The sequence below is a fragment of the Hyla sarda genome, chromosome 11 (genome assembly GCF_029499605.1).
Source record: "Hyla sarda isolate aHylSar1 chromosome 11, aHylSar1.hap1, whole genome shotgun sequence".
Taxonomy (NCBI): domain Eukaryota; kingdom Metazoa; phylum Chordata; class Amphibia; order Anura; family Hylidae; genus Hyla; species Hyla sarda.
This window is the reverse complement of record NC_079199.1, coordinates 92,038,846-92,148,483: the sequence shown is the minus strand read 5'-3', so window position 1 is coordinate 92,148,483 and position 109,638 is coordinate 92,038,846. Positions and strand designations below refer to the sequence as shown.

Below are 109,638 nucleotides of genomic sequence, written 5' to 3'. Positions count from 1 at the left end.
CATAGCACCCTGAACACAGAAAAATAAAAAGTTAGAGGGGTCAGAAGATGACCATTTTAAACGTATAAATTTTCCTGCATGTATTCATGATTTTTTTCTGAAGTGATACAAAATCAAACCTATATAAGTAGGATATCATTGTAACCGTATGGGCCTACAGAATAAAGATAAGGTGTTATTTTTGCCGAAAAATGTACTGTGTAAAAACAGAGGCCCCCAAAACTTACAAAATAGGGTTTTTTCATCAATTTCGGCACACATTGATTTTTTTCCCGTTTCACCGTAGATTTTTGGGTAAAATGACTAATGTCATTACAAAGTAGAATTAGTGATGTAAAAAATAAGCCATCATATAGAATTTTAGGTGAAAATTTTAAAGAGTTATGATTTTTTTAAAGTTAAGGAGAAAAAATTGAAAATGAAAAAACGGAATAAGCCCTGGTCCTTAAGGGGTTAAAGGGGTACTCCGGTGGAAAACAATTTTTTTTATATTAACTGATGCCAGAAAGTTAAACAGATTTGTAAATAACTTCTATTAAAAAATGTTAATCCCTCCAGTACTTATCAGATGCTGTATGCTACAGAGGAAGTTCTTTTCTTCTTTAATTTATTTTCTTTCTGACCAAAGTGCTCTCTGCTGACACCTTTGTTCATGTCAGGAACTCTCCAAAGCAGGAGAAAATCCACATAACAAACCTCTACTGCTCCGGAGAGTTCCTGACACGGACAGAGGTGTCAGCAGAGAGCACTGTGGTCAGACTGGAAAGAAAAACTCAACTGCCTGTGGAGCATACAGCAGCTGATAAGTACTGGTAGGATTAAGATTTTTAAATAGAAGTAACTTACAAATCTTTTTAACTTTCTAGCACCAGTTAAAAAAAAAAAATTCTTCTGGAGTACCATATGCTTGTATGTGGACCCTTGATATGCTCTGATGATGCTGCGGTTGCATCGCTCTACTATACCTGAACCCAGAAGGTGGTTCACTACGTTACCTTCACGTTTCCGATTCAACTATAACCACTGACGATTGGAGGACTTTCTACAGGCTTGAGCTAGCCTTATAAAGGGTACTGTGAAGGTAGGTTGCCAAAGGTTTAGTATGTTAGCTGGTTTATTAGGCAAACTTCTATTGCATTACTACAATAATTGTTCATATGGATCTGCGTGAACCTGACTACTTTCTATTTCCATTTGTATTATCTTGTCTCTTTTCTTGAACAACTTTTTGGAAATCAATTAAAAATAGTTTTAAAAAAAAGAAAGAAGCCTGGAGCAGTGCAGCAGGAGGCAAGTGAGGAGACCTCTGGCCGCTTCTTGGCTCATCGGACTCCTGCGGCTATGCCTTGTGTGGTCCAATGAGTCTAACTAAGCTCCCGTTTTCCTTCAGATGCCGTAAACAATATATATATATATATATATATATATATATATATCTATATATATATATATCATGGCAACTGGGGGTTTAATTCTGCAACCTGCAATGCATGAAACGATCACAGCTCCTGCAGTCGGTTCATGTACAAGACGCAAAAGTACGTTGTGGGGCTCTAAGTATAAGGGCACCAGGGGGTACATTTACGTCCATTGTCGTTAAATTGTATTTACAAAAATAATTTTCTTAATTATTGGTCCTTTTTAATGCTTTTTTTTTTTGTATTTAGCATAATAGACCAATAGGCTTTCAATACATTTATACTGAAGGCTACATTTCAGTAGAACGAAAGAGCAGTGGAGCATTCCATCAAGCCATCTTTTGTACTATTGGTCAGTAACTGTCTTTATAGTGGAACCATTATACAATACTGACCTATCCTGTGGTTATGCAATGAAAATATGTAACATTTTCCGAAAATCTGCTTAAAGGGGTACTCCGCTGCTCAGCGGCAGGAGCTCGTGACGCCATAGCCCCGCCCCTCATGATGACCCGCCCCCTCGATGCAAGTCTATGGGAGAGGGCGTGACGGCTGTCACGCCCCCTCCCATAGACTTGCATTGTGGGGGTGGGGTGTGACATCATGAGGGGGCGGGGCTATGACATCACTAGCTCCTGGCGCCGACTCCAGCATTCGGAACAGTTTGTTCCAAATGCTGAGCTGCGGAGTTCCCCTTTAAAGCAAAACACATTCTTTTTACATAGGAGATGCCAACATCTGTTTAAAGTTTTAGCTATGCTCAACTTATTAGAATTTTACTAGTATTCTATTATATAATGATATTTATATTTAAAAAAAACAACACAAAATAGCCTCAACCTACTGTTTGGCAGTAGTGCTTTAGCATGTATTGTAACTGTATTCTACTACAAATTAAGCAACACGTGACATAGCATAGGAAAAAAAATTAATAAAACCTAATCTTGATTATTTTATATATTTCTTTACAGTCTGAAGAAGAAAGATGAAGACATTGCTTTATTCGATAATTACAATGGCGCAAATTGTGCAGATTACTCCTTTTCTTTGTCTATTTTTAAAGTGGTAATAATATTACTAAATGTAGGTTATTGGAATAAAAACAGCTTGTTAACAAAGTATCATCAATAATTATACATACAAATATATAAATAAGAGTAAATAATGATGTAGGACACACAGGGCATTAAAGGGGTTATTCACCATAAAGTGATTTTAGTATGTACCTGGCAGACAGTAATGGACATGCTTAGGAAGGATCTGCACTTGTCTTGGGGCTAGATGGTTATGTTGTGAGATTACCATAACACTGTGGCTAGCTTTTTGTGAACTGGTATTTCCTGTTTGAGGTTTCTTTTTTGCCTACAAATCCCATAATTCCATTTTCCTCCATCCCACACATCAGCCACCTCACCCATTGAAACATAAATGAGATGAGCTGCATCCATTCAAAAGACCTGTGGTTTTCAATCAAGGTGCCTACAGCTGTTGCATTAGTTGCAGATTGATCCCTCTCCCCATTGAAGCAGACAGGCTCCCTGTCATCAGCTGACTTGTGTGTCAGGTCTCGGCCACATTGCAAGCTGGGAAAAATCTGAGACAACAGTCATTTTGTATGCTGTTAAAAATAAATATTGGGGTTAAAATCACATAACAATTGTGAGAAAACCATTACACACAGGTACAGACACTATATCATGAACGACTCTATCTTTACAGCCCCTGTAGCATAGTCAAATAAAAAAAAAAACTGGAATAACCGTTTAAATACTTATTACACAGGATCATTCCACACACAATCAAAGAAAATTTTAAGAGAATTTATGCCAGTTAAAGAGCAAAAAAAAATGCATAAAAAATAGATAAAGTTTTAACAAAGAGGTAGTGTGGTGCAAACTATATAAATAAACAGCTGTATACCATATAAAAATAGTGTAGTGTGCTCATTGTATAACATATCAAATAAATTGCAAAAAAAATTGCCATAGTGGTGCAAGCGTTGTACCTAATAGCAAATAGGAATACACCTGTATAATCCCAAAAATGAATTATAGTACAGGCAAAGTAGAGTGCACATATGTGCAACATTCAGGCATTAGTGTCATTTGTAAAAAAAAAAAAAAATTGTCCACAGTCCTGAGACCCCCTGATATTGTCTGTAGCTCTTCAATTTCCGGTGGGCCACCTCTAATATAGAGAAAGAGTCAGATCGGATAGACAGGCGGGGAGTGAATCACGTGCTGCCACGCACTTTATCCAGCTTCTGATGTAAACTTTTAACATGTCTGGGCGACATGCCAAAAGTTTTCCCAAATGACACCAACACTTTATTTAGCGCACATATGTAGCACGTGATAAAACTGAAGAGAACAGCAAAAAAAATAAAATAAAAACTATGAAAAAATGCAAGTCAACCACACCACATAAGATTATAACTAATTTAAATCAACTAGTACAATAAATGTATAAATCCCATAGGAAGGAGGTTTTGTGATGTCACTTATAGTGGCCCTTGTGGTACCCCTATCACTTTGTTACTTGCAAATAAGTTATGCCTTAATGCCAGACCGCAATCATACAGCCAGGATATGTTTTATTCCCATATGAGGGTAGGGTCAAACACAGCACATCCGCAGCATATTTGTCGCTTCGGATGCGGCACTGGCAGTCACAGAGAGAACGCAGAGCAAGCTCTCTGCTAGGGCCGGGTAGCTCTCTTTCTGGTCATATTGGCGGATTTCCTGCCGACAGTCATGAGCAGATGTACATATCTCCTGAGCGCAGCAGGGAGCTCACTCTGCAGTCTCAGCTGTGGATGTGCTGTGTGTGACGCTACCCTTACAAGTAAAAAAAAAAACATAATAATATTCATGATTTATTTTTCACTCTTACTATAAGGGTATCCAGGACCAATCCTATAGACAATGCCCTCCAAATTGGGAGATCATAGAAGAAAAAATAAAATAAAAATGTATAAATATTATTATTATTATTATTATTATTAATAATAATAATAATAATAATTCAAAGTTTGTGGCCTTGCCATATAGCATAAATACAATATATAAATTAAATAGGTGAGACGTAAAAAAAAAAAAAAAGAAGAAGGTGGTAAGGGTGAAAGGAAAGGTGAAGAGAAAATTCAAAATGTCTTGCCAGCAAATCATATCTTTAGAATAGAACAATATTGACTAATGAAATATACATATATACTGTATGTAATCGAATAATAAACAAATATGTAGAACATCACAAATAAAGAAGCATAAATCATAAGGAGTCCAAGTGGTGGTTTTTTTTTCATAGAGGATAAAGATCATCAAATTACATATCTAAAAAGGCACGATTCCTCAGTGCCAAGAGGGAAGTCAAAGGTCATACCAAAGACAATTTTCCTCATAGTTCAACGAATGTATAATATGTAAATATTATAAACTCTATATGGAGATTTCAATGAATCATGAAACATTATTGGTCTAATTTTGTGGTGACCCAGTACAGGATGTTGTCCTGTTCGGTAAATGGTGCCTCAGGTACTTTTGGTGTCTCTGTTCTGAACCCACTACTCCAGGGTAGATTGTATTTTGTAGTATTGCCATTTTGTGTTATATATATGTTTATCAGTGTTACTGTAACATTAAGGGAAGTCATGCAGAGTAAACCAGGTGATCCTGATGCCCCAATGGGATGCCCCCACCTTAATCCTTATATAGTGTAGGGAGGGAGGAGTTGTCCAGTTAGGAGTCAGAGTTGGAGGAGAGCTGAGGTACAGTATGGAGAGGTGCTAAGAGAAGTCTGTAATAATCTGAGGAGGTCTGAGGTGAAGTCGAAAATCTACAGCCACGCAATTTCCAAGATCCCCATCATACAGGTACAGTTCCAAGCCTGGTGATAAGCTAGAAGCTCCAGGGGGGCTTCAATTCTTCAGTCAGTCTAAAGTCAGCGTGGGTTATTACAAGTCTAAAACTAAAGTATAACGTCTTCAGCAACCATAATACAGTCAAGGAAAAGCAACTACAAGTCCCGGCAAGGAAACAGGCTTAGCATCTCCCCTGCTTCTGTGGTCAATATTATCCCCAGAGCTTTGCCAAGGAGAACTCTCTAAACCTTGGAGCGTGGTGGTTAATGCTACCCTGGCGTCATGAACGGTACATCACCCAAGTAGTATGATGCTTGGGTCTCTATACTTGATGAAAGCTTCTCAGAGAGAGAGAGAGAGTGAATAAGGAAAAGAAAAAAAGGAAGGGACTGACATTTTCCTTTCTTGTTTCTTCTCCTTCTTCTCTTCTCTTATGTATTACTTTTGTCTTATTCTGTAAATATTCTGTACTGAGAACCCTTTTGTCAAGTATGAAGACCCAAACGTAATAAAATGAGACCTATACTGTTTCTTGGTTCAAAAAATATATATTTACTCAAAACAAATTTCATGACATCCCATGTTTGTTTTTATAACTTCTCTCACTTTTCCTTTCTCCTCATTCAAGGGGTCAACATAAAAAACAAACAAAAAAACTATAAAGATTTGTCAAAATTTCCACTGAAGAAACTGTGTTAAAGAGAAACTGTCAGCTAGGTCCCCCACTCTAAACCCAATATACTGGGTTATTGTCATGAACGGGGAGGGAGAAGTGAGTGTGAAGAAGTCAGGAAGGTTAACTCTTTCCATCCCAGGAAGAATTAAGGGTGGGTTCCCACTACGATTTCACAGGATCCAGCTGGGGGGAGCATATCTAATTCATTTCAATGAGCCGACCGGAGTCAAACGGGGACTCAGGTTGGCTAATTTTTGCCCTGTATTCGGTTTGGTGACCGGACCTAAAACCATGGCATACCACTCATTGAAATGAATTAGATATGGGCCGGGTCCAGAAGGGATACGGGATCGCCCGGTTTTCACTCCCCTCAGCTGGATCCGGCAGCCATAGAGTGAAATCATAGTGTGAACCCACCCTTACACAGAAGCTGTTCAGATACAAACCTAATGTCTGAACAGGACCCAAAGCAGAAAATACAAAATGCAGATAAACAGACATTAGAGTTATAGTGTGGGTGAACAGCTGTAAAAAGAGGAGTTACTCGCATTTTTACGTGAATTATTTCCAGAGTTCTGCCCGTTTACATGTCTGTAGCTATTGTTCTCCTGTGTGCAATGGAGGCGAGGAGCCGGCTTGCTGAGCTCCCCTGCCTCCTTCATATTCACTGCCCGGCCCACCCCTCTCATTAATGTGCAAGTTCATTTACTATCCTGCTAGTGGGAGTGTGCGCTCTGCTCTCTGAGAAGAGCTCAGGCGCCCCTGCCTCAGTATACCCGGAAGTCAGCAGTGCCCATGCTCTGCTCAAAGAGAAAAGCTCTCACTCCCACCAGTAGGATAGTAAATGAATTTGCATTTTTGTTCCTATTTTTATTTAATTTTTTAAATTATTATGTTAATTTATATTTTTAAAAACAATTCTAGAATTTATTTTTAGACTTGTGTTGTCCACCTAGGGAACTTGTATGAACAATCATTGGATTGCTCATACAGATCAATACAGTACATGTGTCCTTCATTGATCCACAACATCTGTGTTCTGTTGGAAGCAGAGGCCTCAGGTTGCCATGGGAACAGATTGCCTCTCCACAATCACGTAGTGGGGAGGTGATCCGAACCACTGCAACAGTAATGATGCACATAAAGGCCATTTAAATGCTGTTGCCTCCAGTTTTGACAGCAGTATCTAAATGGTTAATAGCTTGCAGCAGAGACAGCTTCACACCGGCTATGAGGCGGCTACTTAAAGCAGCTGGATGCTGCCAGGTATGGAGTGGGTTCACGTCTCGAGCCCCCTCTATACCTTCTTAACTGCTTCATGACATCATTGTATGTAAGGTGTCGACAAGGGGTTGATCATTACAAGATGTACATACTGTATATAGGTAGATAGTGCAGGTGACAATTTCCACTGCTTCTTACCGGGTGAAAATTGATGATGCCGTTTCGGAGATATTCATCTTGTCGCTAATGTGGTAATGTGGAGGCGGCTGTAGGTGTGTTTGCAATGCTTTTTCCCGCCTGCTCTGGTGATAACCCTTCCCCCTTCTCCGATAACTTCACCCCCTTCACATACATGCTGAGAAAGATGGGATGAATATTTAAGGATGGGCGGAGTTAGTGGCTGAAGGGGGTTGGATTATAACCAGAGGGGGGGCAGAAGAAAGCGTTGCATATACAGCAGAAGCCCCTCAAGTGCAACAAGATGAATATCTCCTGAACAGCTGCAACAAACTTCACCCTGTCAAAGGCTTTAGAAACGGGGTCACCCGCACTATCTAGATGCAGGTCACCCTGTCGTCAGTTTCCCTTTAAGTAGCCACAAACAGAATTTCAGTATAGCCAAACATTTCCTATTTTTAATATTGGAGGGTATACAAAATCCATCACCACCATTGTCACGCAAATTCTTGTTTCACATTTAAACTTATAACATTTTTGAGTAAAAATTTATATTTTTCAACATGTTATCGGTAGAAATGGATTTTTGTGTAAACGCATCAATTTGCAAGGAAAGAACAAATGCAAATGTTCTAGGAGAATCATTGTACACTCTTTTTGGCACATGTCATTGGTGTATTTTAAAGGGGTATTTTGCCGAAAAACATCCTATCCCCTATCTAAAGCATATGGGCTAAGATGTCCAATCGCGGGGGTCCTGCCACTGGCGTATTCATACACCCTTGGCAACTGGGACAATTCTTATCAAAGGTTTAATCCAGAGTTGGCTCTTAGGCAAAACCAATTATGAGCCCCCCCCCCCCCCCCAGCCTGCAAATGTAAGAGAATGGCAATGCACACAGTGTATTCGTCGACGTTCATCAGTGGAGCATGCCAAATTTTCTCACAGGTTTGGCTTTAGAGACATAACATAATACCTCCACACCAGGACGACATATTACTATTTCAGTGACTAATACTATCATACTGTTATTAAAGGGGTACTCCGCCCCTAGACATCTTATCCCCTATCCAAAGGATAGGGGATAAGATGTCAGATCGCCGCGGTCCCGCTGCTGGGGACCCCCGGGATCCCCGCTGCGGCACCGCGCTATCATTACAGCACAGAGCGAGTTCGCTCTGCACGTAATGATGGGCGGTACAGGGGTCGGAGCATCGTTACGTCACGGCTCCGCCCCTCGTGACATCACGGCCCACCCCTTTCAATACAAGTCTATGGAAGGGGGCGTGCCGGTCGTCACGCCCCCTCCCATAGACTTGCATTAAGGGGACGGGCCGTGATGTCACGAGGGGCGGCGCCATGACGTCACGCTGCTCCGTCCCCCGTATCACCCGTCATTACGCACAGAGCGAACTCGCTCTGTGCTGTAATGATAGCGCGGTGCCGCAGCGGGGATCCCGGGGGTCCCCAGCAGCGGGACCGCGGCGATCTGACATCTTATCCCCTATCCTTTGGATAGGGGATAAGATGTCTAGGGGCGGAATACCCTTTTAAATAAAAACCACAATACAGAGACCAATATCACCACTATACAAGAAACAAATAATTGCACCTCCATGACCACTACCATCCTATAGTGACTGGAAAACACTAACATACTGAATGAAACCACTATACACAGACCAGTATCTGTACATAGTCAGTTATGACCTCGACTCTACATGTCAAGCAACAACCTTGGGGATATATGTCCCCTCAGGGAAACCCTGAATAGAGACCCTCTATGGTCTAAAACTTACCTTTTAATCAATTTCAAAATAATAATTTTGTGCTCAAATTTACCACTAGGTGGCAGTGTGTGTTTTAAAATGACAGTCCCTATTTGTAGTGATTTTTATAGCATGCTATGCGAGGATGTATCCGATCACGGGGCTCTGTTTGCAGCACTCTGCTCTGACACCGTCTACAGACATAGGGTTACAGCGCTCCGTGATCAATCCTCATTATAAGTACGGGGACTAAGCTAAAACCTTCCTCCTCTGTCTCAACATTTCGCTAGTTAGGTCTAGCTAAAGCTTGCCTAATAGGAAAGCCACCTCTGGTTTAATCCAAAGGATCAGGGCTCAGTGTATCTGTAGGAGAAAGAACACTGCCCTGCTGTGTGGCTTGTCTCGCCCAGACAAATTCATGGCACCTGTGCTGTTAATCTTACTCAGAGCTTTCCAAACTTTTCATGATTGTGACTCCCTTTTTAGACATCCATAGTCTGGTGACACACCCCTCGTCGTATTACCAATTGCACACAGCACATGAAGCATCCTACGATGCACAACATGATACCTGTATCTAGAATCAGCATTACAAATGTGGCTGCTACCTCCCCCGCCCCCTGTGCAATTTAATTCCCCCAATTCAACCCGCCCCCCTTTTCACCCCTGAACCATTTCATTCCTTCCTTTATCAGCCCCTGTTCCATTTCATCGCCCTTCATCACCCTCCTGTGCCATTTTATTCCCTCCGTGTGCCCCTTAATTACCTCTCCCCTTGATCCCCCTTGTGCCACTTCATTAACCCTTTTGATGCCTCCTATGCAACATCGTTCCTCCCCCCGACCCACCCCCCTGTGCCATTTCATCCCCTTTTTCATCCCCCCCTGTACAATTTGGTTCTCCCCTTTATCCCCCTTTGTGCCATATATTTTCCCATCTTGATCCTGTCTTGTGCCATTTTATTCCTCCCTCTTGACCCCTGTGCAATATCATTATCCCCCCTCCTTAATTACTCCCTGTACCACATTATTACCCTCGTTGATTCTCCCCTGTGCCATTTTATCGCCTACTTGATCCCTTCCATTGCCATTTCTATCCCTCTTCCCCTTAATCACCTCCTGACCCACATCATCTCCTGTGGATAGGGGATACGTTTTCTTTCACTGGACAACCTCTTTAAATGGGATATTCCCATATTAGGATATGATTAGGATATGCCATCACTTCATGATTAATGGAAGTCACTGATCCTGACAATAGTTTATCATTTTTTTAGTCCAAAGGCCTCCGCCAGCCATTGATTGTAAATTGGTCAAGGAATTGCGAATGTAGCTCCTGTTTTGTGATATTTTATCAATAAGATGTCTACTCACAGTATATATACAGTATATCATCAAAATTCTAGAATTAGAACATGTAGACTATGTATTCTTATCTTTATGAGGAAGATTGTTTTCTTGAATAATCTCTAGGTTATTGACCTATAGATTTTAAAACTAGATAACAGAAAACTGTAAATTTACTCTTATCTGCCCTTTTGTTTATGAGTGTAGTAACGGCACATTAAAGGGGTACTCCGGCCCTAAGACATCTTATCCCCTCTCCAAAGGATAGGGCATAAGATGTCTGACCGCGGGGGTCCCACCGCTGGGGACCTCTGCAATCTTCCATTCGGCACCCACCTCTTTGAGCTGCATGCCGCGCTGCCAGCTCACAAACTGCCGGGTGCCGACCATGGGGCTGGAGTATCGTGATGATCGCCACGCCCATAGACTTGTATTGAGTGGGTGGAACGTGATGTCACGGGGTGGGGAGTCATGACGTCCCCTGCATCACCCCGTCATCAAGCATAGAGCCAGTTTGCTCTGTAGTGATGACGCTTCAGGGTACTGAAGCAGACACTGTTGAGGAACCTGAGCAAGACAAAAGTGACGTGCAGACACAGCTCGATGATGATGGAGCCGATTGCACTTGGGAGCTGGGTGCAGCAGGGGCTTCATTATCATCAGGAGAAGAGTCATGCAGGTTGCCCGTGAGGCAGCAGCTGAGCCAGCAAGGTGGTAGCATGGTTGGCAGACAGCATGGTGGAATAAGTGGAAAGTCTGGAGCCAACCTTTACGGCCCACTGGGGGAATTTGGTTCCTGCACAGCCACAATACCAACTTGGACAGGTCACACCGTTCCTCCTTATTGCTATCAGGCCGATGGTCCTATGACAGTGTATGACTTCGTCTCCTCATATTCCACCATATCCTCAGCCTCCACTGCACAGACAAGTCTCTGTGCCACTCCAGCATACCATGTGTGCAGGGTACGGCGGTGTCATGCTGTTCCTCACAGGGTTTGCCTTGGCGAACGGAGTCACACAGGGGAAGAACTGCTAAAAGTCATTCTTCAAGAAATTAAATCATGGTTTAGTCCACGAAAACTGGAAATGGGAACCATGGTGACCGACAACGGGAAGAACATCTTGTCTGCGCTGCGACAAGGAAGCCTGAGACATGCGCCCTGCATGGCACACATGTTCAATCTGGTTGTCGAGCAGTTTCTGAAGTGTTCATCCAATCTGCAAGACATCCTAACAATGGGAAGGAAACTATGCATGCACTTCAGCCACTCGTACACTGCAAAGCACACTCTCCTTGAGCTGTCAGAACAGTATCCCCCAGCATAGTCTGATTTGCGACGTTTCTACACGTTGGAATTCCACCCTCCATATGTTGGACCAACTACACGAACAGAGAAAAGTCACCACCGATTTCTTGATGATCCAAGCAGATAGGGGGACTCCCCTGTTTAACGTCAATGTCAACCAGAGGCAGCTCTTATGTGACACCTGCCGTTTGCTAAGGCCCTCTGAGGAAGCCACATTATTAATATTCACCAGGATTACGGGATGAACAACATCATTCCACTGCTTCATCTACTGCAACTCGTGTTGGAAACGATGGCTGGTCAGGGCACTGGAGACGTGGTGCCTACATCTCATGGCTGCATGAGCCCTGTGGGGGCTGAACTGGAGGAGGAGGAGGGGAGGGGTACAGTTGAGCACAGTTTAGGTTTTGCGAGATGGGCGGTTTTTCTAGTCATGTGACAGGAGAGGAGAGGAGAAGCAGGAGAGGCTAGAGGAGCTAGAGGGTTATGAGGAAGGTGAGACAGAGGACCCAGCATAACAGTATGCAGTGAAGATGAGTCACTTGCACAAATAGCACGATGCATGTTCACTTGCTTCCACCAATGCCTGATGCATCAGAGTAGATTGACCATGGTGCCACACCAACACTTCACAAATATGGATAGTGCCAAACAGATTTACGGTGCTGCTCCCGTTACATCCCTTCGCATCAGACCACAAGTAAGTATTGAGGATATGCATTATGTAAAACTTAACTTTTAATAATATGCTTAGGGTAAAATATATGGACCCAATTTTTTTTTTTTTCTATCAAACAAAAGGAAAGGTGTGCAAAAAACACCATGTGCCATCTAAACCACCAAGTATTGATGTGATGCAAAGACCTCTAAAAGGTGGAAGGGAACAACTTATGGTCCATTGTAATTGGTTGAGGTAAAAACTTCCCCTGTAAGGCTCTACTCTTGCATAATTAATTCCCTTCTTGGCAAGTGTTACCCGCCCTAAAACGGGCAGCCCCATACAGGAACCTCTCCCTATTTCCCCCTAAAAACACTGCCATTTCCCCGGGGTTTCCTGTGTGGGGCTGCCCATTTTAGGGTGAGTAACACTTGTCAAGAAGGGAATTAATAGGGCGAGAGTAGGGTCTTACAGGGGAAATTTTTACCCCACCTGCTACAATGGACAATACGTTGTTCCCTTCCACCTTTTCAAGGAAATTGTAACTCATCTTAAAAAGGGGGCGGCCCCACATAGGAACCTCTCCCTATTTTGACCTAAAAACCCTGGGAAATGGCAGTGTTTGTGGGTGGAAATAGGTAGAGGTTCCTGTGTGGGCCCGCCCTTTTTAGAACGAGTAACATGTGCCAAGAAGGGAATTAATAATGCGAGAGTAGGGCCTTACAGGGGAAGTTTTTACCCCCACCGGATACAATGGACCATATGTTGTTCCCTTCAACCTTTTAGAGGTCTTTGCATCACATCAATAGTTGGTGGTTTAGGTGGCACATGGGGTTTTTTGCACACCTTTCGTTTCGTTTGATTTAAAAAAAAAAATTTGGGTCCATATATTTTAAGCATATTAATAATAGTTAAGTTTTACATAATGCATATCCTCAATACTTACTTGTGCACATTAACACTTTTACAAAGGAGACCGTTTTCTTCTGCCTACCTGCCTCAGCTACTATTCTGATCCTGCCACCCGCCTGATGCCACACATTTGATGCCAAGTTCTCCTTTTTTCACCCACCTTCGTCACCGGTTACTGATATTGCCACCCACTGCACCACTCTGTCACCGGGTCATTTTCAGGACTCCTGATGCTGCTGCCACCTCCAGGCTGTCTCTTTCTGCCACCATATGTTCTGCTCATGCTGATGCCACCTCCAGGCTGTGTCATTCAGCCACTAAATGGTCTTCTCATTCTTCCGCCACCTCCAGGGTGTGTCATTCAGCCACTATATGTTCTCTTCATGCTGCCGCCAACTCCAGGTTGTGCAATTCAGCTACTATATGGTCTTTTCATGCTGCTGCCACCTCCACACTGGGTCATTCAGCCACTATATGGTCTCCTCATACTGATGCCACCTCCAGGCTCTGTTATTGTGCCACTCTGCAACAGTTATTCTTTTTTTTTTTATGTAACTGTTTATTTTCATATTTTTCAAGACAGTTTACAGAAATGAAAAATCACAAATACATTAAACATAAAGAGTTATGGATAACTTAGATCTCCTATATATATGTAGCTTCACATCATATGTGGTAACATGGTAACAAAAGTTAAGTTATAAGGACAACTAGAATCTCCTCCCGTCATGTAATCAAGTTATTACCTACTACCAAGCAAGTGGCAATATTCATGAAATAATAGCTACTGTCCATTCGTGAAATAATACGTTAAGGTTGCATTGAATGTAGGTGAGAATTGTCAGTTGTTTGGGAGAGCAAAGGAAATAAGAATAAAGCTAAAAAAAAATCATAAAACACGTGACATGAGAAAAAGACAAAAACAAAAACAGAAAAAAAATTTAAAAAAAACAAGAAAAGAATGAAAGAGAGAGAATAAAAAGGGAGGAATGGGTACAAGTATAGAGAGACTTATAGAACATATCACTCACCCACATGGACTCCCCCATCACGGAGGGTTGGAGTTGATCAGCTTCAAACGTATCCCATGGTGACCAGATCTTGTGGAAAGCAGGGAGTCTATCATCTATGGAGGCCGAAAGGTACTCCAGTGTCCTAATATCGTGTAACCTATCCATCAGTAGGTTTAAGGAAGGAGCCTCTGCGCTTTTCCAATTACGTGCAATTAGGCATTTAGAGGCTGTCAACACAGACAACATTAATCTAAGTTTGTATTTAGGGAATTTTTCAGGGGGAAGGTTTAGCAGATATGTTTCGGGTGATAAGGGCATTTCCACCCCGACCAGATGTTTCAGTAATGATTTAACTTCCAACCAAAAATGGCGTAGCCCACTACATTCCCAGAATATATGGGTGAGTGTACCAACGTCACCACCACATCTCCAGCACAAGGGGGATACACCAGGGAAGAACCTGTTTAGTTTATCCGGTGTTTGATACCAAGGCATCAGTCATTTATATTGACATTCTTTGTGGGTAATACAGGATGAAGATTTAGAAGCATTCCACCATATGGAGCGCCACTGAGTAGAATCAAATGTTTTGCCTATATATTCTTCCCATTTCGTCATATATAAATGATATTTGGAATTTTCATCCTCAGGCATCGCTAACAAGTTATAAAGATCTGAAATCAGTCCCCTTGTAGAAGTGCTATTTTTACAGATGTGTTCAAATGTAGTCGGAGGGGGAAAGGCCCCACCACTTATGTGTAGTGACAGGCTGCTTAACAGGCTTCGGTAAAAGGGGTATGCTGAGTTGGGTAGAGTGTATTTATTTTGTTGGTCTGAGAATGGCATAAGGACTCGTCTTAGTAGGTCAATTATGTCCGTTAGATGGAAGACTTTTGCATTAATCCATGGGGTGATGGTTGTAATGTCGTCACTATGTAGAATTCGGGGATTGTATAGCAAGGGGGTGAGTAGCGAGGTGGTAGATTTCAAGGGGAATTGGGATATTACTTTGTTCCAAGTGGATAGCGTAAGTTTTATGGGACCCAGTAGATTTTTAGAGATTACAGGCGGTACATTATTCCAAAGTTGGGAGGAAAGATGCACTGGTTCAAGCCATAATCTTTCGATCTCAACCCATTTATTGAAGGCTAGGAAGGATGTCCAAGAGGTAAGTCTACGGAGATTAGCTGCTAAGTAATATTTGTATATATCTGGGAAGGCTAGACCTCCATATTTTTTTAAGGAAGTCAGGACTAAAAATGAAATTCTATGACCCTTACCGCCCCAAATGAATTTTAACATGTGGGTTTGAATTTTTTTTAGTGATTCTTTGGGGATGGGAATAGGAAGGGTATCAAAAAGGTAGATCAGCTTTGGCAATACAGTCATTTTCAGTGCATTGATCCGTCCCATAAAAGAAAGTGGAAGCGAGGACCATTTATCAAGTAGGGATTTAATTTCCTGTGTAATGTTAGGAATATTATATTTAAACAGTAGACTATATGTGGGGGTGATCCTAATCCCTAAATATTTCAAGGTCATTTCTTGTCATTTATATGGATAGTTGGTCTTTAAGTTTTGTAAGAGGGGATCAGGGATATTGATAGGCAAGGCCTCCGTTTTACTAGCGTTTATTTTGTAACCCGACAGATCACTATATGTGTCAAGAGTAGAATGTAAATTTGGTAGGGATGTATGTGGATTCGAGATAGTTAGTAGTACGTCATCCGCGAATAACGAGACCTTAAACTCTCTCCCCCTAATTTTTATACCTTGAATGTCAGGGTTAGAACGAATGGATCTTGCTAACGGTTCGATACTGAGGATAAACAGGAGAGGTGATAAGGGGCATCCCTGTCTAGTACCGTTAGAGATCGTCACTCTAGGGGATATGGCATGAGGTAATCGTATCTGAGCTGACGGAGAAGTGTATAAGGCAGAGACAGCACTGAAGAAAGGTCCAATAATTCCGCTTGCTTTCAAGACAGATAGTAGGAACGACCAATCCAGTCTGTCGAAAGCTTTTTCAGCGTCTAGACCTAGCAATAGGCCAGAAGATTTAGTTCTATTGATTGCGTCTATTAGGTTTATGTTTCTCCTAGTGCTGTCCCCAGCCTGCCTAAATCGAACGTATCCTACCTGGTCCTCGTGAATAAGACCAGGGAGGACATCGCTTAGTCTATTTGCCAGAATCTTGGTGAAAATTTTTAAGTCTGCATTTAGTAAGGAGATAGGCCTATAACTGGCGCAATCTGTGGGGTCTTTTTCTGGTTTTGGCAATACCGTTATGTACGAATTTAGCATTGTTGGAGGGATAGGAGAGCCTGAAAGAAATGAATTAAACAAGGTAAGGAGGTGAGGATTAAGAAAGTCAGCGTATGTTTTATAATATAAATATGACAGGCCATCAGGCCCCGGAGATTTACCATTAGGGAGATGTATTAAAGTGTCTTGGAGCTCTTCTAATGTTATTTGGGCATTCAGGAGTTCAAGCTCCTGTCCCTCCACTTTGGGCAAATAACAGGAGGTAAGGTATGTATTTATTTGATTAAATTTTTCTGTTGCGCTTACAGAAGGAGAGGAGGGTAAGTTATAAAGTTTAGAGTAGAATTCATGGAATAATTCTGCCATTTTAGTTGGAGCATAAGTCAGGGACCCATTACTTGTTTTAGGCGCAAAAGGGTTCGATTTAGACGATTGAGAATTGAGTTGAGAGGCCAGTAAAGAAAGAGGTTTGTTCGCATTTGCATAATACCTGTGTTTTGAATAGGAAATTAATTTCTCCGCATGACCTACGGCAATATCTTATAATTGAGAGCGAATATAGGTGATGTGTTTTAATGTATGTATATTAGGGTTTGATACCATTTTGGATTCTTGCAACAGTGATTCTAATAGCGACGCTTCTGATCTGCATGTCATACTGAATAATAGTATCATTTTACTAACCCAGCACACAACCTATGCGTGTTACAGCAAGGCAAAGTGTACTACACCCCTATTGAGGCTCTCTGTAGGCCAGAAATAGACATTTTTAATAGCAATTCGCGGCAAATAAATTCAAAAATTTGCTCATCTCTAACTTCAATAAAAGGTTTATATATATTACCAAACACTTTACGATTTGTTACAATACATACATTTTGCCCACAGAGAATACAAAGTCCTTATGTAACAACCTTTAAAATGTTTCTGTTTGGATAAAGGCTCATTGCATTGTTATTCAGTAACAGTTTATTACCGAGACAGAAAAAATCTTTATTGACCTTTGCTTGTTATTGGTTGTAAAGAGTCTTCGTCTCCTGTATATGTTGGGTGCAGAGCTTAGAAACAACACACAAACGTCCATGAAAGTCATATTGGTGAGTACTTGGGAAAGTAGATGCACACTACAATTGAAGAACATTAGCTTTCCGTATGGGGTCCAGGATTATCTTAAAGGGGTACTCCTATCTGTCTTTGCGTTTCACTAGGGAAAATGTGTGAATGGGCCACAGTGTTTAACCATCAATTGTGCTCCTTCATTCTAAGGATCAGTGTATTTAGCAGCAGAAGAGCCCCTACAATCAATGGGTGATAGCATATCCAGGCAATGTGTCCTCGCTTACTATAGTGGATAAATGTTTTTTTATTAGTATCAGGTTTTTATTGAACTGTTTGGATAGCTTTTTATCTTTAGTTTTATTAGGCATACAGTTTGCAAATTAATCAAAGACAAGAATTAAGTAGAATTTTACTAACTAGAATATTGTTTTTTTTTTTTTGCAATTTTGAGATATATATATGCTTGAGAAAGGCAGTGTGATACTTCCGAAACGTTGTATCTGGATATGGGAAAAATAAAACCGCACTTTATTTGAACCTGGACTGGTGTGCTGCCTAAAACCGATTTTGGATATCTACTATACAGTCTGTAACTGGGACTGTTCACCTTGGCTTGCACCCACTGACTACCTACTCTGGTGTGCTGTTTCCGCGCTTTTGCTGTGTGTGTGTATATATATATATATATATATATATATATATATATATATATATACTTTTGGATGATGGATACAGTATTTGTTAGCAGTGATGGTATGCACCGGTAGACAAGTTAGTTGGAGTTAGTTGGCTCTCTGCTGGATAAAGATAAGCTGTAGCTCTGGGGTCGTTACTCCTACTATATCCTTTTTTTTTTTTTTAATTGATCAGACTATAGATATGTCATGTATATTATATGTATATTATATTTATATTCCATTTTTATTATGATTAATACTATTATTATTAGCCTCTCTCAGGATTGATCTCTGTCTCCTGGAGCTGATTGTTACTGGTACTGCTGGTCTGTTTCTGCGCTGCACTATTTTCGTTTCACTGTGTTTGTTGCTGTACAATGTCTCTTTATTCTCCATCTTACCATTTATTTTTCTTCAGGATTTTTTTGCAGATTCAGAATCTATTTTTTCCTCTATGGATCCTCAGAGATCTGGGAGCAAAGCTTCTGCTAAAAGAAGACACCTTGTGTGCAAAATGGTGACAATCCGCTGCCTGATGACAGCCACTACACAACTTGTCTGTCAAACCGACCTATCCCTCCGACCTTTGAAGAGACAACTATTAGGGACATGTTTATTTGGGTCAAAGACTCTATTTCTGTCTCATCTCTTCTGATGACTCCGATTCCCAGAGTTGAGAAAGATAATATTTCCTTCTGGCAGGGGCGTACCTAGAGCATTTGGCACCCGGGGCGGACCCTTTGTTTGGCACTCCCCCCCCACACACATGCACCCCCCCCCCATATTTACACCCCCTCCCCCCAGGGGCGGACTGACAACACTCGGGGCCCCCGGATCAAAAAAAAAGGCAAGGGCCCCTGCTAGTCTCTGCAGCTCGTCAATCTTCTGCCACGCTCCTATTCCACCAAAATCTCACACGCAATAAATTTAAATTTATATACCGTATGTCAGAAAGACTTTAAAGTAGGTAAATTTCAATGACCAATAATACTGGTATACAAGGAGTAAATATATACCACCACACAATAACTGAATAATACCGCCATACTGTACTGAATAAAACCACTATACACAGACCAGTATACTATAAAGAATCTGTATACAATATAAGTGATTATATACAGGACAATATGGCGGTAGATATCAGCTGTACACAGGATGTGTTCACCATATAAGCGATTAAAGTTACATTTTGGGACTCACAATTACGTCTCTTCTGATCAGCGGCGTCCTTTCCTTTTCTTCTCCGTCCGGATAAGACCGTCATGTGGATCTCTTAACATCTGCAGGAAAAACACGTCAGACTCTGCATATATTCAGTGCCCTCCTCTACACAATCTTTCCATCTGTAGGCCCACAAACTGTAATAATGCCCTCCTTGGTGTCCTGCACAGTAAAAGGGCAGGTAGGTAGGTAGCCAGGTAACCCCCTCTTTCTCATAGGTATATGCAGAGTTACACCCCCCCTCTTTCCCATAGGTATATGCAGAGTTACACCCCCCCTCTTTCCCATAGGTATATTCAGAGTTACACCCCCCTCTTTCCCATAGGTATATTCAGAGCCTCCTTGGTGTCCTGCACAGTAAAAGGGCAGGTAGGTAGCCAGGTAACCCCCTCTTTCTCATAGGTATATGCAGAGTTACACCCCCCTCTTTCCCATAGATATATGCAGAGTTACACCCCCCCTCTTTCCCATAGGTATATGCAGAGTTAAACCCCCCCTCTCTTTCCCATAGGTATATGCAGAGCTACGCTACACCCCCCCTCTTTCCCATAGGTATATGCAGAGTTACACCCCCCTCTTCCCCATAGGTGTATGCAGAGCTACATCCCCCTCTTCCCCATAGGTATATGCAGAGCTACACCCCCCTTCCTCATAGGTATATGCAGAGCTACACCCCCTCCTCTTCCCCATAGGTCTATGCGGAGCTACACCCCCCCTCTTCCCCATAGGTATATGCAGAGCTACACCCCCCTCTCCCTCCCTTTCCCATAGGTATATGCAGAGCAGCCCCCCTCTCCCTCCAATGAGCCGAGGAATGTATTGGAGGCTTCCTGTACGGCAGAACCCGGTGTCTTAGGGCACACAGCTCTGCCACAATGTCTCTTAATCTGACAGCTTGGAGATTCATAGGTCCAGATTTAAAGCCAAGGGTTTTTTCGGACCGAATATGGAATTTGCTTTCCCACTCTAGGAGTGAGGCCATCAGTAAGACATGTACAGAGTTATAAGGATTTTTCCCTTCAGATGTTCTGACAGGAAGATTGATTTATCTTCACCTTCTGTTCCTTAAATACTGGAGTTTCTAAAAGATGGTTGATAAGGGCCTTTCTCCAAGTACAATAAAGTACAGCCGGTTGCTAGTAGCTTTTCCAAATCCCAGAAATAAAGAATTTTCTAAAGGCCGTGGCGGGACTACAGTTTAGAAGGCCCCTGTGTTTATCTGTACGGTAAAGCAACTGCGTGCTCCTCTATGTTTGAGCCTTTTGAGAAACAAGCTTCTTCCAGGAGCCTGAACAACCTCTTAATTTTGTCTTTTCACAAGTTGTCACTTCTGCCATCTGCCAGATTTTTGCCATCTTTTACTCTTAAAGGGGGACATTTCCTAATCTAGTGTATTCTGGGTATGCTTATAGACCAGCGTATGTGGTAGTCTCCTGTCTATTGTGCTCCTAATTTATCAAAGGTCTCACAGCCCTTGATAAATTCTGTGCTCAGACTTCAGGGTTTACAGCTTAAACTGCATTTAGACCTGCTCCAACATGCTCTGACATTTCAGCGTATTTTGGGCAGATGAGACTTGTCGCACAAAAGTCGCACTTGATAAATTCAGCACCAATGCATTTTCCAATGCATTATCGTCTAAAATAGACTTGCATGCATCATGTTCTAAAAATCCTCTAAAGCAAAAGTCGCAGAAAAGTCGCACATATTTAGACTGAGACTTTCTGTGAGACAAATTTAGACAGGAAAAACAAGTCTAAATCCTTTGATAAATCTCCCCCAAAGTCTCTACTTTCACTAATGGTACCCAGAGGATAATTCTTCCACAGTACATACCTGAGGTTTCTACTGGTAAAGATAAGAATGTGTAAACCGTGGATCTGCTCAGATGTCTTAAAAATGTATATTCAAAGGATAAATCCCTTTTAGGAAGGAGAAAAATCTCTTTGTGGTATACCAGGGCACAAAGCGTGGTAAGAAAGTTTCCAAACCCAGAATATCCAGATGGTTGTGATTGAATCTCTTCTGACTAATGGCTGACATGGATCCGCCTGTATCTACAAATGCCGCTCTACCTGAATGGTCACTGCCTCTTGGGCTAAATGAGGTTCAGCCCTTTTGAAGTTTTTTTTTTTAAGCATTACAGACTTGAGGATTTTTATTCCAAAAATCTCACTTTCCAAAGACTGCAATAGATGCTGTTATATTATATTCCCACCCTGGGGTTATGCTATGTAAATCTCCATCATTGTGCTGCTGGCAGATGACAGATCTTGTTTTCCTTAGTCTTACAGCACAAGCTTCCCTCCCTCTTAATATTGTATTTTTGTTATACGTTATAATTACTCAGGGGGAGTGGTTACAGGGAGTCTTATATCCCCTTGTGGGGGGGGGGGGGGAGGGGCTATAGTTACTAAGGTTGTTTTTTATTAAAATTATCCTAAGGTCCTGCAAGCTCACAGGGGCTGAGTTACCCCCATCATTGTGCTGCTGTCAGACTAAGAGAAACAAGATTATATACTTAAATCTTACACACATTATATATGTTGTGCAACCTTGTATTTCTTTATCATGTTGCAATGCTGCAAGATTTTTTCAATTAATTCATTTTATTTCTCTTACAGGAATAATGGAACGAGACAGGTCAAAACCAATCCCCTGTGTTATGGTTTATACCATTTTGATGCTTGCTTTAGCATTAAATGTCTATGCTGAGGAGGGGACAATTGTAGAAACTAAACAAGGCAAAGTCAAAGGTTATCAACTACATTCTGGATCAGTCATTGCCTATCTAGGAATACCTTATGGAGAGCCCCCAACAGGAACACATAGGTTCAAAAAGCCAGAGCCTCGAAAACCATGGGAAGGTGTTTATGATGCTTCAAAATTTGGTAAATCATGTTATCAAAAAAGAGATGAAGCTTTTGCGAGTTTTCCTGGTACAAACATGTGGCAAGTCAACAATGAAATGAGTGAAGATTGTCTATATTTAAATGTCTGGGTTCCATCTTCTAAGCCAAAGTCTGCACAGGTAATGGTATTTATCTACGGTGGAGCTTTCCTTGCCGGAACTTCATCACTGGAGGTATATGACCCAAGTATTCTTGCTTTCTCTGAGGACATTATTTTGGTGTCGATGAACTACAGAGTTGGGGCCCTTGGTTTTTTGGCATTACCAGGTAATAAGGATATACCAGGAAATGCCGGCATGTTCGATCAACAATTAGCTCTTCAATGGGTTCATGAAAACATTGCAGCTTTTGGGGGGAATCCTGACAGTGTTACCTTGTTTGGACATAGTTCTGGGGCAGCATGTGTAGGCCTTCATTTACTTTCTCCTGGAAGCCAACATTTCTTTAACAGGGCTATTATGCAAAGTGGTTCTGTTAGTGCTGGATGGGCAATAAGTACCCATAAAAGAGCTAAGAGACTGACTCTGAAACTAGCGGAGCTTTTGGCATGTCCAGTTGATGATGAGGATGCACTGGCGGCATGTCTTCAAAATACAGATCCTACAAAAATAGTCGAGAAGCAATTTTTTGTTGAGATAGTTCACCCTTTTGCTCTCACACGCATTATACCAGTTATTGATTTTGACTTTATTAGTGATATGCCAAATAATGCTTTAAAACAAACGTTAAAGAAAACTGAAATTTTAATAGGTGGAACCAAGGATGATGGAAATCCTTTTACCATATGGGGGGCACCTGGTTTTAGAAGAGAACATGACAGTCTTATAAACACAGAACAACTAATACAAGGAATTACCAGGTTCTTCCCGACAGCTGGAGACATTGGAACTGAAGTCATTTTATTTGAGTATAAAGATTGGGAGGATGAACAGAGCATGGAGAAAAACAGAGAAGCCATGGAGCTTATATTACGAGACTATTACATGATTTGTCCAATGAAATATTTCACTGATGAAATGGTAAAACATAAAACAAATGTATATTTTTATGAATTTAACCATCGGTCCTCCCAAGAAATTTGGCCAGAATGGATGGGCGTTCTTCACGGTGCTATCCTACCGTTTATGTTCGGAAAACCGCTTAGTAAAGGAAGCAATTTCACCGAAGAAGAACAAATGCTCAGCAAAAGAATAATGAAAGTTTGGGGCAATTTTGCCAGAACTGGGTATGGTATATTATAACTGTTTGGTTATGAAGTAATGATGTATTTGTGGCTTGATAAAAATAAGTGTGATTCCTTCATCTATCAATTCTCGATAGGCTTCATGCACACACAGTATTTTGGTCTTCATTTAGGCCCCCAATTTGGTCCTCATGTTGGTCTTCGATTTGGTTTTTGTTTTAATTATAATTTCAAATCCATTGCAACCCAGGGAATCCACATCTGTTCAAGTTCATAGTGTATAAGGTTGAAAAAAGACCAGAGTCCATCAAGTTCAACCTATATGCCTATTGTGCCTCTACTGTGTTGATCTAGAGGAAGACAAAAAACCCTTATGAGGCTGATGCCAATTTGTTCCATACTAAGAGGAAAAATGTCTTGATCTCTATAGATCTATCCCTATAGATCTAGTATCTATAACCTGAAATGTATCCAGGCCCCTTCTGATCTCTTGTAGTGATTTTCCCATGACCACTTCTTCTGGCAGAGTTCCATAGTCTTACTGCTTTTACAGTAAAGAACCCTGTCTGTGCTGGTGTAGAAACCTTTTCCCTCTAAACATAGAGGATACCCCCTTGTTATTGATACGGTACCCTGATATACAGTGGTCCCTCAACATACGATGGTAATCTGTTCCAAACGGACCATCGTTTGTTGAAACCATTGCATGTTGAGGGATCCGTGCAATGTAAAGTATAGGACAGTGGTCTACAACCTGCGGACCTCCAGATGTTGCAAAACTACAACACCCAGCATGCCCGGACAGCCGTTGACTGTCTGGGCATGCTGGGTGTTGTAGTTTTGCAACATCTGGAAGTCCGCAGGTTGAAGACCACTGTTAGACGAAGTTGTACTCACCTGCCCCCGCCGCTCCGGACCGTCACAGCTCGTCACCGCTGCCCGGGAAGGCGCCTTCCATCGCTGTCACTGCGTCCCCGATGCCCCGGCAAGGCCTCTGCTTCCCCGGCATCCGCGCTCTCCGTCGCTCTCACGTCGCTACGCACGCCGCTCCTATTGGATGACGGGACGGCATGTGCAGCAGCGTGATGACGTCGATGGAGAGCGCTGACGATGCAGAGGATCCCGAAGAGGAGCTCCGGAGCCCCGAGGACAGGTGAGTGATCATCAGCGAAGCTCACGGGGCACCGTAAACGGCTATCCGGCAGCAGCTGAAGCAGTCAGCGCTGCCGGATAGCCGTTTATGCGATGGACCCGACATAAAAAAGCATTGTATGTTGATGCTGCCTTCAACGTGCGATGGTCTCTGAGAGCGATCACATGTTAAAAAATTATCATATGTCGGGGCCATCGTAGGTCAAGGGGTCACTGTATTTATACATAGTTATTAGTTCTCTCCAAGTCATTCTTTTTCCTAAACAAAATAACCCTTTTTGGGTACTGGATACTAGGGGACCTATGATTTGGATGGTGGAGGAATTTTAGGATGGAGATTTTGGGGAACACTGAAGATAACCCAGGAGGAAGGTTTAAAAAGAGTCCTTAAAAAATGGAAATTACCGTATTTATCGGGGTATACCACGCACTGGCCTATAACACGCACCCTATAACACAAAAAAAGTTTTTTACCCAAATATCGTTGGTAAAATGAGAGTGCGTGTGTGTGAAAGCGTATACCCCAATACACCCCCAGGAAAGGCAGGGGGAGAGAGGCCGTCGCTGCCCGCTTCTCTCCCCCTGCCTTTCCTGGGGTCTAGAGCCCTGCTGCCACCGCTTCTCTCCCACTGGATATCGGCGCCACTGCCCGTTCTCTCCCCCTGACTATCGGTGCCGGCGCGTCATTGCCGGAGCCTATAGCCAGGGGGAGAGAAGCGGCGCCGATAGCCAGCGGGAGAGAAGGGGCAGCGGCACCCATTGCCGGCGCCGCTGCCCCGTTGCCTCCCCCATCCCCAGTTGTATAATTACCTGTTGCCGGGGTCGGGTCCGCGCTGCTTCAGGCCTCCGGTGTGCGTCCCATGCGTCGTTGCTATGCACTCCACAGCGCGGCGCAATGACGAGTGACGTCATTGCGCCGCACCGTGCAGCGCATAGCAACGACGCAGGGGATGCACACCGGAGGACTGAAGCAGCGAGGACCCGACCCCGGCAACAGTTCATTATGCAACCGGGGATGGGGGAGGCAACGGGGCAGCGGTGTCGGCAATGGGTGCCGCTGCCCCTTCTCTCCCCCTGTCTGTCGGCGCCGCTGCCCCATTGCTGGCGCCGCTTCTCTCCCCTTGGCTATCGGCGCCGGAGATGGGGCGCCGGCATCGATAGTCAGGGGGGAGAGAACGGGTAGCAGTGCCGATAGCCAGGGGGAGAGAAGGGACGGCAGCAGGGCTCTAGCGCTGGCGGTCTCTGCACCTGCAATGCCGCTGCAGTTCATTTATTTAAAGCGCCCGCTTTAAATCATTGAACTGCAGTGGCTTATCGGCGTATAACACGCAGGTAGACTTTAGGCTAAAAATTTTAGCCTAAAAAGTGCGTGTTATACGCCGATAAATAGGCTATGTATTGTTAAGGCTAATTTAATAGGTATTTCTTTTTTATTAGATTTATCAAGATTACTTAATAAAATATATTATTAAAAATACTTTTTAACTTGTAGAATACCTCATGATGATGATGACAACGCATTCACCTGGTCTCCATACACTGATCAAGAACAAAACTACGTAGTGATGAAGACTGGAAACTGGGAAGTTCAAAGAAATTTATATTCTAGACGTTGCCACTTTTGGAATTCCTTCCTTCCCAAACTTGTGGATAAAGTTGGTAAGGGACTGGAGACGCAATGTGATGTTTTAGAAAACTATTTTCTTGAAATCTGAGGGCTGTGAAAAGGGGTAAATGGCACATGGGGCAAATGATTGAAAAGCATCAGATGGCAATGCATGTATTGTATCTATAGATCAGACAGGCCCTACTACAGATACCTGGTAGGATGGCCAGGCTTAAGATAGAACTGCCCGGTATTAACCCTCCAGACGCGGCGATCAAAGTTGATTGCCGCGTCTGAAGTGAAAGTAAACATTGCCGGTTAGCTCAATGGTGCTGTTCAGGACCTCCACGGTCAAATCGCGGTGTCCCGAACAGCTTGCAGGAAAGAAGGAGGGTCCCTACCTGCCTCCTCGCTGTCCGATCGCCAAATGACTGCTCCATACCTGAGATCCAGGCAGGAGCAGTCGAGCGGCGATAACATTGATCAATGCCAGGCTATTGCCTGGCAGTGATCAGTGTAGGAAATCAGTGTGCGCAGTGTTATAGCCCCCTATGGGGGCTATAACATTGCAAAAGAAAAGTAAAAATAAAGTGATAATAAATGTGATTTAACCCCTTCCCTAATAAAAGTCAGAATCACCCCCCTTTTCCCATTTAAAAAAAAACCGATGTAAATAAAAATCAATATAAACATATAAGGTATCACTGCGTGTGTAAATGTCCAAACTATAAAAATATATCATCAATTAAACCGCACAGTCAATGGCGTAGATGTAAAAAAAAATTCATAGTCCAAAATAGTGTATTTTTGGTCACTTTTTATACCATAAAAAAATGAATAAAAAGCGATCAAAAAGTCCAATCATAACAAAATGGTGCCAGTAAAAACTTCAGATCACGCCGCAAAAAATTAGCCCTCATACCGCCCTGTACGTGGAAAAATAAAAAAGTAAAAGGGATCAAAAAAGGACATTTTTAAACGTAATACATTTTTAAAGATAAATTTATACATTTTCCTGCTATACATTTTGTCGTACTTTCCAGAAGTATGACAAAATCAAACCTATATAAGTAGGGTATCATTTTAACCATATGGACCTACAGAATAAATATAAGGTGTCATTTTTACTAAAAAATTTACTGTGTAGAAACGGAAGCCTCCAAAATTTACAAAATGGCGTTTTTTCTTCAATTTTGTTGCACAATGATTTTTTTGTCCATCTCGCTGTGGATTTTTGGGTAAAATGACTGATGTCACTGCAAAGTAGAATTGGTGGCACAAAATAATAAGCCATTATATGGATTTTAGATTAAAAATTGATTGGGTTATGATTTTAAAAAGGTAAGGTGGAAAAAACGAAAGTGCAAAAACGGAAAAACGCTGTCCTTAAGGGGTTAATATTACGTTTTGTAGGGCGCCCCTAGGTATGCCTCTGGTTGTGGTTTGGCCTATAATTTATTACAGAACTGCATTGTGCAGTGTGTAGGTACAATATAGGCAATATCTGCACTTTTTCTTTTCAAATGTTTAGATAAATCTCCTTCATTCACTGTGTTTATTTAGTGTCATTTTATATACATTTGCAGATTTAGTAATCCTAAAAACTTTACACTATTACAGGTAAAAGCTTTGACGGAAATTTATGGAGTTATTCTCTGAATACTGAACAATCGTGCCGAAGGGATGCCCATCCAGAAGAGTCGTCTGATTCCTGTCAATCTGTTTAGTTCTATAGACCAAAAGATCCCCCGATTTTAATGGACACCAAAAATTATTTAGAGAAGAGGACAGACTCCCTGTCACCTTATCGAAAGGATAGGGGATAAGATGTAAGATCGCGGGGGACCCGCCGCTGGGGACCTCCGGGATCTTGGCTGCAGGACCCACCTGTTGCGGCTTCCGGCAGCGCTGGAGGCTCTCATCCTAACGCCTCCCGACCACGGTGACGTGAGATCGTGACCTCACGACTCCGACCCCGTGTGACGCCACGCCCCGCCCCCTCAATGCAAGTCTATGGGAGGGGGCGTGACGGTTGCCACGCCCCCTCCCATAGATTTGCATTGAGGGGCGGGGCGTGACATCACACGGGGGCGGAGTCGTGACGTCACCATCTCACGTCACCGTGGTCGGGAACCGAACCCTCTGGCGTTTCCGGAAGCCGCAACAGGCGGGTGCTGCAGCCGAGATCCCAGGGGTCCCTAGCGGCGGATAGGGAATAAGATGCCTGATCGCGGGGGTCCTGCCGCTGGGAACCCCCGTGATCTTGCACGCAGCACCCCAGATAAAATCAGTCCTGCTCCAGGTCTGATTACTGGCAACCACGGGGAAGGCAGCGTGTGACATCACGCTCCGCCCCTCAATGCAAGCCTATGGGAGGGGGCGTGTCACGCTCCCTCCCATAGGCTTTCATTGAGGGGCGGAGCGTAATGTCACACGGGGGCGGAGGCGTGACGTCACATGCCGCCTGCCCCGTGGTCGCCGGTAATCAGACCCGGAGCGAACACGCACCAGGGACTGATTTTAACTGGGGTGCTGCGTGCAAGATCACGGGGGTCTTATCCCCTATCCTTTCGCCGGAGTACCCCTTTAAGGACCAGGCCAATTTTATTTTTGCCTTTTTGTTTTTTCCTCCTCGTGTTCTAAAATCCATAACTCTTTTATATTTCCATTTAGAGACCCATATGAGGGATTGTTTTTTGCGTGACCAATTGCACTTTTTAATGACATCACCCATCGGAAATCATAATTTTGCAATTTGGGGGGGGGGGGGGGTTCGTTTTCACGCTGTACACTTTACAGTAAAAATTACATGTTTTCTTTCTTCTATGGGTCGATATGATTAAAAGGATACGCAGGATTACATACATTTCTATTATTGTACTGCTTTAAAAAAAAATCTCTATTTTGACCACCTCTAACTTTCTTATTTTTCCGTATTCAGGGATGTGTGAGGGCTAATTTTTTGCAACATGATCTGTAGTTTTTTTAAGTACCACTTTTGCGTATACGTGACTTTTTGATTGCTTTTTTTAAAAAAAATTGCAGTTTGATGTGACAAGAAAGCTGAAATTTGGGACTTTTTTTTTAAAGTTTAAGCGTAGGGGATCATTAACATTATATTTTTATAGTTCGGACATTTACGCATGAGACGATACCAAATATGATGATTATTTATTGTTTTTTACGCTATTTTGTATTAATATGGGGAAAATGGGTGATTTAAAACTTTATTGGGGGAGGGGCTTTTTCACATTTTTTTCACTTTTTTTAAAACTTTTTTTACATTTATTTTACACTTTTTATGTCCTCATAAGGGACTATTTAGAGAAATCATCAGATTGCTAATACTGTTCAGTGCTATGCATAGGGCATAGCATTGATCAGTATTATCGTCGATCTTCTGCTCCGGTCTGCTGGAAGGCAGATCAATGCAGAAGACCCCGGGAGACAGACGGAGGCAGGTGAGGGGATCTCTGTCTGCCATCTTGGCTGATCCCAGCGGAAGTGCCGCAGATGATCAGATCAGTCGTTTTAATTGCCGCACTGCCACAGATGCCGTGATCTGTATTGATCATGGTATCTGAGGGGTTAATGGCATATATCAGCGCGATTGCTGATGTCCGCCATTACCGGCGGGTCCATGGCTGCTGACAGCCACTGACACTCGCCGTGAATAAAGCAAGGGCATCTCCTGCGCTCGTGTCACAACCGCGCCTTATATGTACAGCACTGTGCGCTAAGTAGCACTAAGCAGCACCATACATTTACGGCGCAAATCCTTGAGGGGTTAAAGGGTACTCCAGTGTTCAGAAAGCTTGGAGCCGGAGGCCATGATCGTGACGTCATGGACACGCCCAAGTTATGTCACGCCACGCCCCTCCATTCATGTCTATGGGAGGGGGAGTGTCGGCCGACATGCCCCCTCCCATAGAGATAAATGGAGGGGCATGGTGTGATGTCACGAGGGGCGTGTCTGTGATGTCTCGACCACTGCCGCAGGAACCTGCCGTTTGTTTAAAACACCGGGTGCTGCGAGAGATCACAGGGGGCCCCAGCAGCCGGACCCCTGCGATCAGACATCTTATTTCCTATCATTTGAATAAAGGATAGGATGTCTAGCAGCAGAGTACCCCTTTAACTAGATAGGAGACAAAGGGGGTGGACAGAGAGACATACACAATCTCATTGTTTGCAATTGTTTTTCATTAAGTTTCATATACAGTGACCCCCCGACCTACGATGGCCCCGACATACGATCATTTCAACATACGATGGCCTCTCAGAGGCAGCATCAACATACGATGCTTTTGTATGTCGGGGCCATCGCATAAACGGCTATCCGGCAGCGCAGACTGCTTCAGCTGCCACCGGATAGCCATTTACGGTGCCACGTGTGGTCCGCTGGCGATCACTTACCTGTCCTCGGGGCTCCGGCGTGTCCTCTTCGGGATCCCCTGCATCGTTGGCGCTCTCCATCGTCGTCATCACGTCGCTACGCACGCTATCCCGTCATCCAATAGGAGCGGCGTGTGTAGCGACGTGATGGCGGCGACAGAGAGTGAGGATGCCGGGGAAGCAGTGGGGTCAGTGGGGCAGCTAACCACACAAACAATCCAGTGATCACGTATGTGGCCCTCTGATTTAGCCATATAATAGGCCCCATAAACAAGCACTTATCTACGAGATTGGTTCTCATTTACTATAGAGCATTGGGGTGTCTAATAGAGCCCTTTTTCTGGCTTTTTAACATTTTTTAACCATTAGGCTAGAGAGGTAATAACTATAATTAAAGCTTGAAGCGCTGAAAATATAACCTTTAGGGTGCGTTCCCACAGGGCGTATACGCAGCGTATTTGACGCTGCGCAAAATGTATGGCAGCAGCGGGAAATACGCTGCGTATCCCTTGCTCACTATACACACAGGGCTTTCCGGCGGCAGCCCTATGTGTGTAGTGAGTTTTGGAGGCGGAGCCGCGCGTCACAGATACGCCGGCACACCGGCCCCGCCTCCAAAACTCACTACACACATAGGGCTGCCGCCGAAAGCCCTGTGATAGAAGGATACGCAGCGTTCGTGTATAGTGAGCAAGGACCACGCTCACCGCCCCCATACATTTTGCGCAGCGTCAAATACGCTGCGTATACGCCCTGTGGGAACGCACCCTTACAATAAAAATATATAAATTAAATACTGCAATGTACCAACACCATTAAAAGCTCCTGTATGTAGTCAAATAGCTATGCACCAATATGGTACAGTAATCAAATATAACAATGCAAGGTATTATGTATGCCACATGCTAATACAAATTTAGCTCATATGCAATGACTCCTGCCCGACGCGTTTCTGTCAGTGCCACAAATGACACCAGTGGCCTGACGTCCTCAGGGGAGAAAACCGGATAGGGGGAGTAAGAGTATCACAAAAATAATAAGCAAGGACCATAAATCAGTAAATGCCCAACATGCGTTCGGCTATAACACGGGCCGAGAAGATGGGCATAAAGTGCAGTAATAAGTAAATGACAATAATCCCAAAACAGGCCAGTAAAGTGAGCCAGGTACACACATAATGGCCCTCATTTACTATTGCAAACCCGACATGTTTTGTCGGGTTGTGCGCCAGATTCTGTCGCATTGCGCCAGAAATTCTGTCTGCTCCAGAATTTGCGCCAGAATTGAAAAAACCCCGACTAACTCTCCGTTTTGCTAAGAAAACCCGAGAAAAGGGGCGTGGTCGCCAGGAAAAGGGGCATGGTCTCTGAAAAGGGGCGTGGTCTCCGAAAAGGGGCGTGTCCCGACATTTTCACAGAAACATGCACTGACAGAAACATGTCGGAAGGAGAGGGAGTCATTGCACATGTAATAGATGGGATTTTTGATACCTTGCATTGTTATATTTGCAGCCGAGATCGGTGGGGTTCCCAATGGCGGTACCCCCGCAATCAGACATCTTATCCCCTATCCTTTGGATAGGGGGTAAGATGTCTAGGGGCGGAGTACCCCTTTAAGGTCGATCTCTAGTTCACACAATCGGTCAATCGATAATTAAATATCTCTACTATTTATTACAGTGTTTCCCAACTAGAGTTGCTCCAGCTGTTGCGAAACTACAACTCCCAGCATGCCCGGATAGCCTTTGGCTGTAGGGGCATGCTGGGTGTTGCAGTTTCGCAACAGCTGGAGGCACCCTGGCGCTTTGGCGCAGTTCACACAATCGGTCAATCGATAATTAAACATCTCTGCTATTTATTACAGTGTTTCCCGACCAGAGTCCCTCCAGCTGTTGCAAAACTACAACTCCCAGCATGCCCGGACTGGCTGTCCGGGCATGCTGGGAGTTGTAGTTTCGCAACAGCTGGAGGCACTCTGGTTGGGAAATACTGGATTTATTGTCATAGGTTGCTATAGGCAACAGCACTGTTTGGTTATCCCTCCATTACCCTGGAGAAATAAGCATGCTGGGTGTTGTAGTTACGCAACAGTTGGAGTCACTCTGGCGCTTTGGCGCAGTTCACAAAATCGGTCAATCGATAATTAAATATCTCTGCTATTTATTACAGTGTTTCCCAACCAGAGTCCCTCCAGCTGTTGCGAAACTACAACTCCCAGCATGCCCGGACAGCCTTTGGCTGTCCGGGCATGCTGGGAGTTGTAGTTTTGCCACAGCTGGAGGCATTCTGGTTGGGAAATACTGGATTTATTGTCATAGGTTGCTATAGGCAACAGCACTGTTTGGTTATCCCTCCATTACCCTGGAGAAATAAGCAAAGTGCTGTTGCCTATAACAACCACTGACTCACGGATGACGACAGTGGCGTCCCGTCGTCCTGGCAACAGCCAATCACGTGTCTCCAACTCACAGCACCGCGCGCAGCCGCGTGACGTCACTTCCTGTTTGCGCTGTGACAGTGGAGATCGATGTGTAGCTGTAGGTGAGTAGGAGAATGGCGTCCTCATCTGCCGCTGTACACACCGGGCCGTCTCTGACGCGGCTTCTGCTGGGTGTACAGTAACCATTCGCTGCTGCTGCTGCACGGAGAGTTAACCCTTGCACTCCCGGGCTGCTGTGTGTTTGTGTATGGCGACTATGACATCTCTGCTTATGATTTCGTGTTATCCATTTTCAACATTTTATTTTATTTTATTTTTTATTCATTATTTTTATTTCACATAAGGCGTTTTTGTGAAAAAAATAATAATAATAATATATATATATATATATATATATATATATATATAATAATTCTCCTTAAAAGGTGTTAATTTGTCCCCACTCCAAAAAAAAAATCCTTTTTCATGGCACAGTTTTTTTTTTATTTATTTATTTTTTGTGCAAAAAATACTGCTGCCAGATGATAGCTGGGAGTCAGCCAGTGTAGTGAAGAAAACTGTTCCCTGTAAAGAAATGTGTCCAAGCAGCTGATGATAAATGCTGAGTTGGCAAATCCACCGTGATTGGCTGAGACTGCGCACACCCGCCCCATACTTGGTGATGTAGAGATGTTTGTCTTGGGGTGCAGAGGCAGGGGAGACCGCTATCCATCACCGCTCTCCCCTGCCTCGGATTACCGCTTCTTCAAATCAGTGTACCCGTGTAGGGCTGGGCGGTATACCGGTTCAAACCGAATACCGAAATTTTTGTGCTGCACGATATGAATTTTAACCCATACCGCAATACCGGTTTGGCCCCTCCCCCTCGGGGATGAATGAATTGTCAGCCCAGCACTGCGCTGTCCCCACATCTGGCAACTAATCATATGTGACCTGCGAGCGCTGTTCTGCCCCCCCCCCCCCCCCAATTAATTATCAGCCCAGCGCTGTACTGTCCCCATCGGGGTATATACTCACATATGTCACCCGCAAGCGCCGCCCTCCTCATCCTCCTGTTTGTTGTGGCACTGACACTCTATATCAGTGGTCTTCAACCTCCAGATGTTGCAAAACTACAACTCCCAGCATGCCCGGACAGCCGTTGGCCGCATCTAAAGTGACAGTAAATCATTGCAGCTTAGCTCAGGGGGCTATTCAGGATGTTCTCGGCGAAATCGCGGCATCCCGAACAGCTGTGACACAGCAGGAGGGTCCCTTACCTGCCTCCTGGTGTCCAATCGCAGAATGACTGCTCAGTGCCTGAGATCCAGACCTGAGCAGTCAAGCGGCAGAATCATTGATCAATGGTTTCCTATGAGAAATCATTGATCAATGTAAAAGATCATTGTGTGCAGTGTTATAGCCCCCTATGGGAGGAGTATGCTGGGAGTTGTAGTTTTGCAACATCTGGAGGTCCGCAGGTTGACAACCACTGCTCTCTACTGTATCCCTATGCCCGAGCTGCAAAAGGTAAACAAAATAAACTTTAACTCACCTTCCCCGTCGGTCCGGACCTGCTTTCTAGGGAATGGAACGCCGGACAGCCGTCGGCCTATCACCGGCCGCAGTGATGTTCCACCTTGGCCAGTGATTGGTTGAGCGCACTGTCATGTAAGAAGCCGGCTGGGGATAGGCTGACGGCTGTCCGGCGTTCATGTCCCCAGGAAGAGCATAAGGCCGGCGTAGGAAGGTGCGTTAAAGTTTATTTTGTTTACCTTTTGCAGCCCGGGCATAGGGATACAGTATCAGGGATGTGGAAATCCTATAGCCCGACGCCCGGGACAAGTAGTTTTGGGCGCCGGGCAGGTGAATTGTTTATAGATTTAGCCCTGTATCGGGCTAGCAGGGACAGACAGACTTCTCCCTTATTTTTCTTTAATGCCGGTGTGAGGCGCAGTCTGTACCTCACACCGGCTCTGAGTGTATGGAGGGGGCGGCGGCCTCCAGCTGACTGCAGAGCCCCCTTATCTCCCCTCTCGGAGGATGAAGGACGCAGCTCAGAAGACACAGCAGGGGGAGAGAAAGGATGTAGACAGCTCCGTGCACAGCTCCATCCCCCACACACAGCTCTACCCCTCCCCCTCCCCTGCTCTGTCTAGACAGGACCTAATCCACCACGGGGAGGTTGCTTGTTTGCACGAGGACAACACAGAGCGGGGGAGGGGAGGGGGAGAGGACGGAAATCTCACCTCACACCGGCCGGTGACTACAGCTCTGATGTCCACTCATGGCGGCTCAGGTGAGGAGACCGAGAATACAGGCGGCGGCAGGAAGGGTGGTTGTGTATGTATGGTGTGAGTGTATGTGTGATGTGTGTATGTAATGTATGATGGGGGGGCAGCGGCAGGTGTATGTATGATGTGTGCATATGTATGGTGTATATCAGTGTTTCCCAACCAGGGTGCCTCCAGCTGTTGCAAAACTACAACTCCCAGCATGCCCTGGGCATGCTGGGAGTTGTAGTTTTGCAACAGCTGGAGGCACCCTGGTTGGGAAACACTGGTGGATATGTATGGTGTGAGTTTATATGTGATGTGTGTATGATGTCTGTCTATGTGTGCTGTGTATGTAATGTATGATGTGTGTATAATGTCTAAGTGTGATGTGTATGTATGTGATGTATGATGTGGGGGGGCAGCGGCAGGTATATGTATGGTGTATATGTATGGTGTATATGTATGGTGTATATGTATGTGATGTGTGATGTGTGTATGTGATGTATGATGGGGGGGCAGCGCTGGGTGTATGTATGATGTGTGCATATGTATGGTGTATATGTATGGTGTGAGTGTATGTGTGTATGTAATGTATGATGTGGCGGGGGTGTGTATGTATGATATGGGGGCAGTGGCTGGTGTATGATGTGTGCATATGTATGGTGTATATCTATGGTGTGAGTATGTGTGATGTGTGTATGATGTCTGTCTATGTGTGTGTGTATGTAATGTATGATGTGTGGGAGGGCAGCGGCGGGTGTATGTATGATGTGTGCATATGTATGGTGTATATGTATGGTGTGAGTGTATGTGTAATGTATGATGTGGAGGGGGCAGTGGTGGGGGTGTGTGTATGTATGATATGGGGGCAGTGGCTGGTGTATGTATGATATGTGTATGCATGAATGTTTTGTATAGGAGCGGACTGTCACGTCGGGCATTAGGGCAGTTGTGCCATCTAATTTTATTTATTTTTTGTGGCCCCCGCACTAAATTGCACCCCCAGAATCCCACCCCCTTCATACTCACCCGCCAACCAAGAGCCCCACAGATGCACACAAACACGCCCAAACCAAAACTACAACTCCCAGCATGTAGGACCATAACCTAAACTGTAGAACTATAAAGTGTAACATGCTGGGAGTTGTAGTTTTGGTTCGGGTCAGCTGCAGAGCTATAGGCTGCATCAGGGCATGCTGGGTGTTGTAGTTACTAACTGTAATTCCCAGTATTCCTTGACACATCCTATGGCTCTGCAGCTGACACAAACCAAAACTACAACTCCCAGCATGTTACACAATAACCTTAACTGGACTATACAGTGCAACATGCTGCAACACCCACAGAACCATAGGCTGTATCAGGGCATGCTGGGAGTTGTAGTTATCTAGTAACTAAATGCAACTTCCAGCATTTTCTCGCCCCCCCAGTAACATATAAGTCCCTATTGAGACTGAAAAATAGTGATTAAAATATTTTAAAAAGTGCGTATATATGTGAATAAGCCCCTTTCCTAATAAAAGTTTCCAATTTTCTTTAAATAAAAATAATGTACAAAAATAAACATAAGTGGTATCGCTGCATGTGGAAATGTCCAGGCTATTAAAATATGATGTTAATTAAACCGCACGGTGAACGGTGTAAATGTAAATAATAGTCCAGAATTGTTCATTTTTGGTCACTTCATATGAGAAATTTTTTATAAGGTGATCAAAAAGTTATATCTAGACTTTTCTGGGCTTGTCTGGGGGGTAAGAGGATCTACAGCTCTCCCCCCGCTAATATCCTGGCATACTGCGATCGCCTATTAACCATTAGATCACCGCTGTCAGCAGTGTCTAAAGGGATCTTATATCCATCCCTGGTGGTCTAGTGGGGGGGATCAGACTATTTTGGTTGAAATTATTTCATCAACCAGGACAAGTGGATTTTCTTGAGGGACAAGTAGATTGTGTTCCACTTTAGTCCCTTGGACAAGTAGTTTTTTTTTAAATTTCCACACCCCTGAGTATAGAGAGTGTCAGCGCTGGTGGACACAACAAACAGGAAGACGAGGAAGGCAGCGCTTGCGGGTGATGTGAGTAGTACCCCGATGGGCTAATAATTAATTTTTTTTTTTTGGGGGGGGGGGGGAATACCGTAAGTTAGAAAAATACCACTATACTCATATTTGGCCATACCGCCCATCCCTATACCCGTGCCTCACTGCTTCCCCGTGACGGTGTACCCCCGCGCAGCGGCAGGGGAGAGCGCGATCACCGCTCTCCCCTGCTTCAAGGATGTGGAAAATCTGTGGGAAAGCAGTGAGGCCCGGGTACACTGATTGGAAGAAGCGGTAATCAGAGGCAGGGGAGAGCGGTGATGGATAGCGGTCTCCCCTGCCTCTGCACCCCAAGACACACATTTCTGCATCCCCACCGCAGGGATCGGGGATGGAGAGAGCCAGCAGCGGGGACACATTTCTACATCCCCCAGGCTGACAAGAGCCGTGTGGATCGGGTTCACAGTTTTACAGCAGCAGCGAGATGCCGCAGCAGGGACACAGTTTCCAACATCCCTGTTCTCCGCTTCTGTCCCGATCTCTCTGCTCTCATGGGCCCAGATTTATCAAACTGTATCCTCTCTATGGCCCAGATTTATCAAACTGTGTGAGAGAAAAAGTAGAGGGATTTTCCCACAGCAACCAATCACAGCTCTGCTTTCACTTTACCTCAGCTTGTTAGCTGAGCTGTGATTGGTTGCTGTGGAAAAATCCCTCCACTTTTTCTCTCACACAGTTTGATAAATCTGGGCCATAGAGAGGATACAGTTTGCTATATTCCGCTGTGAGAGCGCGGAGATCGGGGTGTAGTGAAATGTGTCCAGGGAGCTGGTGCCAAATACTGAGCTGAGTGACGCTGAGCGAGGCTGCACCCCCCCCCCCTCCCCACCAACAACCAATTGTATGGGGTGTGTGTACGTGTCTCAGCCAATCTCAGTGGCTTTGCTGACTCAGCATTTATCATCAGCTGCTTGGACACATTTCTCTACAGGGAACAGTTTCCTTCCCTACAACGGACAAAATGTTATGTCAAACCTACTTGGTGTTGTGTTTTTTATTTGCGGTTTTCTAAAATAGCACCATGCGGAGACTATAGCATTTTAGTTTTTCCATGAATTTAAGCATGGTTTTTCTTCCATAGGCTTCTAGAGGAGGAAAAAAAAAAAGTGCCAAGAGAAACGCAATGTGGGTTTAACATTGGTCTTTTTTTTGTTTTTTTTCTGTCCTTATCTCCATGCAGGTCATGCGATTCTTTAACCATGTGACTTAAAGTTTTCTATTGAAAAATTGGGGGGTGGGGATGGGGAGCATCGTGTTTTTCATGGCTTTGTTTTTTTTCCCCCATCGAAGTCTATGGGAGAAAAAAAATGCAACGATTCATTGAAAAACTCCATATTTTCTGCTACTGAACCAAAAATCACCGGAAATTCTGTTGAAATTCAAAGCAACATTGGGGGGAGATTCATCAAAACGTGTCCAGAGGAAAAGTTGCCCAGTTGCCCATAGCAACCAATCAGATCGCTGCTTTCATTTCTGAAAAGGCCTGTGAAAAAATGAAAGAAGCGATCTGATTGGTTGCTATGGGCAACTCAGCAACTTTTCCTCTGGACAGGTTTTGATTAAAGGGGTTATCCAGGAAAAAACTTTTTTTTATATATCAACTGGCTCCAGAAAGTTAAACAGATTTGTAAATTACTTCTATTAAAAAATCTTAATCCTTCCAGTACTTATGAGCTTCTGAAGTTAAGGTTGTACTTTTCTGTCTAAGTCCTCTCTGATGACACATGTCTCGGGAACCGCCCAGTTTAGAAGCAAATCCCCATAGCAAACCTCTTCTAAACTGGGTGTTTTCCGAGACAGGTGTCATCAGAGAGCACTTAGACAGAAAAGAACAACCTTAACTTCAGAAGCTCATAAGTACTGAAAGGATTAAGATTTGTTAATAGAAGTAATTTACAAATCTGTTTAACTTTCTGGAGCCAGTTGATCTATAAAAAAAAGTTTACCCCTTTAATCTCTCCCCATTATGTTAACTGGGATTTGGCTGTCCCATTCACATAGCGGAAATTTGGCTGAAGAAATTCCACAACATTTATCCCCTTTATGACACAGACCATTTTGGCCTTCAAGGAAAACGGTCACTAAACTCCCCCCCCCGCACTAACCAGAGATATTGGCTGGTAGTGCAGAGAACGCTGATCAATATGCTGCCTACCTGTTATCTTCATTATTCCTGATATGCAAATGATCTTCTAACTGGCACAGGCGGGGTTACATGCCTCTATCTGGCACTGTGACGTCAGCGCCGCTTGTCCACAGCACCGCCAGGCTTAGGAATATTCATCCTTTCCCTCCGCCTCTCCTCCTCGCTCTGTACTGGACTCCACTGCGCATGCACCTGCACTGCACCCTTACTGCAGCTCCGCTGGAATGAAGCTGCGCTGAAGTCGCTTCCGGGTGTACACCCGGAAGCGACTTCAGCGCAGCTTCATTCCAGCGGAGCGGAGCTGCAGTAAGGGTGTAGTAAGTAAAGTAAGCCGGCACATGCGCTGTGGAGTCACATAAAGAGCGGGGAGGAGAGGGAGATGCGGAGGAAGCGCATGAATATGCATAAGCCGGGCGGTGCTGCGGACGAGCGGCGGTGACATCACAGTGCCAGATGGAGGCGGTAACCCCGCCTGTGCCAGTTAGAAAATGATTTGCATATCTTGAAAAATTAAGATAACAGGCAAATGGCTGGACGGATCCGGGCATGGTAGACATCAGAATGATCAGCGTCCTCCGCACTACCAGCCAGTACCACTGGTTAGTGCGGGGGAGGGGGTTTAGTGACAGTTTTCCTTTTTAAAGGAGTACTCTGCTCTAAACATCTTATCCTCCAGCCAAAGGATAGGGGATAAGATGTTAGATCGCGGGGGTCCTGCCGCTGTAGACCCCGAGATCTCTGGGCCAGCCGCATCCAGAACACGGAAGTCTGCAGCTTCCGCGTTCGTGACATCACACCACACTCATGTATATGGGAAGGGGCGTGACAGCTAGTACATAGAGGTGAATGGAGGGGGCGTGAGGGCCAGCACCGACAGTCATCGGGTATGGAGCGAAGTTTGCTCTGTGCACCGATTCACCGAGGTGCTGCAGCGGAGATCGCGGGGGTCCCCAGAGGTGGGACCCTGGCGATCTAACATCTTATCCCCTATACTTTGGATAGGGGAAAAGATGTTTACAGCAGAGTACCCCTTTAACCCCTTAAGGACTCAGCCCATTTTGGCCTTAAGGACTCAGACAATTTAATTTTTACGTTTTCATTTTTTCCTCCTCGCCTTCTAAAAATCATAACTCTTTTATATTTTCATCCACAGACTAGTATGAGGGCTTGTTTTTTGCGCGACCAGTTGTCCTTTGTAATGACATCACTCATTATATCATAAAATGTATGGCGCAACCAAAAAACACTATTTTTGTGGGGAAATTAAAACGAAAAACGCAATTTTGCTAATTTTGGAAGGTTTCGTTTTCACGCCGTACAATTTATGGTAAAAATGACGTGTGTTCTTTATTCTGAGGGTCAATACGATTAAAATGATACCCATTATTATATACTTTTATATTATTGTTGTGCTTAAAAAAAATCACAAACTTTTTAACCAAATTAGTACGTTTATAATCCCTTTATTTTGATGACCTATAACTTTTTTATTTTTCCGTATAAGCGGCGGTATGGGGGCTCATTTTTTGCGCCATGATCTGTACTTTTTTTTGATACCACATTTGCATATAAAAAACTTTTAATACATTTTTTATAATTTTTTTTTTAATAAAATGTATTAAAAAAGTAGGAATTTTGGACTTTTAAAAATGTTTTTCGTTCACGCCGTTCACCGTACGGGATCATTAACATTTTATTTTAATATTTCGGACATTTACGCACGCGGCGATACCAAATATGTCTATAAAAAATGTTTTTTACGCTTTTTGGGGGTAAAATAGGAAAAAACGGACGTTTTACTTTTTTATTGGGGGAGGGGATTTTTCACTTTTTTTTTACTTTTACTTTTACATTTTTTTACATTTTTTTTTACACTTGAATAGTCCCCATAGGGGACTATTCATAGCAATACCATGATTGCTAATACTGATCTGTTCTATGTATAGGACATAGAACAGATCAGTATTATCGGTCATCTCCTGCTCTGGTCTGCTCGATCACAGACCAGAGCAGGAGACGCCGGGAGCCGCACGGAGGAAGGTGAGGGGACCTCCGTGCGGCGTTATGAATGATCGGATCCCCGCAGCAGCGCTGCGGGCGATCCGATCGTTCATTTTAATCGCGAACTGCCACAGATGCCGGGATCTGTATTGATCCCGGCACCTGAGGGGTTAATGGCGGACGCCCGCGAGATCGCGGGCGTCGGCCATTGCCGGCGGGTCCCTGGCTGCGATCAGCAGCCGGGATCAGCCGCGCATGACACGGGCATCGCTCCGATGCCCGCGGTTATGCTTAGGACGTAAATGTACGTCCTGGTGCGTTAAGTACCACCTCACCAGGACGTACATTTACGTCCTGCGTCCTTAAGGGGTTAAAGGACAACTGCAGTGGAAAACACTTATCCCCTATCCACAGGATAGGGGATAAGTGTTTGAACACGGGGGGTCCAACCGCTGGGACCCCCCGCGATCTCCTAAACGGGGCCCCTGCATTAGCACTCAGTGTGAGCGCTGATGCGCGTTGCGTCGACCTCTCAGGTTACGCCCTCTCCCCGCCCCGTCCCCATACAGTTCTATGGGGGGAGGCACGAACGGTGCCTCCCCGCCTCTCCCATAGAGTTACCTGGAGGAAGTGTGTCGGCCGTGACATCATGTGCGGTCGGCACGCCTCCTGCACGGGAGAGCCACGGCAGAGCTGTGGCCCTGTGCAGGAGATTGCAGGGGGTCCCAGCTTTTAAACCCCCCGCGATCAAACACTTATCCCCTAACCTGTGCATAGGGGATAAGTGTTTTCCGCTGCAGATGTCCTTTAAGGACTCAACCAATTTTTTTTTTTTCCCAAATGAACGGGGGCCAGAAAGTTAAACAGATTTGTAAATTACTTCTATTTAAAAATCTTAATCCTTACAGTACTTAATAGCTACTGTATACTACAGAGGAAGTTGAGTTGAACTTTTCTATCTCACCACAGTGCTCTCTGCTGACACCTCTGTCTGCGTCAGGAACTGTCCAGAGTACAAGCAAATCCCCATAGCAAACCTCTCCTGCTCTGGGCAGTTCCTGACACGGACAGAAGTGTCAGCAGAGAGCTCTGTGGTCTGACAGAAAAAGAACAACTCAACTTCCTCTGTAGTATACAGCAGCTGACAAGTACTGTAAGGATTAAGAATTTTTAATAGAAGTAATTTGCTAATTTGTTTAACTTTCTGGCACAAGTTGATTTGAAAAAATATATATAATAATTGCTTTCCACCGGAGTACCCCTTTAAGTTTACGCCCACCTGACTGATTCCCTGAATTGTCAGACAAACAATAAACCCTTATCTCTCAGGAACAGGAAGGTGCATTAAGAATCTGTAAAAAAAAAAAAAAAAAAGACGTGTGATGAGGGGCTCTTAGCTATTTAAAGGGGTACTCCGCTGCTCAGTGTTTGGAACAAACTGTTCCGAACGCTGGTGCCGACGCCGGGAGCTAGTGATGTCATAGCCCCGCCCCCTCATTATGTCACAGCCCGCCCCCTCAATGCAAGTCTATGGGGGGGCGTTACAGTCGTCACGCCCCTCCCATAAACTTGCATTGAGGGGGTGGGGCGTGACATCATTAGGGGGCGGGGCTTTGATATCACTAGCTCCCAGCGTCAGCTCCAGCGTTCGGAACAGTTTGTTCCAAACGCTGAGCAGCGGAGTACCCCTTTAATGACAGTAACGTCTCAATTTCTTTGGGTTTGCCACATGTCCTCTTTAATAAACTTTTAGTTTCTGGTTTTCACTGTATTGGTCTTGTCATCTGTTACTGTTTACTGTACGTGGATGTTTTTATAATTTACACATTTGTACCTGATGGCAGCCATTTATAGGATGTCCATCCGTAAAAGCATGAGAATCATGAAAATGAAGAAGAGGCCTCCGTTAAGGAAAGCTTCTGCCAAGTCAAAGAAACCGTCAATACAGGTTCTGTGCATTTTCATATTTTTATTCATTCACATCTCAGGAAAATGATGTTTCAGTACCGTATATACTCGAGTATAAGCCGTTTCTCAGCACGATTTTTCGTGAACTCTCCGCCCTCAGTGGTCTTCAACCTGCGGACCTCCGGATGTTTCAAAACTACAACTCCCAGCATGCCCGGACAGCCATCGGCTGTCCGGGCATGCTGGGAGTTGTAGTTTTGAAACATCTGGAGGTCCGCAGGTTCAAGACCACTGCCCGGGCCTTCGTCATCATCCAGCCCCCCCATCCCCCTTTTAGTTTTGTACTCACCTCCGCTCAGCGGGACGTTCGGGTGAGCTGGTCCGGGCCATCTGTGCTGCAGGACCGTCCGGTGGGGAGGGATAGTCGTTCCGGCCTGTCCATCTTCACCGGGGGTGGGCTCTTCTCCGCGCTTTGCGCCCGACCCCGGAATTATGACGTTGCCTTGGCGACGACGCACAGGGACGTTGCGTCCCTGTGCGTCGTCGTCAAGGCAACGTCATTATTCCGGGGCTGGACGCGAAGCGCGGAGAAGAGGCCCCCCTGGTGAAGATGGACAGGCCGTAACGACTATCCCTCCCCACCGGACGGAAAATTATTCCTTCCCTTATAGTTGTATGCCCCATTGGAGGCCATGTATTATGTTGTATGAAGTGTTTCAACTGTTCTAGGGGACAATACAGTGCCATACATACTTAAAGGGTCTTATCCCCTATCGACAGAATCACGTGAATAGGGGATAATTGTCCGATTGCTGGGGGTCTGACTGCTGGGACCCCCCCCCCCCCCAACAATCTCCTGCCCAGCACCCTGGTTTTCTCCATGCATGGAGTCATCTCCTAGGATTACTGATGACCATGGTATGAAGTAGTGGCCAACACACCTCCTCCATGTATCGGTGGACGGCGCCTCGTGTATTACCCTGGGGCAAGAGAGTGGTGAGGGGGGGGGGGGGGGGGGGGGGGGGCAACCCTTGAAATCTGCGCTGCTGACTCTTGTAAGAAGCATAAGGCAATGCCAGAGGTAGTGAAAAGGTCCTCAGCAGGACATTTTATTGAAATAATTTATTTTCTTTCAGTAATATGTCCTGTTGAGGACCTTTTCACTACCTCTGGCATTGCCTTATCCTTCTTACAAGAGTCAGCAGCGCAGATTTCAAGGGTTTTTTCCTGCCTTGCTTCCACCTCCGTGTATCTCTACGGGAGAGACGGCGAAACACAAACCCTAAAAAGTCTTAAAGAGGTACTCCGCCCCTAGACAACTTATTCCCTATCCAAAGCATCCGTTTGCTGGGACCCCCACGATCTCCGGCCCGGAAACTCACTGTTCTGAACATTTATGACCGCACCCGTCAGACATGATTGGAGAGGGTGTGGCGTGATGCGACCACAGCCACATGAAACCAGGGTTGTGAACACAAATGTTTAGAATGCTGGGGTGCCCCCCCCCCCCCCCAGCACCCAGACCCCCGCGATCAGACATTTTGTTCCCTAGACCCCTCAGACACAAGATGTCTAGATGCAGAGTACCCATTTAACCAGTTTTCTGTTTTTGAATAAAGTTATAATTTCTGCTTAAGACTCTGGCAGAGTTTGAAGACATCGCCGTGTATTTCTCGAGAGAAGAATGGGTATATCTGGATGAAGAACAGAAGGAGCTCTATCGACAGGTCATGATGGATAATTATCAAACCTTCTCCACCCTTGGTAAGTTCAATGTTGATCTGGAAAACCATACACTGAGATGATGTTATGATGGTCATTAACCATTCAGCAATCTTTGATTAACCCCTTAAAGGGGTACTCCGCTGCTCAGCATTTGGAACAAACTGTTCTGAACGCTTGAGCCGGCGCCGGGAGCTTGTGACCTCATAGCCCCGCCCCCTCATGATGTCACGCCCCGGCCCCTCAATGCAAGTCTATGGGAGGGGGCGTGACAGCCCATAGACTTGCATTGAGGGGGTGGGGCATGACGTCATAAGGGGGGGGACTGCATGCACCAGCGTTCGGAACAGTTTGTTCCAAATGCTGAGCAGCGGAGTACTCCTTTAAGGGCTGGAACAATCTTAATTTTTTTCCTCCCCATATAGCCATTTTTCATCTACAGGCCCATATGAAGGCGAGTTATTTCCCGACCAATTGTACTTTATAATGACTTCCTTAATTTTTCCATAAAATAAGGTAAAATAAAAAAAAATTAAATTTTTTTGCTGATTTGTTGGGGCTTCTTTTTTACGCTTTTATTTTTATTTTTAAATTGCGATTCTCTGTTCGCCGTGATCTGTAGTTTTCATTGGTACCCTTGTGGTATAGATCGGACATTTTAAAAGTATTTTTTTTTTATTCAATTTTTTTCTGAAATGTAATGTGATAATGCAGGATAAATAATGTTTTTATACAACTTTAAGTATGGAAGGGGTTCATTTATGTAGGTAAAAACTTTATTATATATTTCTTTACACTGTTTTAGTCCCCCTAGAGGACTATTATGAGGAGTGGATTGGTTGCTCTTGGGGATCAGTGCAGTATGTCTGTACCACACTGATCTCTATCTGTGCTCTATTGGTAGAGCCTGCTTCATCAATAGAAGAGGATCCATAGCCAGGGAAGGCTAGCTAAGCCCTACAGGTGCCAGAACAGCGTATCTCCACCCTGTGTATACACATCATGGGTTGTTAAAGGAGAATTCCAGCCAAAACTAACTTAACCCCTATCCACAGAATAGGGGTTAAGTAGCTGATCGCGGTGGTCCGACTGCTGGGACCCCCCCCCCCCACAATTTCTGGAGCAGGACTCTCGTTGAGGAGCGCTTACTGCAGATGGCATGCGCTCCATTCATTTTTATGGGAGCGCCGACGAGACCCAAGTACAGCACTTAGGCATCTCCAGCGCTCCCATAGAAATGAATGAAGTGGGTGCCGTCTAGGTAGACAACACACGTTCCTCATTGAAGGCCGGGGGCCCATTCCTATCAGCTACTTATCGCCTATCCTGTGGATAGAGGATAAGTTAGTTTTGGCTTGAGTTCTCCTTTAGGGGTTAAATTAACAATAACCCTTTCTCCACTTCCCTTTGTAAAATCCATCTCATGATAAATCAGCTGACTGAAGTATCATGTTTCATGCCGCCCATAGAAGTTTTTATATAGTGGGATGGAGGGAAGGTGCAGAGAGAGAGAGAGAAACACACATAGGGAAGCTGCTGAAAGTGCTAGGAGGGGTTATATCTCCCCCTAGTGCCTTGTGCTACTCTATAATGTCCTCCATTTTGCTCCTGTTCCTAATATAGAGGAGCAGGATCGCCTCTGCATGGTGCTTTAGAGTGTTGTGTATTACATGAGGCAAAGTGGATATTGTTGTTTACTTATTTAAGAATAATAGTATAAGATTTCCTTGGTAAATTACACAAATGCACAATTTTTTCCAGGATCTTGTAACAAAAAACCTAAATTAATATCAAGCCTTGAGCAAGGAGCGGACCCGTCAATAACAGGACATTTCAAAACCCTTAGTAAGTTTCTATTTTTTTTCCTGCATTTTGTCAATAAACTATATACCTTTCTATTACTGCTGTATGCACTGTTTAATAAAATGGAAAGCCATGTGCATGAATAAAGTTACTTTTTGCATGTTTTCCCTCTTGTGTATGTATGAAAGCTGGGGGTTGGCATTACATGTGTTGAAGCACTGATCATTAAGTCGCAAAGAGTGTTTATCTGAACGCTCATGACGGCACCCCTGGAGAGGACCTCCCACCGCAGAACAGGAAACCTGGAAACATAAAATGGGACACGCCTCTCCACACCTCAGGTTTCCTGTCCTCCGGTAGGAGGCCTGGGAGCTGTCTCCATACCTCTCCAAGGGGCTGCAGGCCCTCTGTTAGTGGGGCTCCCTGTCCGGCAGAAGGGGAGCAGCCGTAAGCCTGCCTGTGGGTCCTGAGGGGGGTTCGGTGGGGTCCCGATAGCTCTGCATCTCTGTTATTTCCCCTGGTTTCAGCAGTGTTAGAAAGTTGGGATTTATGGAGTAGCGTGGTTTCCGCCAGCTCTCCCGTCTCTGGGGCCGGAGCGTCGCTTGCGCAGTAACGCCGGCGGATGTGACTTCAGCCCGGCAGCATGGCGTCAATTCCAGTTCCGGCTCCATTCAAAAGGGGTGTGGGATTTCTCCATCTTGGATTACCTGTTGGCATTTTCCAGCGTGTGGAACCCCTTGGACAGCAGGCAGCCAACCCGCAACAATATCCAGCACAGCCTGCAGCAGTACAGAAGCCCGCAGCAGTACAGCAGCCCACCAGCAGAAGTATACAGCAGCAACAGTTCCAGCCCGCAGCAGCTGAGCAGACCATTCTTGGTTGCCCTGCAGTGTTTTTTGCTAAACAACTTTCTCCAGCATGTCGGAGCATTCGACAGAGGGAGGTGGATGCTCCAAGAAGAGTAGTTGCAGCCCGGCTACAGAGGTGCGGATCTACTTCTGGGTGAGATAATTTCAATTTCATTCCGTATTCTGCTAGCTAAGTCAGGCTATTGTTTTGTAGGGTAGCAAGAAGTCATCTTCTAAATCACGTAATAGTGTGCAGAATGTAGGAAGCCATTAGATCCTGCCTAAAAAAAAGTCTATTTGTGCAGCCTGTATTGAAGTTATTGTGGCCCAGGAGTCCTCTGCAATTGCTAGCAACCTAAGAGTAATGATCCGGGAGGAGAGTCATCCCTTAAAAGACTAGGAGTTGTCGGGAATATGGGTGCTTCAGCTTCCTCTGTATAAGAGGAAAATCTTACTCTATATTCCTCCTCTGATGAAGAGTTTAAATCTAAATTGCTCTTTTCTCCAGTTGATACTGATCAGCTCTGTAAAGCAATCCGCCTAACTGCTAATCCTGAGAGCAGAGAGACAGTCACGGCCGAAGATGCCCTTTATGAAGGTGTTGGTCCCCAAAAATTCTGTACCTTTACTTTGCATAAAAGTATTAAGCAAATAATTGACAAGGAATGGGAAAATCCTAAGAAGAAATCTTTTTTCCCTAAACTCCTTAAGGGGAAGTACCCCTTTGAGGAGTCAGTCACTAAGTCATGGGATAGAGCCCCGTTAATTGATGCGACGATGGCTAAAATGACTAAGAAATCCGCCTTGCCATTTGAGGATCTAGGAACCCTGTCTTATCCAATGGACAAAAAAGCCGAGTTCTGTAACAAAACCTGGGAGGCGGCCACAGCCTCTGTCAGAACTAATGTAGCTGCTACATGTGTCGCTCGCTCCCTAAGAGTCTGGCTTTCACAATTACAAACTTATCGTGTTAACCAGACCCCTAGAGAATAGATCTTAGAATCCTTACCTGTGATTTCCAAGGCGGTAGATTTTTTTGGCAGACTCCTCAGTAGATTCTGTAAGATTGGGTGCCAGAGCAGCCGCTTTATCTAACTTTTCTAGGAGGGCCACATGGCTTAGACAGTGGAAGGGTGATGTGGGCTCAAAAGGCAAACTATGTTCCATCCCTTGCATTGGAGATCACCTTTTTGGTCCCGTCTTAGATGAAGTACTTGAGAAGGCTTCTGATAGGAAGAAAGGGTTTCCCATTCAGGGTCGTGCCCCCGATTCCTTTCGTAACAAAAGACAATCCAGAAAGCCTAATCAGAAGTTTCCTCTTTAATCCCAACAGAGTCTATTACCAAAAGATCCCAAGCAATGATGGCTTTTTCCCCAGTGGGGGGGGTATCTGTCCAGGTTTGTGGGGGCCTGGGAGAAAATTTCTTTCGCTCAAAAAAGTCCTGGTTCCAGTCCTCCAAGAGGAGGGGAGGGGATCCTATTCCCATCTCTTCTTAGTAAAAAACCCAACGGATCTTTCAGAGTAATAATAAATCTGAAAAATGTTTACAATTTCCTGTCATACAAAAAATTCAGGATGGAGTCCCTAAAATCCACAATCCCTCTGCTATTTCCAAATTGTATGATGGCCTCTGTAGATTTAGAAGACGCCTACTACCATATTCCCATCCACAACTCTCATCAAAAGTTTTAAAGAGTGGCAGTGTTTATGGAGGGAGCATGGATCCATTTACAATATCAGGCCCTTCCCTTTGGGGTCTCTCAAGCCCCAAGGGTATTTAACAAGGTGATGGCGGAGGTGGCAGCTTTCATAAGAACCCAAAATATCCTGTTCATTCCATATCTGGACGATTTACTGATTGTATCAGACTCCTCAGAAACCCTTCATTTGCACATTCAAGTAGTTTGCTCCATACTAAAAGACCTGTTTTGGAGTCTGAACCTAAAAAAAGTCAAACTTAACCCCTTCGAGTCAGTGCGTTTTCTTGGGCATCCTTCTGGATTCAGTGTCTCAGAGGGCAAGATCAGACTCCCCGTTAAGTCTCTCCTTCCAGATTTTTTCCTTAGCAGAAGCCAAGCTAGCATCTGTCTCTGCGGTTCACCTGAGAGGGGAAGACAACAAGGTGGCAGACTTCCTGAGCAGAGTTCATCTTCTTAAGTCCGAATGGTGTCTAAACAAGGAGATATTTGCAATGATAGAGGAAGGGTTTGGAAAATTCTCTATAGATCTCTTTGCTTCCAGAAACAACAGGAAGATTCATAGGTTCTATTCTCTCAACCCTCTGGATTATCCGACAGCAGTAGGGGAGGAGAAAGAGGGTATGCTTTCCCACCTCTTCGCCTTATTCCTCGGGTCTTGAAAAAGATAAGACCGTACAGAGCCTCAGTGCTATTGATAGCGCCCTTCTGGCCTGGAAGCCCCTGGTTTACCTTGCTAAGGACAATGTCAGTCTCACAGCCGTGGGTTCTTCCGGACAGGGAGGATCTACTCTACCAGGGACCAGTTCATCATCCTCAGTCGGCTCACCTTTACCTAACAGCGTGGATGCTGAGGTTAATGGGAGTTGTAGTTTTGAAATATCTGGAGGTCCGCAGGTTGAAGACCACTGCGGCCTTCATCATCATCCAGACCCCATTTAGTTTTCTACACAACTCCCCTCGGTGGGAAGGAAGGGTGAGCTAGTCCGGGCCATCTATGTTGCAGGGACCGTCCGGTGAGGAGGGTCATCAAGGCAACGTCACTAGTCCGGGGCCGGCCCGGAGCGGAGAAGAGAGCCTCCCGGTGAAGATGGACAGCCCGGAACGACTAACCCTCCCCACCGGACAGTCCCTGCAGCATAGATGGCCCAAACCAGCTCACCCTTCCTTCCCACCGAGGAAAATAATTTTGTGTTTATTGGCTCCTTTGGGGTACTTTACTATGAACTGGGGTGTGGAGAGGCGTGTCCCTTTTTTATGTTCCCAGGTTTCCTATCCTGTGGTGCTTTCTCTCCAGGGGTGCTGTCATGAGCTAACGAAAAACAGATTTCCCGGTAAGTAATCTATCTTTCTGCCCTTTTTAAAGGAGTTATTTCCTTCAGATAATCTCTACCATATCACAGAAAGTTTGTAGAACCTAAAACATTACCTCCAAATGGGTACTTCACCCCAAGCCGTGTTATCCCTTATCCAAAGGATTGACTGGGACCCCCCCCTCGATCTCTGGGCTGGCTATGTGGCGTTACAGACATGGAAGCCTGGGGCTTCTGTGATCGTGATGTCACGCCACGCCATTGATGTCTATGGGAGGGAGCATGACAGCTGGCCCGGATATCCGCCGGCCCATCGGTCAGGAGATCAGACGTGTTGTAGGGGTGGAGTTCCCCTTTAAAGATATCATATTTAACCTCTTGAGAACCTAATATACAACAAAAAGGAACACATGGGTGTCTAGTGCATTGACCAACATACAAGGAGTGTGGGGCAAGGTTGGAGGAAAAGATGGCTGCTTACCTGAGGCGTATATATTATAGGCATATAACATGTTATGGGGTGGAGTTCCCCTTTAAAGATATCTTAGTTAACCTCTTGAGGACCTAAAAAGCCAGAACTACATAAAAATGATACAGTTAAAAGCTGCCAGCCAGCTCATGGCGCAGAAAATAAACCCTAACACAGCTCCGTGGCTGAAAAAATTAACAAAATCCCCTATACAAAAGATAGAGAATAAGATGTCTGATCACAAGGGTCCAGCCTCTGGGACCCCCCTGCGATCTCCGTACAGCACCCGGCGTTCTAAACATAACGTTTGGTCATTACACGCCCCCTTCATTCATGTGTATGGGAGGGAGCAGGAAAGTCATCATGCCCCCTCCCATAGACATGAATGGAGGGAGTGGGGCATGAGGTAACGACCACAGCTGCCCCCACCAAGCGTTCTGAACATAATGTTCAGAACGTAGGGTGCTGCACAGAGATCGCGGGGGTTCAGAGAGGCTGGACCCCTGCAATCCGACATCTTACCCCCTATCTTTTGGATAAGATGTCTGGGGGGGGGGGGGGGTACTTTTCAACATCTGTGCATGGTCCAAACCAGGTGGAGTGGGGTTGTGAGCTGTGACTTTTCTTTATCTTGTATGGTGGACTTAAGCATTCAGCTATTATATAAGGGGAAACCATAAAGTAAGGGTACCTTCTCTATGAGGAAATTCAGCAGGAGTTGTCTGGAATTGGCAATATATGAAGGACCATCCATAAGATTGACAGTCATGTAATGCTGCTTTTTGTAGCCATTTTAGAGTAAATTTAGAGCCATTTTCAGCCATACTTTTTTCTAGGACTTTAACGTCCACAATAGTGACCACTTGCGCACACTTGCTCGAAATGAATCTCAACCAAATCTTCTTGATAGTCCGGCTCTACGGACCCCAAAACATATACTTCATTCACAATATCAAGGTGTATCGTTCTGCAGACAGGTGAGATATAAAGAATAATCTTCAAACACCAATGGAATAGAGATAACTCCTTACATTTCTTATTTATTCAATAAACTTGATTGATGGCACTTCTGGTGTTGACAATTCAATATAGCAAGATGTAATGGAACATACCTCAATCAGATGGAGAGAGACACGAGTACAAACCTGACTTTTACATTGATGGCCTATCTTCAGCATAGGCCATCAGTGCCTGATCAGCGGGGGCCACGACCAGCACACCTGCCAAGCAGCTCTTTGGCAGAGCCTTGGTTCAGGGCTATATACATTAAATGAGGCCAGAAGCAGATACCTCCGTGTCTAATGGCCAAACTGCTTTATGGTCTTATAACATGTACGGTAGCTTTGATGCGCAGGATTTTCTTCTACAGATTTCAATGTAAACTAAATGACTGAATCAAATCTGCGCAAAATACTGTATGTGTGAATAGACCCTTAGTGATGCACAGTCCCCACTTACTTCAATTAGAGCAAAGCTACAGTCATCCGGCCCAGCCACTACCCTATCAATAAAGCCATCTGTCTCCAGCCCCATTGAATGTGTATATGCTGAATAGTGGTGGTGCCCGGTGTTTCAGACATTAATGGTCTATCCTCAGAAGTCCCGGAAAATACCATTAAAAGAAAAAAAGATTCTTCTATGGTTCTCGAAAGCCAGCTCCATAACTGGGGTCTTTGAAGAGAGATCGTTATTAACAACTTCTTTATGGTTCTTCCTTTTTATTGATAAACTTCTATGATAATATTGTAAAAGGGAACGTACATCTGCAGCATGTGGTCCAGTCTTGACCAAGATCCTGGTAATAAAATGAAAGATTTTTGAAAGAAAAAAAGATTGGGGCAGTGTCCCATCAATGAATAGTTCAAATCTAAACGTTCACTGTTTCAAAGCTTTCTACTTAAAGTGTAGGAAACGGGGGTAGGATGACCGTAGAGGGAGGAGTTGGTCCGACGCAGAGAGGAACCGTCAGGCCAGGTTAAAATCAGAGGATTTATTGGATGCAACGCGTTTCGCTGTGCATGCGCAGCGAAACGCGTTGCATCCAATAAATCCTCTGATTTTAACCTGGTCTGACGGTTCTTCTCTGCGCCAGGCCAACTCCTCACTCTACGGTCATCCTACTCCCGTTTCATTCTCTACCGAGAAGGGCTGCAGTGAACCTTACCATTCACATCACGCTAGACCTTGTTGTGTGTGGGCGCACAACCATCTTTGGTAAACTGCTTGGGAATATCCTCCCCTTCCCCCACTAACAAGATCTGCTGATCCCGCACATGGAGCGCCTTCTCTTCTTTCACTTAAAGTTTAGGGTCACACACAGCGAATCTGCAACTTATTTTAGGCTGCGGATGTGCCAAAGGTAGTCACAAGAACAAGCTCTCTGTTGAGACTGGGTAACTCTGTGTGCCCACTCGTGGCGGCAGAAGTCCTGTGTACTGATAGTTTCTTTGTTTTGATGCCGAATGTGATAGCTGACTCAGCACTTTTCAGTGCTGTACTAAGGATGCTTTATTGGCGCACACCCGCCTCTACCATTGGTTCTTTGGGGGGGGGGGGGGGGGGTGCGTGTGTCGTGTGACCACCTATATATACTGTGTTGTAACCCAGTTTTCTTCAGTGTGTTAGGCTCCCACAGCAGGAGGATGTCTCCTGCTGTGACAGCACAAGCACCGCGGCTGACACTTAATTCCCCGATATGGGGACAGCGCATGCGGGGGCCATCTGACAGTGCTGCGGGGGGAAGTAGGTGTCAGATTCTGTTCTCCGTTCCCCGATCGCTGCCCCCACGGGACACAGTTAATTGAATACCCGTTGTGGGGATCGCTGCGCTCACGTCTCACAGTTCACTGAATCCCCAATGTGGGGATCGCTACGCCCGGGGCTCGCACTTCACTGAATCCCGATGTGGGGATTGCTCCTCCCACATTGGGGATTCAGTGAAGTATGACCCGCGGGGCAGGGCTCACAGCGAGAGGAGACATCCTCTCGCTGTCAGCTTGGCCCCCGCACGCGCTGTCCCTATATCAGGTAATGAATCAGCTGTGTCCCACTAGCGCATTTTTTCTGTTTCCCGACCTTGTTTGGGGATCGGAGAACAGAAGCTGACACCTACTTCCCTCCCACAGCGATGTCAGCTTGGCCACCGCACGCACTGTCCCCATATCAGGGAATTGTCAGCCGCAGCGCTTGTGCTATCACAGCAGGAGACATCCTCCTGCTGTGGGAGGCTAACACACGCTGAAGAAAACTGTGTTACAACTCAGTATAGGTGGTCCCCCAAGAACCAATGGTAGAGAGCGGGTGTGCGCATGTCAACCAATAAGGCATCCTTAGTGCAGCACTGAAAAGTGCTGAGTCAGCTATCACATTCGGCATCAAAACAGCACAGCGCTCCATGTGAACCTACCCAAAAGGGGCCTCTGAAAAAAAATCGGCACTTTGTACTTTTTGTGTTACTAACTTTCCATCAGTTGCCAAATATACAAGTTTAAATCTGGAAACATAATTCTGTTTCAGTAGAATTGCAGTAACACATGTTTTGCTATACACATGTTTATTCCCTTTGTGTGTATTGGAACAAAAGAAAGGGAGGGAAAAAAAGCTAATTGGACATAATGTCACCAAACTCCAAAAATGGTCTGGACAAAATTATTGTCACCCTTAACTTAATATTTGGTTGCACACCCTTTGGAAAAAAATAACTGAAATCAGTCGCTTCCTATAACCATCAATAAGCTTCTTACACCTCTCAGCCAGAATGTTGGACCACTCTTCCTTTGCAAACTGCTCCAGGTCTCTCCTTATTGGAAGGCGCCTTTTCCCAACAGCAATTTTAAGTTCTCTCCACAGGTGTTCAATGGGATTTAGATCTGGACTCATTGCTGCCACTTCAGAACTCTCCAGCGCTTTGTAGCCATCCATTTCTGGTGCTTTTTGATGTATGTTTGGGGTCATTGTCCTGCTGGAAGACCCAAGATCTAGGACGCAAACCCAGCTTTCTGACACTGGGCTGTAGAGTGCGACCCAAAATCCGTTGGTAATGCTCAGATTTCATGATGCCTTGCACACATTCAAGGCACCAAAGCAACCCCAAAACATCATTGAACCTCCACCATATTTCACTGTAGGTACTGTGTTCTTTTCTTTGTAGGCCTCATTCCATTTTCGGTAAACGGTAGAATGATGCGCTTTACCAAAAATCTCTATCTTGGTCTCATCTGTCCACAAGATGTTTTCCCAGAAGGATTTTGGCTTACTCAAGTTCATTTTGGCAAAATGTAGTCTTGTTTTTAATGTCTCTGTGTCAGCAGTGGGGTCCTCCTGGGGTCTCCTGCCATAGCATTTCATTTAATTTAAATGTCAACGGATAGTTCCCACTGACGCAGATGCTCCCTGAGCCTGCAGGACAGCTTGAATATCTTTGGAACTTGTTTGGGGCTGCTTATCCACCATCCGGACTATCCTGTGTTAACACCTTTCATCAATTTTTCTCTTCCGTCCTCGCCCAGGGAGATTAGCTACAGTGCAATGGGTTGCAAACTTCTTGATAATGTTGTGCACTGTGGACAAAGGCAAATCTAGATCTCTGGAGATGGACTTGTAACCTTGAGATTGTTGATATTTTTCCACAATTTTTTGGTTCTCAAGTCCTCAGACAGTTCTCTTCTCCTCTTTCTGTTGTCCATGCTTAGTGTGGCACACACAGACACACAATGCAAAGACTAAGTGAACTTCTCTCAGTTTTATATGCTTTCAGGTGTGATTTTTTATATTGCCCACACCTGTTACTTTCCCCAGGTGAGTTTTAAGGAGCATCACATGCTTGTAACAATCTTATTTTTCCACAATTTTGAAAAGGTGCCAATAATTTTGTCCAGACCATTTTTGGAGTTTGGTGACATTATATCCAATTTGCTTTTTTCCTCCCATTTTTGGTTTAGTTCCAATACACACAAAGGGAGTAAACATGTATATAGCAAAACATGTGTTACTGCAATCCTTTTCTGTGAGAAATACTTCATTTCCTAGAAATATTTCAGGGGTGCCAACATTTATGGCCATGACTGTATATGGTAGTTCTTAATTTTTTTGAATTGTTTGAAATATGGCATTAGTTTGAAATATGGGTTTATGTTTTATGATCCCTCATTTTTTTGAGATGTCTTTATTTTGACTGGCTTACTTTTTGGTTGACCAGGTTCTTACAGTGTATACCTTTGTAGATGCCTCCAGCTACCGAACAGATGAGCTGCATACATCCTTGTTTACACCCGATGGATTGGCAGTAGAAGGTTTACGTCTGACTGATACCTTAGAAGATCTTCAGATTCCGTTAAAACGGGAAACTCTGGCCACCAAGCGAAGGTACAACTTTCGAGAACGCATTGGAGTAGAATACTCCATATATTTTGAAGATGAAATAAGAGAACTTAAGAGGAAGAAAGGTTTACGTGTCAAATCGCGCTTTGGTAAGATAGAGCCAATGGTCGACGGGCTGTACTCCTGTAGTGAATGTGGCAAACAATATAAGCAGAAACAGAATCTGGTCAAACATCTAATGTTGCATACTGGCGTGGCATGCTATGTCTGTATCGAGTGTGAGAAGTGTTTCACACAGAGGTCTCTCTTAAGGAGACATGAAAGAATTCACACCTTGAAGAGACCATTTGCCTGTCCGGACTGTGAGAAGTGCTTCAGTGATTCTGGTGCTTTGCAGAAGCATCAGAGACTTCATTCCGGATACAAGCCATACAAATGTTCTGAATGTGATAAATCTTTCAGTATCAGTAACTATCTGATTATTCACCAGAGAGTTCACACTGGGGAGAAGCCTTATGTTTGTGACCAATGTGGAAAATGCTTTGCACAAAGTTCTACCCTCATTACGCACAAGAGAGTACATACCGGTGTAAAACCTTATGGTTGTATCGAATGCGGAAAAGGCTTTACAACCAGTTCTCACCTTATAACCCACCAAAGGACGCATACTGGGGAAAGACCCTATCAATGCCTAGAATGTGGGAGGGCCTTTAGGCACAGCACCCATCTTGTGTTACATAAACGGAAACACACTGGGGAGAAGCCATTCAGCTGTGACAAATGTCATCGGAAATTTTCCCAGAGGCCACTAATGCACAGACACCAGCAAAGGTATCATGTAGATGAATGATAACCCTATTGTGTCCAGATAACTCTGTCATGTACTTTCATTCTCCAATTAACTTTTTGTTCATATATTTGTAACCTATTTGTATTTGAAAATAAATGTCACGTCTCGTAACCTTGTTCACTTTCATCTGTTGGACTTGTTCCTTCTATTTTTTATGATTTGTATATTTTTATTGGTGATGTCTGATTTTAACAATCTCGGCCTTATTAGAGAACAGTTGGTAGATGGAATCCCAACATTGGACCATTTTTTTTTCTTCAGAAAAGCCTTCATTTCAATTATTGGCACTTAACCCTTTGTTTTCCTAGAAGTGGACCCTTCTACTATATGCTGGTCTCCATGGATCTCACACTTCGAAGAGAGAATATTCCAACTCTTTCAATGGCATACATTCAAATCTGCCGCAAGAGCGTTCTTATTAAGGCTTGTTCCCAATAATTGGCCCATGTAAAAGGGTCCTTGATCAGCCAACACTGTTCCACAAACAGTGCATCAAGTGCGTGCTGTCTATCAATCCATATGGGGAGAGCTGGGACTCATTGTCAAAATTGCAGTTGGTTACTCCCCCCAGCAATCACACACTTATCTCTTGAATCCATCCACTACTGTAGATCACTAGAGATGCCGACACCTTTAAGCACCAGGGATGCAGGCATTATCCCTTTACGTGTAAGGCCAGAAGGGAAGCAGGTATTACTACTTACTAAAAAAAATATAAAATGTATTGTGGTGACATTTATGTATCCTAATTTTATTCGGTAGAAAAGACAGAACAATCTGTGGCACTCGCCAAGTACGTAAATCAACTTCTGACTTTATTCCATAAATAAGGGTATGTTCACACTGAGGGTCTCAAGAGGAATTCACAAGGAATAATTTCAGTCAGGAAATTGTTGACTTCTGTAATTTTATCCATCGTGCCGAATTTGTGCGGAATTTCCATGCCGAAATGAAGAGGAATGAAAAAGGAGGCTATTCAATTCTTCTTTTCTGGATTCCGTGCAAATTCCGCACTGAATGGATTTTGTAAGGAAAAAAAAAATCCCATTGATGTCAATGGGCTTTTACTTGAAAATTCCGCCTGAAGAATAAACATGTTCTATCTTCAGCCGGAACAGAATTCAGCATAGGCATTCTGCTAACGGAAATTCCTCAGTGTGAACAAGACAGCAGAAAGTCCATAAAAGTCAATGGGAAATTAATTTATCAATAAATTGGAGTAGAAAAAGCAAGCGGAATGACTCCAGAAAATTCCTTTTGAATTCCTCGGTGTGAACATACCCTAACAGCGATGTGACATAAAAGTAGAGAGCATTAGTTTCACGCTTAGCAGCACTTCATCATGGTTCAACCACGGTTAACATTTTGACTGCAATCAGGAGAAGGAACTGGATCAGGTTGTCCATCACGTTCCATACAGTAAAGCCAAGTACAGAACCAACATTTTCTAGGTTAACTACCCTAAAAAAAACTCTATGACTTAATTGTAAAAGTGACCATTCAGTTGGACAGTCACAGTAGAAATGTCCCCGCTGAATAGTGATATCTACCATTCTTTTTATAATCTAGAGAAAGGAAGGAAGGCGCCTCATGTGCGGGATCAGTAGATCTTGCAGGTGGGGGTAGGGGAAGGTAATTCCCAAGCCGCTTACCAAAGTTGGTTGTGCGCCCACACACAACAAGGTTAGAAGCAGAAGAAATATGAAGGCAGGTCCACTGCAGCCCTCCTGGATAGGTATGGAATCAAAGGCGAATGACCAGGGAGTCAGGAGTTTGTCTGGCGCAGAGAGGGACCATCAGACAGCCAAGTAAAATCAATGGATTTATTAGATGCAACGCGTTTCGCTGCGCATGCGCAGCGAAACGCGTTGCATCTAATAAATCCATTGATTTTACTTGGCTGTCTGATGGTCCCTCTCTGCGCCAGACAAACTCCTGACTCCCTGGTCATTCGCCTTTGATTCTTTTTATAATGTAATCTTAATGTTGGATTGGAGTTCCTTAGGCCTATCAGAATTATTCTGAGGGGCAACCTTCCATAAAGACCATGTACATGTCTTCATTTAGCTGCATTGTAAACTTTTTTTTGTTTTGTTTAAACTCATGATATATTGTTAATAAGGTCTGTTTGAACATCATGCCATAACAAATAGGCCCAAGTAGCAATTAGTCTAACTTCAAAGTCCGCTTTTAATTGGGTTGTCTTCTGATGGAACTTGTGGACCCAATACTGTTTTAGTGTCTGAGCCCAAAGTATCCACTAGTATTGTGATTGGGCACTCAGACCCTGAAAGTGTAGTAGGCTTAAAGGGGTTATCTGCTCCTAGACATCTTATTCTGTATCCAGAGGGTAGGGGACAAGATGCCTGATCGCTGGGGACCCCCGTGATCTTGCACGCAGCACCCCATTATAATCAGTCCCCGGAGCATGTTCGCTCCGGGTCTGATTACTGGCGATCACGGGGGCCGGAGCATTGTGATGTCACGGTCCTGCCCCCGTGTGATGTCACGCTCCGCCCCCTCAATGCAAGCCTATGGGAGGGGGCATGACAGCTGTCACGCCCCCTCCCATAGGCTTGCATTGAGGGGGCGGAGCGTGACGTCACAATGCTCTGACCCCAGTGATCGCCAGTAATCAGACCCGGAGCGAACATGCTCCGGGGACTGATTATAACGGGGTGCTGTTTCCGCTATTTTGCACCGATTGCATATTTCTGTATGATATAATTCGGCCTCCTATTCCTTCTTTTGTTACTTCTTCCTTTTGAACACCATAAATCTTCTTTCTTGCTTCTTAAGTATTGTCCCAGAGAGCAGGTTCTATCTTGGTTACAAGCAAATAGCCAAGCAGAGATATCTGATAAGAATCATGTTTTTCTGCAGCATTTGATTAGCAAGAGTATAAATTATAGATTAATATATTGATCAACAATCAAAATCATCATAATCATCCTCAACAATAGCACATGATTGCCGTGACCCCTGATGGTGGAGAAGGCGATCATGGACGTGCGCTAATTTTCACATTGTTCTGACCGGTAATTTCAGAAAAAACTATGTTTGCAAAATATTGCGCAATCCAATATGGCCGCCAAATCTGGTGATCAAATGTGGTACAGAAAGTGATAACAAACGTGTGGTGATTTTTACACTGTTCTGACTTGTTATTTTAGAGAAACCTATGTTTGCAGAATATTGCACAATCCATTATGGTCCTAAATTTAGTGATCAATTGTGGTACAGGAAGTGATCACGAACATGTGTGCTAATTTTCACATTGTTCTTTCCATTAAATTAAAGGGGTTATCCAGGAAAAAACTTTTTTTTATATATATCAACTGGCTCCAGAAAGTTAAACAGATTTGTAAATTACTTCTATAAAAAAAATCTTAATCCTTTCAGTGCTTATGAGCTTCTGAAGTTTAGGTTGTTCTTTTCCGTCTAAGTAATCTCTGATGACACGTGTCTTGGGAACCGCCCAGTTTGTAAGAGGTTTGCTATGGGAATTTGCTTCTAAACTGGTCGTTTCCCGAGACACGTGTCATCAGAGATTACTTAGAAAAGAACAACCTAAACTTCAGAAGCTCATAAGCACTGAAAGGATTAAGATTTTTTTATAGAAGTAATTTTCTGGAGCCAGTTGATAGATAAAAAAAAGTTTTTTCCTGGACAACCCCTTTAAGAGAAAACTATGTATGCAGAATATTGCGCAATGCGATAAGGCTGCCAAACCAGGTCCTCAATGGTGGTATAGAAAGTGAACATGAACGTGTGTGCTAATTTTCACATTGTTTTGACTGACAATTTCAGAGTAAACTGTGTATAATGAAAATTGCGCATTCCAATATGGCTGCAGAACCTTGTGATCAATTGTAGAGGAGAAAGTGATCACAAACGTGTGCTAATTTTCACATTGTTAGGACCAGTAATTTCAGAGAAAACTACAGAATATTGCGCAATCCAAGATGGCTGCCAATTGACTTGTAATTAACAATTAATAATCTTGGTCATGCTGTTGCCACATGCAACTAATTATACATCTGTGTCTTTAATGGTTGCATAGAAGCAGATATATGAATATTGTGGAAAAGCATGCCAAAAAAATGAAAGAGTTATAATCATTAGTAAACATTGTGCTATACAAAGAAGAAATACATCTAATTATATAAAAGGGGAATTTGTGCTAAAGGAAATATGTGACACCTGTGAAAAGGTAGCAAAGAAATAAGTGTATATTAATGTATAATGCATGAAGAGATATAATGTAAGAAGAATCTCGCTGTTAATAAATGTTTATTACCGTATATACTCGAGTATAAGCCCACCCGAATATGAGCCGAGGCCCCTAATTTCACCCCAAAAACCCAGGAAAAGTTAGTGACTCAACTATAAGCCTAGGGTGGGAAATACATCATCCCCCCCCCCCCGTCATCATCCCCCCCTGTCATCATCTAGACCCCATCATCATCACCCTGTCATTTTCACCCCCGTCATCATCACCCTGTCATCATCCCCCCTTCATCATCACTGCCTGTCAATCCCTTCAGTGGTCTTCAACCTGTGGACCTCCAGATGTTGCAAAACTACAACTCTCAGCATGCCCGGACAGCCATAGGCTGTCCGGGCATGCTGGGAGTTGTAGTTTTGAAACATCTGGAGGTCCCCAGGTTGAAGACCACTGTGGCCTTCGTCAACATCCAGACCCCCTTTAGTTTTCTACTCACCTCCCCTCGGTGGGAAGGAAGGGTGAGCTGGTCTGGGCCATCTATGCTGCAGGGACGTTCCGGGCTGTCCATTTTCACCGGGAGGGCCTCCCGGTGAAAATGGACAGGCCGGAACGACTAACCCTCTCCACCGGACGGTCCCTGCAGCATAGATGGCCCGGACCAGCTCACCTTTCCTTCCCACCGAGGGGAGGTGAGTAGAAAACTAAATGGGGGGGGGGTCTGGATGATGACGAAGGCCCGGCAGTGGTCTTCAACTTGCGGACCTCCAGATGTTTTTAAACTACAACTCCCAGCATGCCCGGACAGCCGATGGCTGTCCGTGCATGCAGGGAGTTGTAGTTTTGCAACATCTGGAGGTCCGCAGGTTGAAGACCACTGGCAGGGGGAGAGTTCACTCGAGTATTAGCCGAGAGGGGCGTTTTCAGCACGAAAAATTGTGCAGAAAAACTCGGCTTATACTCGAGTATATACGGTATATTGCAACAATAGCAAAGTGTGTTTGTGTAATAGACAGTGTTAGTAATGTAGTGTAAGGCATGTGAGCATTTTAAATGGACAATTGGTGAAGGTTGTATCTTTAGCAAACTAAATGTTTTGACAGTGAAAAGGGAGGAAAGATTTATTAGTTAAATAGATACTCTTAGTAGCATATATATTAAAGGAGTACTCCAGAATAGAAAAATTGTCCTCCATACTGCCGGCAGTAAAAAAAATAGAGAGATACATACCTTCCTTCGCTCCCCCGATGCCTCGGTAACCCGCTCCAGTCTCCGCCACAATCCTCTTGGTCACTCCCGCACTAACCACAGGTACTGACGGATGATACATATGATCCCTACCTTGCCTCGATCCGTCCAGCCGTTCGTCCGCAATCTTAGTTTTTCTATATATGCAAATGTGGCTGTAACTGGCATGGGCGGGGTTTTCAGGAGCCTAGTGGTACTGTGACGTCAGTGCCGCCCGTCTGCAGCGCTGCTCGCTTATGAATATTCATCCCCCCTCCTTCCGGCTCTCCCCGCCGCTCCTAACTGGTCTTCACTGCGCAGGTGCCGCTTCCTGACATGCGGGAGTAAACATGTGACAGTTTTCCTTTAACAACCTTGGTACAGAAGGTAACCATGAACATGTCTGCCAAATTATGTTTATTCTAACATACGGTTTCAGAGAAGAAGATGTTTGTAGATAGATTATTGTGCAATTCAATATGGCGGCCACACCATGTGACCAAAAATCTTATAATGAACAAATCTGACTCTGCACAACAGTGGCACCACATACAGATATAAATGTATCTGTAGCTTTAGCGGATGTAGAGAAGAAGATTTTTGAATCTTGTGTAAAATTGCCACGAGAACAAATATGGCAGCCTTACCATGTGACCTATGACCTATATATTACATAATATTATGCACAGCTCATGGTTCTACCACTGCCAAGTCTCATGAGTTTTGGAGTAACAGTGTAGCAAATATAAGCATTTGAAATAATGATTATTAAAAATAATAATTTGAGCAATAACAATAGGTATTCTATGCAACTTCGTTGCTTGGCCACCTAATAAAACATTGTGACTCTTAGAAGGTGAGGAGAGAAAAAAAACACAAAATGCAGTTGTCAAAACTGCAGTATATAACAAACTAAACGTACTTTCCTCCTACCCTTCCACAAGGCCTCCCGTGTCCTGCTCCAAGCCCCACAAAGATCGTTGTGTTCAGCATCAGCACAGGAAGCACCCAGCGGTTCGCTGAGTGGCAGTTAGGGCTGGGCGGTATACCGGTTCATACCGAATACCGAAATTTTTGTGCTGCACGATATGATGTTTAACCCATGCCGCAATACCGGTTTGGCCCTTCCCCCTTGGGAATACATAAATCACCCCAACGCTGCGCTGTCTCCACATCGGGGAACTACTCACATGTCGCCCGCGAGCGCTGTCCCCATCGGGGTAAATACTCACGTGTCACCGCAAGCGCTGCCCTCCTCTTCCTCTTGTTTGTTGCGGCCGTCGGTGCTGACACTCTATACCAGTGGTCTTAAACCTGAGGACTTCCAGATGTTGCAAAACTACAACACGGCTGTCCGGGCATGCTGGAAGTTTAGTTTTGCAACATCTGGAGGTCTGCAGGTTGAAGACCACTGCTCTATACTGTGCGGTATCCCAATGCACGGGCTGCAAAAAAATAACAAAATAAACTCACCTGCCGTTGGTCCGGTACCGGCCTCACCTGCTTCCTGTGGATGGGAACGTCAGACAGCCGTCAGCCTATCACCGGCTGCAGCGATGTTCCGCCTCGGCCGGTGATGAGCTGAGCCCACTGTCATGTAAGAAGCTGGCCAGAGCTCCTTACATGACAGTGGGCTCAGCCTATCACCGGCTGAGGCGGAACATCACTGCGGCCGGTGATAGGCTGACGTCTCTCCGACGTTCCCGTCCACAGCATAAGGACGACGTAGGAACATGCGTGAGTTTATTTTGTTTACCTTTTGCAGCCTGGGGCTTAGGGATACCGCATAGTATAGAGTGTCAGCGCCGGCGGCCCGCAACAAACAGGACGAGGAGGGCAACGCTTTCGGGTGACATGTGAGTATTTACCCCGATGGGGGCACCGCTGGGCTGATAATTAACTGTGATACACACATTTGGTCATACAGTATGACAAACTGGACCCGAGTGCTTTATGGCCCTGACAGTTGCGTTGCGTCTCAGAAAGATGATTGGTTCGGGGGAACAGAGCAGGACAGCGAAGGCATTACAGGAAAGCAGGAGGTAAGTAAAAGTTTGTTTTCTTATATACTACAGAATGGGCATACTTTGAAACTCCCCAATGATGCTGGATAACCCCTTTAATAGTATAGGGACTGTTCAGTCACGTAATGTATGGATAGTATTTCTTTTAGTCATTTCAAAATGAACGTTTTAAGAGATTTTTTTACATCTTTGTTTCTCAGAGTGTAAATAACAGGATTGAGCATTGGAATGAGGACAGTATACAGGACAGAAAACGATTTCCCTAGAGTAGTAGAATACTGAGAAGTTGGCCTCATGTACATGATCAGTACCGTTCCGTAAAACAGTATGACCACAGTGAGGTGAGACACACACGTGGAGAAGGTTTTGCGTCTGCCATAAGGTGTACTTATTTTCAAAATAGTGGAGATGATGTAAAAGTAGGAGGTAAGAGTGAGGCTGAATGTGGTAAATCCTACCAGGGAACCAAAAATCAAACTTGTGACCTCAATGAGCATTATGTTAGCACAAGAAAGTTTCAGCAACACTGAATAATCACAATAAAAATGACGTATGATGCGAGACCCACAAAAAGGAAGTTTTGATATAACAATTGCATGGGCGAGAGGGTCTAAGAAGCCAATGGCCCAGCAGAAACTTGCTAGAAGGATACAGGCTCGTCTGTTCATATAAAGGGGATAGTGTAAGGGATCACATATTGCCACGTAGCGATCATACGCCATAGCAGTCAACAATATGAACTCTGTACATGTTAGACCCATGAAAAAATACAGTTGAGTTATGCAGCCTCGGTGAGTTATTATTCCACTTCCAGTCAGGAAAATGGAGAGCAACTTTGGTTGGATGACAGACGAGTAAGAAATGTCCAGAAAAGAGAGGTTCCGGAGAAAGAAATACATTGGACTTTGCAGTTGGGTATCTACAAAAACCACAGCTATAATCAGAATATTACCGGTTATGGTTAGGCTGTAAATCGAGAGAAAAACAAAAAACAGGGGGATTTGGAGTTTAGAAATTCCAGAAAATCCTTGAAGAATGAATTCAGAGCCAGATGTTTTATTGTCATGTTCCATAGTTTTTCTCACCTGCAAATAAAAAATACAGTCCATTTACCCAAACCTGAAGACCTGGGCCAACTTTCAGAAAGAGGTTACTGTACATACAGTCATGGCTGTAAATGTTGGCACCTCCTGAATTTTTTTTAGAAAATGAAGTATTTCTCACAGAAAAGGATTGCAGTAACACATGTTTTGCTATACACATGTTTATTCCCTTTGTGTGTATTGGAACTAAACCAAAAAAGGGAGGAAAAAAGCAAATTGGACATGACGTCACACCAAACTCCAAAAATGGGCTTTACAAAAAATATTGGCACCCTTTCAAAATTGTGGAAAAATAAGATTATTTCAAGCATGTGATGCTCCTTTAAACTCACCTGGGGCAGGTAACAGGTGTGGGCAATATCAAAATCACACCTGAAAGCAGATAAAAAGGAGAGAAGTTCACTTGTTTTTACACTACGGGTGCCGGATCCGGAAGGGGGAGGGGCAAACCAGGCTCTCCCGTACCCCAGCCGGACCAGATCTGAATTCCATTCACTTTAATGAGCCGACCGCAGTCAAACGGTGACTCCGGTCGGTTCATTTTTGACCCATATGCGGTTTCCTGACCGGACCTAAAACCGTAGTATACAACGGTTTTAGGTCCGGTCACAAAACTGGATACGGGTCAAAAATGAGCCGACCGGAGTCACCGTTTGACTCCGGTCGGTAAAGTGAATGGAGTTCAGTGCAGGGCCGGCTGGGGTACAGGAGAGCCCGGTTTGCCCCTCTCCCAGCTGGATCTGGCACCCGTAGTGTAAAAACGAGATGTGAATGCAGCCTAAGCATGGACAACAGAAAGAGGAGAAGAGAACTGTCTGAGGACTTGAAAACCAAAATTGTGGAAAAATATCAACAATCTCAAGGTTACAAGTCCATCTCCAGAGATCTAGATTTGCCTTTGTCCACAGTGCGCAACATTATCAAGAAGTTTGCAATCCATAGAGAAAAATTAATGAAAGATGTCAACGCATGATAGTCCAGATGGTAAATAAGCAGCCCCAAACAAGTTCCAAAGATATTCAAGCTGTCCTGCAGGCTCAGGGAGCATCAGTGTCAGCACAAACTATCCGTCAACATTTAAATGAAATGAAACGCTATGGCAGGAGACCCAGGAGGACCCCACTGCTTACACAGAGACCTAAAAAGCAAGATTACATTTTGCCAAAATGAACTTGAGTAAGCAAAAATCCTTCTGGGAAAACGTCTTGTGGACAGATGAGACCAAGATAGAGCTTTTTGGTAAAGCACATCATTCTACTGTTTACCAAAAACGGAATGAGGCCTGCAAAGAAAAGAACACAGTACCTACAGTGAAATATGGTGGAGATTCAATGGTGTTTTGGAGTCGTTTTGCTGCCTCTGGTACTAGGTGCCTTGAATGTGTACAAGGCATCATGAAATCTGAGGATTACCAATGGATTTTGAGCTGCACTGTACAGCCCAGTGTCAGAAAGCTGGGTTTGCGTCTGAGATCTCGGGTCTTCCAAACATACGTCAAAAAACACACAGAAATGGTTTGGCAACAAAGTGCTGGAGAGTTCTGAAGTGGCAATAATGAGTCCAGATCTAAATCCCATTGAACACCTATGGAGAGATCTTAAAATTGCTGTTGGGAAAAGGCGCCTTCCAATAAGAGAGACCTGGAGCAGTTTGCAAAGGAAGAGTGCTCCAACATTCCGGCTGAGAGGTTTAAGAAGCTTATTGATGGTTATAGGAAGAGTGGTCCTACATTCCGGCTGAGAGGTGTAAGAAGCTTATTGATGGTTATATTAAGCGACTGATTTTAGTTATTTTTTCCAAAGGGTGTGCAACCAAATATTAAGTTAAGGGTGCAAATAATTTTGTCCAGCCCATTTTTGGAGTTGGTGACATTATGTCCAATTTGCTTTTTTTTCTCCCTTTTTTGGTTTAGTTCCAATACACACAAAGAGAATAAACGTGTATATAGCAAAACATGTGTTACTGCAATCCTTTTCTGTGAGAAATACTTAATTTTCTAGAAAAATTTCAGGAGTGCCAACATTTACGGACATGACTGTAAGTCTATCTTGTCTGATCTATTCTACTTTAATGTACATTTAGAGAAAGCAGAACAAGCTTCATTAGGAAAGACAATTTTATCCTGTACGTGCAAGAATTCCTTCACACCTTCACATTTGGCAGTCAGAATCCCTGGATCACTTGCCTATCTCCTTTGATGTAATAAATATAATTTGCATAATTATTTGAAGAAAGTCATCCAGGGACCATTTAAGGGTTCAGTTACACGTAGCGTATTTTGCTGCATATATTCCTACCCATTGACTTCAACTAACACTTCCCCCATAGGTCTTTATAATAAAATAAAAAAATAATAATGTTTTGTTTGTGTTTTAGCATTTCATGGGCTTCTTCTCGGCCTGTCCCTTCTTTTTCGAAAAAACTAATAAGCTAGTTTATAACCCCATCAATTGTGACCTTTGATCTGTTCATAACCTTAGAAGTTAGCTCAGAAGAGAAGAGAGGCTGATAAGAAGCCCCACAAAGAATTGCTTCTCTGGCAGACCTTACTGATAACCGAAGCGGTTGACCGAAACATTTTTTTTTTTTTTTTAATAAAGACCTATGGGGAAAGTGCTTTTATACTATAATAAGTACTAGGGAAGAATGAAAAAAATATTTTTAACCCCTTCATGTGCGTAATGATGCTGTGATGAAGGGTGTATGGACTGATTTCGGTAGCGGAGGGCCACTGTTGCCGTCTATTAACCCTTTAGATGACGTTGTCAGAATACAGACGTTCCTGCTTAATCTCAATGTCTATCTTTGGTTACAATTAGCTCAATGGTGCCTCATAAAACAATTAACCAGAGTTGATGCCGGTTAAGATAAATGTGGTAAATAATATAATAAAGCGAGTTCTATGCAGTAACAGACATCTACACAAGTGTATAAATAAAAATGTAACTTGCTGAAGGCAAATTAATAAATGAATAAAATAAAATAGAAAACTTACAAAACTGCTCAATGTCACAGATGGTGATGTATTATGGAACTGCTCCTAGAATACCCCTATGTGTAACTAGTCCTTAATAAATATATAGTCAGTTACCAAGGGAATTATTTACGCTCGCACAGCACGCCAACTCCCAAACCTCTAAGATATTAATTAAAAGCTAAAATTGTTCATCCTTTAATCTAAAGACAAATAAGATGAACAGGAGTGAGGTCATTCGTTTACTTGTATATTGTGCATTTAGAAAGTCGTCCCTTTAACATTTTTCATGTTTCCTTTTGTTTTTGTTGTGCTAAAATATAAAAATCAATTTCTTCCCTATCATTCTGCACTTAAGAAGATGTCCAGCGGTAGTAAGCATATCCCCTATCTGCAAGACCCCCGCGATCTCCCGTACCAGGCCTCGGCTCAGCTGCTGTATGTAATGTTTCGCCCGTTTCCTGTGTGTCTCCAAATCTCCCATAGAGATTAACCGGTTGCCGTCTAAGGATGAGCCGGCTCGTCCTGACACGGTAAGTGGTGTATGACGCAGGCCCTTGACTCGAGCCCGCTTCATACCGGTCGGTATGCAGCTGGGGGCCGCCTTTAATAGCCGACATGCGGTGACTGCCGCGGCCGGCTATTAACCCTTTCGATCGCCGCTGTCAAAGTTGGGGTGAATCAAAGACCAACCCCCCCCCCCCCTCGCAGCACGATCACGGGGGGGGGGGGGGGGTCGTTCCACTATGGAGGTAGCTGGAGGGCTTACCTCTCTTACCTCTCCTGCTGTGGCTGTCCCGGCTCTGGGATTGATAGAACCTGTCTGAACCAGACTTTATCAATCAGGCGCAGAACGCACATATCAATGTGGTTCTATGGAACCACATTGATCTGTATGAGGAATCTACTGATTCCTCCTATAAGTCCCCTAAGGGGACTAAAAGTGTAAGAAAAAAAAATAGCGTTAAATAAAAAGTTTAAAAAAACACCCATTAACCCTTTCCATATTAAAAGTTTGAATCACCCCCCTTTTCCCAAATTCCATATAAAAAATATGTAAACATAATAAAAATAAACATATGTGGTATCACCGTGTGCATAAATGTCCGAACTATAAAAGTAGAATGTTAATTAAACCGCACAGTCAATGGCGTAAATGTAAAAAAAATTCCAAAGTCCACAATTGCGTATTTTTGGTCACTTTGTATACCCTAAAAATGTATAAAAAGCGATCGAAAAGTCCCTTAAAAATAAAAATGGTACCGATAAAAACTTCAGATCACGGCGCAAAATATTAGCCCTCATACATCCCTGTATATGGAAAAATAAAAAAGTTATAGGGGTCAGAAGATGACAATTTTACACATACTAATTTTGGTGCATGAAGTTATCATTTTTTTAAGTAGTAAAATAAAATAAAACCTATATAAATTAGGTATCCTTGTAACCATATGGGAATACAGAATAAAGATATGGTGTCATTTTTACCAAAAAGTGCACTGCGTAGAATTGGAAGCCCCCAAAAATTACAAAATGGCTTTTTTTTTTTTCCATTTTTGCCCTACAAATTTTTTTTTTCTGGTTTTGCAGTACATTTTGTGGTGAAATGATTGATGTTGATTGGTACAATTGGTGGCGCAAAAAAAAAGACCTCATATGGGTCTGTATGTGCATAATTTTAAGTGCTATCATTTTTAGAAGGTGATGAAGAAAAAATAAAAGTGCAAAAACGGAAAAACCCTGCTTCCTTAAATGGGCACTGCCACCAACTTTATTTTTTGATATGTTGTAGTACTTATTTACTACAACATATCTAATATATTTTCTATAATTTATTTTTTCATTTTCATGGTGAATTTTCCATTTGAAAACCAGCCACTAGGGGTCTCCCTCCTAGTGGCCGGCTGCAGCACAGCGTGACGTCACACCTGAATTCGGACCGATTGAGGCCGGGCATTCGGTCCTAATTCATTGGAGGAGAGATGTTTAGGGGAGTTGGTGGTTATAACGGGGGTTGTAGGAGACTGGGGTTCCGGGTTTCAGAAGGGGGGGGGGGGTGACGGAGGGAATGGGGTAGTGCCGCATGGCACTAACTTATAGTTCATCTACATAGGGTGCCTCCAGCTGTTTCATTACTACAACTCCCAGCATGCCCTGACAGCCAATAGATGTCAGGGCAAGCTGGGAGTTGTAGTGGTGAAACAGCTGGAGGCACCCTGTGTAGATGAACTAAGGGTGGAAGTGTCGGCCCCAGCAGGCATCAGTGACATGGTGCCTACTGGGGAAGTCTGCCTGGTAGTGAGCACACTACCAGGCAGACAAAAAGTTATTTTTAATATAGTACAAAAAAAAATTAAAAGCAGGGAGGGGGTTAGGGATAAATGGGCAATAGGCAGGGACAGAAAAAAAAATTATAGAATGGTAGGAGCTACCCTTTAAGGGGTTAAATGGGCACTATCATTAAAAATAAAAAAATCTTTCTAATATACTTTGTTTAAAAAAATTATGTTTTCTTTGTTTTAAAAAGTTGCCACTAGGTGTCTCCCTAATTGTCCAGAGCACATTACATTTTCCCCCATCTCTTGCCTAGACTTTGGACTCCTGCTGGCCTGGCAGAAGTCTAAACACAGGAAATGCAGTCTGGAGTGCTGAGGGGGGGGGGGTGCAGCCTTAGCCAATCATAGCTCATCTCACACTGAACTGCTCTGGGTTGTGTGTAGCAGAGTGAGGGAGGAAGTTCTCCCCCGTATGGCTTCAGATGATGTCACACCTGCTGGGGAACGCTCCCTTCCCAGTCTGTGGATCTGATTGAGACTGAGCAGAAAATACAGAGCAATATCAAGGTAGAAAACTAAAAAATTATAAAAAGAAAGGCAGGGGGTGGTTTATCATGATGGGAGGAGTCAACTGGGAGGATTATAACATTTATCAAGATCATGAGAGGTACTTTATAAAGCATACCTGTCAGATCCACAAAAAAAAAGAAATATGTTACCCAGTACCTAATCTTCACCATGTATATATAATTGGGCCGATGCCTGGTATTAAAGGGGTACTCTGGTGGAAACATTTCTTTTTTTAAATCAACTGGTGCCAGAAAGTTAAACAGATTTGTAAATGAGTATCAATAGATAGAAAATAGCAGGCGGCACTCCAGGTACTTGTGCAATAAAACCGCTTCTTTATTTGCTCGAATAGCAGGTTACAGCAGAGAGGAACACACCAACAGTTTCACGTCCACCAGAACGCTTTCTCAAGGCCTTGAGAAAGCGTTCTGGTGGACGTGAAACTGTTGGTGTGTTCCTCTCTGCTGTAACCTGCTATTCAAGCAAATAAAGAAGCGGTTTTATTGCACAAGTACCTGGAGTGTCGCCTGCTATTTTCTATCTATTGATACTGCTTTATGGACTATGTCTATTTGAGGCAGGCACTGGCAGTGCTACCGTGGATGGGTGGTCTCGGACGATCCTGGACTCAAGTGTGTATATGACTGGCTGGAAAGGTGCATGCAGTAAATACTCTCTTGACGTTTTAGATTTGTAAATGACTTCTATTAAAAAATCTTTACCCTTCCAGTACTTTTTAGCAGCTGTATGCTACAGAGTAAATTCTTTTTTGTCTTGTCCACAGTGCTCCCTGCTGACACCTCTGTCCGTGTCAGGAACTGATCAGAGCAATATAGGTTTGCTATGGGGATTTTCTCCTGCTATGGACAGTTCCTGATACTGGCATCAGGTGTCAGCAGAGAGCACTGTGGACAAGACAAAAAATAAATTCAAAAAGAAAAGAATTTTCTCTGTAGTATACAGCTGCTAAAAAGTACTGGAAGAGTAAAGATTTTTTAATAGAAGTAATTTACAAATTTGTTTAACTTTCTGGCACCAGTTGATTTAAAAAAAAAAAAATAATGTTTTCCATCGGAGTATGCCTTTAATCCTTTAGACGCCACGATTGAAGTTGATTGCGGCGTCTAAATGTGGGGGTTCACGTGCCGATTAGCTCAGCGGAGCTGATCGGAACATCCATGCGGGTCCCGATCAGCTATGTGGATGGCGGGAGGGCCCTTACCTGCCTCCTCGCTGTCTGATCAGTGTTCTGATGTCCCCAGTCAGCCATGGCAGGCCAGAGCAGCAGAGCACCGATAACACTGATGAATGCTGAGCCAAAACTCAACATTGAACAGTGTATGCAATAGTATAGTCCCCTATGGAGACAGAAAAAAAAAAAAGGAAAAAGTGTAAAGAAAAAAAAAAAGGAAAAAGTGTAAAGAAAAAAAAAAAAGGAAAAAGTGTCAAGAAAAAAAAAAAGGAAAAAGTGTAAAGAAAAAAAAAAAAAAGGAAAAAGTGTAAAGAAAAAAATAAAAACAGTTAAAGTGAATTAACCCTTTCCCTAATTAAAGCTTGAATTGCCCCCTTTTTCCCATTTTTTAAATAAAATATGGCATACGGAAATCAAGACACATTTATTACGTCTCCTGCACCAAAAGAAGTCAGAAAAAGGACAAAGGGCATGTGACTAAGGCTATGGTCCCATGGCGGAATGTCTGTGCGGAATACAGCATTCTGCTGAAATTCTGCCAGAGTCTTTGCAAAACAGAATTTGAGCAGAATTGCTGAATTTCCACCCTGTGAACATAGTCACTGGGGTTCTATGTGCCGCCCAAGATAACCCCAAATTTGGACAAGACAGTCTACACATACATCAGTCAAACAACATGCGCCACTGTGATAAATCTGGCAATTTTATGGATTGGCCAATTAGGTTTAGTCCGTTCCCCTCGATGGGCCATCACTTTCTAGGTATGGTGACTATATGTGGCTGTTATCGAGTCCTTTTGTGGTCTTGGTACGTGTAGGGGGGGGGGGGGGGCTGACACCTCTTACAGCTGCATCATTGCGGCCAAATTGTAGAAAGATATTTACACTCATTTCTTAACCACATCCCTCCCACTTCCTTCCCCAACATTTTTATGTTGAGCTTTAGAAGAATAGACAATAAATCTTAACCCATTAGGGTTTTTTTGTTTGTTTTTTGGCAGCCTCCAGCTGTTGTAAAACTACAGCCGTTGGCTGTCCGGGCATGCTGGGAGCTGTAGTTTTAAAACCGCTGGAGTCACCCTGGTTGGAAAACACTGCTTCAGTGCTATTTATCAACATGACCCATATGGTGCTAGTGATACCGCCAAACAGTTCTAGAGATGCTGAGCATAGACGTACAGAGGACAAATATAGTGCTACCCATGCTACCATAGAGATGACGCCATATAGTATATAGATGACCCCCATATAGTATATAGATGACTCCATATAGTATATAGATGGCCCCATATAGTATATAGATGACCCCATATAGTATATAGATGACCCTCATATAGTATATAGATGACCCCATATAGTATATAGATGACCCCATATAGTATACAGATGACCCCATATAGTATACAGAGGACAAATATAGTGCTACCCATTACTCTATAAGATGTTACATGACCCCAGATAGTGCTAGAGATTACTCCAAATAGTTATAGATGACCCCGTATAGTATATAGATGACCCCATATGGTATATAGATGACCCCATATAGTATATGGATGACCCCATATAGTATATAGATGACCCTCATATAGTATATAGATGACCCCATATAGTATATAGATGACCCCATATAGTATATAGATGACCCCATATAGTATACAGAGGACAAATATAGTGCTACCCATTACTCTATAAGATGTTACATGACCCCAGATAGTGCTAGAGATTACTCCAAATAGTTATAGATGACCCCGTATAGTATATAGATGACCCCATATGGTATATAGATGACCCCATATAGTATATAGATGACCCCATATAGTATATAGATGACCCTCATATAGTATATAGATGACCCCATATAGTATATAGATGACCCCATATAGTATATAGATGACCCCATATAGTATACAGAGGACAAATATAGTGCTACCCATTACTCTATAAGATGTTACATGACCCCAGATAGTGCTAGAAATTACTCCAAATAGTTATAGATGACCCCGTATAGTTATAGATGACCCCATATAGTTATAGATGACCCCATATAGTTATAGATGACCCCATATAGTATATAGATGACCCCATATAGTATATAGATGACCCCATATAGTATATAGATGACCCCATATAGTATATAGATGACCCCATATAGTATATAGATGACCCCATATAGTATATAGATGACCCGATATAGTATATAGATGACCCCATATAGTATATAGATGACTTCATATAGTATATAGATGACCCCATATAGTATATAGATGACTTCATATAGTATATAGATGACCCCCATATAGTATATAGATGACCCCCATATAGTATATACATGACCCCATATAGTATATAGATGACCCCATATAGTATATAGATGACCCCATATAGTATATAGATGACCCCATATAGTATATAGATGACCCCATATAGTATATACATGACCCCATATAGTATATAGATGACCCTCATATAGTATATAGATGACCCCATATAGTATATAGATGACCCCATATAGTATATAGATGACCCCATATAGTATACAGAGGACAAATATAGTGCTACCCATTACTGTATAAGATGTTACATGACCCCAGATAGTGCTAGAGATTACTCCAAATAGTTATAGATGACCCCGTATAGTATATAGATGACCCCATATGGTATATAGATGACCCCATATAGTATATAGATGACCCCATATAGTATATAGATGACCCTCATATAGTATATAGATGACCCCATATAGTATATAGATGACCCCATATAGTATATAGATGACCCCATATAGTATACAGAGGACAAATATAGTGCTACCCATTACTCTATAAGATGTTACATGACCCCAGATAGTGCTAGAGATTACTCCAAATAGTTATAGATGACCCCGTATAGTTATAGATGACCCCATATAGTTATAGATGACCCCATATAGTTATAGATGACCCCATATAGTATATAGATGACCCCATATAGTATATAGATGACCCCATATAGTATATAGATGACCCCATATAGTATATAGATGACCCCATATAGTATATAGATGACCCGATATAGTATATAGATGACCCCATATAGTATATAGATGACTTCATATAGTATATAGATGACCCCATATAGTATATAGATGACTTCATATAGTATATAGATGACCCCCATATAGTATATAGATGACCCCCATATAGTATATACATGACCCCATATAGTATATAGATGACCCCATATAGTATATAGATGACCCCATATAGTATATACATGACCCCATATAGTATATAGATGACCCCATATAGTATATACATGACCCCATATAGTATATAGATGACCCTCATATAGTATATAGATGACCCCATATAGTATATAGATGACCCCATATAGTATATAGATGACCCCATATAGTATACAGAGGACAAATATAGTGCTACCCATTACTCTATAAGATGTTACATGACCCCAGATAGTGCTAGAGATTACTCCAAATAGTTATAGATGACCCCGTATAGTTATAGATGACCCCATATAGTTATAGATGACCCCATATAGTATATAGATGACCCCATATAGTATATAGATGACCCCATATAGTATATAGATGACCCCATATAGTATATAGATGACCCCATATAGTATACAGAGGACAAATATAGTGCTACCCATTACTCTATAAGATGTTACATGACCCCAGATAGTGCTAGAGATTACTCCAAATAGTTATAGATGACCCCGTATAGTTATAGATGACCCCATATAGTTATAGATGACCCCATATAGTTATAGATGACCCCATATAGTATATAGATGACCCCATATAGTATATAGATGACCCCATATAGTATATAGATGACCCCATATAGTATATAGATGACCCCATATAGTATATAGATGACCCCATATAGTATATAGATGACTTCATATAGTATATAGATGACCCCATATAGTATATAGATGACTTCATATAGTATATAGATGACTTCATATAGTATATAGATGACCCCCATATAGTATATAGATGACCCCCATATAGTATATACATGACCCCATATAGTATATAGATGACCCCATATAGTATATAGACGACCCCATATAGTATATACATGACCCCATATAGTATATAGATGACCCCATATAGTATATACATGACCCCATATAGTATATAGATGACCCTCATATAGTATATAGATGACCCCATATAGTATATAGATGACCCCATATAGTATATAGATGACCCCATATAGTATACAGAGGACAAATATAGTGCTACCCATTACTCTATAAGATGTTACATGACCCCAGATAGTGCTAGAGATTACTCCAAATAGTTATAGATGACCCCGTATAGTTATAGATGACCCCATATAGTTATAGATGACCCCATATAGTATATAGATGACCCCATATAGTATATAGATGACCCCATATAGTATATAGATGACCCCATATAGTATATAGATGACTTCATATAGTATATAGATGACCCCATATAGTATATAGATGACTTCATATAGTATATAGATGACCCCCATATAGTATATAGATGACCCCCATATAGTATATACATGACCCCATATAGTATATAGATGACCCCATATAGTATATAGATGACCCCATATAGTATATACATGACCCCATATAGTATATAGATGACCCCGTATAGTATATACATGACCCCATATGGTATATAGATGACCCCATATAGTATATAGATGACCCCATATAGTATATAGATGACCCCATATAGTATATAGAGGACACCATATAGTATATAGATGACCCCATATAGTATATAGAGGACACCATATAGTATATAGATGACCCCATATAGTATATAGAGGACACCATATAGTATATAGATGACCCCATATAGTATATAGAGGACACCATATAGTATATAGATGACCCCAGATAGTATATAGAGGACACCATATAGTGGACTCCATATAGTATACAGATGACATATACAGCGCTCGTCTATCTGCTCAGTCTCCGCCATATCTCCTCTTCCTCTGATCCCCCGCAGTGTACACTGACAGCCGCCGCTCCCGGCTACTGAGCGGAGACGCGTTGTCATAGTAACAGCCAATCACCGCTCTCCTCTCTCGCGGCCTTCAGGTAGGGGAGCTGCGGATTTATATCTACGTCACTTCCGGGGTCCACAGTGTGATGCGGGGGGAGCTCGTGCGGATCCGCCAGTGAGTAGGTGGGTGACAGTCCGGGGGGCTCTTATGTCTCAGCTCTCCGGGGCCCCTTTGATGCTTTGTGTATTGGGGCTCTGGATTCCTACAGGTTATTAGACTGTGTCATTATTTACTCTTAATTTTATTTGTTTAGATTTAACATTATTTATTTATTTCATTTGTATTTGTCCATGTATGTAATCAAACATCATTTTATTTCTATATTTATTTTATTTGTATTTTTTTATTTTATTCTAAATTCATTTCAGTAGCACTGACCCCTTTGTAGGCAAAAATGTAAAAAATCCAATTACCGGATTATCAGATCCATAAAGCCCGTCCCGTCAATTGGAGGGTGCAAGATAACTAACTTCTGGAGATAAGCGGCGGTTAAAGGGGTACTCCGGGGGAAAACTTTTTTTTTTTTTTTTTATATCAACTGGTGCCAGAAAGTTAAACAGATTTGTGAATTACTGTATTTTTCGCCGTATAAGACGCACTTTTTCTTCCCCAAAACTGGGTATGAAAAGTTGGTGCGTCTTATACGGCGAATACCTACGGCCATCAACGACCGGGACCCACGGCTAATACAGGACATCACCGATCGCGGTGATGCCCTGTATTAACCCTTCAGACGCGGCGATCAAAGCTGACAGCCACGTCCAAAAATAACACTAACCCTGCTGCTCAGTCAGGCTGTTCGGGACCGCCGCAGTGAAATCGTGGCGTCCCGAACAGCCTACAGGACACCGGGAGGGACCTTACCTGCCTCCTCCGTGTCTGCTCCGTGCCGGGATCCCCTGTATGGCCGGCGCTCTCCTTCGACGTCGCGCATGCCGTCCCGTCATCCAATAGGAGCGGCGTGCGTAGCGACGTGATGACGGCGACGGAGAGCGTGTATCCCGGGGAAGAAGACGTCTGGAGCGCCGGGACACCACAGGGACGCGGCGACAGCGATGGAGCGACATCCAGGGCAGCGGTGACGGGTCCGGAGCGGCGGGGACACGTGAGTATTACCTCCTATACCAGTGGTCTTCAACCTGCGGACCTCCAGATGTTGCAAAACTACAACTCCCAGCATGCCCGGACAGCCAACGGCTGTCCGGGCATGCTGGGAGTTGTAGTTTTGCAACATCTGAAGTTTGACAGGTTGAAGATCACTGTTGGGTTCAGAATCTTTTTTTTTTCTAGATTTTGGACTTTTAAAATAGGGTGCGTCTTATATGCCGGTGCGTCCTATAGGGGTAAAAATACGGTACTTCTTTTAAAAAAAATCTTAATCCTTCCAGTACATATTAGCTGCTGAATACTACAGAGACATTTTCTTTTTTCTTTTTTTGGAACACAGAGCTCTCTGCTGACATCACGAGCACAGTGCTCTCTGCTGACACCTCTGTCTATTTTAAGAACTGTCCAGAGAAGCAGAAAATCCCCATAGAAAACATATGCTGCAGGGTGGAGCCTGAGGAAGCGCAATACAGCGTGAAACAGTTGTTGCTCCCCCCCCAGCCTTTAGTCTGCACCCGTCTACGTGTCATGTTGCATCTGTGATGGAATAAAGTCGTTCAAGTGAAACCTGGGGTGAGTGCTCCATTTCTTTTTTTTATTCTTTGCGAAGATACCCCTCCATTAATGTCTATGGAAGGGGGCGTGACGGCTAGTACATGGCAGTCACGCCTCCTCCCATAGACGTGAATGGAGGGGGTGTGGTGGCTGGCATCTCCAGTCATCAGGCACGGGGTGCTGCAGCGGAGGTTGCGGTGGTTCCCAGTGGCAGGACCCCCGCAATCTAACATCTCATGCCCTGTCCTTTGGATAGGGGATAAGATGCTTACTGTGGAGTACTCCAGTGGAAAATTATTATTTAAGATTTTTAAATTGCTTCTATTTAAAAATCTTAGAGAACGCCGGGGACTGCTCCTTTAGATAGGGGATAGGATGTCTAGGGGCGGAGTACCCCTTTAATGCCCTTTTGCTCTTCCTACAGCATATGATATTGGGCATCTTGCAAACCAACTATCCTATTAAAAAGTGTGAAAGAAGTTCCCAAAAACAGCTGTTACATTTAAGCCTGTAAACAGTTAAAGGGGTACTCCGCCCCTAGACATCTTATCCCCTATCCAAAGGATAGGGGATAAGATGTCAGATCGCCGGGGTCCCGCTGCTGGGGCCCCCGGGGTTCGCTGCTGCAGCACCCCACTATCATTACTGCGCCGAGCGAGATCGCTCTGCATGTAATGATGGGCAATACAGGGGCCGGAGCATCGTTGCGTCACGGCTCCACACCTCGTGATGTAACGGCCCGCCCCCGTCAATACAAGTCTATGGGAGGGGGCGTGGCAGTCGTCACGCCCCCTGCCATAGACTTGCATTAAGGGGACGGGCCGTGATGGCATGAGGGGTGGAGCCATGATGTCACGCTGCTCCGGCCCCTGTATCGCCCGTCATTACGCACAGAGCGAACTTGCTCTGTGCAGTAATGATGGCGGGTGCCGCAGAGGTGATCCCCGGGGGCCCCAGCAGCGGGACCGCGGCAATCTAACATCTTATCCCCTATCCTTTGGATAGGGCATAAGATGCCAGGGGCGGAGTACCTCTTTAAAAGAAAGGACCTTGCACATAAATAGGTTATTTAGGGATAGAACAAAAGAGCTAGTTTGTTTAAGAAACAGCACCACACCTGTCCGCAGGTTGCATGTGGTATTACAACATGGCTCCATTTACTTCAATGGTACTGAGTTGCAAAACCACACACAACCTGAGGACAAATGTGTTGAATATGGAGGCCATGTTCACACTGCGAAATTCTGGTACGAAATTCCCCTGAAAAATCCCACTCGGAAATTCCTCAAAATTTACAGCACATTGAGCCTCATTTACTAAGGCTTTTCTGAGTAGACTTTGTTCAGTTTTTTTTTGTTTTGTTTTTTGTGTTGCATGTGTTGTGCGCCAAAATGTCAAAAAAAACTACTTATTCTCCACTTTACTCTACAAACGGGTGTGACCATCAGATGGAAATAGGGCGTGTCTTCAAAAAAAACTTACATAAAAAAATAAACGCAAAACGTAGGGAAAATCGCGAAATACAAGATTCAATTGTAAATACCATGGAAAAATACCTCTCGGAAACAAAAAAAAACTACAAATAAAACTAAACTCCACACTAAGTAAATGAGGGCTATTGGGGGCCATTTATTAAAGGGATACTCCACTGGAAAACCTTTTTTATTTTATATTTTTTTATTTTAAATCAACTGGTGCCAGAAAATTAAACAGAATTGTAAATTCTATTTAAAAATCTTAATCCTTCCAGTACTTATCGGCTGCCGTATGATCGACAGGAAGTTCTTTTCTTTTTGAGTTTCCTTTCTGTCTGACCACAGTGCTCTCTGCTGACACCTCTGTGCATTTTATGAACTGTCCAGAGCAGGATTGGTTTTCTATGGGGATTTTCTCCTACTCTGGACAGTTCCTAAAATGAACAGAGGTGTCAGCAGAGAGCACTGTGGTCAGACAGAAAGAAAAATCAAAAATAAAAACTTCCTGTGGAGTATATAGCAGCTGATAAGTACTGGAAGGATTAAGATTTTTAAATAGAAGCAATTTAAAAATCTGTCTGGCACCAGTTGATTTAAAAAAAAATAAAAAATAAAGTTTTTAAGCAGAGTACCCCTTTAATGTTGGTGTAAGGTAGTAAAGATTTTACCCCTGTTTGCTTGGTGTATTGTTTGCACAGTTGCTCAAAATTTATCAAAAGTAAGAACTTGATAATTTTTTCTCAATTATAGAAACCAGTGGGCTGCACAGATTTAAAGGGGTACTCCACTGCTCAGCATTTGGAACAAACTGTTCCGAATGCTATAGCCAGCGCCGGGAGCTCATGATGTCATAGTCCCGCCCCCTCAATGCAAGTCTCAATGCAGTTTGGAGCAAACTGTTCCGAACGCTGGAGCCGGCAGCTCTTGACGTCATAGCCCCGCCCACTCATGATGTCACACCCCGCCCCCTCAATTCAAGTCTATGGGAGGGGGAGTGACAACCATCATGCCCCCTCCCATAGACTTGCATTGAGGGGGTGTCATGAGGGGTGGCGGGGCTATGATGTCACAAGCTCCCGGCGCCGGCTCCAGCATTCGGAACAGTTTGTTCCAAATGCGGAGCAGCCCTTTAAGCTTTGTGCTCAGGCATCTGACACTTTTGTACCTGTCCTATAAGGTGGTGTAGGTTTGTGCCAAAAAAAAAAAAAAAAAACTTCTAAATTTTATTTTTGCAAATAATGAATACAGCTCCACTGCAAAATGTTGTGTATGGTGCACCAAACAGTGGACAACTGAAAGATGTTCTACCGAAAATTATGGCAAAAAATTGTGCAAAAATGCAATTGCGCAATATTTGGAGGGACGTTTAGAACATTGAAGTGGTGTAAAGCTAATGATTAATGTCCTCCATTATGTTGAATGGCGATTCCGCTGTTCCATTCACACGGCAGAATTTATATGGCAGAAATTCCGAATTATGCAAAAACATTGACCATGTCTTTAAAGCTTGTGGAATTCTGTTGCGGAATCCCATTGAAGTTAATTGGACTTTGACTTTGGGCACAATTCTGTGTTCTGAGCACACAGAAATGTTGCCGAAATTCCGCTTACCGTATTTTTCGCCATGTAAGACGCTCCGGCATATAAGACGCACCCAATTTTAAAGGCTGAAAATCTAGAAAAAAAAGATTCTGAACCTTCAACCTTCGGGCCTCCAGATGTTGCAAAACTTCAACTCCCAGCATGCCCGAACAGCCGTTGGCTGTCCGGGCATGCCAGGAGTTGTAGTTTTGCAACATCTGGAGGTCCGCAGGTTGAAGACCACTGGTATAGGAGGTAATACTCACGTGTCCCCGCCGCTCCGGACCCGTCACCGCTGCCCTGCATGTCGCCCTCCATCGATGTCGCTGCGTCCCCGGGGTGTCCCCGTCGCTCCGGAACGTCTCTGCTGCCCGGTATCCTCGCTCTCCATCGCCGCCATCACGTCGCTACGCACGCCGCTCCTATTGGATAACGGGACGGCGTGCGTGGTGACGACGAAGGAGAGCACCGGCCATGCAGGGGATCCCGGCACGGAGCAGACACCGTGGAGGCAGGTAAGGTCCCTCCCGGTGTCCTGTAAGCTGTTCGGGACGCCGCGATTTCATTGCGGTGGTCCCGAACAGTCCGACTGAGCAGCCGGGTTAGTGTCACTTTCGCATCAGACGCGGCGGTCAGCTTTGATCGCCGCGTCTGAAGAGTTAATACAGGGCATCACCGCGATCGGTGATTTCTTGTATTAGCCGCGGGTCCCGGCCGTTGATGGCCGCAGGGACCGCCTCGATAGGACAGGTTTTAATGTGTATTTGCCATATAAGAGGCACCAACTTTTCCCCCCCAAAAAAGTGTGTCTTATACGGTGAAAAATTCGGTAAATTCCGTAAACTGCAGCAAGCTTTGCAATACGAAATTTGAGCAAAATTTTGACCCGTGTAGTTCTGGTCTGATTCCTCATCATTTCCATGATCACTGAAACTCTACAAGGTGAGATCTTACGTCCCTGACCAAGGGAGATTGACAGATATTTAGTGTTTCTTCCATTCACGAATAATCATCGAGCTGCTCGGCGATGGTCTTGTAGCACGTTCCAGCCTTGTGTAGGTCTACAATCTTGTCCCTGACATCCTTGGACAGCTCTCCGGTCTTGGCCAAAGTGGAGAAATTGGAATCTGAATGATTTCTTCTGTGGACAGGTGTCTTTTATACAGGTAACAAACTGAGATTAGGAGCACTCCCTTTAAGAGAGTGCTCCTAATTTCAACTCCTTACCTGTTTAAAAGACACCTGGGAGCCGGAAACCTTACTGATTGATCAAATACTTATTTCAAATCAATTTATTACTTATTTAAATGGAAACGCTCATTAAAACTAATTTTTTGCTATTGCACTCCTTATGATAAATTAAAAATATTTCTAATATACTTTGTTTTAAAAAAATGAAGTTTTCTATGTTTTATTTGTGCTTAAAAAAAGCTTAAGAGCACATTTCCCCCCATCTTATACACAGACTTAGGACCAAAGTCCAAACACAGGAAGTGCAGCCTGGAGTGCTGTGGGGGGGGGGGGGGGTGGTGTCCAACCAACAGCATATGGCAGTTAAATGTGAGAGGAGCTATGATTGGATGAGGCTGGACACACACCCCTCAGCACTCCAGGCTGCACTTCCTGTGTTTGGACTTCGGTCCAAAGTCTGTGTATAAGATGGGGAAAATGTGCTTTTGAGTTGTTTTTTTAAGCACAAATAAAACATAGAAAAGTAAAAAAAAATTTAAACAAAGTATATTAGAAATATATTTTATTTACCATAAGGAGTGCAATAGCAAAAATTAGTTTTAATGAGTTGCCCTTTAAATGTGTTTTGCTGCATTTTTTGTTATATTTTTTCTGTCTTTCCTTGTTCATATAAACCTACAATGGGCAAAGAAACAAAGCCAAATAGTTTTTTCCTTTACTGTATTATTTATTAATTTATTTTATTTATTTTGTAGGGTGCTCCAGTTAAGAAGCAGAAGAATGAAGAGATTGAGAAAGAGGAAAAAATCAAAGAAGACATTTGTAAAGGTTATAGGAAAAGGAGGCTTTATGTTTTTTGAGGCTTGGACCTGAACAAGATCTAGAGATATTGATATTGTTTATTTTGTACTACAGATACATCTGGAAGTCAGTTGTTGTGGTGGATTTTAATGCCCCCTCCCATAGACTTGCATTGAGGGTGTGGGGCGTGATGTCATGAGGGGGCGGGGCTATGACGTCAAGAGCTACCGGCATCGGCTCTAGTGTTCGGAACAGTTTGTTCCAAATGCTGAGCAGCGGAGTACCCCTTTAATGGGGGTGATCTTCCGAAAAAATGGTTAAATGGGTAATCTGCTGAAAAACTTCTTATCCCCTATCCATTTGATAGGATGTCTGCCTAGCGATGGGACCCCCGTGATCTCTGGCGCATCACCCCAGTCATCTGTGCAACCCCGCTCCATGCCCATGCACACCCCCTCCCATAGACATGAATGGTAAGGGGCGTGGGGTGACATCACAAACATAGAAGCTCCAAGCTTCCGTGTTCTGTACGCCACCGCTGCCGGCCCAGAGATCACGGGGGGTCCCCAGCGCCAGGTTAGACATCTTATCCCCTATCCTTTGGATCGGGGATAAGATGTTTTTTGACGGAATACCCCTTTAAAGAATACTATAAGGAATATGTATTATTCGGTAGCTAATATTGTATGGTTTATGGGTCTAATGGGAGAAAATTCATGAACATTTTAAAAAATGCAAGTATTCACCCTCAACCGTAGTGTAACATGTTTAGGATGACCTCTGAGGTTGCAGTTAAAATGTGTTATCTAAGACAATGGTTCTGTGAAAGGAGAGGCCAGTACATATTAAAAGATTACAATAAATAAAAGATAAGTCAGAACTGTCAAATCTGAAAATAAAGGCTGGGCGCAAGCTCCACGGGCTGAGCTAGGTCTCCAAAATTATCTAATGCAAACGTTAGTTTATTTTTTATTTTTTTTGTCTTGGAAAAGAATTTAAGTTGTAAGGTAGAGTTGAAATCTTATGAGTTTACATTGAGTCAATAAAAAAAACGAAAAAAAAAATAATAATTATTTTCACTATTGGACCATGTTCACATGACGGAATTTCCACTGCAGAATTCTGCTAAATTTACAGCCCTTTGTCTTCAATGGGGATTCCACTGTCCCATACACACTGCGGAATTTCCTTATTCCACAAAATTTACAAAACCTGTCTTTAAAGGGGTTTTCCAGGAATTTATTTTCTTTGACTATGCTACAGGGCTGTAAAGTTAGTGTAGTCCATAATATAGTGTCTGTACCTGTGTGTGACGGTTTTCTCATAATTCTTCTGTGATTTTCACCCCAATATTTATTTTTACCAGCATACAAAATGACTGCTGTCTCAGATTTTTCCCAGGTTGCAATGCGGTCGAGACCTGACATCACTAGCCTGTCTGCTTCAATGGGTGGAGGGATCAATCTGCAACTAATGCAACAGCTGTAGGCACTCTGATTGAAAACCACAGGTCTTTTGAATGGATGCAGCTCATTTATGTTTCAATGGGTGGAGTGGTTGATGTGTAGGAGAAAGGAAAATGGAATTATGGGATTTGTAGTCCAAAAAGAAAAACTCAAACAGGAAATACCAGTTCACAAAAAGCTAGCCACAGTGTTATGGTAATCTCACAACATAGCCATTTAGCCCCAAGTCAAGTGCAGATCCTTCCTAAGTGTCCATTACTGCCTGCCAGGTACATACTAAAATCACCTTATGGTGGAGAACCCCTTTAAATTATGCGGAAATGTGGGCGTAATCCCATTGAACTCAATAGACCTTTGAATTTTGGCAGAATTCTTTGTTTTAGGCACAGAAATTCCTCAATGCCGCAAAGTCCCCCTGCAAGCTTTACAGAACGGAATTGCAGAATTGCGTTGGTGTGAACGTCACCTTGGAGTGATGCTGTCTGAATTTGAAACCAACACAAAATCTGGTGTAGATGGGGAAGGAGATTTTGTCAGAGATGGCGTATTGGAGAGGTTTTAAGGTTTTTGAATACTCTATTGTTTGTTAGAACAATTATGGTTATATTAAATTACTGCCCATGTTAAAGTCCTCATACATACACGTGTGGATTTTGGTTTGAAATAAATTTTGTATTTCATTCATTTCAAGATTCCAGTAGAATTTGAAGATATCGCTGTGTATTTTTCAAGGGAAGAATGGGGATGTTTACGAAAAGAACAGAAGGAGCTGTATGGACAAGTCATGATGGAAAACTACCAAACCTTCCGCACGTTAGGTAAGATTAAAGTGACCCTCTGGTCATATGGATATGGCGGAAGTTGTCATCGTTGGGGGGTTTACAAACTTATGTCATTCTGTTAATCCACACTAAATCCATTAAACTGGGTTATAGTAAACAGCAATCCAACGAGGGGTCACTTACTGAAATATGTCCCCTAGAAGATCCTCTGCTGAATTCAGTGAATCGCCCACAGGAATTTACATATTCATTGTCTGTGACTCCACATCCTAGTGAAGTGGAGCCACAAAGCCCCGCCCCCTGTGAAGCCCCAAATAGAAGTCATTCATAACTTTCTGACGCCAGTTGGTTTGAAAAAAATATTTTATCACAGAAGTTCCCCTTTAAAGGGGTACTCCGGGGAAAAACATTTTTAGTTTAAAACAGATTTGTAAATTACTTCTATTAAAAAATCTTAACCATTCCAGTACTTATCAGCTGCTCTATACCCCACAGGAAGTTATTTTCTTTCTAAATTTCTTTTCTGTCTGACCACAGTGCTCTCTGCTGACACCTCTGTCCATGTCAGGAACTGTCCAGAGCAGCATAGGTTTGCTATGAGGATTTGCTCCTACTCTGGACAGTTCCTGACATGGTCAGAGGTGTCAGCAGAGAGCACTGTAGTCAGACAGAATTATTTTTTTTTTTAAGAAAATAACTTCCTGTGGGGCATACAGCAGCTAAGTACTGGAAGGATTAAGATTTTTTTAACAGAAGTAATTTACAAATCTGTTTTTTAACTTGATTAAAATTTTGTTTTTCACCAGTACCCCTTTAAACTGAGCAAATATCTATATTATTGGCTTGAAAAAGACTCAGGAGTGAGTCGAAATGTTGCTGCTATACACAGATTGATCGAGTCAAGTTTTTTTATTTTTTTCACTAGTTGGAGTGCTGCATTGAACTTTTTTTGTCTTTTGAATTTGGGGAGCTAGTGTGAAAAGGGGAGGCAGTCCTGCTAGGCTAGGTCAGAGTAAAAGGTATAAGGTCAAAAATTAGGAGAAAGAGAGAGAGAGAAAAAAGAAAACGTGTCTAAAATAGCATAAAATGATAACATTTATTTGGAAAAATGATGTGAGGTCGAGTCCAAAAACTTTATTGAAGCTAACTGTAAACTCTGACACTTCCCTTCCAAAACCCGCATCCAGCCTTTGTATTACACAAGCACGACGCCCACAAAATGGGTTATAAAAGACTGAAATTTATAGCCATGACAGTCTTCCTGAACCTCCACCATTGAAAAAGGGGACGCAGTTCCCCGAAACGCGTCTGGTGTTAAGACAACCCTGCACATCATCTGAGACAATTGTTACCGCATTGCCGGTCCTTACCTACTCTCTCACCTGCTCCCCATGCCGTGGGGGTAGAGAGGATACCTCCAGCTTTGCCATACGCTGCTACGACTGCTAGGCTTCACAGCGCTGCCACACGCTGCTTCCCAGCCATCATCTCCGTCCTCCAGCACCGGATCATATCGCCCCTCCTACATTTCTCCCGTGCCGCCGGGACAAAGGGACGTGTATCCGGATCCCAAGCACATCTGCACCCACCTGACTGCACACTGTAGCCGGTAAGAGGCACTAAGTGCCTGAACTGTATAGCGATTGCCCTCTTGCATTCAGTCCCCGTGCCGTCGGGGTAGAGGGGGCATCGCCTGTATCTCTGCACCTAAAAACGTTTATAGTGGGCCCCAATCTGGGAGGCTCCAGAACTACCGAAAATTTGCCTTATTGGATTATCAACTTTTTTGCTATGTACTTTCATCTGGATTAATCCCGGCTCCTATAATATGACTTTACAGTATAACTAAACAGATACTGTTTGCACTGTCCCATTGCCGCACTTTCATTGTCTCATTGTCCAATTAGTGAAGTGCAATACCACTGTGCATATTTTATATTTTTAGCATTTTATACCATTGTAACCATTTTATCTAGTGACCAGTCTGCGACAAGGGCCCTGCCGCAGACCTCACATCATTTTCCCAAATAAAATTATCATTTTATGCTATTTTAGACACGTTTTCTTTTTCTCTCTCTCTTTCTCCTAATTTTTGACCTTATATCTTTTACTCTGACCTAGCCTAGCAGGACTGCCTCCCCTTTTTACACTATTAGTACTCTTTCTTGGCACATGGGTATGTGCAACGCAGTATCCTCGGTATAGGTTTTCTCTTTTTACGTTGAGCTCCCACATTTTTTAAATATATTTTCAATCTGCTGCTGATTTTTGTTTTATTTTCCCATATATGAGGATTTATAATGTCTAATTTTTATGCTCCGTGATCTGTAGTTTTTGTTGGTACAACTTTTGTATATATATCACTTTTTGTTCACTTTTTATATATATTTTTTTATTTTATTAGATGTGATTTGACCAAAAAGCAGCAAATTTGGAGTTTTGTATTTATCACGTTTGCGCCGTTCACTGTACGGGATCATTAACATTACATTTTAATAGTTCGGACATTACTCTCTTTTTATATATATATTACTTTATATATTGCTGGAAGTCCGTCCAACCAAAAGGTGGTGTAAAATTTAAAGAAGGTGTTTGACATGTTTGTATCAACCTTATTATGCAATGTGATCCACTGTGAACTGTTCTTCAGGCTGCCAGGCCAAAGTTTATACTGCGCTAATATTAGGCAAAATTATTAAATCTGCCCGATATGTCATATTTTTGCATGAAGCGGAAGATATCATTGACAGTAATCAGAATCCTAATCTTTTTTCTGGTCAGGATACCGTAATAAAAAGCCTAAATTAATAAGGTCTCTTGAACACGGAGAAAAGCCAACACTAAAAGGCCCTGGAAGACCCTTCAAAAGACTTGGTGAGAATTTACGCTTTTTGTTGTGTTTTTTTTTTTTTTTTTTTAATATATATTTTTTTTATGCTATTTTCATTGGGTAAAACTGACATGTTTATAGCTTTGCCTAATTTTATATACATTTTTCTTATGTTTTACTATTAAAAAATGTACCGTATTTTTCGCCCTATAGGACGCACCGGCATATAAGACGCACCCTATTTTTAGGTGCAAAATCTAAAAAATTATAGATTTTGAACCCAATAGTGGTCTTCAACCTGCGGACCTCCAGATGTTGCAAAACTACAACTCAATTTAGCCAAACAACAACACGGCAAACATTAAGCGCCGTATGTAGGTCCCGGGGGTACCAATCTATAGCCAAAAACAAAGAGACCCACAATACTAATAATATTTCAAAAAGTATGACAATCTTTATTGGACAAAATAAAACAAACAATTAAAAATGATTAAAAGGCAGAGGATGACCTTAGGCAGGAGACAACAAGTGCCAGTGAACCTGGTATGGGTAATGTAGGTATTCAGTCGAGAGCATATACAATATAAAACTGGCACAGCTGCAAACTCGTAATATAATTCAATATAGATATAACATCTAACATACATCAGTATAACATAGGGAGCAGCAATGCAGTATGACAAACAGAAATAGGGACCCAAAATTAGTAATACCTAAAGAGACTACCTGTCATATACCCACAAGCCAGGAACACCAAGCACCAACACCCCAACGCACGTTTCGCGTATGGGCTTCATCAGTTCCGAACGCTGTGTGCGGGCTTCCATGTTCACGCTCGCCCCCCCCGTCACGCCCCGTCAGGTGATGTCATGTCCAGCCCCCTCAATGCAAGCCTATGAGAGGGAGCGTGACGGCCGTCGCGCCCCCTTCCCATAGACTTTCATTGATGGGGCAGGCCGTGACATCACGAGGGGGCGGGCGTGAACACGGAAACCCGCACACGGCGTTCGGAACTCAATGTTCCGGATGCTGGGGAGCGGAGTAACCCATTAACCCCTTCCATAATAAGTGTGTATCGATATGGTTTTATACATGTGGACTTTGCTACGATCTTAAGAATCCCCACATTTTGAAGTGTCTATGTTTTGACTGGTTTACTTTTTGGTTGACCAGGTTCTTACAGTGTATACCTTTGTAGATGCCTCCAGCTACCGAACAGATGAGCTGCATACATCCTTGTTTACACCCGATGGATTGGCAGTAGAAGGTTTACGTCTGACTGATACCTTAGAAGATCTTCAGATTCCGTTAAAACGGGAAACTCTGGCCACCAAGCGAAGGTACAACTTTCGAGAACGCATTGGAGTAGAATACTCCATATATTTTGAAGATGAAATAAGAGAACTTAAGAGGAAGAAAGGTTTACGTGTCAAATCGCGCTTTGGTAAGATAGAGCCAATGGTCGACGGGCTGTACTCCTGTAGTGAATGTGGCAAACAATATAAGCAGAAACAGAATCTGGTCAAACATCTAATGTTGCATACTGGCGTGGCATGCTATGTCTGTATCGAGTGTGAGAAGTGTTTCACACAAAGGTCTCTCTTAAGGAGACATGAAAGAATTCACACCTTGAAGAGACCATTTGCCTGTCCGGACTGTGAGAAGTGCTTCAGTGATTCTGGTGCTTTGCAGAAGCATCAGAGACTTCATTCCGGATACAAGCCATACAAATGTTCTGAATGTGATAAATCTTTCAGTATCAGTAACTATCTGATTATTCACCAGAGAGTTCACACTGGGGAGAAGCCTTATGTTTGTGACCAATGTGGAAAATGCTTTGCACAATGTTCTCACCTCAATACGCACAAGAGAGTACATACCGGTGTAAAACCTTACGGTTGTATCGAATGCGGAAAAAGCTTTACAACCAGTTCTCACCTTATAACCCACCAAAGGACGCATACTGGGGAAAGGCCCTATCAATGCCTAGAATGTGGGAGGGCCTTTAGGCACAGCACCCATCTTGTGTTACATAAACGGAAACACACTGGGGAGAAGCCATTCAGCTGTGACAAATGTCATCGGAAATTTTCCCAGAGGCCACTAATGCACAGACACCAGCAAAGGTATCATGTAGATGAATGATAACCCTGTCATGCCCAAGTACCTCTTGCATCTTGGTACATTTTAGGAAATAGTTTTGTAAATTTATGTTCCACTTGTTTTTTGACATTTGCATTTGTTTATGTAAAAGATTGCAGCAAATGTTTCCAAAGGGAAGAAAACTTTACTGTAATAAAAACAACAAATAAAGAAAAATCACGGGGTGTTGTATTCTTTCCAGCCATATATTTCTCCAAAGGCCTGGTTTACATTCTGAGCAAAATCGGGTGAAAAAAATCCGCTTCAAAATTCTGTTGCAGCAGAGTCCTATTTTTTTTCAATTGAATTCTGCTGCATGGTGCACACAGCCGAATTTCTGCACCGGAAGCATCTGTTGTGAAAGTTAAAATTCCGGCCTCCGCAAAAATAATTGACACGTATGAAATGCATTGCCATCGATGGAGGCGCCACACTTCCGAGTGGTCCTAGCGCCAGTCGGTGTCTTCTGCAAGTAGAATGTCAGGTAAGAAATTCTCCGGCTGGACATTCCGCAAAAATGACGCTGTGTAAACAGTGCCAAAGTGTTGCCTTCATTTCATAATCCATTCCGTACATCATAGAGACACATCAGACGTGCTAATCCATAGAAGTCCAGGTGGTAAGACCCCTTTAACAAAATAAGGCAAAATGTCTTGGTTGAGTGCTGTGCCCCTTTGATTTTTATCCATTTTTTTGGCATGGTTAGTGGTTTATGGGCCACAGTTAGTAATTATGGAAGCTCATACTTGAACAATATAGGCACCCCTGAAATTTTTCTTGAAAATAATGTATTTCTCACAGGAAAGGATTGCAGTAACACATGTTTTGCTATACACATGTTTATTCCCTTTGTGTGTATTGGAACTAAACCAAAAAAAGGAGGAAAAAAAGCAAATAGGACATAATGTCACCAAACTCCAAAAAATGGGCTGGACAAAATTATTGGCACCCTTTCAAAATTGTGGAAATATAAGATTGTTTCAAGCAATTGATGCTCCTTTATACTCACCTGGGGCAAGTACCAGGTGTGGACAATATAAAAATCACACCTGAAAGCAGATAAAAAGGAGAGAGGTTCACTTTTGCATTGTGTGTCTGTGTGTGCCACAGAAAGAATGGACAATAGAAAGAGGAGAAGAGAACTGTCTAAGGACTTGAGAACCAAAATTGTGGAAAAATATCAACAATCTCAAGGTTACAAGTCCATCTCCAGAGATCTAGATTTTCCTTTGTCCACAGTGCACAACAATTATCAAGACGTTTGCAACCCATGGCACTGTAATTAATCTCCCTGGGCGTGGACGGAAGAGAAAACATTATGAAAGGTGTCAACGCAGGATAGTCCGGATGGTGGATAAGCAACCCCAAACAAGTTCCAAAGATATTCAAGCTGTTCTGCAGGCTCAGGGGGCATTGGTGTCAGCGCGAACTATCCATCATTTAAATGAAATGCTATGGCAGGAGACCCAGGAGGACCCCACTGCTGACACAGAGACATAAAAAAGCAAGACTACATTTTGCCAAAATGAACTTGAGTAAGCCAAAATCCTTCTGGGATAACGTCTTGTGGACAGATGAGACCAAGATAGAGCTTTTTGATAAAGCACATCATTCTACTGTTTACCGATAACGGAATGAGGCCTACAAAGAAAAGAACACAGTACCTACAGTGAAATATGGTGGAGGGTCAATTATATTTTGGGGTTTCTTTGCTGCCTCTGGCACTGGATGCCTTGAATGTGTGCAAGGCATCATGAAATCTGAGGATTACCAACAGATTTTGGGTCGCACTTTACAGCCCTGTGTCGGAAAGCTGGGTTTGCATAAAAAATGTCAAAAAGCCCCCAGAAATGGATGGCATCAAAGCATGGGAGAGTTCTGAAGTGGCAGCGATGAGTCCAGATCTAAATCCCATTGAACACCTGTGGAGAGACCTTAAAATTGCTCTTGGGAAAGGGCGCCTTCCAATAAGAGAGACCTGGAGCAGTTTTCAAAGGAAGAGTGGTCCAACATTCCGGCTGAGAGGTGTAAGAAGCTTATTGATGGTTATAGGAAGCCACTGATTCGTTGTTTTTTTCCAAAGGGTGTTCAACCAAATATTAAGTTAAGAGTGCCAATAATTTTGTCCAAACCATTTTTAAACTTTGTTGTGACATTATGTCCAATTTGATTTTTTTTTCCAACCTTTTTTGGTTTAGTTCCAATACACACAAAGGCAATAAACATGTGTATAGCAAAACATGTGTTACTGCAATCCTTTTATGTGAGAAATACATAATTTTCTTGAAAAAGTTCAGGGGTGCCAACATTTACGGCCATGACTGTATAGATGTAGCCAGCACCACCAGAAAAGCAAAAAAAAAAAAAATCTGGTTGCTCTCGACAACTGCTCCACACTTTGTCTCCACAGGTTTTGATCAATTTCCCTCAGTGTCCCGGCTTTTTTAACCTATGCTGCTTTCCTGAATGACTCGCTGAGCCAGAATTTTTTTTTTGTGACATGCCCCCCAAAAACCATTTCAGCAAAATTCACTCTCCAAAATCTAATTGTTGCTCCTTCCCTTCTGAGCCCTCTACTGCGCCCGCCGAACACTTGACATACACATATGAGGTATCTCCTTACTCGAGAGAAATTGGGTTACACATTTTGGGGGGCATTTTCTCCTGTTACCCCTTCTAAAAATTCAAAAACTGGATCTACAAATACATGCGAGTGTAAAAAATGAAGATTTAGAATTTTCTCCTTCACTTTGCTGCTATTCCTGTGAAACACCTAAAGGGTTAACACACTTCCTGAATGTCATTTTGAATACTTTGAGGGGTGCAGTTTTTATAATGGGGTCATTTATGGGGTATTTCTCATTTGAAGGCCCTTCAAATCCACTTCAAATCTGAACTGTTTCCTGAAAAATTCAGATTTTGAAAATTTTGTGAAAAATTGGAAAATTGCTGATGAACTTTGAAGCCCTCTGATGTCTTCCAAAAGTAAAAACATGTCAACTTTGTGATGCCAACATAAAGTAGACATATTGGGGGACATTTACTAATCTAGTCTATTCTGGGTATGCTTATAGACCAGCGTATGTGGTAGTCTCCTGTCTATTGTGCTCCTAATTTATCAAAGGTCTCACAGCCCTTGGTAAATTTTGTGCTCAGACTTCAGGGTTTACAGCTTAAACTGCATTTAGACCTGCTCCAACATGCTCTGACATTTCAGCGTATTTTGGGCAGATGCGACTTGTCACACAAAAGTTGCACTTGATAAATTCAGCACCAATGCATTTTCCAATGCATTTCTGTCTAAAATAGACTTGCATGCATCATGTTCTAAAAATCCTCTACAGCAAAAGTCGCAGAAAAGTCGCACATATTTAGACTGCGACTTTCTGTGCGACAAATTTAGACAAGAAAAACAAGTCTAAATCCTTTGATAAATCTCCCCCATTGTACATGTGAATCAATATATAATTTATTTGGAATGTCTATTTTCCTTATAAGCAGAGAGCTTCAAAGTTAGAAAAATGCAAAATTTTAAATTTTTTCATCAAATATTGGAATTTTTCACCAAGAAATGATACAAGGATCGACAAAAATTTTACCACTATCTCGGAATCAGAATGAAGGGTAAAAGCATCCCAGAGTTATTAATGTTTGAAGTGACAGTGGTCAGATGTGCAAAAAACGCTCTGGTCCTACAGTGAAAATTGGCCTGGTCCTCTAAGGGGTTAAGTCATTCTAGGTATATTTTTAATAAGACTATTAACATCTTTTTCCTAATGGGATTCCAGGAAATATCTCGGGGAAGATACTCTAGAGGAAAATGTTTTATTCGATGATCATTAAGTGACACCAACACAATGTAAATCCCAAATGGCTGAATCCTGGTGATGATTGTTACAGTCATTATATATAAGTATTGTAGAATTCCATTCTGCATTATTTCTGCACATCTGTAAGTGACTTCTTACCTGTCACACGTTCCGTTCACCTCAGCCATACACACATTAAGACTTAATTTTTTTCCCATTGTATCCATGTTCATGTTCCGTCACGTTGGATCTCTACCAATATCTTAGGAATGTGAAATAATAACATACAATGTTTTCTTTTATCTCTCATTTCTTTCATCACGTTCCCACTCTCTCGGGCTTTTACATACATTCCTGATTAGTATTTGGTAGCATTGTTTCTAATTTTGGGTCACGCGTTTTGGGCCTTTCCCCAAGATTCTTATAATGAGTTGCTGGAATTTTGACACATTTCTTCACCTTTGCCCATGGAGTCTTTGTCAGGGCAGAAGTCCGGCAGGAATGCATGGAAATTGAGTTCCTGCTCTTTTTCCACAGCAGGAACACTGTTCCCATTAAAAAGAGTCCTGCAGGACTTGCCCTTGAGTTCCCACACTTTTTTTTCCCCAGGACTTGACCCCTGGTCTTTGTGATGGCCTCTGCATTACCTACTTTGTTGTCCTTTGGCTCTTCTGCACATACATTGTAAGTATGATTGGGGTCATAGTTCATTAGGAAGATCCACTTGTGTGGTGTCCCAGCACCAAAGGCTGTCCTGTGGGTGGCGGATCTCCTCGGACATGCCTGCGGCACAAGTGTTGGGCCCACCGAGAGACTGTCTGCTGTATGTCAAATGTGCAAGCACTTTATTATGTGTTTTATTATGTCTCTCATATACACTGTAAAATGTTATTTATGTGTGTTTATACCTTTAAGAGCAGAGGAGCAGTGTAAGCCCTGTGACCCTGCCTGTGTGTACAACAACAATAACAGTTGGCAAAGAGATAAAAAAGGGAGAATTGGGCAGTTACAGGCAGAAAACCAAATATGGGGGGCACAATAACATCCTCATTTGCATTTACTCCAGTGGAAAACTTTTTTTTTTTTTTTTTAAATCAACTGGTGCCAGAAAGTTAAACAGATTTGTAAATTACTTCTATTAAAAAATCTTAATCCTTCCAGTACTTATTAGCTGCTGAATACTACAGAGAAAATGGTTTTCCTTTTGGAACACAGAGCTCTCTGCTGACATCATGACCACAGTGCTCTCTGCTGACATCTCTGTCCATTTTAAAGGGGTACTCCAGTGAAAACCTTTTTTCTTTTAAATCAACTGGTGGCAGAAAGTTACACATATTTGTAAATTACTTCTATTAAAAATACTTAATCCTTCCTGTACTTATTAGCTGCTGAATACTACAGAGGAAATTATTTTCTTTTTGGAATGCTCTCTGGTGACATCACGAGCACAGTTCTCTCTGCTGACGTTATTATAATAATAATACTTTTCATTTATTGTTGTCCTTAGTGGGATTTGAACCAGAGTCCCCAGCACTGCAAGGCAGCAGTGCTAACCACTGAGCCACCATGCTGCCCTTAGCATACATCTGCTATGCATGGTTGCTAAAATGGACAGAGATGTCAGCAGAGAGCACTGTGCTCGTGATGTCATCAGTGTTCCAAAAAGAAGGGAATTTCCTCTGTAGCATTCAGCAGCTAATAAGTAATGGAAGGATTAAGATTTTTTAATGGAAGTAATTTACAAATATGTTTAACTTTCTGCCACCAGTTGATTTAAAAGAAAAAAAGTTTTCACCGAAGTACCCCTTTAAGAACTGCACAGAACAGGAGAAAATCCCCATAGCAAACATATGCTGCTCTGAACAGTTCCTAAAATGGACAGAGATGTCAGCAGAGAGCACTGTGGTCATGATGTCAGCAGAGAGCTCTGTGTTCCAAAAAGAAAACCATTTCCTCTGAAGTATTCAGCAGCTAATAAGTACTGGAAGAATTCATATTTTTTTAATAGAAGTAATTTACAAATCTTTTTATCTTTCTGGCACCAGTTGTTTAAAAAAAAAAAAAAAAAGTTTTCCATGGGAGTACGCCTTTAAGATTTAACTAAATGGATGAAATTTTGAGATGATTTCCTTATAATTTTCCTTCCTCTCAATGCCATTTATTTTGTTACGTGCACCAGCCCCTCTTACAGCAAAGCCCCCCCCCATCCATCCCCAACAACCCCCCCCCCCCCCCATCCATCCCCAACAACCATGATGCTTCCACCCCAGAGTTTCAATGTTGGCTGATAAGCATCTTCCTCTCTCCTCCATACATAACCATTGGCTGAAGCAAACAGCAACCCAACTTTTTCATGCCAGGTTCGAAGCTGGGGCTTTTTTCCATGCTAAGGGGCTCAAGGAGACAGAAGATGTCTACTTCTTGAACCGTATGAAGGTGAGTGGTCCTATGGTCCTATTTAGACTTGCGTATGATCACAACAGACTTTAGGATGGCCACTGATTTCCTTTTCCCATGATGTCAATAAAAGAGGTTAATAGGCCATAAAACCTGCCACCTCCAATAACCTTACATGATGTTAGTGAGTGTATCAGGAGCTTTTAAATCCAGGGATTTTAAAATGGGCACTGTCGGAATCAAAAACATTTTATATGCTGTACATCTTGGCAAAACATTAATCTTTCTAATATACTTTATAAAATGTATCTGCTTTTTATAGAAATCATGGGATATATATATATATATATATATATATATATATATATATATATATATATATATATATATAATATAAAAGACCACTAGTACATCCAGAACATAATCTTGTGCAGCTGTAGCATTACTTTTGTCACAGCTAAAGCACAGGCTGGGAGAAAGTCCAGTAAGTGAGGGTGTGACTAGCACTCCTTTGTGCTCACTCCTGTCCTATCAGACTGCAGCATGAACACAAAAAGAAGGGTGTTACAGAGCAGCCTGCAGTGATTGGATGAAGAGCAGACTCAGGAAGGAAGTGAATGCATGGTGAGTGAAGGCGGACTCAGTACTTGCTTCGGACACGCCCCTTCCTGAGCAGTGGATGTCAGAATGAGTGAGAAGCAGAACAGAGGGATTTGTGAGCCAAATACAGAAGCTAGACACATTAGAAAGACATGTAAAACATCTGCATGACCTAGTGAGTAACATATAGAAGTGTTTATATTTCTGTGATATGACAGGTACACTTAAAGATATTTCAGTCTATAAGTGAAAGAAGAGCGCTCCTTGGTGTGATAAGAGATATAATTAGGTAAAATGACAAAGGCATGAAAGCCGCTCACCCCAAATAGATGTGTACCAACATACACAACAATGGTAGGCACATAGGTAACCGAGCTATCCGCTGACCTCCGGCTGAATGGTAATGAGATCGGTAAGGCTTCAGGGTAGACGCCGGCTCCACGAGGCATAGGATGAACTCAGGGAAGACAAGGTAAGATCAAAGGTAGTTTAATCCCAAGATACAACGCGTTTCACTGCAGGTTTGCGGCTTCATCAGGCAGTTTAAGCTGCAAACATGCAGTGAAACGCATTGCTATTTGGGATTAAACTACCTTTGATCTTTCCTTCTCTTCCTTGAGTTTATCCTGCGCCTCGTGGAGCCGGCGTCTACCCTGAAGCCTTACCGATCTTGCATTAAGAGATTTCAGGGCTCAGTCAATTAGATTATGTTCATTTCTGATCCACTGGAATTGTGATCTAGTGAACTATTAATGAAAGGATCTGTTTGTAAACATTTGCTGGAAAAATTCCTTTTTCGGCATGTACAATTTAGTTCTCCTGAACAGTTGGCTACAACTATAGTTTGTTAACATGGAATTTTGGGAGCGGAGAAATGAGTTTTACGGACTTGAACCTGAATGCATTTAGAAATAGGAATTTAGATATACCGTATATACTCGAGTATAAGCCGAGTTTTTCAGCACGATTTTTCGTGCTGAAAACACCCCCCTCGGCTTATACTCGGGTGAACTCCCCCACCCGCAGTAGTCTTCAACCTGCGGACCTCCAGAGGTTTCAAAACTACAACTCCCAGCAAGCCCGGGCAGCCATCGGCTGTCCGGGCTTGCTGGGAGTTGTAGTTTTGAAACCTCCGGAGGTCCGCAGGTTGAAGACCACTACGGCCTTCGACATCATCCAGCCCCCTCTCACCCCCCTTTAGTTCTGTACAGTACTCACCTCCGCTCGGCGCTGGTCCGGTCCTGCAGGGCTGTCCGGAGAGGAGGTCGTCCGGTGGGATAGTGGTTCCAGGCTGCTATCTTCACCGGGGAGGCCTCTTCTAAGCGCTTCGGGCCCGGCCTCAGAATAGTCACGTTGCCTTGACAACGACGCAGAGGTGCGTTCATTGCCAACGTACTTCTGCGTCATTGTCAAGGCAACGCCTCTATTCCGGGCCAGAAGCGCGGAGAAGAGGCGCCCCCGGTGAAGATAGCAGCCCGGAACCACTATCCCACGGGACCACCTCCTCACCGGACAGCCCTGCAGGACCGGACCAGCGCCGAGCGGAGGTGAGTACTCAGAACTAAAGGGGGTGAGAGGGGGCTGGATGATGTCGAAGGCCGCAGTGGTCTTCAACCTGCGGACCTCCGGAGGTTTCAAAACTACAACTCCCAGCAAGCCCGGACAGCCGATGGCTGCCCGGGCTTGCTGGGAGCTGTAGTTTTGAAACCTCTGGAGGTCCGCAGGTTGAAGACCACTGAGGGCGAATGATGAGAAGAGGATGATGAAGGGGGGGGGGGGTGGGATGATGACAAGAGGATGATGAAGGGGGGGGGTGGGATGATGAAGGGGGGTGGGATGATGAAGGGGGGTGTGTGGGATGATGAAGGAGGGTGTGTGGGATGATTACAAGGGGATGATGAAGGGGGGATGTGTGGGATGATGAGAAGGGGATGATGAAGGGGGGATGTGTGGGATGATGACAAGGGGATGATGAAGGGGGGATGTGTGGGATGATGACAAGGGGATGATGAAGGGGGGATGTGTGGGATGATGACAAGGGGATGATGATGAGGGTCTGGATGATGACAGGCGGTGATGATGATGAGGATGTTAATGACGGGTCTGGATGATGACAGGGGGAGATGATGTATTTCCCACCCTAGGCTTATACTCGAGTCAATAACTTTTCCTGGGATTTTGGGTTGAAATTAGGGGTCTCGGCTTATACTCGGGTCGGCTTATACTCGAGTATATACGGTAGTTTACAAGACATTGGCAATTTAATAAAAAATCTAAATGATCTCTATTTTTCTTTTGAAACCTCTGTTATATATGTATATATATATATATATATATATATATATATGTGTGTATATGAATGAAAAAAAAAAATATATATATAATTTTTTATTTTTTTAAGGGGTACTCCGCTGAAAACATCGTATCCCCTATCCAAAAGATAGGGGTTTAGATGTTAGATCGCGGGGGTCCCATCACTATGAATCTACAGGCTGGCACGCCATGCCCCCTCCATTCTTGTCTATGGGAGGGGGCAAAACGGCTGGCATCGCCAGTCATCAGGCACGGAACTGAGTTTGCTCCCTGCACCGAATGACGGGTGTCACAGCGGAAATGCGGGGTCCCCAGCAACAGGACCCCTGCGATCTAATATCTTATTCCCTATACTTTGGATATGGGATAAGATGTTTTCAGTGGAGTACCCCTTTAACTACCGCCCCCAGCTGTTCCAAATAACAACTCTACAACGCCCATGGATAGTGCAAAAAGGGTGAAAAGCTCACACACGTTCCTATGCCAGCTGGTCATTGGAGTACATCTGTATAAAAATAAATTTTGCACAAATGATAAATTCAGTTCATCCTAAACCAGTCGGCCTGCAAGGTCCCAGCACGAAAACTGATAAAGCCGAAGCAGACAACATAAAAATAGCACAAAATAACTTTAGTGCATGTCAGTGCGCAAAATAAAACACAGTGCACGCCAGTGGATCCCCCTGTGTTATATTTTCTTTCTTCAAAAGTTGTGTTGTGTCTATTTATGAGGGTCCAAAAATCTGAGGAAAAATAAAAGTCCAATATGTTTGTACCTGCTCCCTGACTTGGCGAAATGGGATGTGTGGTTATTTGATGGAGTCAAGTTATAGTCCCGTACAATTTATTATGATTTTTTATTTATAATATGTATACAAATTATCTTTCATCTGTAAATCAACTGTAAATGTGACAATATTTGAATGTATTTACATATATTGTTACATTATCTCCTTAACCCCTTAGGCACTCAGCAAATTTTCATTTTAGCATTTTCGCTTTTTCCTCCTTCCTTTTTAAAAATCATAGCGCTTTCAATTTTGCACCTACAGACCCATATAAGGGCTTGTTTTTTGCATCACCAATTGTACTTTGCAATGACATCACTTATTTTAGAATAAAATAATATTTATAGAAACCAAAAAATAAAATTATTTCTGGGATGAAATTAAAAAAAAATATGCCATTTTGTAGCTTTTGGGGGCTCCCGTTTCTACATAGTGTAATATTTGGTAAACATTACACCTTATCTTTATTCTGTAGGTCCATACGGTTACAAGGATAACCAATTTATGTAGGTTTTATTTTAATACTTAAAAAAAATATATAAACTACATGCACCAAAATTTGTATGTTTAAAATTGTCATCTTCTAACCCCTATAAGTTTTTTTTAAAATTTTTCCATGTACGTTCTGGGTGGTATGAGGGCTCATTTTTGCGCCATCATCTTTAGTTTTTATCGGTACCATTTTTGTTTTGATGGAACTTTTTGATCGCTTTTTATTAATATTTTTATGGTATATGAAGTGACCAAAAATGCACAATTTTGGAAATTTGGTATTTTTTTTACGTGTACGCCATCGACCATGTGGTTTAGCTAACCTTATATTTTAATAGTTCGGACATTTACACAGCGGTACCATATATGATAATTTTTATTCTATATTTCATTATTTTATTTAAAAAATGGGAAAAGGGGGGTGATTTCAACTTTTAATAGGGAAGGGGTTAATGAACTTTTCTTTAAAAAAATGTTTACACTTTTTTTTTTTGCCCCCATAGGGGGCTAAAACATGCAATCTTCTGATTGCATACACTGATCAGTGTAACATTGATTGCGGCGTCTAAAGGGTTAATGCCAGGCATCGGCCAGATCGGCCGTGCCTGGCATTAGCCGTGGGTCCTGGCTGCCCGTAGCAACCAGGACCAACCGGGTTTAACCCGTTCTCTGCTGGTGAGAACAGTTTAAACACGGTAAATGGGACCAGGGGCATACAGGTACGCCTTGCGTCCTTAAGGATTGGGGATGCAGTGCATATGCATACGCCCTGCTTCCCCAAGAGGTTAAGGATGCCACCTGTTTTTACCATTAAACGGGTACTCCGGTGCACCAGCGTTCTGAACATTTTGTTTAGAACGCTCAGAGCCGTAGGCTGTGATTATGATGCCACGACCATGCCCCCTCGTGTCGTCACGACCATGCCCCGTAATAACATCACCCTACCTCCCCTCTGTCATAGACATGGATGGAGGGGGCGTGGCGTGACATCACAAAGATTTTTTTTTTCCAACAAGACATATTACATATATATAAAACACTCCAACATCTTCTACCCTTATATTACCCCCCCCCCCAACCCCCCCAGTCTGGTAGGGAAAAAAAACACATCTCAGTTTGGCCACTTATTGCAGGTTTTTGATACATTTTTATATCCATTTTTTTAGCCCATACTTCTGCACTTTTCATAGAACTTAACTTTATTGACTAATCCAATTCATTGTACTAATTTAGGATTTTTTTTTTCAAACTATTTTAGTAACTATTTCTCCTGTTACTATCTTCCGTCACAAAATAACGTCTGTTATTAATAACGAACTATAACAGGTTAAAACGGCTATTAGAAAAATCCCATATACTATAATGGAATTTTCTAACGGACGCGTAGGATTTTGAAACTGCCGTTTTACAGCTGATTTTCAGATGGAACTTCCAACTGATCTTTAAAATGGAGTAATATTGTAGTGTGAAAGAAGCCTTAGAACGCCGGGTGCTGCAGGAGATCACGGGGGGGCCCCAGCAGCGGGACCCCCGTGATCAGACATCTTATCCCCTATCCTTTGGGTAGGAGATAAGATGTCTAGCAGCAGAGTACCATGACCAAGCCCCATGTAGCGTTTTTTGTGAAAAACTTTTGTGGGTCAAGCTGTGTGTTTTTTATTGGTACCTTTTTTTTGCCATACATGCTACCTTTTTTGATAATTTTGATTCTACTTTTTGGACCAAAATGAGCAATGTTACAAACATGGCATTACCTATTTTGTTTAGGCTTTGTTTTGTTTTTTGTGATGATATAGGGCTGTCTTTATTGGCAAAGGGGAATTAATTTGTTTGTTTTTTCATACTTAATTTATTGAAAAACATTTTATTTTTTATATTTTTTTATTTTTACCTGTGCATTGAATTGCGCTTGGGAATTCCGCTGTGTGAACCTTAACACTGGTGTGAATGGATCATCGTCAAACCCATTCACACTACGGATTTTCAGCAGTGGAGAATTCTGCCACTGAAACAGATCTGCCAAAAGAATTAAACTGTTCACTCTTTAGATGGAATTACGCACGTGCTGTATTCCTGTCAGTGGTAACGCCACATCAGCTGGCCTCCTGCTGCCACAACCACCATCAGGACCCTGCGGTCACATAGCAGTGTTGTCAATGGGGGACAGGGGTAGCCCCTCCCCTGTGAATACTATAAATGCCGTGGTCAATAGTGACTAGGCATCTATGCGGTTAACACTGCCGGTGGATCCTGGCTTCAACGCAAGAAAGGATACATGCCTATATCCAATTAAGGGAACGTACACGTAGATAGGATGAGTGTATACTTTCTATAGCGGGAAGGGGTTAACACAAAACAAAACAAAAAGCAATCCTTGGACAGCCATATAGAGAACTCTTTTTATTGCCTAATTTGCGAAATATATTATATTTCATATTTGCACTTCATTTTTTTATTTATTTTATCAACATTTTAGTTTTAGGCCTACATACAGTTATAATTACAATATAATTGTTTTCACATTTTATTTTATATTTCCAGAAGAACAATGTCCGCTTTTAATCGATCCCTAGAGACACAATTCATTATCCTAGGCTTCCCTGACCTCCATGGAGTTCAGGGCTTGTTTTTCGCCCTTCTGAGTATTATTTATGGCTTCATTCTTAGTGGTAACGTTCTAGTTATCACCCTTATCTGCACTCATCATCACCTCCATGTTCCTCTCTACATTTTTGTTGCAATACTTTCCTTCCTGGAAATCTGGTACACAGGAGTCACTGTGCCGAAGATGTTGTTAAACTTGCTGAATAATAAGACAATTTCATATGTTGGATGTCTTCTCCAAATCTACTTTCTTCATTGTTTGGGTATAACGGAAACTTATCTTCTAACAGCCATGGCCTACGATCGCTACTTGGCCATATGCAACCCATTAAGATACCCATCCATAATGACTTATAGTAACTGTTTTCAGTTGGCCGCATGTTGTTGGATTGTAGGTTTGTTTGGGCCGTTGACTCAGATCATCTTGTTGTCTCAGCTTTCCTTTTGTGGTTCAAAGACGATTGAACATATCTTCTGTGACTTCACTCCGCTGATGAACCTGGCATGTTCTGACACATCACTCAACGTCACCGTTGACTTCTCCATCAACTCCTTCCTTCTCTTCTTGGCCTTCATATGCATTATCATGTCCTACATCAAAATAATTTCTGCTGTTTTGAAAATAAAGACATCGGAAGGCAGGAGAAAGGCTTTCTCTACCTGTGGTGCCCACCTCACTGTTGTTCTGCTTTTCTTCGGCAGTGTAGGTTTTATGTATGTCAGATTGACTAGCAATAATTCGGTGAACTATGATCGTGTGATGGCCGTCATCTACTCAGTTTTAACACCAATGTGTAATCCAATCATCTATAGCCTGAGGAATTTTGAGATAAGAGAGATATTGAGGAAGAAGATCATTAAAGGGGTACTCCGCCCCAGAGGACATGTCTGATCGCAGGGGCCCCAAAGGATAGGGGATAAGATGTCTGATCTTGGTTGTGGCACTCCAGACATCCGGTGCATGGAGCGAACTTCACTTCGTGCTGGATGACTGGTGATGTGGGGTGGACGCTCTAAACAAACGCCGGATGTAGCACGGAGATCACGGGTCCCCAGTGGCGAAACCCCCCACAATCAGACATCTTATCTCCTATCCTTTGGATAAGGGATAAGATGTCTAGGGGCGGAGTACCCCTTTAAACTATTTTAGCTGAAAAATAAATTAATAATTTCTAAAAATAACTAAAATATCTACAGATGACTCGACCTTCTGGAATCAGGTCCAAAACTTCCTGAGTAGGAGATGCCACCATACTCAATGCCTTCCCATCATCCTCTATGGCAACATTCAGTGGCCCTTCCGCTCTGATTAAAAGTATTTATACCGCAGTGATCGAATATATTTACAATGCCAGTCAAATGTTTGGGCACACTTTCCATTACATATATATTATTTTATTTTTTTAAATTTATATTATAGATTCATGTTGAGAACATGCATACTATAAAGGAACACATGAAACTAAGTAGTAAACAAAAAAAGTGTTAAATAAAAATATATTTTAGATTTCATAGCTTTGTTGACAGCTTTACACACTCTTCGATTCCCCTAATCAGATTCATGAGGTAGTCATGTAAAATGGTTTTCAGCAAATAGGTCCTGTATGCCTTGTCAAGGGTTAATTTGTGGAATTTGTTGCCTTCATGATGTGTTTCAGACCATCAATTATGTTGTTCAGAGGTAGGATCGGTCTTCAGTTCCATACAGTGTTTAGCTCTATTCAACTGTAGTTTAATCTATATTATGGTAAGAACCGCTCAAGTAAAGAGAGATGGGAGTCCATTATTACTTTGAAGCATACCTGACAGTCTCCCACCCCCCCCCTCAGAAAAAAAAACCCTGTTATATCATGTACACCTTATTTGTGTGTGTCTATGACCTATATTTCTCTCAGAATTACCTTTTATTTACTTTCTAACATTTTCTCAGTGAGGTTTCTGTCCATGGGGCATGTCCCTCTCTTCTTCTCACTCTGCTCTGACTCACAGTTGGCCCTGGACCTGCAGCCCTGTCAATCACTCATGGTGTCCTTAACATGTCTATGACCACTGGACACTGCAGGACTGGTATGTGTCCAAGGAGGCAGGGGACCCGTATGGCCAGTTTTTTAACTGGCTTTTTCAGTATGAAATACTGAAAATTTTCTGATGAAAGCAATTGTAAAACATATTTCTTGTATGCTTTTATAACATATAAAAAGTTATTGTATCTGACAGTGCCCATTAAAGGGCTACTCCGACGCTAGACATCTTATCCCCTTTCCAAAGGATAGGGGATAAGATTCCTGATCAAGGGGGTCCCCCCGTGATCTTGCACGCAGCACCCCTTTAGAATCAGTCCCCGGAGCACGGTCGCATCGGGTCTGATTAATGGCGATCACTGCCTTGCCCCCTGAATGCAAGCTCCCTGATGTCACAGTGCTCCGGCCCCCGTGATCGCCAGTAATCAGACCCGGAGCAAAGTGCTCCGGGTACTGATTCTAACGGGGTGCTGCGTGCAAGATCACGGGGGTCCCCAGCGGTGGGACACCCGCGATCAGGCATCTTATCCCCTATCCTTTAGATAGGGGATAAGATGTCTTAGTGCCGGAGTACCCCTTTAACCCCTTAAGGACCGGGGCTTTTTCCGTTTTTTCATTTTCAATTTTTCCTCCTTAACTTTAAAAAAATCATAACTCTTTAAAATTTTCACCTAAAATTCCATATGATGACTTATTTTTTGCGTCACTAATTCTACTTTGTAATGACATTAGTCATTTTACCCAAAAATCTATGGTGAAACAGGAAAAAAAATCAATGTGCGACAAAATTGATGAAAAAACACTATTTTGTAAGTTTTGGGGGCTTCTGTTTTTACGTAGTAAATTTTTCGGCAGAAATGACACCTTATCTTTATTCTGTAGGTCCATACGGTTAAAATGATACCCTACTTATATAGGTTTGATTTTGTGTCACTTCAGAAAAAAATCATGAATACATGCAGGAAAATGTATACGTTTAAAATGGTCATCTTCTGACCCCTATAACTTTTTTATTTTTCTGTGTTCAGGGCGCTATGAGGGCTCATTTTTTGCGCCGTGATCTGAAGTTTTTAGCGGTACCATTTTTTGCACGTTAGGCCATTGAACGTGCGGTTTAAAAAGTGGTATATTTTTATAAATGGGACATTTCCGCACGCGGTGATACCACATATGTGTATTTTTATTTTTATTTACACTGTTTTATTTTGTTACTAGGAAATGCCGGGTGATTCAAACTTTTAATTCAGAAGGGAATACCTGAAAGGGTTAACTTTTTTATTACACTTTTTTTTTGCAAGCTGATAGGTGCCATAGAGGCCTATCAGCTTGCAATGGCTGATTTCATTCACAGACTGCTGCCTTGCCATTGCATGGCAACAATCAGTGAAATCGGTGATGGATTGCTCAAGCCTGGATCTCAGGCTTGAAGCATTCAATCAGCGATCGGACAGCAGGAAGGAAGGTAAGAGACCTTCCTCCTGTAGTACAGCTGTTCTGGATGCCGCGATTATACCGTGGCGATTATACCGTGGCGATCCCGAACAGCTCCCTGAGCTAGCCGGGCACTTTCACTTTAGTTTTTAGCTGCGCGGCTCAGCTTTGAGCGCACGGCTAAAGGGTTAATAACGCGCGGCACCGCGATCGGTGCCGCACGCTATTAGCGGCGGGTCCCGGCTTCACTATGATGCCGGGCTGGCCGCGAGATGATGGGGGGGGGTTACCGTGTAACCCCGCGTTATATCACAGGACCGGGACACATGATGTAGCGGTACGTCATGTGTCTTTAATGAGTTAAAAACATGATGGTCAATCTGAAAAATTTCAAGAACTTTGATAGGATCCTCAAGAACAGTCATGAAAACTACCAAACACTATGATGAAATTGGCTCTAATGAGGACTACACCAGGAAAAGAAGACCATAAATTGAAGAAGATAAGTTCATCTGAGTAGCCAGCCTCAAAAAACACAAATGGCCAGCACCTCAGATTGGAACCCTTTGTAAGGCTATGTTCACATGTCAGAATTTCCATGTGGAATTCCTCATTGGCATTACACACAGAGCTTCCACTGCAGCATTCAATGGCATTCATCATTTCAATGGGATTCTGCTGCACTGAGCACCCAAGGACTACACTTAAAAACCTGTCTATTTGACAGACACCAACACAGGTTGATATCCCCCCCATTCCCCATTTTTGTAATGTAGATGTGTAATGTAAATAAAGTAGTTCTTTATAATGTAAAATGACTAGAATTTTGCTAATCTTTAAGTTGAAATTGTCTATGGTTATGGTAACATTTTATGTATGGCTAAGTGC

The 109,638-nt window shown here is 43.1% G+C and overlaps 3 protein-coding genes across 3 annotated transcripts; all 3 read left to right on the top strand.

The window, feature by feature from the left end:
- Positions 1-17,656: 17,656 nt before the first annotated feature.
- Positions 17,657-28,199, top strand: LOC130294991 (acetylcholinesterase-like). The gene is made up of 4 exons (XM_056545151.1): positions 17,657-17,724; positions 22,212-23,724; positions 26,327-26,493; positions 28,061-28,199. Exons 2-4 carry the CDS (start codon positions 22,217-22,219, stop codon positions 28,165-28,167), a joined length of 1,782 nt encoding a protein of 593 aa, XP_056401126.1. The 5' UTR covers positions 17,657-17,724; positions 22,212-22,216; the 3' UTR covers positions 28,168-28,199.
- Positions 28,200-33,352: 5,153 nt separating this feature from the next.
- LOC130294957 (zinc finger protein 93-like) lies at positions 33,353-92,475 on the top strand. Its single transcript, XM_056545113.1, has 12 exons — positions 33,353-33,375; positions 38,712-38,755; positions 43,622-43,725; positions 45,323-45,449; positions 47,169-47,252; positions 56,761-57,706; positions 65,087-65,201; positions 78,322-78,488; positions 85,031-85,103; positions 87,234-87,360; positions 90,106-90,198; positions 91,353-92,475. Exons 1-12 carry the CDS (start codon positions 33,362-33,364, stop codon positions 92,297-92,299), a joined length of 2,841 nt encoding a protein of 946 aa, XP_056401088.1. The 5' UTR covers positions 33,353-33,361; the 3' UTR covers positions 92,300-92,475.
- A 12,767-nt stretch (positions 92,476-105,242) lies between these two features.
- On the top strand, positions 105,243-106,729 carry LOC130294956 (olfactory receptor 6N2-like). The gene is made up of 2 exons (XM_056545112.1): positions 105,243-106,170; positions 106,719-106,729. The coding sequence occupies exons 1-2, from the start codon at positions 105,243-105,245 to the stop codon at positions 106,727-106,729; spliced, it is 939 nt and encodes a 312-aa protein (XP_056401087.1).
- The last annotated feature ends 2,909 nt before the right edge of the window (positions 106,730-109,638 follow it).

Excerpts from the sequence above, each read along its gene's own strand:
- LOC130294991 (XM_056545151.1), top strand. The coding sequence starts at position 22,217 with ATGGAACGAGACAGGTCAAAACCAATCCCCTGTGTTATGGTTTATACC. Across the intron at positions 23,725-26,326 it reads GGCAATTTTGCCAGAACTGG|AATACCTCATGATGATGATG; the intron begins GTATGGTATATT and ends TTTAACTTGTAG. Across the intron at positions 26,494-28,060 it reads CAAACTTGTGGATAAAGTTG|GTAAAAGCTTTGACGGAAAT; the intron begins GTAAGGGACTGG and ends ACACTATTACAG.
- LOC130294957 (XM_056545113.1), top strand. Across the intron at positions 45,450-47,168 it reads TCAAACCTTCTCCACCCTTG|GATCTTGTAACAAAAAACCT; the intron begins GTAAGTTCAATG and ends AATTTTTTCCAG. Across the intron at positions 65,202-78,321 it reads GCATTACAGGAAAGCAGGAG|CCGCCGCTCCCGGCTACTGA; the intron begins GTAAGTAAAAGT and ends GTACACTGACAG.
- LOC130294956 (XM_056545112.1), top strand. The coding sequence starts at position 105,243 with ATGTCCGCTTTTAATCGATCCCTAGAGACACAATTCATTATCCTAGGC.